Source organism: Molothrus aeneus, chromosome 5, assembly GCF_037042795.1.
Source record: "Molothrus aeneus isolate 106 chromosome 5, BPBGC_Maene_1.0, whole genome shotgun sequence".
Lineage (NCBI taxonomy): Eukaryota > Metazoa > Chordata > Aves > Passeriformes > Icteridae > Molothrus > Molothrus aeneus.
The window spans coordinates 36,857,080-36,995,156 of NC_089650.1; the positions used below are offsets into that span (position 1 = coordinate 36,857,080).

A 138,077-nucleotide genomic window follows, 5' to 3' on the forward strand; every position below is an offset into this window, starting at 1 on the left:
TTGAAATGCAAACTTTCAGAATTTTGCTTCATAAGCAATTGACTCTTGTGAGTGGGTGTTTCATTTCATGCTGGAACAAGATATTTTAGTTGCTGTATCCTTAAAGCAGAATTTCCCTCAAAAGTGAGGATTCCATGTTCTGTAACACTCCAAGCACTTAGTTCTTGCCACCTTTTGAATCTGATGTTCTGCAGTGACACAGACCACACGAACCTCTCAGTTGGTATATGACCAAATTAGACAGCAAATCCAGCCTCTTTCTTTCAAGGAAAAAAAGAAAGAAAAATATTATCTTTTCAACACCAGAAAAGTAAAGAAACTTTACTTCACCTTAGGAGTTAAGAAACTGAAATTAGCCTCAAAGTGGCCTCTGAGAGGTATCAAATCTGCACGATCACACAATTTGCCAGGTTTGTAAGGAAACTGACTGCACAGTTTGCCAATTTAGAATTGACATTACAGCTTTGTTTTTACAGCAAGAGAAGATGGCAGTCAGTTTAAGTATTTTTAATTAGCCTGACAAGGGCCTCTGTTGACTCACACACCAGTCAGCATTCTGGGGCTAGCACAGATCATCCTGAAGAGGTGCCTGGAGACACTGCTGTGGGGTCATCTCTCCCCCTAGGGCTTACCAATGCTACTGAACGTCAAGTGATCAAAGACATCAAAATTCATTATGTGCAAGATCATCCTCTGTGTTCACATCCCATCAGCAGCACAATTACACTTTAAATCCGGCCGCTACGTTGATAGCTCTCTAGAAGAATATCCTGTGAGAGGGATGGGACACAGTGCTACACCAGAACTTGACTGACTTGCTCCTCTGTTAAAGTACTCCCCAAATCCCAGCATCCCAACTGTGCTGCTCAAACACCAGTTCCAAGATGATATTCTCATCAAAAGAAAGTAACCATGGAATTCACTGCCTAAAAACTCCTCAGGGTTATTCTGTTAGTGATTAGTTGTCAGTCTGTGCTCCACACAGCTGTTATTATGTTTGACAACACTCAAACTCTCTCCTAGTCTAACAGATACTCAAAACACACAATCTAATTTATATTAGCAAATGCTAAACATGACACACACCTACTCATTGAAACATTTCTTAATGCCTGATGCACAGCAATGAAGGCTGCAGAAAGTTTGCAGTTCTTCTCCTCCAAGCCTAATTTGAAAAGAAAACTAATCCTTCTCAGCCTAGGCTCCAATTGCAATTGAATAAGCTTTCAAATTTTCCAGAATCTCTGCTGGCTGAAGCTGAATGAAGTATATTAGTCAAATGGCACTTAATATTATATTGATCACTATAGGTGGCTCTTTTGAAGGGCCCTTTTGCAATATTTTCAAAAATTATACAATTTATTAATAATTCTGGGTAACAGTGAACAAGTCAGTTAAGAGCACACTTAGATCTAAAGCCATTTTGCCTTGTGCATGCCCATCCCAAGGGACCAGCAGGTGAACTTCACCATCCAGATCAAAAGAACTGCTGCCCAGTGGCCCATTGCAGCTGATGAAGCAAGCACACAACTACCATCCCCACTGAGCCAAGCTCCAGCACCCCTAAATACAGGTTATCTCCTTTCCTAACTGCTCCATTTCCTCACTCTTGGCAAACCAGCACACGACACAGAATGGATCAGAAAATCCTTGCTAACAGCAGCAATATTCACTGAGCAATTCAAGTTTTCCTAAGAAATAAAAAAATTAAACCACAGCATGTGGGGTGTTCCAGGTTAAAGCATATTTATACAACTGCAACAGTACATCAAACTACAGGGAAGTGAGTGGGAAGAGACAGATGAGCCACAGGCAAAATTTGATATGCATGAATTATTACAGCAGTAATAATGTAATTAATGTAATTAATATGTACATCAGTACTTGCCCCATGTTGCAAGACATCTCACCCAGGGTGAAATCAATCACCAAATCCCAGAATATCAGGTTGGAAAGGACCTCAGGGATTATCAACTTTTCTCAACAAAAGCATCGTCTAGACAAAATGGTCCAGCACCTGTCCAGCCAAATCTTAAAAGCATCCAACATGGAGGAATCCACCACTTTCCTAGGGAGATTTTTTCAGTGGCTGATTGTTTTCATTATGAAAAATTTTCCTCTCCTCCAAAAACCTTATCAAGTTCAAGTTCAATCAACTCAGTATTAGCTGTGACAACACTATATTGTGTTAAAGTTGTTCTTACACCTTTAACCAAACTTTTATCCTATGAACTAAAAATTGTGAATTTGTTGCTTGGTTTTGTAACCACGTTGAGGGAAGAGGAGGGATAGAGAAAATGGGCAAATAGATAATTAGTACATACAGGAAAAAGACAAGGAAGAACAGCTGAAGGGGACCAAGACTGTGAAGAAAACTCAAGGACAGGGAGTAGTCTGGGTAGACACTGCAAGACAGACAAGATGCAGGGATGGGGAAATGGGATAGAGCTGAAAAATTCAATATTTAAAGATTGGGTCATGTAAGAAAAGCTAATAAAGCATTTGGCAGGGAAAAAACAAGATAGGACAGGACACAGAACTGCAGTAGGACTGAAAGAAGGGAATGAGGAGACAAAACCCAGAAATTTAATCGAGACATATGACTACTTTTGCATGTCTAAGCTGCACTTTTCCAGCTACACATGGTAATGGGATCTTGCTCAGTTCTCTCCTAATCACGCATCCTGCAAATAACATCCGGCAATGCTTTCCCAGTTTCCTCTGAGTTCCATACCCTGTGAGAAAAGTTGATGCTATAGAGACAGTAACTTGTTCTCAGAAACTGAGTAGACTTTACAGCCTAGCCTTCCACCAGGAAACTGTTTGTGCTCAGGGCACATGCAGGGGACAAATCTGTGCCCAGATGATGCCAGTTTATGCTGCCTTTCTGTCCAGTTAACACTCTGAGGCATAACCCTCTGAATTTCTGGAGTTGGATTCCAAAACATTGAGTTCATTTAGTCAGGAGCTGCTGAATAGTTTGACAACCATGTGGGAATTAATGATCTCAGTTATAACTAAATAAATAACTAAAAAGCTATTTGTCACTGTTTTCCATCTATTTCATATAAGAAAACTAATATTTCCTTTGTGAGTAACATTTATTTGATCAGATGCTAAACCTTTTCATCCAATTCTTGCCTGATCAAATTTGTAAAGCACTTCCCTTCAAGTTTAAGGAAGGTTGATGGCCTTTGTATCCTTATCAAAACCAGAGATACACCTCTAGTTCTGCACAAAATAAAACGTTCGGTCTCCCTCTACTGGCACTGTATTAAATCAAACCAGAAAAAGGAAAAGAAAAACTAGAAAGCAAATGTTTATTGTTATCTCAGAAAATTCTATACAGAAGCAAAGCTCAAATAACAGAAGATTAATACTTTAATCATAGCTTCTAAATAAGTATTACAAAAAAGAATACTAAGGATCTTTCTGAATACAGCATGAGTCCCATTTAAAAGTATTATAGTTACTATATACATAGCACCACCATAGCAACATAGCTATGACAGAGAAATTATTTATATCTTTGGGAAATTTTCTACTAAAACTATTTCTTCATTAAAAATACAAGAGAATATTAATGAACTTTCTGTTTCTGTAACTTCAGCTTATTTTATATTGAATCAGATTTAAGCATTCCTGCTTGCTTCCAGCCAGACTGACTTACAATTAAGCTAGATCTTTTTATTCCTAAATAAATTATAGATAATACATGGTTTTGGTTTGGGTTGTTTGTTTGTTGGCTTTTGGGTTTGTTTTGATTAAAACCAATCACAATTTGTGATTCAAGGAACTTCTGGTTTGCAATTTGATCAGTCAAAATATATTTAGTAATGAAAGCAAGCTGTCACTATATACAATACAAGAGATGTCTTTCACATACTCATACTTCGATGACAGCTGCAAAACCTCGTTGTTTTTTACGGAATTCTGCTTTTCTCAAATGATCAAGTGTATAAAGCACTCTGCTTGTTTCTAATTTGGACTTGAAATATTTCATAGTGCTTCCAGACAAACATATATCTTTTCTTGCCCCAAATAAGTCAAAATCACAAGAGTAAGAGAAACAAGTGCCATGTCTGCCACGAGGCCATCACTGTGATTTCTTTCTTGCTAATTTTCTTCACTGGGGAATTTATTTAAATTTAGGTTAAAAAAGTATTATTAAAATGAAACTCTTCATTCATATATCTTACAAACCAGAAGTACTATACAGTGTACTGATTTTATCATATATTCTATATATATTCTATATTTTATAATTTATTCTATGTACTGATTCTATCTATATTCTATGAACATTCATGTGTCCAACCAAAATGCATTTCACTCTGCAGTGAGTTTTATTTTCTATGGTAATACCTTTTTGAATGCAAAACAAGCATCACCCGCTAAGGACAAGGGTCGGCAGCATAATGAGAAACACAGTAAGTTATGAAGTTGTCCCTGGCAACTGTTCCCCCACATTTACTCTACTCACTCTGGGGTTCAAGTGCTGCAGGCACTGTGCTGGCTATTGGATTGTATTGGATCTGAAGCACAAGCAAGTCAGATGTGGGCTCCCAAAGCTGTCAGGGGCCAGGCCTCTTCCGTGCACCCAGCAGAGACCAAGAGCCAGCACAGGTCTAAGACTGAGGAGTCGATGGCTCCCTGTGTGAGCTGCAAAACTCACAGATCCTCAACTTTCAGACACTGAACACAGTTTTGAGCATAGAGTTTTTGAAATAATTTTTTCTACCTGTAGAATCAGATTAGAGCATCGTAAAAATCATGCCAGAAAACAAGAGATCAAATTTATCAGCCCTGTAATTTTTGAACTAACTGAAATTACCACTAGGAGTTAATTTGTCAAGCAGTAATCAAAAAGGGTTAGACAGAATTTCCATCTTTTCATGAAACAGTACTTGTTTGCAATTGGTGTGTACAGATTGCTTAATGGTAGCACTCAAAGAGCTGAATGTGAACTTAAGGTTAATTGAAAACTACAGTTCTACCTCTACAAAGAGATTCCACTATGTGGGGAAAAAAGCATTCAGAATTTACAGTCAAATCCTCTAAATATGTAGAGGATTCAAGTAGTCTCATTTAAAAGGCGATTACCGTATATGCTTCCATACTGCTGGCATGGAGGCCTTGGTTATCAAGCTGATGTTAAGAAAGGCGTTTTTGGGAAGAAATATGCCTACACAGTAGATGACAGCCAAAAACTTTCATGCCAGGTTTAAGTAAAACAAAGGAATGCTTTTAAATGCTTAAAAATTAAGTTTCACATTAATACACAAGCTCTTACCTTGACTACATTAGCACATGCCACTACAGTAAAATTGTTTCAACAAAGTCTTTACATGCACCTCAAAGTTCCTACAGACATTTTTATGAAAAGACCATGCTTTATTTACTGTACCTGAACATTTCTGTACCTGTCACGCTGCATGTTAATGAAAAAATAAGATGGAACATTAGGTTATTTTCACACGTCCTTTCCAAAGGCATAATTTCTATTTATTCTTACATATGACGTTACATGAAGTTTTACTTTAGAAGAACTACCAAAAAGCACTTCAGTCTATCTTAAGATCACAACTTTGCCAAGTCAAAAAAAAAAGGTTTTACTGTGCAGGGAAAAAAGGATAAACAATTAAAGAACATTATTTCTTCTCTTTGCCACACAATGTTTCAAAAACCCCCAAAACACTGATGCTGATAAAGGGCTTTGAGGGAAGTAGGTTTGTTTTTACTAATACTCTTCACCTTGGATCAACTTGGTAGAAAGGAGTTACACAGAATTAACAGCTGAGGCTACTGCAGCCTACCCAGCTGAGCTAGTTGAACTTTGTCTGTTTCCAGGTAAAACTACATCATTAGGAGTCAGTCATAACTAAGGAATAGCGCAGCCTGGCCTCTTGACTTTAAATTAAGTGTGAGGGCTTAAATGAAACACTGCCCACATTAACGAAACAAACTATTTACACAAGTACACAGAAAGTACTTACAACGTTTCTGGGAAACTGCCTGTAAACAAGCTGTGACAATGTCACAGTTCTTCTGGACTTTTTGTACAAGCCTGTCTTTCTGCTTCAGAAGACGGAGCAACTTTGCCGATTGAACGGAAATTCTGTGATTCAGTTCTTGTTTTATAGTTGTTAATTCATCAACATCTGCCAACAAGCAGAGAAAACAACTTCAGTACATGCCAAAAGATTCAAAAGCAGCTTATTGTAGTTGACACACAAAGGCACTTGCCCCACAGACATTTACAAATACAAGCTTTCTATAAATGACAAGTTCTATTGACTGGGGTAATTCCCAGTCATAAACACCTTCAGAATCTGAGCCAAAGTCTTAAATTGAAGTACTTCTGTTTAAAAGAAAATTAATTGCACAGAGTATGAATCTTAACAACTATACTGTTATTAACTCCTAGGAACGTGACAGATACAGACAAAATATGTCAATGAGTGCAACCAGGGGATACATTTTAAATACAGTACCTTCCAGAAGCTGCCTGGACAAAATATACATTTGTAACAGACAAGGGAACATGTTCAAGAAGCTGCCTGCAGAGCTACAAATGCAGCTCCAGAATTAGCTCTAAGTGGGAAATTCTTTCCACTAAGATGCAGCTAGATGACTTCTGTCATGGCCTCAGTTATCCCCAGCGGCCAGTTATAGCACCACCAGACCCCTTCAGTTCATCAAAATGTCTCGGCTTAGTTCTAATATTCCTGTTGTCCCCACATGAGGTGAGCTTCAGGACCAGAGAAGGGAGTTGTGGGGGAGATGTCCTAAGTCCATTATTTTTTCTGAATCCTCTGCTCTGTTCTCAGATGCTCCCCCCACCAGTGAAATCCTGGGTCTTGCCTATCGCACGCTGACCTCTTCAGCTCCTCCCTGCAACAGCCTGGTACAGCTTGCCACCAGCATCTACACAGCTGCCTGCTCCCTGCAGCTAACTTTTCAAACTATCACTTTCAGTGCAACTCCTGTCTCCTGACACTGGAAAGAAAATCAATCAAAAAAATCCATTCTTCAGTAACTTGATCTAATGACAAAAATACATACCCATCCAAAAAAGCTACTGTCAGTGGGATGGTAAACAGCTCAGCTCATGTGGCAAAGCTGTTTCAATAATTCTGGAGAGCTTAAAGAAAAGGAAAAATTAGGCTGAAATGACCATCAACCATGGTCTAGTGAAAAGTATGACTGCAAGGATAGAGGAGCCACTGAAAAAACAATACTGTATTTTATAGCCACTACACTGTTTCAGCACCTGCTGCTCAGATGCAATTCCCAACCACCTGTACCAGACAAGGTAATTTAAAACTAGATCTATGGATTTGAAAGCAAAAAAAAAAAAAAACCAAAAAAAAACCAACAGAAAAACCCGTTGTATTTGTACTAATTTATACAGCCACCACCAGAGTTGTCTGGTGAGTTTTACTCTTTTCCACTTGTGCCGCTTAGCTGTGCCTCTAAAAAAACAGTAACTGGGCAGCAAAACAAATGAGTTGAAACACCACAAAATATATTTCTGAACAAGAAAATTTCCTGTTGAGTCACAGGTTGCCAAAGGACACACAGAAGAACTTGAGCTACATCCTAGTAAAATCAGAAGGCGTGTCATCTCATTAAGAAGCCAAACAAGGAAGCAGATAGCTGTTTGTACAGCTCTGAAAAACAGGCATATTTAGTCACCTCTTGGGTTTTTTCCTCATCAAAAGCAAAAGTGATTAAACATCAGGAGACAAGAAGCCTTTGTTCTCTTTTCTTTGCATCAGCTTGGAGCTGCACTTCTCGGTCTTTCACAAACATGCACTGTTGAGGCTACCTAACTTTCATTAGAATTCTTTGAAAAATTCATTTAGATTCTGATTGACTCCAGCATTTACATTCTTCATTACATTCCTTTTTTTTTTTTTCAGAAGACATGCCGACCTCCAAAGCTTTACAGTTCTCCAGTTTAGTTTATGTCCAGTAGAAGTACAAGGCTCTGAGAAAAACTCTTATGATACTGTGTGTGTAGCATCTCTTCTAGATTCTGAAAATAAGGACTGAGTGAAAGAAAAGAAAGAAAAGAAAGAAAAGAAAGAAAAGAAAGAAACAGGACATTTATTAATTAATAAGTGAGGAAAAGCACCAAACTCGCAGAAACACAAAAGCTTAGGCAGTCTGTCACAGGAACTAGTAGCAGACGACCCTAATTCGGCTCCTAGGGCACCTGAAACAAAAGAGGGGCCAACAGAACAGGAGGCCCCAGTCTAAAGGAGTTCTCAGCTAACAGCACGTGGGAAGCTTCTGGGAACCACGGCCATGCAGAAAGCCTGGAAATGGACATATATGCACACACAGACACGTGCGTGCAGGCACGGAGGGCATCTTCGGGCAGGACTGCCTTGCACGCACAGAGGAAAAGCGAGGCGCCGGGGCAGCTCCCGGCCCCGGCAGGGGCAGGCGGGCGGGGCGGGCTGTACCTTTCAGCCGCAGGTACTTGACCTGGCTCTGCCGCTGCTGCAGCTCCCGGAGGGCGCGGGAGCGGGCGCTGCCCGAGGGCACGGCCGTCTCGGCGGCGCTGTACAGCTCGGTCAGCAGCCCGCTCACCAGCGACGAGGTGCGGCTGGATCGGCCGCTGCCGGGACCCGCCTCGTCCTCCTCCTCCTCCTCCTCTTCCTCAGCCAGGCTGTCGGCGCTGCTGCCCGCCCTGCCGCCCGCGCCGGCCTCCGCCGCATCCATCTTCCGCGCCGCCGCCGGGTTCCGGGCTCTGCGCGTCCCACGGTCACACGCCGGGGAGGGGCGGGCAGGAAAGGGAAGCGGCCCGGAGAGCCCAGGCAGGAGCGCCCAGCTCCGCTCCCTCCCCACGCACCGTGGTAGCGGCCGGGGCGGGGGCGCTGCACCTGCCGAGGGGCGGGGACCGCGCTCCGCCTCGGGGCGGTGACACCGGGCGCGGTACCCGTGCACCGTGCGGCTGCCGCGGAGCTCACCGCCGTCCTGCTGGCCGTCCCGCTCCTGCTCCCCCGCTGGCGGCACGGCCCGGTTTTGGCAGCAATTCAGTACCTGTGCTGTGGCTGGTCCCCGCGACACCGCCTGCAACCCGGAGCGGATAGCGGGGTCCGTACGGCCGCCAGAGCCGGGCTCTGGCTGCGGCACCGGTGGCGGTGCAGGGAGGCCCGGCCACACGCGTAACAGCCGCGACTAATTCAGGTCAGGAATGGGCAGAATCACAGAATGGGTAAGGTTGAGTGCTCCAACCTCCCTGCTCAGGCAGGGTCATCCCAGAGCACACTGCACAGGACTGCGTCCCGCCAGTTCTTTAGTGTCTGCAGCGAGCGACACTCCACAACTTCTCTGTGCAACCTGTTCCAGTGCACAGTCACCAGCACAGTAAAGAAGTTCTTCCTCATGCTCAGGTAGAACTTCCTGTACATCAGTCCCAGCCCGTTGGCTCTTGCCCTATGGCTTGGCTGAGATGGCCATTCTCCTGCCCAGAAGAGCTGCCTGTATCCTGCCGGCACACCTCCCGCGGACGTTTCCCCAGCCCCCGGCGGCGCAGCGCGGAGCTCCCGCCTGCAAAGCGCCTTCGCGCGCGGCCCGGGGCGGGGGCGGGGCTTGGGGCGGGGCCGCGGCGGCCGCCCGGGCCACGTGACTCCGCCCCCCGCGCTCCCGGGTCATACGCCGGGGGCGGGGCGGGCCCGCGCGCTGCTGCTGCTCCGGCTCCGCGGCCGCTCCGCGCCTGTGGTGGCCCCGCCATGTCCCCCACCGCGTCCCCCGCCGCGCTGCTCCGGGCGCTGCCGCTGGCCGCGCTGCTGCTGCTCGGCCCGGCGCGGGCAGTCCGGCAGGCGCGGAGGCCCAACGTGGTGCTTATCCTCACCGACGACCAGGACGTCTGCCTGGGCGGCATGGTAACCTGCGGCGGGGGGCGCGGGGCTGGCGGCAGTGTGGCATGGGGGGCTCGCCGCCCGCGCGGGTCTCGTACCGGGCTGTGGGACGGCGAGACCGAGCTCGGCGGGCGCGGTGTGGGGCGAGGGTCGCCCGGGGTCGCGCTGGGCCCAGCCCGGAGCCGGGCAGGGGCTCACTGCGGCCTGAGGCCAAGCAGCCCCGCTTGGAAGGAGCGTCACGGTGGGGCTGGCACGGGTGGGATGAACCGCTCTGCGGGGCTCGGGGCGCCGGGGCTGGGGCCTCTCTAGAACAGCCGCTGCAGACAGATATCCCTGTAAACACTCCACACTTGGGCTCGCTTGGGCCCGCTTGTGCAATCGCTGTGGTCACGCCAGGCCCTAGCGAGAAGGAAAGGGCACTCTTAGTGTCTTGCCGGGGTGGTTCCTAAAACCTGTGGTGTTGGGCCTTTTTCCAGGCAGCCTGCTTCAAGTCCCTGGCTTCACCTGGCATCCTTGCATTTTTAGCTGATACCTTTTTGGTGCTTTCTTTTCAGACCCCCCTAAAGAAGACTAACACTCTTATTGCCCAGATGGGAATAACCTTTGTAAATGCAGTAAGTGTTTGCACGAGCGCTCTGAACTTCTGAGGCGTGTGCGTTTACGTATTTTGTATCTTCGGTCATCTGAGGTCTCAAAAATGCCATCAGCTTTATGAAACCTGTAGATATGGATGTGAGGTTTTTAAAACTCAATTGCTACCTACTTTTAGGTCTTCAAATGAATATAACTTAAGGGGATGTTCAAAATCTGTAGTTTCACTTTCTGAAAGCACTTGTGCTCACTTCCTTAATCTGTAAAGTAAAACTGTGTAGTCTGAATATTAAAAGAAGCTGCTCAAACCTTTCATCAACCTCATGCACAATGAAAAGTCACTTCACTCTTTTTATATTCTGGTGTACCTCCATGGCTAAAATAATGGAGTGAGTCAACAATCAGACAGTATTTTAGTGGCTTCTTGCCTAAAAGAAGACCATGTCCTGTCTGGTGGTGAGAAGTTGAAGGGCATGTGCTGCAGAGGCCTGAAACTGGTTTCATGGGCAGTTTTTTACTAGTGAAAATACCTAAGGTATAATTCTGGGTGTCCAGAAAGAAGTAGGTTTGACTGTTTAATATATTAGTCAACCTGTTAGCTGATATTTAAAAATTGTAAATTTTGGCATAAAATTGTTTTACTATCCAAGTCTTAAATCTCCTCATTCTGTTTTTCCAGTATGTCCCCAGTGCACTTTGCTGTCCCAGTCGAGCTAGCATTTTAACAGGAAAATATCCACATAATCATCATGTCGTCAATAACACTCTGGAAGGGAACTGTAGCAGCAAGTTGTGGCAGAAGATTCAAGAACCATACACCTTCCCAGCACTGCTCAAAGCTATGTGTGGTTATCAAACATTCTTTGCTGGAAAGTATTTAAATGAGGTATTTGGGGTTTTTTTGGTGTTTTTGTGGTTTGTTGTAAGAGTCAAGTGTTCACTGAGGCAAATTTGTAGGAGAACAGGTATTTTCAGAGCTCTTTTACAGCAGTTACCCAACACTTTATTATTGAGTCACTTGTATATGTGTGCTTTAGGTTTTTTGTCTTTTTAACTAGGATATAGTTTCTAGTAGTTCATAGTAAGATGTAAAATTCAGCACCGAAAGCTGTAAGGCTGTGTATTCCTTTTGTGCAATGGATTTGGATTAGGAGCTGTATGAGCTACAGGGTTCTTAACAGCATGTTTTCTTTGCATCTCATGCTGGAAAACGGTGGTATAATAAAGCAATGGAACATAAATCTTCATAGCCAGGCACGGGTTTGTCTGCTGATGTTCCTGAGGGAGCAAGGGGAAGGGAAACTCAGCTGGCTTCCTCTGAGCATCCCTTGACTCAGCAGAGTCTCTCATGCCTGCTGTTAGGGGAGCCACGTAGATTGGAGAGGGCTGCCCTGAGAAAACCCCTTGTGTTGCTCTAAGGCACCCTCTGTTTTTAGCTTGGCACTGACTCAGCAGCTACTTTCCCTATTTTGCTTTCTTAAAGGCTAGTTGTTGTAGATTATTTGGCACTGAGGTGGCATTACTTGAAGTTCCTACCCCTCTTGGGGGAGGATGAAGGAAGCTGCTGGTCTGTGTGGCATTCTCTTTAGTATCTTGTGAACTATTATCACAAAGCCTGCAAGTGGCTTGTCACATGGATGTTTTGATCACTGCTCATTATTTGATATGTACATTATGTTCTCCAGGATCTCTGCATATTTTCACATGCAGAATGGAGCAGGGAGTAATATTTAAATTTTACTGATGGTTGCTAAGCTTTCAGTTACTGTCTAGTTATTGAACCCTGGTTTCTTTAATAGGCCCTCCATGTGTTTTTATATGCATATATATGTGGTTTTCCACATTCTGAAATTGAATTTGGCTTGACATGGTGTTGAATAAAGCACATGAATATGAAACATAATGTCTAGCTTTGATTCATCATAATTGAAACTGTGAGTCATGTTCTCTCTTTTTTCAGTATGGAGCAGAAGATGCAGGGGGAGTAGGTCATGTCCCTCCTGGATGGAGTTTTTGGTATGCTTTGGTATGTGACTTTTTTTTTTTAACAACTTAATTTTTGTTGCTTTATAATCCAACTCATGTTCTAACTTTGCTGGTCATGAAAGAGCAGGAAAAGAACATCTAATGATTTAATGAAAATTTTCTTTCCCTTTTTCCTTAATTGTACATTGGATCTGTGGCTTTTACAAGGGGTACTCCTGTTGAGTGCCTGGAGAAAAGAAGGCCATTTGTAAAGCCAGAGCAGTGTGAGATAGCACTAAAACCAGTTTTGTTGATGGAGACCACTTCTGAGAATTTTTGCAGTATCCTTATGGCAAATGCTCATAATCTATTTGACAAATGCTCAGGGGCAATTAATTTGGGTTATTTCAAGTAATCAACATACATGTTGCTTTGAATAAGTATCTGTGTCACTTTTCTTTTTCACAGGAGAAAAATTCAAAGTACTACAACTATACTCTCTCAGTAAATGGCAAAGCACGAAGGCATGGTGAGAACTACAGTGTAGATTATCTGACAGATGTACTGGTAAGAAATTTTGCACTGTGTGGTACAGAAACTGCTTATGACCAGATAATGCCTCATGCTGGGGACTTGGGAAAGGCTGAGATAATTTATGAGGCTGTATTAATTCACAAATGGACAATTGTACTGTCGTGAGGGTGCGTGGCATTTATCAGCAAAGCAAGACCGAGTATATTTAAAAGTGACAGGCTTATGTTTGAGCTGTGCAGAGAAAAGGGGTTCCAGCCATTTGCTAGCCAGTAGCCTCACTGAGGAGTTAATACTGACTGCTGTGCTGCAGGAGAAACAAGTAGGCAGAGATTTAAATTACTTCATACAAGGATATGTTTCATTATAATATGCAACTTCTGTAACAGATTAACTGGGCCAGGACTTCAGCAGGAAGCATGTAAAAATAAACTTCACACCGTGTTTTGTTTCTTAGGTATTATGATGTGTTAGTATCTTGTAGTCTCCAACTCCATCAGTCTGATAACTTGTAAATATTAAAGCTTAATCAATCCTTCATAGTATATGAGGGCAATGTGTAGCTGATCAGGGGAGGTTTTAGCCTCTTTATCTGCATAAAATAAAGACAGGTAACAAAGATGTCAGATCCTTTAAGGAGGGATGGAAGAGTTACTTTAGCTCTCTCAAGGCCCTGTTTGGCAAGGGGTTGGGGGGAGGATTGTCCCCCCGTCTGCCAAGCTGGAGTCATAATTTTATGTGCTGTTAGGGTGTATAGGTTAGCACTCACTGAAACTCTTCTCTAGAAATGTCTCCTCCTCCAGTCTTGTAGTGTTTCATTGGCACCCTGAGGAGTTTAATTCCACTGGGGGCTCAAATATAGACAGCTGCTTACTAGCAACAGCACTGATTGATGTTTCTTAGGGTACTGAACAGCTGTCTGATTAAATTTAGATTTACATTGTCTAAAGCTAGATTGGAATTGATAAGCCAGAAGTGAGAATATCCTATTACAGGCATTGTACTGGGTTTCAGCAGCTCGTAAGCATTTTGTCCAACAGGTCATTGTTGCATAAACTGCTTATTTGATACAGCAGTGCATCACAATTTTCAGTGTGTTACTTTCTTCCTGGAGTTACCAAACATGTAACCAGCATTCCAGAGACAGTGTTCAGTTCATTTGCTGGGCAGTGCACAGGAATAAATTGCTTATGCAAAGTTCCTGTGTTGCGTGATGTGATGCTCAAGCTTTCTTGTGTAAGGGCACCTGGGTATTTGAGTCTGGTATTAAGCATCCAAACACCTGAATCTTTTTACTGCACTTCTCACATGTTGCAGTTTAAGCTCCTAATGAAATCAAAGTTGGCCACGCTATGAGTTTCTGAATGGTTCTTATCCTTTCATGACTCTGCTGACGTATAACTGAAGTTGAGCCCTTGTTGCTTAGATGCTAAATTTAGAAGGAAGGAAGAGGGAATTCCTGGTGTATTGTTTCTTTCCTAGAGAAAGAAAGATATCCAAAATGGGGTGTACTAATCAGGCAGGAAAAAAATATTGCAAGATTTGAATACTGAAGAACTCATCTACAAGTAATACCTTTGAAGCTGTAATTTTAAAGGCTGACCTGGGGAAGTGAAAATGGAACTTGCAATTTCTTTTGACTTGCTTCTTGAAATTGTGTATAGGCTGAAACAAAAATGAAAGTGCAGTGGTGTGAGTGCATTTTGGCACTGTTCTTCACCAGACGTTCTGTTTTCAACCCTTGTAATCTTGCAGCTTGCTGTAGAATGAGCATAGGCTATAAACAGTGGGGCTGAATTTATTTTTTTTTTCAGAACTATTGCTATTTCTCAAGAAAGCTGGAGCTCTTAAACTGGGATCTGTCAGATGGCAGATGGCATCTTAAAGTCTCAGACTTGGACTGTGTTGAAGAAAGCTCTGATTTTACTTGATTAAACCAGAGTATAGGTGGATTTTGTTGTACTTGGAATAGGCCCAAACTTCTGATGAGCTTTCCAGGTCTAATTCATGCAAGGGTCTGAAGTAGAAAGTCGTTTGAAGATGTGAGAAAAATGATTTGTTTAACATGAGCCACTTGGGGTTATTTTTATTATGAACTGCTGTTCTAGACAGTTGCAGATGAGCAAGCAGTAAGTTTTTGAAATAGTTTAAATGTTTGCAGTATTACCGAGCTCTAAATAAGTTATGAATGTATAGTTTGGATTTGTCAAATAGCTGCTCTTTTCCTTTGAGGCATGACTTTTCTTCTCCAACAACACTGTTCACAGGCCAACATGTCATTGGACTTCTTGGAGTACAAATCTAATTTTGAACCCTTCTTTATGATGATCGCAACCCCAGCACCGCACTCCCCTTGGACACCTGCTCCACAGTATACAAAGAGCTTTCAGAATGTCAGTGCCCCAAGGAACAGCAATTTTAATATTCATGGCAAGGTAAGTGAACTAGCAAGAAGTGGTGTGGGTTATTCTCGTTTGTGAGAGCAGAAGGCAGTGGCCCTGCCTTGCATGTTAGATTAAAATAGGCGAGTACTATGACTACTGGTTGTTCAGTCATGTTAAATTGGTGTGTGTCAGGGTCAGATAAGTTTGTTGTGACTTTGAGATATTTGCACGCTAATGTCTTGTGAAAAAACAATACAGTGGCAAGAGTGATATGGTAGTATAATGGAATTATGATTGGTAAAGACAAAAAGTGAATTCTCTGTCCCATTTCTAGACTCTTTTGAAGCTCTTTAAAATTTCTTATGATTGCACTTGGTATGTTCAGGGGAGCACATAGGCAATGTGCTACTCAAAGGCTTGGGTGAAGAATGGCAAGAGCCCTTTCTTCCTTCCCACATCTGCTTGTGGATGGGGGCAGTCCATTCCTTGAGCTCATGGCAAAGCTTCCCCAAGGTGGAAGCATGTCAGGTTAATCAGAGGACTCTGGAATCATGAACCATAGGGCCCAGGGTTAGTGAGTGCTTTGAAAACTTGTTTGTTAAAATAACCTAGTGTTACAGATTCAGACATCCTTGTGACAGGGCAGTACCTTCTACTGCCGGCAAATACGGCCAGATATGGTCTAGTTCAGACTAATCTGCTGCAATTTACTCTGCCAGTGTGTGAACTTCTCAAGCAGTTTATTTGGTGAAAACTTAGAGAAGTTTTTTATTTTTTATTCAAGTAATTTAAAATCTAGAACATATTGCTGTTCAGTGTTCATTTATTTAGCTTCAAGATTTGCTTCTAATCTTAAGACTGAGATAATGTTGCCTAAATGCTTATCAGCACCCCAGTCATACCTCAGGTCCCTGTGACTCCTGTAGTACAGAATGAGACTTGTTTTTAGCTGAGGACTCTAGCTTGCAAAATGACCATGTGCTCATCAGTATGATAGAGAAACATGAATGAAAGGACAGAAAAGGGCTGCAGGCAGTAACAAGTATTTTAGCCCAATCTTTTTAAGTTTCAAACTAGAGAATGGGAATCAGATTGAGGTTTTTTCTTCCATAAAGGGATTCCAGATTTTGTCTTAAGACTCCATTACTGTAATAAAGTGCTTTCAAAATAGTGATTTAGAAGTAACTTGACCAGTGAAGTCAGCAGCTAGCAAAATATGCACTGTGGAGTTCCTTTATGTGGTGTAAAAGCTCTGCCTGTGTCTGTATAACGCAGAACAAAATGCTGGGCTTAGTGTTTGGCAGTTGGTATCTGTGGATACAGCAGTTTTACTAGAGGAACAGACTAGCATTACCTTCCTTCCTAGACACAGCTAATGTGTGTTTATGCAGCTGGCAGTGTTGTGGTCTTGAAGCCTAAGTCTTCTTGGAACTTCAGTGTTTTCTAGAGCTTCACTGTTCTCTAGGGCAAGCATGATTCCTGCAGTAGCAGCAAACGTAGCAGGAAATAGGCTCAGACCCTCACTGATGTTGTAATGCTTGCTTGACAGTGTTGGATTGTACAGTCTTGACTCCTAAAGAAATGTTCCCTCACTTCCTTGTACTGGATGTGGGCAAGAGCTACTAAGAGGAACCATTTAGGCAGAATCTTAGCATGGAAAATAGGAATTAAACTCTTGTATATGTCACTGGTCAGAATCTGAGTAGACCAGATGAGTTTTATCTAAGCTGTTCTAAAAGAGAAGTTGTTTAAGATATGTGTTGAGTATCTCCCTTGCAGGCCTTGTTTTTCCTGCATCAAAGCTCAGTTGTGTTCTGTTTCTTGCAACACACTGTATATTGTCTCAGTGTCCTAAAATTTCTCTAAGAATGGAGCTTAGAGGGGCAGCAGGATTGGTGGACTGCTTTGTATATAAGTGCTAAAAGAGACATGACAGGGGAGCAGATTTGAGAACTCTGAGTGTGAAGATTATTGAAATCCACAAAGTTGTTTGAGTGCTGTGTGAAGATTTTGAAACTTCAGAGAAAGCTAAGAAGAATAAAATTCTCAAAGAGGAGGATTCTGCTGCACTAGGTTGCTTACCTCCCTGAGTTACCTAGTGTGGTTGTGCTTTATGAAGCTCCTTTCCTAGGCACAGCCCTTGTGAAAGGAGCTGGTGCACTGGTGATGTTGCCAGCTCCTTTGTTCTCTGAAGAACTTCTGCTGAGCTGAAGGTAGGATTTCTGCTGTATTTCCTTACTTTTTCCTCTCTCAGCTGAGATAGACTGTGTCTCTCCAGAGAATTGTTTTACAGCTTCTATAAAAGAAACAGCTGAATGCAGCAGAATTAAAGTAAACTGGACATAGTATTAAGTCTCCATGCCAAAAATCTTTCCTTCGGTAGTCAAGAGCAGAAAACAGGGGAACTGAGATATGAGTCACTTTGTTGTGAGTCCCTAAAGCCTGAGCCCTTCAGTCATTTGCTTGTGACAGGAGGGAAATTGCATTACAAGAGGCTCTACACAGAGGAGTGACCACCTAAATACAGCCTTAAGCTGAGGGTGATGAGTGGGTCATCTCTGACCTACTAAATGAAAAATGTAAAGCTGCTCTGACATGACTGTTCTCTTTGTTCTGATCCCCACTAATACCAACTTTCAGGTTGTTCACAACAGACCTTCCCATGTATTTGTACAGCAGGTGATCCAGCTCAGACTGGTCCTTCAATGTGGGAGTATCACTTTTAATACAAATTACATCATCTCTGTTACTTTGGGGGTGTAGGTGAGGAAAGAAAGGAAGGGGCTGTTTCTGAAAGTTGGGAATACATCTAGAAGAATCCATGATGCTGCAGCTAAAGAAATGCTCTTGTTTTGGATTCAAAATCTAAATAAAATAATAATGTTCTGTTCCATTCAGTAGTCACCAGCCCTGATTTCTTAGACTGCCAAGAATCTGATAGCGGCACTGTTACAGATATTTGAACTCACCTGTTTATAACTTCAATAATTCTAATTGCTTTGGGTGCAGGAGCTTTTGCCCACCTTGCTACCTGTTGAGATGATCGCCAAATTAGTCCCAAAAGTACCTCACTTCTGACAACCAAGTCCAATCTTACAATGATGCTCAATGCTTCACATTGTTTTCCTCAGATCTTAGACTATCACACTTTTACCTCTGAGAGAGCTTTCCCTAGATCCTTTCAGAGTTTTCTTCCCTGAACTGCTTTGAAAAGATCCATATCTGTTTTCTTCACATCAAGGGCCAAGCATAATGGAGCTGTAATGTATTTTAATCTTGAAACTTAGTTTTTACATGAACCAACAGGGAAAACCAAAGTCAGGTCAGTTTGATAGCGTTGCCTGACTTTATCACAGGAATTGGTTTTGTAATTGCTCTAAGAAAGGCTTAAAACCTGATACTTCTCCCATACTCTAATCTTTGTTGGTTTTTTCCCTTTAGAACAAGCACTGGTTAATTCGACAAGCAAAGACTCCAATGAGCAACTCTTCAATACAGTTTCTTGATGATGCTTACAGAAAGCGGTAAGAATTTTTCTGTTGCTTAAGGTTTCTAATCAGAATTTATAAGGTGTGGATTTTTAAAAAAAGTTGTAGTAAGTCTCACAATTGATATCAGATTACCTCTAATAACAGTTGATATCAGATTATCCCTAATAGTTCTCTGGCACTTGTCTCAGAAGACCTTCTGACTTTGTTTACATTTTGTAAATAAACTTTGGCTTCAGAAATACCATATTCACAAATGCTGCCATTATTTGTCACAAAAAAGACCAATTGCACCTGATCTCTCTATTGCTTTTCTTTCAGTCCACCACAGGGTTTTATTTAAAAATGGCCTTACCTTCTACTTCACTTGATTCCAGTTTCTTACATGATGTACATCAAATGTAGTTGATCTGTCTGCCAGCTAATCTGATTTATTAATCTTGTCTCTCAGTCTGTACATGGCAATGTACAGGCCAGGGCAAGTGCTAGATTCCTTTTTATAAAGGGGATGTGGTGAATAATGTGCAGACATGACTTGTTCCCTTTTTTAATAAAGAGCAAGGGTAGTTCTTTGCACCACATATGCTTTCTTTAAAAGTCTTTAAACAAACATCACCTAAAGTGTTGATCTGCATTTTGAGCTGTTACCAGGCATTGTCTTGTCACTTTGAAGATGGAAACCCAATATTTTTCAGACTTTTGCTTTATAAAACATGAAGGTAAAAATTATGCAACAAAATTTTAAGCTGAGAGACAGCAGAATCCGAGAATTGACTACCTGTAGTTAATTCAGCATGATACTAGTCTGTAGAGGGTAGTGGAAGCAATCCCTTTTCTCAGCAGCAAATCCCATGACAAAGAAAAGAACTTGTAGCTGTCAAAGGCTTTAGATATACTGAAATAATGGACCCTAACATTACATGAGTAATACAAAACAGCTGGTACAGTTTTCAAGCAGAACAGATCCCATAAAGACAACTAACTTCATGGTTGTTTTGCATTTTAATATTTAGCTACATATAAAGAACTAATAACAAATGACCTTGCAGGACACTGTTTGTCACTGTGATGTTTCAAGGTTTGTCTTCACTGTGTCCAGATAAGGAGTAATCAGCATTTTGATGTCTTTCACAGACACTACAGAAGTCAATAACAACTGAATACAAACAATGTATTTCTATCTTTAATTGCAGCCTTTAAAATAGTATAGTAGTCTATGAAGTTTGTTTTCAGGATTTGTAAACAAAATAATTCACTTACAGTGCATATGCTGCTGACTGGAAGCAGGGTATAAGTGCCCTACTTGCAGTCAGGTTATTCTAAATTGTTCACAGTCAAATGTGAAGTACTTTGTTTCTGTGTAGGTGGCAAACTCTGCTGTCAGTAGATGACCTGATAGAGAAACTCGTGAAGAAATTGGAAGTGAATGGAGAGTTAGACAACACATACATCTTTTACACATCAGACAATGGCTTCCACACTGGTAAGATTTTCACTGCTTACTGCTTATTTGTAGAGGATCCAGGAACTGCATAACCTTTCACCCTCATGACCACTCCAGAAAATGGGAACAACAGCTGTAGAAAGCTGTACGTGTCAGAAGTACTTATTTGAATTGCGAAACAATCTGGAGTTGCAGTGTGGGGTGTTTGGGATTTCATTGGTATTTTTTGGGGTTTTTTTGGTTGTGGTTTTCAGCATTAATTTCTACTAGTGTATCCCAGTATGCATAAAATTAGGAGAGAAATAAAGGGAGGGTCACTGTGTTCTGTAGGAAGAGTTGGTATAAGAGGGTTATCCAGTAAAAATATGTCAAAGACTTGTCTGTATCATGTTGTACAACTAGAAGTGCAGTATCTAAGCTGTTAAGCTTTGTTAGATATGGCTTATACTTTGAAGTTATCTCTGCTGTCCTCCAATTTGTTAATATAGTTCAGGTTAACAACCTCTCTTCTTTAAAAAGGGGCTGGTGGTAATAATGTGCCCATAACAGAGGGGGTGGAACTAGATAATCTTTGTAAGGTCCTTTCCAACCCAAACCACACTATGGTAGCACAAGGCTGATAATGTAAGCAAGAAGCCATTTAACTTTTCCATCTTCTCTTGTTTAGGCCAGTTTTCTTTGCCAATAGACAAACGGCAGCTCTATGAGTTTGATATCAAAGTTCCATTGCTCGTTCGAGGACCAGGGATAAAACCAAATCAGACAAACAAGGTAAGAAAGAAGTGAAATCCCAGTACAGATTTATTTTTAATGTTGTTTCACAGTTACCACTTTAGCTGCTGATTTGTTGCCCTGCATATATATGTATCCATAAAATGAAGTACACAGAGTGGAAGAAAGTGCAAAGGCCTCCTCATAAAAAAGCTGTCTGTTCCTGCTTGAATCAAATTAAGCCATTGCAGGCCACAAAAGCAAATTATTTTGTACTCACTTTCCAAATTCCCTACCACTGCTTTTCAATGTTACAGAGTTCATTAGCCCATAAAAATGAAATTAGGTAGTGTTTAAAATAGGTTCTGAACTTCTGAAGTTAAGTTCTTCTCATCCTGCAGATGCTTGTTGCAAATATTGATTTGGGTCCCACTATTCTGGATATTGCGGGATATGACTTGAATAAGACCCAGATGGATGGGATGTCACTGTTGCCACTGTTGGTAAGTAGGGACAGGGATAGTAACCTACAGTTCTTGGAGGGGTAATTCTTCTAAGTCAGTGTTACTTCCTTTGATAGATTAGGTTGATTTATAACCCAGATTCTTCCTTTGATGTTGTTTTCAAGTGGGATGCTCATAGTTGAATAAAAAAGTAGGTATGTTTCAATGCAGATGTATTTTCATAAGCACTACAACTTTGTGGTCATATTCCAATAGAAAGTTGTGTCATCCTTTGGATAATTCTCACATTTGTAATAATTCCGGTTTTGAAGCCTGTATTTTGTTTCCATCTTACATTCTCCTTCCCCTTTTCCTTAGCTTTTCTCAGCATAGGAATAGGAGAAAAGCAGACTGTTCTCATTAAATCTTTGGTTTGACTCCATTTTCAGTAGAACTGGTGTTTCCTGCCAAACTCTAAAAGAGAGTGCATGTGGTTTTATAAAGTAAACTTGACCTTTCTAAGAGGTGAGCAGAAGCCTATTTAAATAAAGCTGCTTGCAGGTGATCTGTTTAGTTTTAATTAAATTTAGTCTATAAATTGAAGGCAGCTTACTTGGAAAGTAAGCTTGGAAAGATCATCCAGACTTCAAATGGTGCTTTGGTCTTTAAACCTTGTATCCAAACCTTAAGCTGTTCTTTAGACAGAAGCAGGTAAAAGGCATCTGTTCTAAACTCTGGTGGAATCAAATTTGATACTCATTGTTTTGCTGCATATCCCTGTGGTGGTGCTGTATATTAACTGTAAACTTTCATCTTCCTCTGTCTTTTAAAATGCAGCTACAAATAGACCAGCTTAAAACCTAGTTGTTTCTTAAAGCTGTTTCTTTTTTTGTTTGGTTGGTTTTTTGCCAAGGGTATCTTTTTTCCATCTGTTGTGGTAATGTGATACAAATCAAAGGGAAACAGCCTTGTTGCAGGGATCTTGTCTGTAGGATAGTAGTATTTGGCCATGTGGCTCCTACTTGGTACTACTGCATGATCTTTACAAATTGAAGATAGTATTTTAAACCCTCACAGGAAGGTGTACTAATATTTTTGGTTTAATCCTTGTCTTCCAGTTACACAAGACCTTCTAACCTAAAGCTAATTATTTAAGACTGATACTGCCTAGTAAGCAGTGGACAGTGTTAGTGTTATTCCAAGCATGGAGAATTTTTTCTATTTCACATTACAGTAGATACTAAGTTGTGTTAACCTCTTGTAGAGAGGAGACAAAAATGTCACGTGGAGATCAGACTTCTTGGTGGAGTACCAAGGAGAAGGATACAATGGCAGTGATCCTACCTGTCCTGGCCTAGGACCTGGAGTCACAGTAAGTAAGACAAGATCTGTTAATATTAGGGACTAGCTGCTGAATTAAACCTGTTTGTGTGGGCTAACCTGGTTCTGTATGGAAGCTCCCAGTGTGTTGATAAGTAGGAGCCAGCTCTGTAGCTCCTGTTAGCATTTCACAATTGGAAGGAGATGTCCAGCCATGTGGACATGGTATGTCCATATGACCACATGGTATGTCCATATGACCAGAGAGATCACAAAAATCCTTTCAGTGGGAATCTATGGAGCCTCAGGGCTGGAGACTGATGCATGAAGGTGTGGGCTTAAGTCAAGTGTGTGACAATGACATAATGTTCTTTCTAAACTTCCAGTAACCTGCACAATTGCACAATTCTTGTTTGTGATTATTATTTAAGTCACTAGTTACTCTCTAAATTGAAGCAGTTTGCTTTGCTTTACTAAAGTAAAGCATCCCATTGGTGCTGTCTTCAGTAGTGTGTTGTGCTGTTCTCTTCTGTGTACGTACATTTGTTTCCCAGACAAAATGCACTTAGTCATGGTGAGTTTAATAACAACACTGAGTTTTTGCTTAAAATCCCCAGTGGAAATTTGCACGTGTTAAATTAAGATCTGGGTGTTCATCTGTTAGCTGCAGTTGGCATGAGCTGGAACAGACTCTAGGAAAAGTTCATCTTCTGCCCTGAAGTTTTTGTTTGCTGCTTGCCTCACAGCACTGCTTCCCAGACTGTGTGTGTGAAGATTCCTATAACAACACATATGCCTGTGTAAGGACCCTGTCAGCTGCCTGGGACCTGCAGTACTGTGAGTTTGATGACCGGGAGGTAAGTCTGTCTGACTAGCAGATGTCAGCTGTGCACAACCTGTGTCTGTCTGCACTCTTATCAGCTCTCAAGGTTTCCATGAAGTACTCTGAAAGGCAGACTGGCATTGCTTGCAGGATAAACACTCAAGTACTTATCTCCTATTGTGAATGTTTGACCAAAACTGTAGTTGAACTGCAGGGTTTTGGGAAAAAGGGGTGTGGGAGGGGAGTGAGGCCTAAACTATGATTATTACCTTCTGGTATCACCTAACAGCCTCACAGGGAGCTGTGCTGGGCTGGTTTCAGTTCTCTCTCTTAGCCTAGCTCCATGTAGCATTCTCTTTTAAGCAACAAATATTTTCTGATACCATAAACACAGCAGAGGTTCAACTCTTTTACTTGGAAAGACCTGAAATTCCAGGTTAATAATTTCTTACCTATTATTTCCTTGTTTGTCTGGCAAAAATAGTGGTGAAATTACAACTGTGAGAAAGGTCTCTGACCTTATCTCGAGTAGTTTGGGTATAAGGGACATAACGTCCCCCCTTCAGAGGCTGCCCAGGTTTCTCTACGGGAGCACGTGCTGTGCGTACAAAAGGTGGCGTGTCACGGGGCTGATCTTGAGTTGTGCTTGTTTGCACACAGCTGCTCCAACAAGCATGTGGGGATTGAGGCAGCTGGGTCACAGATCTAACAAACTGTGCTGGCAGCAGCTGTGCAGGCACTGTATGAACAGCAGGTATGCCCAGTAACACGTACCACACAACATGTTGTGTGGTAGTCTACAATGAGCAGCTTAAGCCAGGGGAGGAAATCCCACAAGATGTTTTTGCAGTTAGTGTCAAAAGCTGTACAGAAAACCAAAATATCAATTAGCAGGCCCTGGACTTCAGTTTTCCCCTTTCTGACAAATGATGATCAAGTTAAACAAGTCTCGTGGATTTCTTTGTAAAAGTAGTCTCCAAAGTTGACTCAATAATACTCTTCATGTCACTTTGGGATTTTTCTGCTAAGAAGGTATGGCTGTGGCATTTTTGGATCACTCTGCATACCTGAGCTAGGTGGAATAACACCAACAGAATGGGAAAGGTGCAACAATGTGGCTTCTATAACCTTGCTGTGAACCTTGTAAGAAAAAGGCCAAAGTCTGTCCGATATGTCTTTATCAAAGTTAGACACAACTCAGCCAGTTTTTATCAGTATCATCTGCAGTCAGGCCTCTTACTCTAGCACAGACAAAACCACAGCTAAATTCTTGAGATACTATTGACCAGTATTTGTCCCACAGACGTGTCTAGAGATTTTATGTACCAAAAAACAAGTCTGCCCTAAAATCCTCCAGACAAAACTCAAATTACATGCATGCAGAATAAGCTTTTTCTGTTTGAGGCTGTAGCATTCTTGTATTCAGCTATTTTGTACATGAAGTTAAGACACCTGTCTTGGTATGATAGCTCTAAGTAGCTAATGAGTATAGAATGTTGATGTGATGGTCATGAAATAAAGTTATTTTGAGATCCATTAGTGAAAAGACTGCCAGCTTAGGCAAGGCCTCTTACTGGAGTCTTACAGTCATAGACAAGTGTTGGAAAAGACTCTGCTGTGACAGGTGAGTACTTTGGATGAAAGTAAAAACTTTTCCAACAAAACTGTGCTATGGCAAAACTTTGGCTGCTGCAGCAGAGTTCATACTAACATCTGAGACTGTGTGCTGCCATGAAGCATTCTTCCCAAATAATAAGACTGTAATTAGCATTCAGGACTTAGTGCAGGAACTTTCTTCTACAGGTGTTTGTGGAAGTGTATAACTTGACTGCAGATCCACACCAGATCAATAACATTGCTAAAACAATTGATCAAGAAATTCTAGAGAAGATGAACTATCGACTAATGATGCTGCAGTCCTGCTCAGGGGCAACCTGCCGCACACCAGGTGTCTTCGATCCAGGGTAAACACTGTAACACTTCATTACTGTAACACTTTGAAATATAACTATGCAGTTTTTAAATTCAGCTTTATAGAGGGTTTTTGTGATGTACATACTGGCTTTTTAATAGAGATGTTTTCTTGATGCTGCTATTTTTTAATGGTTAATCTGTATTTTAACTTACCATGTATAACTTGGATGATTTGATACTAGTACTTTAATGTTGTCAGACATTGTTGACTCAGCACAACTGTACAGTTTAGCTATTTTGAATAGTCAAGAGACTGACCTCAGGTTTGCCTGCAAACCCAGAAAAGTTCTGCTGGTTTCTATAGGCAGATATTTTCCAAGTACTAGCTCTGATTGTTGCTGTAGATGCTGTTTGCAAGATTGTTTCCTGAGCTCTCTGTATTACCTGTTGGAAGTAAATAGCACTTTGTGCCTCAAAACTCAGTCACTGATCGTTTGCACCAAAGTTTTTAAAGCAGTACTTTAAATGTCCTTATAGCGTCCTTAAAGTGCTGCATAAGTTTGTCATTTGGGACAGCAAAGCTTTCTGTTAGAATGTAGCTCCTGAATGCTTGATGCTATACATGCCCCTATGCTGCCTGTACATTGTAGCTAGGATTTATTTCCTTGGAGACTCAGCTTTTTGGTTGCATGTTGTTACAGTTTATCTGTTGTAATAGCACTGCTGTGTACTGCTGAGGAAGCAGCTTCTCACAGAGCCTTGTAGCAGAGCTCTTCCAGCACAAAGCTCTGTGGAAGTGCTGGTCCCTGCAAGCCAAGCAGCTGACACTGACTGTGTTTGTTCCTCTCTGCAGGTACAGGTTTGACCCACGGCTCATGTTCAGCAATCACGGCCTGCGGGCTCGGAGGTTTTCTGCACAGTTCTTGTAAAACCCTGAAGGGCCTCTTGCAATGGGCTCCTCCAAACCAGTTCCTCCAGTGACTGCAGCAGGTCTGTCTCTGTTAACTTTCGCTGATTACAGCTGGAAGACGTTTAATGGGCTTTTCAAACCCCGTTTGGAAGGAAACCCCTTGTCTTTAGCTGGTTGCCTTGTGCAATATATATATATATATATTTTACAGCTGAACTCTAACTGTAATTGTTAGACACAGCTAATCTGTCTTGCTCAGATCGTTGATTACCACCTTTGTCTTTCAATTACCTTTTCATATCACAGGCACAGAGATGAACCTATGTCTATGAATCTGAACAGTTTATTTTGTTCTAAAAAATAAGTAAATGTGTATTTGAGTCAGGCTAGATAGGCAGGTGCTATTGCACAGTAATGCTCACCCATATTCAGTGTCACAGACCTTAAAATCTGTGCTTAATTATAGGTTTCCTGTATTGAGCTCCAGGCTGTAATGGACAATAGCAACCTAGCCCAAAAGAGAGTAGAAGGGCATTAGTCAAAAGTGTAGGATCTGAGCAGCAAGTGTCTTGTACAGAATTAAAATCCATCTACTAAATAGTCTCTTTCAATGAGACCACTTTGAGATGAGACCAATGAATTTTGTAGGACAGCTTTGGTAGCTTGCAAACAAGAATGTAATTTCAGCCTCCTGGTTTTAAATGCTAGGTTGGGTTACTGTGTACTACTGAAAAACCTCTTAGGGTTTTAGACTGACTTCCTAGTGAGTTAAGAGACTATTGATACTAACAAGAATTCAAGTAAGTGTGCCTGTGCTTTGAGCTAACTCTTCAGTCTGTTTTAATACACAAACAAAAGTAATACTAAAATAAACAAAATCCAACAACCAGGGTACCACAGTAGAGATGATCTGTTTCTAACCTCCAAATGTCTTGAATTGTCTAACTTCTTATGTTGATTAGATTCTTGAAGGTAAATTATTTTGAAAGCAACTAGATAAAAATAGATCCTAGAATCATTGCTCACTAGACATTAGGCTAAGAGCTATTTTAGGCAGTTTAAATGCTTCATAGAGTGTTGCTTTTTGATTGAGACCTAACTACTAGGAACCTTCAAAAAGTGGCCTTCACACCAAAGGTCTGCATGGCAGAAGTCACTTGGTTTCCCTCCAAAAGGGTGATGCCTTTTCAGCCTTCTGATTAGGCTTATCTGAAATGCAGCCATCATGTGCACCCAAACTTCAGTATCTTTCTAAATCTTGAAAAACACACAAACTTGCATTACCATGTAACTTCTGTACAGATTCACTGGCAAAACACCATCTGGAAACACTGAATTATGGATCTTCTGCAAGACAAGTTGTGTTGCTTGTGGGTAAATCAACTCTGTTTTCAGGCATGATAATCATTCCCTTGTCAAACAAACTGTAGCAAAACTATTTAGTGTTCAGTTATTTCACATCTCTTACCCCAGTAGAGAGCATGATTATTTTAACTAATCATTAAGTATGCAACAAAGTATGACTAAAAACTGTGAAGATGCATACCCCAGTGTGCAGATCCACCAACTGGATACAAGCAATGCTACAATAAAGTAAGTTGAATTTTCTTGGCTTTTAGTTCTGAGGCACAGAAGTCCTTAATGTAGCTTAGAGTTGCAAACTTCTGTGGTGGTCTACAGGCTTGATTTTTATAGAACTTTTGTTTCAAATCTCTCAGAAGTGACCAAATATTTGGAAGAAAAAAAAAAGCTTGAAAGGTAATGTTTCAGCTGAGGCATCTGTATAAATGCAGAGGGTTTTGGATAGTCAGACTCCTTACATGCTTTCAAAAACTCAGGACTTTTGTTTTTTTTCTCAACTACAGCTGTAGCTTTATCCTGCTTTTTGTTTCTCAAGCTTTAGTATTGGCCATCAGTATCCTTTATACACTGTTTTGTCTCTAGAAACCAAACCAAAGTTTTCTTCATGCTCCCAAGGGTTTTCTTACTGAGCTCATGTAGGTAGTGTTTTGCTTGAAGAATTCTAGCAATTCAGACCTGTTCTTTGTTTAAACTTCATTTTGGTAGCTGTGTGGAGGCTACTGTGAAATACATGGACTGCTGCACATTAAACCCTCATCAGTCCTATCAAATCTGGGTCCTACATCAAGTTTCTGCTTAAGTTTCAGTGCAAGTAATGTACATTTTGTTGCTCCTTATTAGAAAAAAACTTCTTTATGAGTACAGAAATGTAACTCTAATACAGTCTTTTCTTAAAGTGATTTTAAGCCCTAACAAGGACATGTTCTTTTGAATTAATTTATTTTTTGCCTAATTAGTAATATGAAAGTTGACAGAATTGATGCAGATTATTCAGTATGAGTGACCAGATGTTTTACCCAAATTAATACTCTTGCTGTCTGCACATACCTGTAAAGCATTTCATTGCAAGGCTCAGTAATTTAACACACTCACTGTCAGAGAACCACACTATACCTGAATTCTGGCCTAGGTAGTAAATGTTCTATTAAACTGAAATTCAGAATTAAATTAATCAGTCCTTACTTAGTGGGTTAGAAGAATATTTGATTCGCTCCCACTTCTGATAAAGACTTGAAAATTGTTAAGCATGTAGTTAAAGGAAGAACAGGAACCAAGAGCTGCCTGCCTTCCATTGCTTTTAGAGCAGTTTATCATTAGTGTCTGTTGCCATAAAGCAGTTAATTCTGAGTATTTTTACAGCCACAAATGAACAGTGTTAATTCTTATCCTTGATAATTAAAAAAACCACTATGAAGGATCTTTGACTCTTATCCAGATCTAATTCCCAACTAAGTTATTTGAAAACTAAATGGTCTTTCTGGATATTCCCTTTCATGTGTTATTTGACCATGGCTGCATCTACACCTGGTTATGGAAGGCATTCATGTTAAACGTACAGAGTTTTAAATAAAGGGCCTTACTGGTACAGAGTTGAGTTTAAATAAAATGTGATCATGTTTTTTACTTTTTTAAAAAATCATTATTATCAAAAGCAGAGCTGTGATTTTTTTAATGATCTGATCTGGTAAAGTAGATACTATACAGGGAGAAATACAATTAATAACTTCCTTATGTTACCATAAATCAAACCAACATTCATTATCATCACTTCAGCAAAAGTGAATACAGCCAGTACCTGCTTACCCAGCGTGGGCCCAGAAAACTGGGCATCTTCATTTTGGGGAATGTAGCAGGAACACGTACATGGAAACACCCAAAGCAGGTATAATACCTTTTCAATCAAGTTAAATTTGAGACTGATTCATCAAGCTGATAACAGTATATGAACATAATGAAACAGCTGTCATTTATTGTGATTCAATTAAAATGAATTATCTTTGTATGTCTCTCTGTATGTGAGCATACTTTGCTGTAGCATGTTGTGAGTATATTTCTGCTGTTTTGAACATCTATTTAGAAAGTGCCCTTCCAGAGGACCCTGTTCACTGCTGCACTTTTGAAGAAAGAAAAAATAAACTGCCTATCAAACTTCCTATCTTTGTTACTGAGCTTGAGTCAAACTTTCCTACAGGAATAAGCTGTGTCATGTGTGTAATGGCTGAATTCCTATTTTATAAGCCCTTAAAAGCCTCTGCTTTACTGCCCTCCTGCCTATAATGGGCTACTTCATATGGCCACAGGGAATCCTATTAGTGTCTAGCAGGATACCACCTGACTACTTTGCACCTGAGGTGAGTGAAATAGAACCTGTACTTGCTTGCATTTCCTTGGAAACCTGTGTAGTTGAAGAGATGGAAAACAGAAAGCACAATGGAGAAACTGCTGTTCATAATTAAGAGTAATATGTTCTGCCCCAGGAAAGAGGAAGACTGAAATCCTATGTGAGGCTTTTTCCAAAATGGGAACTGTGACCAACAATAAGATACATGCTACTTCTTCACCTCAATCCCTGTTACAGAGCTGAATTTGTTGGATGATTCTGTTTAAAAATACTACATACATTTCCTGAACTGTAGAAGGTGGTGACTTGGTACACCTTTAACCTGTTTAAGTCTGAGGCTTTCACAAGCTGTTAAAAGATGTATTTCTGCATTTTATTTGTATTTCTGCTTAACCATGTGGTATCAGTTTCATTTCTCCTTCAGCAGGGCAGTACAGTATTCCATTAAGTAGACAAAAATATTTAATGGCTGCCTGCACATTGCTCGCTTTCTTTTGATGTTCCAGCTTATGAAAACTATAAAGTTTACTGTAGCACCACAAGAAAGGGCAGCTCTGTAGACATTCCCATCACTGACAGCCCAAGTGACACTACCATTAGAGTTATGGAAGCTTGCCACATCATCTTGTCATTAATTTCTAAGAACAAGCCACATTTGTGAAGAAAATTGCTGTTACAAGGCTAAAGGAATCACCTCCTTTAGAAAAAGAAATACATTTCATTCAAGGGATGGAGCAGGGGAATTCCATGATTAGAAAGAAAGGGCAGTGCTAATCTATTGCTTTCCATATGCTGCCCTAGTCAGATTCAACTGTCAGTATTTTGATAATATCCACTGGACTGTGTTTAGAGCTGTGGTCCAGTAATTGCTCAGAAATCTCAGAGTAATCTGCTTTCTCAAGGTGTTGAAGTTGTTTGAACTTACTCCAGCTGCCGAACCCACCCATTTTCTAAAAACAGGAATAAGAGGGACTTGATAGAACTCAACTGACTCACCCACTTCCTCATTTTTCCTGTGCAAGTTCTAGGGCAAAGCCAGCTGCGTGACACTTGCTTGGCAGGAATGACTTTGTAGATTCCTATGGGTTGAGCAAAGGCATCAAGGACAAGACTAAAGATTCATGGGGATATTCTCATGCTGTTGGTGAAAATCAGTGAAAGCACCAGCAGAGTTCACATGAGCTACCTTGGTCCTGAGGCTTCTGTCAGGACAGAAGTTAGCTTCTGTTATCAGCTAACTAAAATGGGCAGTAGATGAAAGGAAAACATTACAATGACTGATCCAAACCAAGAACATAGAGATCTTCTCTTACAACATAAAAATCCTAAGCAAAAAAACCCGTGTGTTGTGGTTTTGCTTAGCCTGTCACGTTTTAAAATAATACCAAAAACATGTAAGTCTGACACTACAGGGCTAGCTATGTTTTTTACCCGATACCTGCTTAGTCGTTTTTCTCCTCTGCTTTTGAAGTGTTCAAATTAACAAGGCAAAAACCTCACAAAAGTATTTCAGGTCTTTTGAAATGGTATAGTAACTTCAAAAACTTCTCTGCAGAGTATTAAAGAAAAAACACCAGCAGCAATTAAGCCCCACCTTTAAAAAGAGTGTCCTCCTGCCTTTGGGCTGCTCCCGGCTCTGAAGCAGCACAATGCACATGACCTATCCTAGAACTACTGTTCAACAAAACACACTTGTAGTGTAAAGTCTGTTAACTTCCTGGAAATGCTCCTCTGATACATCTTTTATTTACATAGATTGAACTAAGGTAGATGTTGTGTTCTTTCCATGTGACCTGCATTTTCACTCAGCCTTGTTTACATTCAACAATGAGTGCTGGCACTTGGCAACATGTGTTAGAAGATACTCTGTACAAATTACCCTGCCTTTCTCCACCAGAATTACTAAAAGTTCCACAAAGAACCAAAGAACCGCAAGTTCTGACTGTGAGTGCTCATTTGACAAACCAGAGCAGATAAAAATACAGAAGTGTCTAACATCTGCTCACTCACATCTATGGAAAAATGTTAGGAGCAAAGAGGGCAGATTCTGGAAGTATCATCTGACAAGTCTAGATTAAAAGAACTGTCTAGGATTACTGGCATACAGAAAGCACCTGTTTAACTGAAGGGAGAGCTTCAAAGCCAGTGTTCTAATACAACTTTGCCTGGGAATAAAACCAAGAGGCTGAACTTTGCTGTCATAAAATCTACTGGCATTCTAATTCCTCCTGAGACATGCTGGAAACAGCTGAAATTTCTGATCACATTCCAGATTCTGTATTTAAAGAGAGAAATCTTAGACTTGTAATGCTATTTTCTCTCATGCTATGTGCAAGGCCACAATGCTATATTTAGGTTTACAGAGTTAGTGAAGGGAGTTTTGCACTCTACTTCTCTCACTGGTACTCATGGTAAAGGCAAAACAGAACTACCCTATCTGTAATATCCTTATTCATATGGAAAATGCACGCAAGAAAGACAGCACCAAGTTAGTACTTTACACAGCATCATAAAATGTTTGATTTGGCAATTGCAGGAATAATCCTTGGATTTAAAAAAACCTTCAAAATTCCAGTTGTGAACACTGCCCTTTCCAAAAGTTGTAGAGGGAGAGGTAGAGAACAGAAAGTGCAATAAAAAGGCAATTTTTAAAAACCACCTTTGAGGAAAGCAGGAAGGAAACTGCTTGAGAAGCCATTTGCTAGTACTGGGTGCCTCAGTGCAGGGTGCTGGGCTGGGTCCCTTTCAGGCCTACGCTGCTGCAACTGAAAACACTTCTAATTTCAGCTTGCACAAAGGCAAACAAGAACACTCTGGAATTACCTCTCACCTTGCTAGCTCATAGCACTGGAAGGTGCTTTTCAGACAAACATGTCCTGGCCTTTACAGTATTTCCTTGAAAAATACCACAGAACGAGTGCCAGCAGCCAGGCTCCGTGTCTGAAGTGCTTGGCTCAAACTGCTCAGAACTGGGCGTTGCCTACTTCTCCATACTGGCTACTACAGCAATCTCTTTTGCCCACTCACACATCCAGAGGAAAATAATTCCCCCAGACCAGGTAAGTCCTCAGTTCACAGCACTAAACCTGTGTTCTAAACAGGAGATCAGACTGTGTCTCCTCTTACCTGGCTTGAATTTTGATCTGCAGCTTTTTATTCACTTGATCCAACTAAGGCAAGAGGTGAAGTCTCAAAATGGCACCAAATTAATTATGAAGTACATGTAAGAAACAAGACAACATTGGACTAGAAAGTTAGTTGAAGAAATAGGACTTTATTCCAGATATTAGTAACATGGTATTAACTTTAGTTTTTTAAAACAATTTGTTAAAACTGGTACTTCAGACTAAATTAAGGATTCTGTGGAGCTTTCAAGTCCAAGCTAAGAGTATATAGACTTTTATGAGTATTTATTTTCTGAAACAAATACAAACACAAAATTGCCATAATCCTTGACAGTTTTATTCCTTATCATTAGTCTGAGGCATACTAACAAATCTCCCTCTGGGAATGTATGAATACCACACTAGTCAGCATTGTTCTGCTCAAAACTCACTTATTAAAAAATGTGTTTCTATTTTGCAGTTTTATAGGAGAAACTATTTTTTCTGCATATGAACTTAAATAGTGTAATTTATATGCTCCTGCAAGATGAAAACTGTAGGGAAGGTTTTGAAAGCACAGTTCTTTCCCAACAAACACAAGCATGCTATTGAACATTAAAATGAAGGGGAAAAACATACCTGAATGGTTCTAGATCAATGGGAGATGGTAAAAAGTGAATGCTGACAAAATTTGCAAGGACTGCAGCTGGAAATCCCCATGCTGGGAACCTGGGAAGGAAAGAAAATTGCTCTATACTCACACACATACAGGAAGAGGGGAGGAAGGGAATGGAGTCTGGTGGCGTTTGTTGGAAATGTTCAAAAATTTCAGTGCTAAAATTTCAGCCTGCAGGAAGCCAGAGCAGACTGACAACCTGCTGATCCCTGCCATGGAGACGGGGCTGCTGTCCTGCTCTGCCTCCACACTGAACTCGTCAGTCTCCAGATGGACGATTCTGCCCCTGATCCAGCCAAAGCACACGGAGGTTTCTTCTGCTGAGTTGTATTGCTGGTAGTAGCTGACTGCCACAGGCAGAGCCCAGTGACTTGTGGGGTCAGCAGCTTTGCTGACTCCAGTATCTTTAGGGCTTTTATCCATCCCACCCTGGCAGAATGCTGAAGCACTTGCCATTTGCAGGCCTTGCCAAGCACACAGAGTTGTAATGGGGCTGTTGCACACACCAAACTGTGATGAGGTCTCACATAAACCAGCCTTCAAGGCACTGCCTGAGCCGCTGCCATCTCTGCTGCAGGACCAGGGTGCCCAGGGAAGTGCCACAGAGACCAAAGCAAACAGCTCAGCAGATCCCTTCTACCAATTAAATCAGGGAGGAATAAACCACTTCTATGAGACACAGAGTAAGGAACTGGAAAATTAAACATGGATGTTACTGAAGAAAACCACTAAAAAGCCATTAAAGATAGAAAGGAGTAAAAAGCAGTTCCTGGGGAGAGGGCTGGGGTATCACCTCCAGTTTTGGTGTATTGGCCTCGTTTCTGCAAGGTGTTTTTTAACAGAAAGGAAACAACTCGCCCGTGGGCTGTCCCACCCAGCACCACTGCACTCCCCCTACAGAGGGGTCAGCTCCCTGAGCCCCACAACCCCCAGCTCTGCTCCCTCCCTCTGTCCCAGGCAAACCTTACTTTAGGCTAAAGGCCAGCTGTGTCTGCCCACAGCACTCACAGAAATCCACCTGGCCTCAAAAGGATCACAACACATCGCCAGGGAAAGGAAAAACCAAACACACGTCACGTAACCAAGTGTTGCCAACTTCAGCTTTAATAATGGAACCATCACTTTTTTGCCATTTCAGTAATAACTTTAAGGGGAATAAAAACTTCCCTACAAAAATAAAACTAAGCTTGTTAAAATTATAAATAGTTTAAATGTTTGTATTTAAAGACATATATTTTAATGTTTCCCTGCATTCCCCCTCCCTCATCACTTAGTCATTCTGGTACCATCATATAATGACAAGAAAACAGTTTTGCAACAAAAGCTCTGACAGTTCAATTTGATGCTAAAATTAAAAAAAGATAAAACTGACCAGGCATGACCATTTCTTTTAAATTAAAGCTGCTGTAACTGCCAGTGTGTAGAACAAAAAAGAAGAAAATTAACTCCACACATGACATCTTAAAATAATTAACTGTGGACTAAGACAAAATTAAAATAAAAGTTTATTTTGGTCCCCCACCCCCTTCCCCTTCACCCCAAATCAAGACTCATAGTGCATACAACACTGATTGAGGTTTCTGGCTAAAGTAAATGAAGATGTGCCTACTTAAAAAGACTGATAGTTTAGTTCAAGTAAAACCAAAATTCACATATTTCTATATTCAACTTTAAAACTCAAACAGTGTTTAAATCTGAGCAACAAATGGTTCAATATTGACAGTGGTTATGCAATGATTACATAGCTATGGGCAGAAACAAAAATTAAGATGTTAACAGAATACCCACCAACACACTGCTGTGTTCCTAGAAAAACAAATTGTAACAAAACACAAAAGCATTCCCTGAACCATTATAAAGTGTCTCACTTGAGGATAATGTTACTCACACATGCACTACAATGTTACATGTGAAATTAAAAAAACAAACAAGATATGCCTTAGATATATTTTATAGTTAGTCCTACTCTTAATTTCTCTTAACTCTTTAAAACATTATGATTGTCTCATAAGCTTGCAAATTCTTTTTACTTAAAAACCTTGTGAAGAGTTTTAAAAAGAATCTTACTAAGTAAAGGAAACAAAGGCACAATTACATAAAATTAAGGGGAAGAACAGAAGCATCTTGGAGTTTCACACAGTATCCATTAGATGTCACCAAAGTTTTAACAATTCCTTGGGAATTTAAAATGAACACATTAAGAACAGAGGGGAAAAAAACCCCACCACAACTTCTGCTGCTCTTCGATCCTTAGCACTCCTCCACTCCCCCACCCCCCAGGACATAACTCATTTCCTCTCTGGCATGATAATGACTACAATATCAGTCACTCAAATCTGCCTCATGCTTCCATGCTTCTATTGCACACCCACTTCTTTGGTTTCTTTTGAACATGCTTTTTTTTTTTTTTTAGATAAATAACTCTGAAAGAACAACAACTATATTTACACTAAAGTAAAAAGTTTTCTTGCTACATTTTTCCTACTTTTAAATCAAGTAAATCAGCAGTCCGCAGAATTTGGTAATCAGTTTTTCAATTAAGAGTTTGAAAACCATAAGGAAAAAGTTTTGTCTTATTAAAAGCAAGAGTTACTAAGCTCAGTCACCAAAACAGACAATAAATGTTAATGTTCTGCTGGGCTGGAAATGTGAATAAGAAATTCTACTTTCTTTGCCTGACTGAGCTTTTAACAAAGAAAGAAGCAGAGGAAGCTATTTCTGTCTTTCAGATATGGTAATTCAAGATTATCCAGCCTAAAAATGGATCACTGGGCCAGAGGAAAGACCTGACTTAAAATAAAAATCAAATGCATCTGTATTTGTAGCTTATGTCTGCACCCTCGCTAGACAGGTATTTCTCACAGAGTTATCTGAGACATGGACCACTTTTCAGAATTCAAGTAAGCAGCTTTTTAGGTTTGCCACACTTTTCAAACCCTGACTATGCCTTTATGGAATCAGCTTCTCCAAAAGGGACCTGTATGTGCAGCTCCATTTCCATTCTTACTTAGCTTTTGCTTCTCGTTCCTTCCCACTATTTCTATTATCTTTATTTCTTTTCCAGTGTGGATTTACACAGTTAAAAACCATAAAACTTATTCACAATATTAAAACATACTAAAACTTTAACCTTGTAGAATTAGTATTTCAACTTTCCTCTGTGTAAATACTATTTTCATTTAAAATCTCCTGTCAGCTATTAGAGTTCTTCTCCCCCAACTCTTACCTTCTTTACAACCTTCTCTTTACTTTCTTCACAAAGACCACTTAAAAGCTTTCCACAATTTCACAGTACAAACCACAGGATCTCGTAAGCTTTCCACCTATAACAGTTCTCTCACAAATTATACAGTAACTATTCAAAAACAGAAAGGTAGTGCAAATCAATTTCATCTCTAAGATAGTGCTCTAATTCTCATCCAAATGGCTTTAATAATATTTTTTTAACCCATCAATTTGCACATCCTTACTTGTAAAGATACCATTAAGCAAAGAAGAAAAAAAAAAGGTATTTCATAGCATCCTAGGAAATTGCTTACAGTTTCACAGCTTGCACCAAGATAACTTGGGAAACTCTCTAGGCACACAGAGGGTTGCAAACTGATGTACAAACATGCAGAATCCCTTACTTGTGGGTGCAAGATGCTAAGTGACCTGGCTTATGGAACTAAGTCTACCCTGGCATCACAAAACAGTCTTCTGAATAAAGAGAACTACTCTCTGCTGCTCTTTGTACTTGGGTTTGGCATGCTCTATTGACGTTTGGTAGCACGTTTTCCTGAGTGTCCTTTGGCCCCTTTTTAGCCAGGCTTCAGCACCCCCCGAAGGGCTTCTTCAAGCTTGCCCCTGTAAGCTGCATAGCGGTTCTTCAAGAGCTGCAGTTGGTCACTTTCCTCTTTGTCCAGTATGCGCAAGAAGTTTTGCAGTTCAGGAATACTAAAGGCTTCCCACTGGAAGGGCAAAGAGTGCAAAGAATGGATGAGATCAATAGAAAATTCATACATCTTTTATATATGCAGTATTTCCAAACAAAACCTCAGACACTGTAGACAATTTCCAACTGAAACAGCATCAGGCACCTTCCTCGCAAATCTTAGGACATCTGAAAATATTTTACTCTTTCAATTAGTTTTTTTCTTCTGCAAGTACAACAGGTCAATCTAACCACAAATGAAATGTTTACAAAAGGCACAAAGGAAATTAACAGGGGAAAAAAGTCTGCTTCCAGAAAATGATCTGCCCGCTCAGCACAGCTCAAACAGAAGCCCACTCATCCACGAGGTTACACAAACACTGGCCCAGGAGGGTGTGTGTGACCTACCATGACTTCTCCAGTTTCATGCTCACGCAGAACGAAGCTGAGCATTTCTGTTTTGGGGCCTGCCACCAAGCGCAGGTAGAGGGGATGTTCTCTGTCTGACAGCTTGCAAGTATAAACTGCAGGAGAAGGAAACCACAGTCATTATCATCTTTACCAACAATGATTCCAACACCTGGAATGACTAACACTAGCTAATGCTAAAAAAATTTCAGAAAGATGCATGTGTAGCCAAAATTTACACACTGTTTATCTATCAGTCTACATACTGGTTTTGAGCAGTGAGTTTTAGGGACGAGCTGAGCAGGTGACTGACAGTGTCAGTGCAACACTGCATTTGCACAGGAATGAAATGGCCTCCAGTCAACACAGTACATGGAAGGCAAGGGGGAAAAATAACCCACAAGAAAAAAACACAACACATAGATCTGTTGCTCTATCTAAGCATTTATGACATCAGAACTGTGTATTCACCGCTCTGATTTAAGTTTTCCACTTAAAATTTCACACACGAAGTCTAAAAGACAACTCTGCTTATCTGACAGTCAGAAACATCTGAACAACTGAAACTCTTCTCAACGTCCACTGAAGGAAGGCAGATTCTAAGTGCAAGAACACAACATTGGCAAAATGCACCTTTCCCTAAAAAACCCCTTTTCCATCTTCTGGTATTCCCATCACAACTTGCAACAAACTCCTAATAGCAACCAGTGCCCAGGGCCAGCCATGTGAGCACTGCCACGTGAGCACAACACATGTGCCCATGGTTGTCAACTCGAGAGCAGCCCGCCAGTGCCAGTACCTCATGCATCACAGACACCATGGCTTATCTGTTTGAAAACCTGGCCTGTAACTTCATCTCACAACTCTGCAGTGTATCAGGCCAGCTGAAATTTAAGACCTGATAAGGGCACGAAATAAAACAAAATGGACTGCAAAGCACAGGAGATCTGTGTAATGTTTTAGCAGGTGACTTTGTCTTGGATGAATTATCCTGAAATACTCCCAGTCTTTTACAATCTTACCATGCTACTTTATATATGGAAAAAAAGACAAGGTAGGAAGACTATTACCCCATTTATCTGACTTCTTCCACCTTGCTAATTTCAAGTACTACTATAGCACAACTCCCTCCCCAAACCCTTCCATTACCAAAATGCCTCAAGCTCAGTTTATACCTTGATCTTCCTTGTGACAGCGTTTATAAAGTGCAAACTTAGCAGGGTTGTCAGCCACAAAGAACTTCTTGAGCAAGGCCTCGATAACTTCCCGCACAGTGTTGGTGCTGCTGATGTGGAGGGTGTTCACACAGCCATCTGGCAGGTAGAAAGCAGTTTCCTGGCTGCTGGGAGCACACCTGCCCTGGCTCTGGGAGGACTGCACAGTGATGGGTCTGCACAGCTCCATCTGCACCTTGATGAAGCCAGTGTAAATCCCATTGGCGTTCTGCAATGAAGGAAAGGCCTGGACTGTTAAAATCATCAGCAGTGACCACGTGTGACACAGCAGTGCAGCAGGCACATGAAAATGCTCACAGTGAGCACTATTTAAATACCACTGCAATACACGACATCTCACAGGAAAGGCATTGCTTTCATAATTCAGACAGTTTTCTTTCTGGTATACCTTCTGAATATAAATTTTTCTTATTAATAACTACTGAGTATTAATTTTTTCTTAATAATAACTGCTGAATTCTAAGTATATTAGGATTCATCAAACAAAAGGTACAACACACCAGAGATAAGTTTTCACTTTAGGAGAGGACTATGAAGTGAAAAAGATCACTAATACCCATCTTTAGCTACAGATTTCGTGCAGAAATACAGAAATTATCTCCTACATTTTAGCTGTCTTTGTCAACTTAGTCTGAGGCATTTAGATGGTCAAATCATGTTGAAAAAGCCCTAACCAACAGAAAAAAAACAAACCCCAAAAAACTCACAAGAAAATAAACAAAAAACCAAACAAAACCCCCAAAACTCAAACAATCAAACAAAAATCCCAAAAATTCAAACAAACAAAAACAAAAAAAAAAAAACCCAATAAACAACAAAAAACCCAGGCAAAACCCCAGAATAAATGCCAATCCAATTAACATCTGAAAATGTTTATTTCAGTTGCTCTTGAAAGACAAAATAGCAAAGCCAATCAAACTTTACTGAGCTAGAAAAATTTTGACAATCTAGTTTTAGGCATAAGTCCCGATCCACATGCAAACACATAACAAAGATCTTTTTAGTACATAGTCATACTTATATGGTTTAGGATATAATGGAATTTCACAATTTCCATATACACCCACAGGAATATGTCACGTATTAGAAAATCTGGACAGCCTAACAACTGAATAACAGATTGCTAAGCAGATAGATGTGAATTTTGTTAGTATGGTCTTGAGTAGACCGAACTGAATATTAAACCTGGTTCACAATCCTTGGAAATGAGAAGCCTTATGTATTCCAGTTTGTAATTTCTATGGTTTTTGGGGGAAGAAAGTCTCTTCATGCTGAAAACCTGTATGACTACTCTGAAAGTTAAGTATCCTATAATAAATATTGCATGTTTTAACTTTTATCACTGCTCGAGCATCCTTATCAAAGAAATCTGACAAAAATTTATCTGCAAAAACAAGAAAAATATACCTTCATTTTTACCATCTGAGCGTTTTCAGAATTTGTAAGAAAATTTTGACAAATGTACAGCTTAGTGTCAGCTGACAGTTTACCTTAAACACAGGTACATCAGTTTGTTTTTACAACACTTTGTTTTGATCCGTGTAAAAGAGCTACAGGGATAAAAAGCATTTCAGACATGAGATTTTAATTTGTCAGTCTAAGGAAAAGTCTCTTAGAAAACCATCTAAACAGAGAGAGTTTCATATGTAAGACACTGAGAATAAAACAATTCACAATGCACTACAAAGCTGCAACTCAACATTAAAAATTACAGGAATTCTATGCAAAACTTACCAAGGTCATCTTTAATTTATCAGTGACAGATGAATTATAGCTTTGTATCTTCTCTTTAACTTCTTCTTTACTGAGATAAACATGAGGTTCTCTCTCCTTCTGAACATCCTTCAAAAACAAGACAGCAGTTTTAAAACACAGTATAAAATAAATTATTTTATGATTCTGGATACAAACATTCTTAGTCCAAATGGTAATTATTCCACAGAGGCTCAACATAACAGTAATTAGCTGTGCAGCAACAGCAAGGATTATCACATTAAGCAAATCAAACAGAACACTGGGACTGAAGGGAGATGGCAGGGAGATAGTTTAATCATCACACCCAAAGACACCTGTGCCCTTTTGCTGCCAACTGTTTTCCTTCAAATATTTTGCAGCAGTATGCAAGAGAGCTCAGCTCAGCTTATGGCTTGATTTTCTCACGTCAATGCTATGCCACCCTGTAAAGAACACTTAAAATTTTCATTAACTATTACTTGGGGCACAGATAGGTATTTCTGAACAAACAAGGAGCACATCTGAAAATAGCAGCACGTCCTAGCAAGAATCCCCAACGATCCCAGTGTGTGCCAACAACACGACAGCATCCCTGCATTCCAATGTGACAGACAGGATGTTACATACAGGGTCACTGCCTACTGCATAATCCATCAGAAGTAACTCTCCAGATACATAATGTTACACCAATTGCATGGGCTTTTCTTTCCATGGGGGAGGCCCTATTAATATTTTTCAACTGTTGCTTCTACAAGGTTGCTGTGGATTTCACGTGTGGCAGTAAAAGAAGACCCTGGAATTGTATTTTTTCCAAACAAACATTTGTTCCCAATCTGTATTCCCGCAGCAGCAAACCAGTGTTATAAATACACTCCAGTTTCTACCACTAGCACAAATGCCATATATAGTATGAAAGAGTTTTAGCTCTCGGCTTTGATGATTTAAGGCTTCAATTAGAAAAGGGAGAAGCTTTGAAGAGCCTCGATGCTTTCAGAGAACACCTGAGCACATTCACTCTACAGACAAACCAAGTCACAGTTCCACCTGTCCTCCCAAACACATTCCAGTGTAATGTATCCTGAGGAAGGGCTTCCCTTACTTGAGTGGCCTGTTCAGAATCCCACTCTATTGGACACCACTCAGCACAACTCAGCACACATCTTTGCAGGCACTTCAGTTTGCCAGACACTACCCCAAAGATGAGCACATCTGCTGTGGCATTGTAAGGTTCCACTTGCCAGAAAGAATCTGCTGAACTTTTTCTGTCTCCTAATTTAAAATCAACTATTTTTAGCTCTTTTAGGCTTAGTTTTGCTTTTTCTATATGGCATTTCACTAAATGACATGCTGGAGCAGACTTTTTTTCCCATGGCTATAAAAAGAAAGGTGTGGTCTGAATGGAGAACTTGAAGCCAGAAACCTTGAATTCTGATCTGGGCTCAGATACTGATTTCCTGCATAATACTGAGAACATACCTTTATTTCAAGATCAGGAAACTGAGGCAAGAAAGGAACACCAGTGAAAGACAACTCTGCCATTAGTTCCTTAAGCATAATTCTAAGATAGTGTAGCATTTTGCACAGCTGCCAGACCCCACCTACTATATTACAAATACCCAACCCAATTACTGAACGTTTTCAGAATTCAAGTCTCTATTCTCCCAAGAGAAATGAAGCCTTCTTGCCCTTCTGTTTTCCATCTGCCCCAAACTGCCCCAAATTATAAAGAAAGACAGCTTAATTTAAACTGCCCACTTCATCTCCCCAAAGGCTCCCTCAGCTTTATAGTGTTCAATCTGGGGGCAAACAAAAGAGGCACAAAGGAAAAGAAGTGGATACTAAAAGGACAGGAAACAGTCTGCAAGCCTCTATCTGACATCTATGTGACACATTTCAAGAACCCAAGCTTTAACTTGCAACATTCCCTGTCAGGGTAAGTGCAGACAAACTCCTTCACATGGATACCAGCCAAGACTCACCTCAGAGACAAGCATTCATACCTCTCCAATCTACTAACAATATTGATACTGAAATTCCAATACCAGACACCTCAGCTTTAATGCTTATTATTAATTCATTTCTGATTGTTCAAGCAGGTACCTACCCTGTTGGAACTGTCACCATGATTACTGAAGTCACCCACAACATCCGCTATTTATTAAGCAAAAAACACTAACTAGGAAAGAGGAAAAAAACTCACCTTTCCTATGTTGAAATATCAACCTTTGTTTAAAAAAATCAATAAACAAATAAACAACCACTCCACATTAACTTCTGTCCACCTCAAAGTTTAATTCCACAAAAAAGACCTTTAATAAATGTAGATGACAAAAAGAACCTATTGCCTTTAATGGCAATGGCACAGGGTAAAGTTCACAAGGCTGACATCTAGGAAATTATCGGCATGCATTACTAAGAAGAAAAAAAAGGACAGGGGAAAAAAACTTGGTGAACTAGTGGGTATGAATAGACAGTAAGAAACTTTCTCCTATTTTCACATAGGAGAGTTTTCATACTGCTCTCCCAAAATGACAGAAGTTTGATCTGGTTAGAAAAGACACCAGCCCACGAGGTCACTCTAATCCTGGGGATTGCCATGGAAGCAGGCATGACAAGCAGAATCCAAGCCCAGCACCCAAGCCAGCTGATTTCCCACAGACTTGCCCTGGTGATGCTCTTGCAGTCAGCCTTCCCAGGTGTAGCTCCACTACAGAGCTGTGGGCTTCACTGGGACAGCTGTCATCCATCAAATGAGTTAAACATGATTCCATACTTGAACATACCACAGGAATTTCTGCCTTCTTGCACTAGCATTAGAGGCCAGACAGTTTTGGCAAAGCTTAATTAAGCCCACAAAAAACACATCTGTGTGTTTACGCAAAAGCGGGGATTACCTCCTTTTGTAGTGAGCACTCTGCCAACAAATGTACCTCTAACTCATTTCCCAAACAACCAAAGCCTGGGCCTTAATTCATTTCAACAGCATGTAGTACATAGCAAATCTCTGAACTGAATACAAAGAGGACTACTGGGATTAAATCAGACAAAGGGACCCAAAATTATTCAATAAAAATAAAATACATCATAGGCAGAAATGCTGTTTACAGTCATTTTCACCCTTCTCCTCCATCTTGCACTATCAAGACCACAGGCAGTGAAAAGTGAAGATGTGTCCCAGGAGAGGAAGTAACTCGATGCCACTGGAAACCTAAGACCAAGATCTTCATGAATTAATCTGGTGATACCAGCCTGCACCCAAACAAAAAGCTCAGAACACTCCAACTACTCATTCATCAGGGTACAACTTCAACCAAGCAAACAAAACCTCCTCACTAGCTACGCACCAGGACTTAGAGAGAATCACATTGCTGTCACACAAACTGCAGAGACACTAAATCCCACATGACTGCTGCCAACAGAAAACCAACAAAGGAGCAACTCACTGGGTTTATTATGAACAAGAAAACCTCAGCCCACCCATAATTCACTGGGTCAGCTGCTCTCACTGAATGTCATTAAGCAGAACACACAGATTTGAGGCACCTGTGTCTTTTAATTTTCCTAATTATACTTAGTCAACATGCAAAGAGAAGCTAACAAGCTGTTATACCGGTGTTTTTTCCCTGGCTTTCCCCCCTAACTTTCCTGGGGCTCAATTGCTCTCGGCATACAATGGTACCTAAATTTTGCCATACAGCTTTGCCAGCCACATTAGAAGTTAAAATAAGTAAGTCTTCTTTGACCAGCATACTTAGGAAGACTTGACAAACTCATTTCCCACAGGAAACAGCAGGTCCTTCATAACAGGACCCACTAAAAGAAAAGCTGTCCCCTGCTAACTCTGCTTCTGTCTAACAGATCAAATTCCACCTGGTTATCTTGGCAGGTAAATTTATTACCTGTGATGACCTTGAGTCATCCAATACAACAGCAGTACTTCATTCATCTCTACCATGCTTTACAAGGTGCTTCTGACATCCAGCTCTTGAAATGGCTACCAAATGGTTGAAGCCACACCTGGCTCAGGGAAAGCAATTGCTCCAAAGGCAGCTGTTTCAAACAAAGGAGCAAGAGCATTTTGGAGGTCAGACTGGGCACCGCTTCTCAAAGCCGGTGCACTGCTCAGGCACAAGGGGAGCGTGATTCATCTCCAGGCTGATTCATCTCTGGCTCCCTACAAGACACCCAGCACACACCCCACAACAGTGCAGGGAATTAGGAAACTGCCTTTCTTCAAAAGTCAGGCCTGATGATGAGTTTCCTAACCACAGATCCTTGTATATGTCACAGCAGCAGAGGGAAGTATGAGCACAACCAGCAGAGCAGTTCACACTGTGTCTTCTTCCATCAGCCAAGACCTAGATGTTGCCAGGCTTAACAATATCACTTCTGGGTGCTAATGCTCAAAAAAGGAACTTTCTCTATAAAGCAATGCACAAACAATTCAATGCTATTTTTAGTAAAAATTAAATAAAATATATAGAACAGAACCTGAGCTAGTTCTCTTCCATCACTTAACCAAGCTATATTCTCAGTAATGTCTGCCACATCAACACCCGTTTCTCCTCCCAGCCCAATTAAATGTTTTCCTCATCAGAGCTCCTGGTCTCCTTCCACTCCCTGATGCTAATGTGATCTTGCCACTTCCTCAGACCAGCAGAGATGGGAAAAACAAAAACTGGTCTCAAAGACACAGTGGAATACATCAGAACTCATGCAAATTATATATTTGGGTCTAAACCACTAATTTTCTAGTCTGAGCTATTAATTTTTAAGAAATTTTTTCTGTCCTTCACAACACCTACAGTGCACACCACTGGCAGCCATTTGTATTAAAGCGATTTCTCTGATCAACCAAAGCAGCATTTCATTCTCACACAGAATTCCTAAGCAACAGCTGCCACTAAGAGGGAAATGAGGCAAGTGCTTTCATTTTCCCAAGGGGAATAGCTGGTCTTTCATTAGAGCTCATGATGCAATGCCTCTTCACAGTTGAGCTTCGTCACAAGAGCAGAAAATGTTTTTTCTTTATCATCTGCACCCCCCATGCTCATCTCATTTATTGTAGCACAGATGTTTAGAGAAGCAGCACTCTCTTTGTAACATTTATGCTGAGTGCAAAGCCCTAGTTGAGACTAGCTCAGCATGAATCCTCAAGAAACACAACTAAAACTGCACAAATTACAATTAAAGTGAACTGCAAATCAACTTGTGGTCCCAAAAAAGAAGAATCACATCACATCAGTGGCTTTATGGAAGTCTAAGTCTCACAGCTGCTGCCAAACCCTAGTCCTGCATGCAGTAACAAAGCACTAATAAACTCAACAGCTACAGGCTCCTATGGGATGAGGCTGAGAAAAAGTTTCACAAAGAAAGGAAACTCCAAAACCATGAAGCCTGCATCCTCAGGATCCCTGCCTTGAGTCAAATGCCTGGCTCCCCAAACTGCTACTGCAGCCTTCTGTGTATGGAGAGATACAAGAAGGTCTCTCTCTTCCATCCAACCTGCTACTTTCACAAAACTTTGAGAAATTAGCATCTCTTGAGGAATGAGAAACTAAGCTCCTCTTACTATTTCAGCTAGAAAGACAGAGGAAAATATAATGGACAAAAGGTTAAACCTATCCCAGGAACATACATAAAGGATTTTTATGAGAAATCTGAAGAACCAAAGACCTGTGGGAACTCAAGCAATCTTCTAAGACACATCAGTCCGTAGCTCAGCTCTCATGTTTCACATTAATCCCACACATACTGTAACCACAATTCAGTCAGATGAATGAAGATGTCATGATCTTGCTGTAAATTGTGGCCAGAAATATTTTTTGAAATAAAACACTGAAGGTTTGAAAATGAGAAATTCAGCCTAAACTATGTTAAAAAAAAAAGTCTTGTTTAGTCATAAAAATTACAGCTAGTGCAATCCTATTTACATCACATTTGCATTAAAGAAAGGATTTAAGTAACAATGCTATTGTACAACAAAAAAAGCCCAGCAGAGCATACAGGAAACAAAATTAATGGAATTCTGATCTCAGTTGTTACTCGTACAAGAAAGAACACTCTTTCCTACAGCCTGGCAGCACTCCTACAGGAAAGAAAGAAACTGAAACCTTTCAATTAAACTATTCTGAAACAAGCATTTTACTTCTCCCTCATCCTAACTCTCCTGAGAGCACAGCAGCTTTCCCAGTGACAGTAATTTCTCCTTCTACCCTGGGGCAAGCCTGAACTCCAGATATGTGCTCCTCCTTCATCTGAATCCCTGAGACTCACCAAGCAGGGACACTGGTCACAGCCAGTCAGAGACACCAGTAGCCAAAAAGGTGTGAAGACCAACTAGGGGCAGGGTGGCTAAGAAGAAATGTTAGCATCCAAGTATCTCCAAGCATTGACCATATCACAAAGCTGAATCTTGAAATGTTTGCATCCTCCTGAACAAGATGAGGTTGCTCTCTGGGTCAGGGAAAGAGGAATTTTTCTGACAGGATGGATGTGGGCAGAATAATCTCTGTATCTTCCTGTAATACGTTTTGCTTTTTGCAGTCAGGGAGATCCAACTCTCACATTGGCACACAGGGAAAAAGGAAGCAGTCTCTTTTTCAGGAAAAGATTTTGTTTTTCGAAGCAGGTTTGGCTGACTTGAGTTTGAACAATTATCCTGATATTAAGAGAGAGTTCAAGAACAGCCCACAACATGTCCCCCTGACAGAACAAGAGAAGTGGCACCCTCCCAGGTCAGGTGTACAGGGCATCCAGCCTGACAGTCTGCCTTCAACACAGCAAAAACAAAGGCTATTTCGAGCAAGCACGTGAGCCTTTTCTGCAGCCTCTCTGCTGGCATCCACAAGTGTGGAGGCAGGAATTCAGAGGGCACCTCCCTTCCGAGTCTGTTCGGTGTCCATTTATGGCCTTGGTGCCTATGCAGGCACATAAACCCTTTTTGAACCTGCCAACACTGCCTGTCTCTGCACCTCCTGTGGCAGCAAGTTCCACAGATTCATGACTGCAGTGTGAAGAGGTACTGCCATCTGCTTTAAGCTGATCTTCTATTAAGATAGAAGATAACTTCTGTTAAAAACATTGAATGCTCTTTAATCCTAATATGGCAAAACCTCGTAGACTCAAGTTTCACCTTCAGCTTTTCTATCACCTTTGTGATTTTGTAAACCACATCACACACTCCCCTTCTTTTCCTCTCCAAAGTGAAGAGCCTTGAACTCCTTAAGGCAGTTGCTCCATCTTCTCAATCATTTTACAGCAGGGAAATTAACCACAAAAATGGGATGTGGGGACCAGACCTGTATCAGAACTTGTGACATAGGTGCACCAAAGCTTAAATGCTCTTTGATTATAAATCTGTATGCTACAGGTCTATGAAATATCTTTACTTTTATCCATGATGCAATGTGGTCTCCCTTCCATAGTGGTTACAGAAATCCCCATGCAACAGCACAGTTTATGATTTTATCATAATTTTACAAGGTACAAGCATTACAGTTAATAAATACTTGTTACTTTCTGACTATTTTCAGTTTTTACCAAGTATCATCATGTGGTTTGGCATGCAAATGAAAGCAATGAATGACAAAGTAAAACATTATGGCTCCATCTGCCCCTCTGATGTAAACACTCAAATGTTTATATGGTGAATATTTTTAAGTAGTAAAGAAACAAAACAGAAGTTGTAACTTCCCTTTATTCCTTTTAACAAATTATTTTCCTTCAAACAAAAGCAATATAAACAGTTCCTATTCAGATATTGTGAAAGGAAGGCTAGAAAACTGAATATATTTGTTGGTGACATTAACATTGTTGCTAAAGTTTCATTTAAGTTCATCATGACATCACCTCTGAAAACCCCTAGTTACAAACCCTGTTGTACCCTACATGGTTGTACTTTAACTACTGGCATGCAACCCAGTTTCAAAAAAGCAGTCATCTGTTTAAAGTGAAAACGAACTGTACAAATAACAGCAACTCAGGCTTAGCATTAGATTTTGTCCCTAAAGACACAACAGATTTTACACAGATTTGTACATTTTCCCCTCTCCAGACTATGTCATGTTTTTAAAGAAATATATTACATGATTTAAATAGCATTTAACAGCTGTTTCAGTTTTGCAAATTTCAGTAAAACTAGATGTAAGACGTATCACAGACAATAAATCATTTCCTTCAGGTCTCCTCTTCAGCAAGTGTGAGTTTTAACTGCTGGCTATTTAAGAACATAAGGTGTTTAATGAACTAAAATGGATTACCAGCCTCTGTGACCTGTACAACAAAATCAAGCTTTTAAAAGACTATTAGGAAACAAGCTTATACAGGATATTGTACTGAAAACTACTTAGTGTATCTTGAAAGTTAAGTATGGTCTGAAGCCCAGGGTACTAATACAAGTAGAGATCAATACCACAGTATTTGCATATGACCCTACAATGCAAGAATCCAACACACTCCATACAACAGAAGGTAGGAAGAGATTGTTTACAATGACAACCTCCCAGGTCTTCAAATGCAACTCTCTACATTTTACTTTAAAGCTGACATTGGAAACCAACCAGCCATTCCTGGGGAAGTGAGCCCCATGCCAGGCCAAGGCATAGTTTTCTTCCTGTGCTTACTGCCGGCACTTTCCAGTCTGAAGCAAGCTCAGCTGTGGGCCTTGTCTCAGCAGAAGCTGGGTGATGTGCCAGGTTTTGCCAAGTGTGTCAAACACCATTTTATCTTTACAGCAACATTCCCTTCCTGGGTTTGGTAGGGTAGATCTAAGATTGTGTCACCAAATTACCTTTAAAACTTGTCTGTACCAAGACAAGACAAGAACTTCATAATCAGGCCAAGCTTTAGGGCTGGTGTTAGACAGAAATGGTGAGCCTGCTGATGATCACAACAGTCCCACCAACCAAGTAATTTTTGTTTGGATTTGTTCCACTTAAAACACAAATCTCAAAAATACACACTAACGGTTCTCACCTAGGAAATATCACACATTGGCTCTTTGGATATAGAACAACCCTGACAGTCTTCCCTTATCATGGACACTACAGTGAAAAAATGTTCAGAAAGATGAACAGTCTTCTCAAAGAAATGCCAGGGTTATGGGGAGGATGTAGTACTTTGAAGAACATAGAGTTCTTCAAATTCAAAAAGTTATGTTACTGTCTTTATCATCCTGGTGCTGATCTCACATTTGAAACTTTTCTGAAGGGAAAATGCCCTCCTCTACCGCACATGCATCTCAAACCCCCACAAAATTAAGGAAGTAAAACTATCTGTTTTTCAAATGAAGTCTGCTTTTGCAAGGCCTCAAAAGCTTGTAACAATAACCGGCAGATTCAGACAATGCTCAAACTTGTAAGCAATCACTGGTATGTTCAGTAATGTACCCAATCTCTAAGCCAAAGTAGCAGAAATATCTTCTTAGTATGTTAAATATGATCACAATAAAACCATCACATGCATTTACAGTCAACCTATGTAACTGCTGCTTTATGTATATGCAAAACAGAGCTAAAAAACTAACTCAATCCAAAATCTAGCAGTCTACACTGACTGTGGCTCTACTTTAAAACAAGTTAGGTTTTCATGAAATAAGTCCATAGAAAAATTTTTTACACCAACACGACCTCTCTCACTGCAATTTGTCCAATTAAGTCTCTACAGAGCTTTCACAAAAATATTAAAAACCAGTCCCTTCAAAGAGACATCCAAATTAGATATTTCATGGTGCAGACAAAAGGATGCACCCCAGCAGCCTGGCCTGCATGAAAAACTTCCTCCATCTTTCACGCTCCAGAAAATTTAAATCACCTGGCACATGTCATTAACAATTAAAACTGTAATGACTGTACCCTTCGCTACAGCCTTTTAATTACCACATTTTATTAAAAACCAGATAGTAGCCAAAAGACATTTCTAAACCAGCATACTGTAATCATTAGCTTTACCTACTACTGCTTGAACTGATCTGACAAAAATTCAAGAAAGAAAAAAGCATGGGGGCAAACTAGGTGACCATGTAATATTGTAGTGTAAACTTACATTGACCTTTATGATAGGATTTTACCTCTATTTTGTAAACCTCAGCCTTAAGAAGTCAAATGTTGAAAGAAAAAAAATTAGAACCCCTTAGGCAATTATCTCAAAGCTGCAGCAAAGAGGAACTTTTCAGTTCTTTCTCCACTTTCATTCAATTTGACTGGAATTCCAGTTAGAACTTATTTAGACTTCAGAGCTCAGATCTGATTGCTGTTCCAGTAAGAAGGAGAATAAAAGGCTTGGATCACTCTTGGACTCTTTGCTGCAACTCCCCATTTTAAGTTATTCCTCTCATCTTGTGGATGAGAGACGCAGTAGAGCATTCATTCAGAGCTGAGAACAAACTGGTAAAGGCAGTTGGCTGCTGGACCTCAGCCCTCGAGCCCCATGCCACCACCCACCAAAGCCCATGTCCTAGTGACCTCAAGATCACACTGGTAAGACGGTACTCAATCCTCGGATCTCTGCATTGTGAGCAAACCAACCAACTGAGTCAGCAAGATTATGCCTTGAATAAACTCATCAGCATGCTTCTCAGGGGTTTCAATCTCTTGTTTTTCTACCACCTGGATTTTATCTATCACACACATATTTAAGGCTACTAAGCAATTCAGTTGCGAGCAGAATGAGACTGACAAAAGGACAAGTCTCCTCAAAACTTCTACATTTTCTAAAAAGAAAGACAAAGCATACTATTACCATTGCAAAAACTGAAAACTGCCACCAACTTGTGTTTCAACCCTTTTTGCAAAAATACACTTGTTGCCCAGTTTCAGTATGAATTTGTTTTCCAGAATACACACACAGAGCACATTAATTTCTTACAAATGAATTCAGGTGCCTCCAATGCTGAGACAATTTAAAAGACAGCTGCTTTTAGCCATATGCCTGCTTCTCTGCTAGATGCTACTACTGTCTGAGAAACCAGTGTCAGCTGTCACAGTCCTCATCCAGTAACAGAATCACTACCAGCCAGCAGATTGCTTCCACAAATCCAGGAGGCTCCTTTCTTACATAGGTTGAATAAGGTATTTTTTTTCTTTTAACAGTTGAAAAAGAACAGAATAAACAAACTGAAAACAGAAGAACTAGCAAGGGAAAGCCAGGGTTTTGTTTTATTTTTGCACAGGTTAAAAAACCCCCACAGATAATATAAACAAGCATCAACCAAGTCTGCAGCATGAGAGAACTACAGTGCAATAAACACCTCATGGCACCATCTTACCCAAACACTGTGCTAGCCTGGTGCCATGTATCAGCAGACAGTTTACACCACTAACATCTCCAGAGCTCATGTGAGCATGCTGCTCCCTTCTCATCAACTCACAGCTTCTGCATCTGGGCAGACCATTCTGCAGTAGGGAATCACTTCGGAATTACAGGACAGTTGTTACACCCAGACATTTCTTTTTTTAATAGCATGAACAAAAGTGATAGCAGTGCTATTTAGATCAATACTGGCAGGACAGAGTGGAGAGAGAAGAGAGTAGGAGGCCAAACCAGTATGCGTTCAAGGGAGGTGTGAACAGACGACTTCAGAACATGGTTAATGAATATCCCACAGGAAAAGCTGGATAAACAAACTCTCCATCTGAGGAAAGGTCAGGAGAACAGCAATTAGGCTGCACTGGAGAACAGGGCTTGCTTGCTTACAACCTGATGCCATGGCCTGACTCCAAACACAAGTTATTTTGCCATGCTGGAGAATGGCCACCAGGAAACCAGAGAAGGGGGAAAATGATTACATGCTTTGTTCTTAAGGAGCAAATGGGAGAATGTGTTGACTTTACAACATAAAGTTCAAAAAGTTGTTCTTTTTTCCTTTCCAAACAGCTATTTCCCTGCTTTTATGGGCAGGATGTTACAGGCACAAGGAAGCACTGCTGCTACTCCACCTTTCCTTAAGCCTGACTTCTGCTTCAGGAAATGTAATTATGAAGCATATGAAGGTATGAGATCTGCTAGAGCTGATAGGCATTTCAGGTGGAAGCAAAAGAGTCTAGTAGAATTTTTCATTAAAAAAAAAATATCCTTGTTAGAGGTAATAAGGATAATCAGTACCACCACACCCTCTAAGAAAACACTCAGAAGACAGAACACATTGAAAAGGATGGGTCACCTTATGGACAAGCATCAGATAAGCTGAAACCAGTACAATCAAAATTTCCTCAAATAAACAATAAATTCTGCAAAGCAAAATCACAACTGCCTTTTAATACAAGTATCAGAAATATGTTGTTAACATTTCCTGTACTTTAACAGAAAATACTGAGAACTCATGGTTTTAGCCAATAAAATGAAGCATGCAATCAGATATCAACACTACTTTAAAAGGAGATCAAAATAAAAGTTAAAAAAAACCTAAAAACAAACCATCACCCAACTGGGAACACAGCATTTGCCTATGTCTTTAAACTTACAGTTGTTGAGGTACTAAGTTATACCTCTATCTTATCTTACTAGCAGTTTATAGATCACAGGAGGCATTCTTAGCTTACAAATATACACCTGCACATTTAAAACTGTAAAGTAAAGGGGAATCTTTTTGAGAGCTGGAAAAATTAAGAATCTATCTGGAATCTCTGACACAGACAAAAGCATTAGCCTCTAATCAGGCCAGTCAGTTCACATCCACTGTTCCATTGAGCATATATAATACAGGTCCACTAACAAGACCTCTCTAACTGCCACATGTGAAGGGTCTCAGCTTTTACCTCAATCAAACTGTGTAACTAATTAAAGTATTGGTATTTCTTCTGCTCCAAACCTGTACAGGCAATTTTGCCAGAACACTCAAATTCAGCCAAATTTCTACCAATATGTCCTTTGCATAATGTGCTAGCAAAAACTTTTCCAATCGACAAACATTGTGAGTTCACATAAAAAGTTATTCTGTAATGCCAGGTTGCAAGGGGTAGGGAATGGGGAGAGGAACACATGGGTGTTCCCTATGTGTCCCCTATGTAGCACCACCATATTATAACACAAGGAGAAGAACTGGAAACTACAGACAAGAGAACAATGCAGAGGGTGTTTAAGATGCATTAATTTAGCATCTGGTCACTTCTGTCTCACATTTTGAATGTTGAAAGTTACAGCAGCACAGTAATAAGCATCACTATTACACAAAAATTAAATGGCATCCCGAGTATAAGAAAGTTCTCTCAAAATGGCAGAGCACAGTCCTTGATTATTAGGACCATTCATTAGGAAATCCTAATGAAATCATCAGGATTCTTCATTTATTAATTAGTAAAAATTAACAAAAATCAAAGTAGTTACTCACATAGGCTGACTAAGGTGACACACACTGATGCCAACATATGCACATATGCAGGAATGGTAACTTTTCTGAAAAAATGGCATGGCAACATCAAAGTGTGGAAACATGAACAAGGAACAAAGGGAGCTTACTACATGCATTTAAGCAAATAGTTTTTATGATGCAAAGTGGGAAGAAGCTAGCTACAGCTTTTCAGCACTTCAGAAAAAGAGCACAGGCAATCTAAACAAGCAAACTACAAAGGAGGTATGAGATCCTAAGAAAAGATAAAGCTGTGGGGTATACAACTTGGGGTGCCACCACACCTTCCAATTTTGCTTCAGTAAAGGTGCATTTTGTTTGCAATTTCTCAGTCTTGTACATCTAACTAATTTACATTATTGAAAAATTAACAAGACTCTCAAACATCTTATAGGCTTAACCAGATTAGGAAATACCACATTTCTAGTAAGTCAGAAGAAGTCTAGTAGTACCCTGAGGAAAGAGTGATCAAAACCAGCAACATCTTGCTATTACTGGTAACATAAGGAGAAAATGCTCTCTGCTTTTTGTACTCCTAAGCAGTTTTACATGGCCACAAAATTATGTTAGAAATGAAGCACACCTGCTTCCAGCCACCCTCCCACACAGGTGTACAGCAGTAACCCAGCCCATACACAGGCTAGCCAAAAAGCCTGCTCTGGGCTGAGGCTTTGCCAAGCACCCTCTGCATCTGACAGGAGGGCAGACACTGTGCAGACTCTGCATTGTGCTCTCCTGCTGCCACCAGAGTCCCAACTCCAGGCTCCAAGACATATAGGGTGAAGCTGGGAAGGAAATAATCTATTTTTTCCAACAGAACTAACGCCACTGTCCCTCCTCTCCTGCTTGGCACAGCTCAGGACACCACCAGCCACCACTATCTGGTTTTCCTACCAGAACACCTGTGCCCAACCTGATCTCTAAATGCTTTGAAGGGAATTCATGTGCATGTAAACTGGCAGATGTAGTATCACCAGGGGGTCATGCCCTTGTTTTAGCTAGTTCAGGTGTTGTCAATGAATCATATAACAGAGTAAGTTTCACTGCAGAAGCAGATTCTTTTATAAATTAATAATAGATGCTAGGTGGATGACCAACTGACTGCTACAGCTGGTAGGCACCAGAATGCCAGCCCTTTGCAGTGACTTGCCCATTAACTGGGAACATCAGACACGCTCCTGTGTATTAGAACTGGTCGTAACTACACTCCTACTCCCTCTGGGATCTCTTTGCAAACCACTACTGGTTAAGAGAATAATCTGCCAGCGCAACTGTACATTCCTGGGAATATTTTGCAAATCAGTTGTAAACAGTAGGCTTAGCAAAACTTTTCTAAACATTACACAGACCAAGAAAACATTATCCCTGCACCCATAACCTCAGCACTCTTGTGTTCCAGTTTACACCGAGTCCCATACATCCATTTAATGGGATGTTTTGAAATACCAAGTTATCAGGAATGCTGGCACTAGAATACTGATTCTCACATTAACTTTTCTAACATTTCAAGAGCTTCCAGATCTGACTGCTCCAGTTCACAGAGTACTCCCACTGAAAGGGCTACCACCACCCTCCACCACAACAGCTGTTTGCAGAACATGATCTTAGTTTCTGTCCAAGCCCTTGCTGATATTTGCTGTCTTGATTAATGCTGTTTAAGTGACTGCATAGTTTTGAAGTAAAAAAGCACTGAACAAATCCAGTTGAAGATTAAAAACTAAGGATTAACAGAAGAAAGAGCAGGCAAAGGAGCACAGCAATGCTTATTTAGATTTATTAATAACAGAACACAACACTCCTCATACCCAGACTGACTTAGAAATTCCCAATATCCAGCTTGTTTATTAGAAACTAGAGACATCAAAATACTGCCAAGGGACACCTGGCCCCTTAAGAGGCCTCTAATTTACTGTCTCTGCAGCTGGATAATGGGGAAAGTCTGTATTTTTCACTCCAGCACTCGAACCAGGAATGAAGAGCCAGTTCTGATTTTGTCATGAATACACATGTAGTTTTAAGATGAGGTTTAATTTGTAAGTTTTTAATTGTGTGCCCTTTGGATGTGAAGCACTCAGCAAGTGTAGGCTGTAAGCTTTACTATGAACTTGAACACAACCACTAAGTAATGGGTTTAAGTATATTTCACTGAAAATAAAACTAAGGAAAGGGACTAAAAATGCTCTCAGAAGATAAATACAGCAAACACCCAGGAGTCAAATTTGCAACAATAATTTGCGAACAGATTATTTTAAAAGAACACAAACCATTACCTCTATGGGTACACAAGCACGTATTGACTGAAATCGCACAGATGGCAACAGCCATTTTTTAGTTGATAACAACTGCAACTAATGTTAAAAAGGTTGAGCCAAGGTTCACAACATTACGAATCAAGAAGACATTTTTTCCTCTCCCAAAACTTCAGCCAAACAGCTCCACTGGAGCAGAGGGAGAAGCTGCAGGGAAATGGGTTTGTCCATGACAGAGATTCTTCTGAGTGTCCCTGCAGCAGCTGCAACTGCAAAGGGAAAGCTGTGGAGTTCATGAGAATGACAGGGAACCAGTGGGAAAAGCTGGCACAGGCACAGTAGGTCAGGACCGTGTGCTGAAAGAGATGCATTTAGCGCTGTTCCAGAATCGTTGCTCAATTCAAGGTCCACCTACACTTTAAATAAATGCATCCATCTTTTTGAGCAGCATTGTTAAGACTTACTCTCATCCACAGAACTATAGTACAAACTAATTCATTTATGCATTACCATCAGTGTATTATTCTCCACACTACACATAGCACTACCTTCCTCACACACTTGCAAACACAAGCCTTTTTAGGTGCTCTGTGCTGACACTTCCATCAAGCGGCTGTAACTGTGAGGCTGGGTCTGTAAGATCCCTTGCTGCAGAAATTGGAAGAAGCCCAGCAAAGAAGGAAGAAACAGCAAGAGGAACCTCTCAAGTGAATTTGGCTTGGCAGGAACAGGTTCTACCCCTGCCCTGAAAAGGAGTTTAGAGCACAAAAATATCCACAGAACCTGCTAATGGCAGGTTCCCTTGTTTTAGGGGAGCTGACTTGAGACCTGAGAATTATTAGAATTTGCTGAGTCAAGAACACTCACATCTGCAAGCAAAGCAAGCACAAGCCAGACAAGTTCTCTGCAATGTGAGATACATGCAGAAATTTGTCACAGCAGTAGATCTAACCAGATCAGAAGCAGAGGACAATTCTTACTACACAGAGGAGGGAGCAAAGTGGGGGGACAGGACAGGACACAAGACACTGATCAAATCTGATCTGATCAGAACACCTGAACAGTTTAATTCCCATGCCAGGTGATGCAATAGGACAGAGGAGCCAATTCCACAAGATAAACACAAGTGCCATATGTGAGAAATCCTAGCACATCCACAATGCCTGCACAGGGCAGGCAGATACGTCAGAGCTTTAGCTGGATGCCTGCAACCTACCAAGTGGCAACAGGAGACTGGGCAGGATACACATCCAGCAGTGCCCCAGACAACAGTAGCTACCTCTGGTTTAAGAAGTAGTCCTGAGTTCCAGCCCACAGGCTGACTTGGTGGTGAGCTGAATGGCTCTTAGTTGTGCTGCCAACACCATCAGTGAGACACTTGCATTCTCACACCTGCATATGAGCGTTCAGTCCAGAGCTGAATCCTACTCCAGTCACATCCACAAGAGGCAGACTTCAAAAACATAGAAAGTGTGATTTTTGCAAGTGGACCTGTGGAATTCCATGTCACAGCACTCTAGGGATGCTACAAGTCTACATGGGTACAAAAGCAACCAGATAACTCCCAGGAAAAAACATCCAAGCCTGCAAATCGAAGAGGCTGGGATGTTCTGTCAGGACATCACTGCATAATTGCCCCGTTCCTCTTACTCTTCCCCAGCATGTGCCATTAGTAATTGCCAAACCCTCCTCTAAGACAGATCTGGCTTTTCACTTCATATGGGTATCTACATGTTTCTTATGTTTCAGCTTCCATATTAAATGGGAACATCATCAGCAATGTGCAAGAGAGAAACAGCAGGTCCCAAAGTGGGGCTGGCCAACCAAGATGACTGTCAGATGAGACATGCACAGAGCCCGAGGTGAAGCAGCTAGGCATCACCCAACTCAATCACAACACAAAACACACTTTGACTTAAAGCCAGAAACATGAGCAGTGGTGTACTTGCAGAAGGGAAGAAGCTGTTGTTAATATGTTATTATTGGAAGCCACATTCACAAACATTTGTGAAATATCATAGGAAAAAAAAATCCCTGCTGAAATGATTAATTCTTCTTTTAAAGCAAGCTTTGAGTACCATGCAGGAAATTTATGGCTTTATGCCACATACTCTACAATAAGGAGGAGGGGAAAGACTCATCAAGATTAGCAGCCTATATTCTGTGTGCTGGATGAGGCAAAGAGTCTGTGGGAGGGATGCTGGCAAGTGATAATGTAATGAAAAATTGTAGCGTAACCCAGAGAGACAAGGGGGAATAATAACGATGGCTTTGAGCTTAGCTATCAAGTGTTTTTAAAAATAAACAGAGAAATACTTCAATATGGTCATTTATAAAATAATTATTTTATTACCTAGAAAGCACAATATAAAATTGGAGTACACAGAGCTAGGATTCATTAAATATCTATGAAGACTATGACGAGACTTTACACTTAAGGACAGTGAGATGTTTTCAGATGAAATAGTTACAGTTAACTTTACAATATTAAGCCTTGGCATGCATATATATATATATATATATATATATATATATATATATATATAGCTACACACACTCATAACTCAACAAGAATTCTGCTAAACAACTACTCATTTTTAAAAGATCTGTGGTAAACTAGAACATGTGGAATTGAACTTCAATGGAAAAATAAGCTCATGAACAGATGAAACACTGCAAAAAGGAATCATGCTTTCTCACTTATTAAAATTGATGGCAGCATAGGTAACTCTTAAAAAGACTTTTTTTTTCAAGAGCTCTCATCTCTTGGGGGAAGAATTACTTTAGCTTTTTGTACAAATGGTCTTCAAAACATTTTCTTGCTTTAGATGTTTTTTTAAGATGCAGTTATCACTTCCATTCCTGCTCCCAATTGGAAGACAGTAATTGCTTTCTCCTTGTTACTAATGCTCTCCTCTGTTCTACCTCAGCACCATGTCAGTGCATTGTCCAGGCATCTGACAAGATGGGAGCTACCTCAAGTTCAGCAAGACCACAGGACTCTTCTCTCACTTGTTCAACTCACAGCTTTCAAGCACAAGTATTGAATCTGAAGTCAGTGTTTTAGTATTAAAACACCCTCAGCTTATTTCAGAGCTCCATTTGAAGCCCACAGAAAAAGCAGTAGTACAAGTTTTCTGCTGCCCTGGAGAAAGTATGGTCAGCCCACCACACATATAGAAGACACTGCAGACAGTGGCTGCTCCAGGGTCTCTACTGAAGGAAAAAAAAAATCTGCCAAAGAAACTTCCACTCTCTCAAAGAAAGCCTGGCATTCCAAATAGCAGGCCAAGCTTTAGAAAACACAGCTCTTGTTTCAACCCACAAGACAGGTATCAAATTGTTACAGCTGGCTTTCATTTTGACAGGTCAAGAGTGATCTGCAAATCCTACATACTTAAAGCACACGAGAGCTAATCTATCTGGCTAGGGCAAAACAAAAAGCAAGAATTACTCCTTCTGTTTACAGCCTCTGAGGACTGAGACTCCTATTTTGTAATATCTGTCCCTGCACTGCAGCAAGCATTAACAGCCTGCTATAAAGGACAAAAACCAAACAAACAAAAACTACAAAAAAGGGCACAATTTCTGCCTGAATATAGGCAGACAAAGAAATAAGGAGAAATGGGAAGTAAAGCCCATAATAGAGTTGGCCTAATCTAAGTAGGGATACCAAGTAAAGAATAACTAAAAGAAAAATCAGTTTAACTACCATCCATCTTGCTGCAAAGGATATTAAATAAAACTAAAATTTAAAAAAACCCTTCGAGCAACAACAACAAAAAAACCACTTGAAAGGATAATAAAGAAAAGGGTGAGCAGATAGTGTATCTGGCTAAGTGTTCATGACCACATTCATGTTTCGGGGGTAATCAGATACAGTGTGGAAGCCAATGTAACAGGATGCCCTCCCTGAGCAAATGAAAAATTATCAGCTGGAAACTAACAGAACAGCTTCTGTGTTCCTGGGTACTGAGGGGACCAAACCCAGCGTGCCAGGCAACCCTTCAACAAATATGGTCTGCATTAAAAATACACAGACACACTGTAAAACCCCACTTGCACCCTTGTTTACATTTCCCTAATCTGAGTAATAGGCAGAGTGGCACTGGGAGAGACCAAAGAGCTAAGTCTGCCACCACAGAAAAAGGAAACTCAAGGTCTTACAGTGTTTTCCTTGCAGCTGCAAAACAAAAAACCAAAGTTAACCTTCCATTGTTCATTTTGACACCTTTTCCAAAAACTTGCACTCAGAAGGGATGGGAGGGGGTGGTGGAGAGGGGGGGTGGGATAGCTGTTTGAAAGTCATGTTTGAATGAAGTCCACCTCAAAGAATCCCACCACCATCTGTTGCCATTTATAGCAGGGGTGTATTTTAAACCATACAATCCCCTGAGGCAATGCTGCTCCTCACATTGGCCTCTATTGAACAATTCAGAGAATTCTGCCCTGAGTAGCACCAACACACAGCTACAGCCTGGGGAATTAGAAGATAAAGACAAGTATCTTCTATTTTAACTAAAGTATCTACTTTATCAGTAAGTTTCTCTCAACACTGTAAATTCTGATACAGCCCTGATGTTACAACTTTCCCTCTGAAAACCCTTGGGCTGAGGCATGCATGGAGATATAATGGAAAATTAACTTTTTGCAAAGTAAAGAGCAGGTTACACATCAGGATAGGGCTGCTGCAAGCAGCTGCCAGCAGATCAGAAGGACAATATATACCACCTGGGGTCAGGGCAAACTGAGAAACCACCCCAGTGAGGGCATCTGAAGAAAAAAAAAGGATGACGAATTTGGAACACCCCTCCACTCCCATGGCAGGAAGGGAGTAGAAGCCTCTTTGACAGCCTCCCTGCATAAAAGACTTCTCATGCCCCATCTTGTTTTCACCAGCAGACCTCTGAAGGACAGCTCACAGCCACCCAGAGAGCAACTGGCTTAGTGCCCACCTGCTCCGAGCACATCTGGGGAAGGCCAAGCGTGGGTGTCTCAGCCTGTGATGTGGCCGCACTGACACAGGAGGTGCAGGCTCCTGCAATTTCATCTGGTTGGAAAAACACAGTGGCCTCCTACACAGGGCTTCTGAAAGGCACAGACTTGATGAATGTAAATTAGCTGGTTGGACCAAAATACAGTGGGTCAGGAAGAAAGTGCAGATGATCATCTGACCTATCCCACAGGGATTAAAACAAACACTGACATTTGGGGAAGGAAACAGCTACAGAGAGTAAATACTGAGGGCTACAAGTACCTGCATGGAGAGCAGGTTAGTAGCTGTGGTATCTGACAAAGGAAAGAAATGGCTCTAAGCGGAACCAGAGATCAAAGAAAAGTAAGTAGTAGTGCAGGGAGGAGATTAAAGGCTCAAGCTGCAACACAGCCTGAGTCAGTGTAACAGCTTGGAAAAGACATAGTAGTGAGTACTCAAACCATGGTGGAAAAGGCAATCCTGCTCCACCCAGGAGATGTGCAAACAGAAGTCCTCACAGGGAGCAAATAAAAAAACAAACCCAAAGCAGCTAAGGTAGGGCTGGGGAAGAGGAATCAAAAATAGATGCAGGCCACTAGTGGAAGGCAAACACACTCACTGCTCCTACATCATGAGCACTTCCCTGCACCGCAAATGCCTCAGAACCAGGGTGCTCTTTGGACATGGCAATGGTTCACCATAACAAAACTGTTTTCTAGTAAAGTCACACCACCACAGCCTCCATGCCTAGGGAGGAAACACTTTGGAGAAGCAGTTGGGAAGCCATTTATATTGTATTCCAGTAGAAATGTTCAATGGTCCAGGACATACAGATACTCCTCAGTTCCAGTTAAAGATATTCAGAAGGCCAGGAAACAGACAGCTACACTTCTGACTTCCAACTCTCCAGAAGTCAATACCATGCCCAGGAAGGCTCAGCCTTAGTTTACAGTTTACCCTTCTGGTTTAGTACAACAAACATGATTTGATCTTCCTGCCTTTCCTGGGCCAGAGAAGACAGATGAAGGTAAGCTATAGCAGTCTGGCCTGCACAAACATCACTTCAATTTCCTCCTTTCCCTAAAGATACTACTCACACTACACAGCCAGCAAAAAAGGAAATGAAGATAAAGAACCAACTGCAACTAGTCAGCAGATTTGTGACTTAAGTACAGCTTCCTTGGTCATACAATAGAGTAAATAAGAGAAAACAGTGGAGGAAGTACAGTTTGGTGATCTAGAGGCACCAAAAAGAGTTGGTTGCTGCTCACTAATAATCGAGATCAGTCTGTCTCTACTCACTGTGAAAGCCAAGGAAAAAGGAAGCAGCATTTCACTTTTCAACAGTTAAAAAAGCTGAAGGGATTTAAAATGCATGTTAAAAAGGAAAGACAGCTCTTTTCCTACAGAGGTGCACTTTGTCCTCATGTATCTGGGGGCAGCCACCACTGCACCCACTGCATGTCTCAAAGGAACCTGCTGGGTGCCACTGACTAACTTCAAATTAAAGCTGAAGCAAAAGGCAAGGGTGCTCCTATTGTTACATGTAAAGCAAGCTTCTAAGAAAGCACTGCTGTCAAAAAAAATGGGTTTCTTTTTTCTGTAAAACTACCTGTCACAGCAGTTAAGGCATTTTAGGAAGTGGTTATAAAAGAGACAAAGTTCAATGTAGTGCTACATTTGAGGCTTACAGACCCTGAGTCCTTTTTCCAAATTACCTTTAATTTCAATATCACATTTAACAGGTCAGGAGATTGAAAGGCTTTTCCAAACTTCAAGAGTTTGAAGTCTGATTTTCACAGGTGTCAAGTGCTTGAAGTTGTCATCAACTATTTTGAAGGTGTAGGAAAAAGAGCTGTCAGTTGCATTGAAGAAAAAAATCCTTTCATTCTTTTCATATCAAACCTGTAACAACAAAACTTATTTGCACAGTAAAGTTCAAAAGAACTATGAATTTAAAACTTAATGCTTAATCTTGTCTTTACATTTAATACCATGATATGCCTGCAATAACACAGAAAACAAAACATCCCTAATCACTCTCTGCAAGCTTGGTATCACTGCATATTTGGTCTTTCTCAAATGGCATTTAAGCTAACTTTGGCAGACAGATTCAGTATATTTACAAATTACTTTTGAATAGAGCAGATGACCTGCCTAAGTATTTTCTAAGTACTAAGCAATAAATGGTTAGACTTCAACAAAAATTAGCTTCCATTAGCAGCAGCAAAAGTGAAATACGAATATATGGAAAAAGATTACATGGTAGTTTCACCTCAGATTTTTTTGGTTTAAAATAAGAGAAATTTTTCTGCCATTTTTTGACATGTCATCTATTGCCATTTTAACAAAGCTGAAGGAAGAGTCCTCTAACCAAGACAAAAGACGGAGAGCACTTAGAAGAGTTGTTTATGAGATGACAAAATGCTTCAAAGAACCTATTATGCACTATAATATCAATTCAGATTAACAATGAAAGTACTTCTGGAAAAAAGACACTCTTCATTAGATCTCTCTGAAAGACAGATAATATCTTCAGACTTGAAGCCAGTGCATCCAATTTTAGATTTCCCAATAGCAAGTAATTTAGAATTGAAGCTACCACGTATTTTCTTAATGCTCAAGACAAGTAGACAGCACTGCATGGTGTTGTGTGTCACTTTAAATCACCATTAAAGAAAGGCATTATTTTAAAAAACCCAACATTGTCTAGTCAATCATCTACCGTGGAGAGCTGGGAAAATAACGAGAAGAGAGGCAAGCACAAGCAGTGAACGGTATGATGCAGAAAACCCCCATACGAGTTCTCTGCCTTCTGACATGGCTGGTACCAAGCTACTGCATACAAACGCTGCTCAAGCTCAAGCAGCTCCTCTGAAACACCAAGGCACCCCTGCAGACACATGTCACTGCCAAGAGCTACAGGACAGGATCCAGTCCTTGCATTGCAAAACTCTCCACACCCCAATCAGCCTTCTCACCTCCTAGGCATCTTGACTGGCAAGCTTAAAGAATCTCCAAACAGAGATTCTTTTTTGCTGGCACACATACTCAAACAGCCCGACTCCCTTTTTTCCTAGATAAGTCATGGTACTGGAGTTCCCTGATCTCACACACTACAGCCCCACCAAAGGCTGTATCTGCTTAAGGAAGGGATAGATGGAACCAATGTTACACTGGGCAACACAGCCATCAATTCATGTCACACAAGAGTCCTAATAGCTTTCATTTGCTCTAGGGAGCAAACACCACAGTGTTATCACCCAGACCTGGTCAAACATGAGTGTTAGGTTTTCCTAGGTGTGACACAACCCAGCAACTTGTTGCTCCCAAGGACATAAGGAGTATTTCACTTCCCTACATCTGTGGGGTCTGACCTCCTTCCCTGGCTCACAGCATTTCATCAAACCCTTGGTGAATTGAAGTCAGCTCAATAATGTGTCAGGAAACTAACCCTAGAAGAAAAACTAAGCTAGCAGAACAAGGTGCATGCAGTACAGGAGGCAATACACAGAGTACTTTAAGACTTTTCTCCAGAAGCTTCAACCGGCTCCATTCAGTCAACAACTTCTTGATCCACTCACAGCATGTGCACCAAATGCTCTATTAACACGTATTCTAGGATTTGGGTTGGTTCCTTTAATTTCCTGCAAGAAATTAAAGCATTTCTATGCACACCTGCAGATGACATGTCCTAGTCCTTGCTGAATTCCTTTACATTGCTTTACCCTAAAAAGACTCTTCCCTCCCCCACTGGTGAAGTGTTCAAAATGCTCCCTGAGTGAACAGTACTGGAAAAAACTCAACATGTACAAACTCAAATCGAAGGCTCTCGACCCATCAGATCTAGAAGAAATCCACACTTCAGGAGTATTAACATGGGTTTTGAAGTAAGATCTTTTCACCACCAGTGAAGCTATTTGAAGAGGTGAATCAAATTAACTACACATGCAAATTTTTTTCCTTCCTATTCTATTTGTATTCTTCATTCTGGGAAGACTGAAGGCCTTAAAAGAGCAGATCCAGCATGAAAGTCTGACACCAAGACTGCAGATGCTTGCCTCGGGAAACAGCCCAAGAGTCCCAATAATAATGTAAGTGTACATCAACTGCAACAGTCGCTGTACATGGACAATCCTCGTCAAGAATTATAAATATAGAACTGTAGATTAACTTGTAATATTGATGCCAGAGCCATCAGGCACACCTAAGCAGACAACTGACAGCCAGCCTTAGAAATTCATCATGTGCCTTTAAACTTGGCAAGCTCCCCGTTCCCAGTTGAATTTTTTCACTGGGAGCTAATGGACAACCTCAGAAGTTACCTCTGTGCCAGAACAGAGTCAAGCCTGTGTGGGTTTGCCCACACTAGACTGTAATATTGTATGCAATACTTCTTCAGTCAGATAATGCATTTCATCTGCACCCTGAATGAACTGTCAGCTCTAAAGCAAGGGACAGCTGTGAGGTTTATTAGATAAAGCACCATTCAAATTTTGACTTCAGGCCTGTAGTGAAGAGAATTAGTATGGGAAAATGCTACTTGAAATTAAGCAAATCACCATGTGCCCTTTATGATATTACGGGGTCACTGAAATAAGTTTGGTGCATGCCAGAATTTTCACACACTCACTTAGAAAGACATAAATTTAATTAACTTAAATGTGAATCTCTTATGTCCAGTAGTTGACTATTAACAATAAAAACAATGGCTACTGGAAACAAATAATGGGCAAAGTTTATCCAGAAACTATTTTAAAATTACAGAACTGCAAATGTCACACTGCCCTTCTCTAGGTATCGCTTCCGCATTCAGAAGAAGTGTTTCCTTTATTAATGTTTCTAATCAGTCTTAATGTTTAAAGCATTTCCGACTGTGCTTCAAGATTTCCTTATAAATAATTTGCTTATAATCCACCCTGCAGAATGAACCATCTTCCTTCAAAGCATCAAAGTCATGTTATGCAGTTACTGAGATGGGGCAAGGAAGCAAGGCATCCTCAGTAGGAAAGGAAGCATCTCTATAAAAGGCAGACACGCAAAAGATACTGAAATTTAGCCAGATTACAAACTTGAATATTCTGTTATTTTATTCAATACTGTTTTCCTGCTTTAAGGTGTTTTTACCGACACTACAAATACTCCAGCTTTCCTCAACAGCCTATCAGTTTCCTGACATCCCAGAGTACAATTAAGAGGAAGGTAAGAATTTAACATGCTTCCAATCAATTTACCTTGCTTCTAGGGAAAGAGTCATTTGAATGTTCCAGCTAAGACATGTACTTAGCTGCTTACAATGATGAAGAACTCCAAAGGAATCCCGTTTTCCAAAGATGGGAGTGGTAAAAGCAGCAAAGAGATGAAGGAAACAGCATCCTCTGTTCTGAAATATAGCACCTATCATATATGACTAAATCCTATGTCCTACATGGACTGCAAAATAAAAATTTTTTTCCCTGTTAAAATACAAAAGATTGTATCCTGGATATAGATACAAATGGAAGGGCATTTTATTTAGAGACCAGGAAGTTCTCAACCCTGTCCCTCTTATATCAACTGTTGGTTAAGGAAAAAAAACCAAACCCAAAACACCACAAACTTATTCAGGTCAGAGAACTGCAAAGACCAAAACACACCATTCCCTTTGCTTAATTCTAGAAAACACAGATATTATTAGTATGAAGACATATTTGATCTGGTTTTCTTAATAAAAGATTTTCCAGTGTGTGCCTCATCTGGAGGGAACGAGACTGTTGAAGAGCCTTTCAGTCTCTGCCATACAACACAGAATGAATCTAGAAGCAGATTTTTCACACAAGGTGTCGAGTTGTTTACAGTACCAATGACAGATTTAAGCTATTCCAGAAAACTAGTTATGCAGAAATAAAACATATCCCTTCTAAAAATCATTCCTAAATCCCACTCATCATTGGAAATCATCTCCAATAAACATCTTCAAAAGGTGAGAGATGGGATGGACCACATGGGGATTTTCAAGTAATCAAGGAAAAACAAAGTATGAAATGCAAAGCCAGATGCCTGCTTTAAAAGAAAGCCAAATCCTTTGAGGTTTATAAATTCATTAAAGATGCATCTGCCCATTTTCATCTGTGTCTCATGATAAGAATGGTTAGGGGAAAGCATGCCAGAATCCTTCCAGAATCCAGAACAGGCCTGCTGCTGAGCACAGCTACCTCAGGAGCTTCCCAGCTGAAAAAGCCCTTTGAAGAAGTCCTGCAGCACTTTATTCCAGAAGAGGAAGCACTGAGAGGCACAACTGGGGCATGGGAAGGATGCTATAGTATCCACAACTCCAAAGGGCAAGGGGATAATGGGATAACCTCTGTAGTGCAAGAAACACACAAAAGTGCAGGGAAAAGGTAATACCAAGCCTCCTTTACTGGGAACATTCCCAGCTCTCCACTGTTTTGAGACAAAAGCAGATTGCCTTCTCTAACTAAGCAGCTCCTGGGCTGTCTAGGCACAAACTGAACTATGCCAAACACCATGTAAGGGAGTAAACACACTTAAGATGCTGACTCTTCTCTAGATAAACGCATAGAACTGACAACACAGCCACAGTCAGCAGCAGTGGACACAACCCATCTCCCTTCCCTACACTGAGCACTCACAGAGTGCCACCAATGCCAGAGGGAGAGCCAGGACAGCAATGTGGAACCAAGTTCCTGCTATACTCCTTGCCATAAAGAGTCCAGGCTGCTACAGGCCATACAAACACATTGTTATTTATCCAACTTTTCAAAATTTCCCAGTCCTCCTTTGTTCTTAAAAAGCAAGGCTGTTCTAAAAACATCTTCTGATTCAAATGACCCAAGGTCAGGGACAGCATCAGCTCCACTCAATACTGAAAATTCTTCCAGTAGCCTCTGAAAAGGCAACAAGAAACCCCTAAGTGGTTTGAATGCAAAGGAACTAATAAAGCCCCATTTGCCTTGATCTTGCATACAACTTACTTGTGAACTGAATTACATGACACTTCCACATGGATGCCTCCAAAGAGGCAAGTTGTGATTCAAGCTGTTCTCCCTTGTATGAATTGTACAGCTTGTCTTCTGAACTGTGGCCCCAATGTCTCAAATGGCATTCGCCAACCTTCTGGCTGGAGCGCCATGGGGTTTGTTCCTCTGCAAATCCTTCTTACAGGTTAGCTAAAGATCTGTAGAACCGTCAATATCTGTGTGTTTCCAGACCTTTGTGAGTTCTAGTCAACATATTATCTAAGCTTAGGAGAGGGAATGGAAGTGTCACTCCTGCAGGAAACAGCTAAAAATAGATAGCCAGGACAGTTTTGAGATCCTACCACAAGCAGCCAGTCAGGAACGGTTTTGTGTTAAGCTATACCTCCTCCACAGCAACAGCTGATTTTGAAACAGCTATATACGACATTGAGACAACAAAGCCACTCATACTTCTGCCACTTGTGTTTCTACTTGTGCCATGCACAAGTAACTTTCAACCTCCCCAGGCACCAGACTAGGGGCTCTCCATGAACACCACAGATCTTTTATGCCAACACAACTCTAGCAGCAATGAAAAGGGAGTTCAAGAGTTACAGAAACACCATTCTCATAGCAGCTTCTTGCAAGAGGCTACTGTTACATCAGTAAAATGGATGCAAAAGCAAAAATTCTTCATGCACTTATGTTAATTGAGCAACTGTTCAAATAAAAACAGAATACAACTTGTTTTGCTCAGAAAATTAATTTTTCCTCCAGAGATGAATGCAAGATGACAGGTCACCTTGAAAATAAGCCATAAGATTAACTAAGAATATTTACAAACTACAAGAATAAAAGAGACACGATCAAGGTTCAAGGGAAAAGAACAAAGTGCAACTGAAGAACAAGATCTTTAAATGCATAGCCTTGGCAGGGTGGGAGGAGAATTTAAAATGGGACACAGACCTATAATTGCATGGGCATTTACTAAGTAGGTCTGCATTTGCTAAGCAGGTCTGAGTATTCTGTTGTGCAAAGGAAAAGAAAACACTCAAGAGATAAGCACTTCAGCCTGCATAGGCCTTGGATACCATCCCAGAATTCAGGTCATAAGCAAAGACTCTCATAAGCAATGAAGGGTGCCAGAGCAAACACTTCCATGCAACTGGTCGGCATTTGCCTGTCTAGCCCAAAATTAAATGATCCATTTTTTTCTTTTTACTGGCAAATATGCAATACAAAAGTGCAATTAGTGGACAGCAGCTTTACAAATTTCAGTCTTTCACCCACTCATTGTCTGTCAACAAATCTTAAATACTGTTATATTTACTACATACTTCATTTATCTGCTGTCTTAACTCAGGAAAAAAAACTTGTACTTTCTACATTTACTTCGAAACACATTCTCTGAAGAACAGCCAAAGCATCCTGAAGGCTGTTGGAGAAAGTCCTTTCAATTTTAGCACAGTCACACTCTGACAAAAAGGACTTTCACTTTTAAACAACATCTAAACTCTTAAGGATATCCACTGCATATCCATATCTTAAGGATAATACTGCAAAAGAAGTCAGTGGACTAGTATTAGGCTGTGGTTTCTGGACTTCTGCATGGACATTTAACGACCTGTCTACCATCAGCAACTATCCTCAAGTCTCCAAGCAGCAAACAGGAGGGATTTACAGTTAATAATTACCCAACATACCAACACTTATAAATAGACTTGCTTAAGAGATGTCTGGTAAGTGGTAGTGATAAAAATCATCTGAAAAGCATTTGCATCCAGCCAGGTATTGTTTTACAACCTCTTCAGGCATCATAGCCACCAAGGAAGAGGTTTAAAAGAACATAAAAAAGTAAAGTTGATGGTATCAGCATAAAGCTAGTCCAGCCAGTTCTGACACACAACAAAACAGACACTGGAAGAAAAGATGACAAAAACACCCTGCACACTTTTCCTCATACATAAGCTGCTTTCATAAACACCACTGTTTGTATAGCACAGACCAGACTCATCATTCCTTTCAGATCAGGTCACCATCTTCAGAGCTTCCACCAACCAATGCAGCTGCACTGCTGCAACACAGACCACCACTCCCACTTGGCCACCAGCCCCAGGTGGGGCTGAGGTCACCCACAGCACCCAGCATGTGTGCAAACCTCCACTCCAGCTGCTAGCAGGTGCTCCCTGAGACATCCTCCTTGCTGTTCAGCTCTCTGGACTCCTCTCTCTTGGGATAAGGGCCCAGTATGCTGGCTCTCCAGCTTCCTGCACTGCTACCTGGAATGAACTGAACACTCCAACTACAGTGCTCACAGCCTCCTCCCAACTCCAGCATCCTTCACCTGCACAGAAGCTGACCCAGAGCTCTCCCTTTCCTTCCAGGCAGCTTGGTCACCTAGATGCCTTATCCTGTACCCAGATCATGGCAGAGCTCTCTGGAGAGCAAAAGGCCTATTCTCCAAGGCCATGGCAGGAACGCCCTGTCAAAGCCAGCACACTGCGCTGATGGGAATGAAATGCCTGCTGGGAGTGGAGACTCAGCCACAGCCACACCGGTGAGCTGGAGCACTCACAGGGGCTCTTACATCTGCTCACATCAGCCCTTTGCCCAGACGAGATCTAATTCTTCACACAGGTGCTACACACAGAGAACCTTTGAGCCAGGGAAGAAGGAAGAGACAGAGGCCATGCACTGTCACCTGGTCTCCTCACCCTGACTAGGACACTCAATTTCTCCTGAGGGCTAAACACACACACACTCTTTGAGTCCAATGGCCCCTTTTTCAGCTCTCAATAAAATAAAACAGACTTTGCAATTACTTCCTAAGAAATATTATTAACTGGCAGAACCAAAATTGATTATGCACAAATCTAAGTATTTAGAGAGATTTCTCAGTGCCCCAGTGCACTGTATTCATCTAAGTGCTGAGTTCAGAGACTACTACAAAATGAGATTGCCTTCAAAAAACCATCAAATGCTTTTAGGTCTTGACAACATCAGTCAGGTTTTGGTCCTTCTGCTCCTGCTGGTGCTCCCCAGTCTCCTGGAAGCCGTTCATACTTATTCCTTGTTTCAACAAAGTACCTGAAGCAGATTCACACATCCGTAAGAGAAAGATCTAAGAGAACAAGGAAAGGAGGGAACATCTTGTGTCTCACATAATAAAAACAACCAAGGTAAAAAAATAGATCTAATCTGCCAAGTAATGAGGCATGATTTTATGTACTTTTTAAACTTCATACTTTCCTTACATTAATAGCACACACAGCTCTGATATTTACCATGTTCCCGACAACACTAGTACTTTACTCATCTGAGCTCTGTCCTATTTGTTATTTTCAGTCTTGTGGGGCAGAGGGAAAAAAGAAGGGGAAAAAAAGAGAAAAAAGAATCATGACATGGCCTTCCAGTTTGTCCAGATGCTAATCACGTAATGTTCTCCCTCTTCAAAACTAGCAAATAAAATTATTAAACAGTCAGAAGTCAAGATGCTCAAATGTCCCCATTCCGTGATTAAAGAAAGGCAGAAGGAGCACACAGGTCTGCTTTCTCCCCTTCCAGTGATCCACTGGCAAAGCAAGATCGCCTGCCAAGAGCAGCTGCCTCCTCCCTTGCTGTAGCTTCTTCACCTATATTGTTCCTGCTTCCATTCAGCAAAAGGAACTTTCGTCCTCTCCAGCAGTTACATCCAAACAGCTGCCCATATTTACACTTGTGAAAACAGCAGTAAGTGGAATTCATACCATAACCAGTAAAGCCCAAAACAACAAAACAAAATCATGGCAAAAGGTTGGTTACAGCAATCATTACCACAGACAGACAGTTTCAGCAATAAAACTTTTTATGAAGTGGCATGAAAATAGATACTGATGATACATTTGTCAAACATTAATAAATTCCTTCCAACCTTCCCTCAAAACCAGCAAGCAAGGCAACGAGCAAAAGACTAACACCCAATTTCCATCAACAGGCTCACACGTACAGTGGAAAAATCTTTTAACAGCTGGAGACTGAAGTTGGTCAAGGCATAGGAAAGAGTGCAGCTACCTTTTGGTACGGCATAACATTCAAAATACGTTTCAGTACGTTTAAAACAGTGCCCTTAACTTTATTCTCCAAATGGATGAGCTGGCCTGTTAAACCTGTTACAGGGAACAATTAAGGGAGAATTCTAAAGCCATAGAAAATACAAAGAGCTAGAAATACACAAATGCATTTACTTTGAAAATCAAGAACCTGCAAGTAAATCCAAGGTTTACACTGCAATCCTATTTGCTGCACTGCTTTCTGTCAGATACCAAAGCATAAACCGTATTTCCCATTCAAGAAGTTCTGCTGCTTTCTTCCTTTCAGAACCATTATTCATTAAAGGAATAAAAACAAACAACAAAAAAAAAAGCCAAACCAAAACCACACAAAACCAAAATGCCCAGACTTCTCCACCTTCTGCCTACCTGTATCATGTCTATCCAGTTAAGAAATCTGTGCAGACACTCTAAAGCACATCTTCACTGTACCATCAGCTGGGGCTTTCTCTCCCAAAGTGCAGCTCCACCAGCTAAGCCCAGCCTCTTGTGGTCCCACCCTCTCAGTCAGTTTCCTCATCTGCACATTCCTTCACCTGCTCTAGCACCAGAGCTGTTCCTCTTGCAACCACAGAGAGATCTGATTGAACAAAGACATCTGAACAAAAACCTACCTTAATTAAACTGAAGCTTCAGTGGAACCACACCCTCTGCTCAAGCAATGGCAGCCACACTGAAGCAGCCTTCAAGCTGCAGCACCCACCTTGCAGGCGTGTGGCTGAGATATGACAAGGCAAGAACAACAGAGGTAGGATTAACTGCTCTGAGATGATCCGTTTGTGTTCTACCTTGTGAGATATCACTTGTTCCTGTGATTCATAGGATACATCTAGGAGACTGGAAACCTGGCAGTACTTGGCACCCCCCTTCTACAAAACACCCAAAAAACCTGAGTGTTGCGAGTTCCACCAAACCTGTGGTTTGACCTTTTACATCTTAAAACAACTTACCTTTAACACGTGGTGCATTCACAAATTACCAAGTTGTGAATCACAATTCACCAAGATGTTTTGCTTCACCAAAAGTGAAGTATGATGAAGTTATGAACCCAAGAAAACCCCACCACCTATTTACTAACAACCTGTGCCAATTAGTGATCCAATTACTGCTGCAGGTTAGATCTTCTTTGTGAGCCTGCAGCCATGGAAATGCACAGGAACCACAAGAACAACAAAGAGGGAACAGAGCAAGCACTGACCAGCAAAGTTATGTTCTGGTGTTACACATCTGAAAGAGAATGGGATCCAATTCCAGCTCAGTTTCAGCATGGCATCCCCACCATATTTCAGACTTTTCAATTTGCCTGTTCGGAATAGTCAGAACAAAGTTTGGATTTATCTGGAAGGGCAGAATTGAGGTTCTTTTGGAAACACAGAGCAAGGAGACAGGGAAGAATCACAGAATGGGTAACACTGGAAGGGACCATTGGAGATTAACCAGCCCAACCTCCCCATTCAAGCAGGGTCTCCCAGAGCACATTACTCAGGAGTGTGTGCAGAATGAGAAAGGATCTCTGCAAGTACCTAAAAAAGATGGTTCCTTCCCATATCCAGGGAATGGCACCACATTTCTAAGGTTTGCCTCTCTTGGGGTGACAAGACAGAGACGTTGCCCTTAGTGCACTGTAATGCGCATACCTACAACATAAAGAAATACCAATGCTAGTTTTACTAAGTAAAAACTTACAGTAAAAAATACTCCTCTCTGCTGCCTTTCGTTTCTGACACAATTACTACCAAATGTTAAATGCCTTCTGAAAGGTGTTTCTTTCCACTCTTATCTTCCAGATAGACCTCTGAAATTGTAAACATACAGGTTACTACTTGTTAAATCCAGACAGGTAGCATGGAGCTCCAATCCTATATCCTCCACAAAACATCTTTACAACTACTTAGAGCAGTATATCTATATTACAAAATACATTCATTTTTCCAGCGTCATCCATAAAGGCTAATTTAAAATCAAACTCATTTTAAAACAGGACCCTTCATTAGAATTCAAGAGGGGGGGGAGACAAAAGAAGAAAAAAAGTGAAGAAATAAGGGTGGTATGCTAGCATTCTATACCATGCGCTTAACCAAGCTGCTTCAGGAGCTAGTTTAAGCTATGAATCACTAAAAAAGAAGTGTATCATGAACTCAGACTGCTAGAGGAAAAATCACTATGTTTAGGAATTTATTTTTTTTACTATGAGGCTATTTCCACAGAAATTTTACTGCCTTAGGAGGCAAACACCAACTGCACTAATAATCTATTATCATTGCAACTCAAAGCTACATCTTTATATGCCAGTGGCAAGTTAAAAAAAGCCTCAGGGAGGAAATCACCAAATCATTAAAATCAAATAAGCTTTGAAGAATATTTGGGCTCTGCATTCAGGGGTGGGGAAAGATGTGCCTTTAATTATTTTTTAATTAAATTAACTGTGAGTTTTAAACTTCAGAGCATTAGAAACTGCTTTGATGTTTCACTTCACATATCAACCTTTTAGCACAATATAAACAGTCATGTTCCCCCATCCTGAGATAGGCTTCCCACCATGTGAACACATTCACATGAATTCAAAAGCAGCTGTCAGTGTAGACAAACCCACAAATTCTAGCCATAAAGCAAAGCCTGTGATATAAGTCTATTAATCACTCTTGCCCACGACTGGACAAACACAGAAGATCTTTAGAAAGATATTTCTAAATATGTAACTTCTGTTCTACTGGAATAACCTGCAAGTTATTTACATCCTCCAAGATCTGTATTGAGGCACATCTTATCACCCCTCAGTCACAGGAACATGTGGAACAACAGTTTGGATATTCGAATCCCCAACTGCTATGACCATCAAAGCAGAGATTTCCACTCTAAGAGTACCTAAAGCTCTCCTTGCAAGTGGGATGACCCCTTCCAGGGGAGCATAGTAAGAGAAAAAAATTCATTCTTCCATGGGATTTAGCTCAGCAGGTATAAGACTCCTCCCAAAAGCTCCCATGCCCACTGCCACCAGTGGGGGACAGCAAAACAGCAACTGGAAAACCAAGAACACCCAACAGGAGTGAGCCAAACTAAGGGGGTGTTGCTAATAACTTTGCTGCCTGAAAACACCCTTCGCAAGTTCATCTCAGGCACAGGTACACACAAAGCAGCTTTTTGGTGACAGAACACAGAACTAAACTCCCAGGAAACTCACTATGAATTGGTGATCATTAAGAAGTCGAACAAATTTGCATTACGCAGCCTGCCATGTTTCAAACCAACTTACTTGATCTTCTGATACCTGAACATTTCTTTAGGGATTTAGAGACAGTTCCATTCTTATTCAGAATTTGAGAAAGGTATATATCAGGAATTACCTCTGTATTTTATAACAAACCTCCTATCACAGTATCACGGCAATCGCAAGTACCCTATGGTTTAGCAAACCAAAAGAGAACAAACAAACCTAGTAGAACATGCCCTGCTAGCAACAGAACCACTCTGATTTACAAAGCATCACTGGTTCTCCACCTTGCCTAAATATTTGGCATTTATTTGGGATAATGTTACATAGGCTATGATCAGGTCTAAGATACAAGAACTGTCTACACTGTGAAGGGTAGACAGTGGCTGGCTAATTGGTACCCAGCCTAATCCAGAATATAAAAACCTCACCATACTAAACACAGGAACTCCCTGCTTCATTTTACAGAACAAGAATTCTGACCAGAGCAACAAAAAGCCAGAAACCCACAATCTACTTAATGAAGTCCTGTTGCTCACAGGTTTGAGTTAGCAATAAGAACATTCTCCAAATTATTATACTCTTTGACAACACAGTCTACTGAATATACACTTAAGAAAAAAGTTGTAATTTACAGCACAGAATTAAAAGTTTTATAGAAGATATTTTCTTTAACATACTTTAATTAAAACATGGTGGTTTTAGTTAAGCTGAATTTTATTTTGTTAACGTTTTTAAAGCAGTAAAAATACCTCCTAGGCAAGCATGGGACCAACAAAAGTTCAGAGCAATAGATCACATGGTCAGCTGAACACTAATGCCATTTTTCAATTTCTGTGAAAACAAACTTGCTCCCATGAAGCCCGAATCAGACCCCAAAGCAATAATATGCAGTTGATATAGAGAATGTTTAGAGAAAGTATTCAGATTTATCAGCAATTCTTGTTATAATTGTCATAAGCAACAGCAGTGTGAGTCAGTGTCAGACATAAAAGAAGAAGGGAAAGTAATTAGCACCCAAAGAATAAAACAAGCTCTTGCTTGGCTAGGACCTTGAAGAAAAAATAAGGGGGAGCAGGGGGGAGTGTAGGAAATTGTTCAGGAATGATTTTTGATGTAGTCATAGAGCTCAAAGAAAAAAAAAAGGCAACTAATGACATAAATTAATTCAACTTTATATTCAATGAGAACAGAAAAATGAAATTTGGAATAACGTGATTATCTGATTCAGAGGTTTATCTGACTGATGTCCAGAAGTCCGTCTTGCTGTCCCCTCTGACATTCGTATGCATATGCAGTAGTCTCTTACCACTACAGTGACTAAAAGGTAATTAAAAGTAATTCAGTATTTTAAGAGTCATTTCTAAAATAACTAAAATATATTACCTAACTAAATAACTAAATTATATTACCAAATACAACAAAAGATATTTCAGTCTTTGAACTCTACAATAGCCCCACTCCATAAGACTTAACTAGCTACCGTGAAACCATTTACTTAGATCCTGAGATCCCCTTACTGGGCTCTCTAAAAGCAGCTAAATTATTTTCATTATAGAAAGAATTGATTAAGCTCCTGACATTAGTTAACACCCTGTATCCTATATTCTTGGAAGGGAAAAAAGGCATTTCATTAATTCAACAAATAAAGCGCCCCTGAATGTCAAGTTAAATATTCCAAATTCATCTTAAACTGACCTGCTAACTCATGCAAAAACTGCAAACTCTCCCTAATATTAGATTTTACATCAAAATTAACCCAAAGATCTGGATAAATTTATAAATACAGAAAATCAGACTTTAGAGTTACAAATTTATGTAGACAGTGCAGTAGAAAAGCAACACTGTGCTAAATTAAGCTCCATGAAAGCTGTGACTATCATGACCAGAAGATTTCTTTAATGAAAGATCAAGTTCCCCTTAATAAAGCAGATTTCTCTTGCTTTACATGGGAGTCTGGTTACTGCTTGCATCAGGTTGCCTGCACAACTAATGTTCCCCTGACTCTGCTGTTCTTACACTGCCAGCACTTCTATATGGGTACCTAATGGAGCAACTGCCTCAAGCATGAATTTTTGCTTAAGCTGTGTATTTTTCCCCAGGACATAAGACATTGATCCTACGTGCAGAAAAATGAACAGGCAATTTTTCAGCCTGGACTTACAGCAGGACAGATAGAATACTTTCTCTTCCTTCTTTCCAACAGAGCGCCTAAAAGACAACAGTCACAAATCAACTCCCCATCTCAAACAACATCCCCTCTCTTTTACCATGCCTCACATGTATGCAGGATCATTTACTCCAGTTTGCTCTCAGCAGTTGATAAGTGTTCATATTATCCTTCAAGAGATGGAGCAAGTCTTGTACACAGATTCCTTCCTTCTCCTCATCCTTTACTGTCAGATAAAAAAGTCACACCTAATTCCAGCTTACAGCGGCCAAGTCCATGCCACATGAAGAGTTAGGGATTTATTTTATCAGTTTTCAGGAGCATCCCCTTGGCAGCATTTACCCCTGGCTGTATCACAGCCATCACATGGGTCTAATTTCTGCATCAAAGTACTCCTGGTGATGGAAATGGGGAGCCTGTATGTATGACAGGATTAAAACGAACTCTCCCCCTGCTCATATTTCTGTTCCTTGGTCTTCAACACTTAGGTTCAACAATCTAACCTGACAGATCCAGAAACACTTCTGCAGAAACCCTTGCTCTCCACTGCTTTTCAAAGTTAAACACACATGCATGGTAACAAAAAAGGGGCTGACCATTCTTTAAGTCACCAGTCTGGAAGGCTGGGGGATCAGTTCCTGCAGCTGGCTACAGCGTGTACCTGCTGTGCATTTTAGGCACAGCCTAGGTCACTTGCCACACGTCAACTTTTCTACTACTTGCAACCTAATCAGAGACACAAAAACATGGGGTTGGGGGATTTTTTACACATTTTATCATAAATGATAACATAAGATACCTGTCTATGCCTCTATTACATAACCTTCCTACACATCAATAATATAATAAAAAATTGTAATACAGTAGTTCAGACTGCATCTGTTTTGAAAATTTGCCCTGACTCTTATGCTAACCTCAATAATACTGCTTCTTGAACTTACTCATTTAAAACATGAGGAGAAACAATGCAGACCAATTCTCCCATTATGCAATACACAGCCACCAAATTCCTAATCTTTCAGGCAGTGCCAAAGAACATGCCAATTTCTGTACACACAATCACAGTGGGTCATGCTGAAATCCCTAGTGCAATTGCTGGAGTTTATATGGCTTTACCAGGTGCTTCTCATATGAACTATGAGAATATTTTACAATTAGATGAGCAGATCTGAACAAAAAGACTTCCACAATCTCAGCTTATGTATCTAAGTGAACACACCAAATCAAGTTCCCGTTGGAATGAATAGCAAGACAAGCAGGTGTCACAGACATCTTTTCATTAAAAATCCTTTCTTAGGATTTTTCTTCCTGAGAAGCTGAGAGGCTTCAAAAACAAAATGTAAACAATGGTTACCTGCTGCTGTGGAATGCATCAGGTGTGTCTGTGATTGGCCCATCTTGGACGTTTATAATTAATGGCAAATCACAGCCCAGTTAGCTTGGACTCTCTGTCCGAGACACAAACCTTTATTATTCATTCCATTATATTCTTAGCTTAGCTAGCCTTCTGAGATGAAACTTTTCCTTCTATTCTTTTTAGTATAGTTTTAATGTAATATACATATATCATAAAATAAGAAATCAAGCCTTCTGTAACATGGAGTCAACATTCTCGTCTCTTCCCTCACCTGAAAACCCCTGTGAACACCATCACAGGCAGGCTTTGATCTTGAGGCACCAAATTCTTCAGAAGAGAGGAACCCTCTAAGAGAAAAATAATGCTCTAAATGAAACATCTGAACTAAACACTTTCCAGTTTACAGGCTAGTGTGACCTAGGCACAACTGTACATAAGAAGTCACTGAGAGGAAGTCCTCTACAACAGAGGTTACTAGCCATCAACAAAGGTGTTAAACTACTTGCGAAGTATTAACAGATTTGTTCTATTACAAACTTTACTTCAAGGGGGATGAGTCAAAATGTGGGATTCCTGCTTCAGCAGAAATAAAATTAAGCACTTAAAATATTTGGCAAACTATCATATTCAGTCAGAGGAGACCTTGATATTCAGTTTTTATTATTACCAATCAGGCTTTAGAGAGACTGTATTGATTGTGTATTGCAAACACAAGACACAAGGACTGTGCACTATGAGGAAAACTACAGCATGGCTGGACTGTGCATCCATGCACTTGACCATACCTTGGATCAGTGAGGAGACAGATCACAATACAAGCAGTCCTAATTATGGACAACAGGAATATTTATAACAGATTAGAGACAACTGTCTTTGTAACTTGCCCCCAGTATATTATTTTATGTAATTTATAAAAGAAACACACTTACAAACAGTATTTTCCACAATTACTGAGTGGGTAAAGAGTGAGACAGAGAAACTGGCAACCAGCACACCAAGTACTCCTACATACCCAACATCAACGCTTGATGCGTCCTCAGAGGCAGATGAACCACTGCTGCCTTTACTATTATTTTCAGCACAGCACAGATTCCTCTGCATACAGGAACAGAAATTCCTCTCCAGCACACACACAGATGAGTAACTAGAAAGCATTCTTAATTGCTACATAAATCACATGTGGCTACTTAGCATAGCCAAATACACGTCTGCATAGGAAGCACTCTCCTCAAAACTGTCTGCAGTACTTCATCAACCTCACAGAACAGCAAGCACACCAACAGGAAAGCAGCAATGACTCACCCCAAGTCAATTCATACCTGTCTACAGAAATGTGCAGGCTTTGACACAGGCACCTGAACCCATACAAAAGCCTGACAATGCAGCAGTCAGGTAAGTGCTGCACTGAAACTAGGGGCATGACAGCATGCTGGGCTAGCTTCAGTCCCATCAGGGCACACATCTACCATCTGTGGGACTGCTGGTTTGAAGACCTTTCCTGAATGTTGGTCTCAAAAGGCACAAATTCATATGTGTGTGTGTGTCAGATTTATATACATAAATCTAAATATTTTGTGTGTGTGTGTGTGTATATATATATATATATATATATATATATATATATATATACATATATATATCTAACATCTAATTTTTTTTTAATGTGAGCATGCATCTCTAAGAGCCCTACTACTTCTACCTAAGAATGAAGTGCAAGATATACTGAATAGCCTGGCCCAATGTGCTGCCTGCACATTGGCCTTATCTGCCTATCCATGAGGAGAGCTGAACAAGAGACCTGTCACTCCCACGTCTCTCTTCAAGAAGCTTACATTGCTTGTCTTGACTCACTAGTATAGTGTCACAGGCAAAATGCTGCATTACTTACCAAGCACTTAATCCGAAACTCTCTGTTAATCAGTTTATTTAGAATCACAGAATATACTCAGTTGAAGGGGACCCACAAGGATAACCAAATTCTAACTCTTGACCCTACATAGGGCACCCCAAGAATCACACCATGTGCCTGTGAGCATTGTCCAAACATTTCTTGAACTCTGTCAGGCTGGTGCTGTGACCAGTTCCTTGGGAAGCCTGTTCCTGGGCCTGATCACCCTCTGGGTGAAGAACCTTTTACTGATACATAGCCTAAGCCTTCCCCTGACACACTTTCAGGCCATACCCTTGAGTTCTGTCACTGGTTACAAGAGTGGAAAGATCAGTACCTGCCCCTCCATTTCCCCTCACGAGGAAGCTGCAAAAGGCAATAAGCTCTCCCCTTAGTCTCCTGTTCTCCAGGTTGAACAGATCAAATGACCTCAGGCACTCCTCATATAGCTTCCCCTCAAGACCCTTCAACACCTTCATTGCCCCCCTTTGGACACTCCCCAATAGCTTAGTATCTTCCTTACACTGTGCCCATTCCTCACAGTTTTGGGCACTATCTTCCTTACATTGCCCAAGACTACACATGGCACTCAAGGTGAGGCTGCCCCAGGGCAGAGCAGAGTGGAACAATCCCCTGCTGCCTTGCCCAGCTGGCCATGCTGTGCCTGATGCACCCCAGGACACTCTTGGTCCTCCTGGCTGCCAGGGCACTGCTCAGATTCAACTTTCCCTTGACCAGGACTGCCAGGTCCCTTTCCACAGCGCTGCCCTGCAGCCTCTCATTCCCCAGTCTGTCCATACATCCAGGGTTGCCCCATCCCAGGGGCAGAATATGTCACTTGCCCTTGTTAAACTTCATACAGTTGGTGATTGCCCATCTCTCTAATTTATCAATGTCTCTCTGCCTTTGAGGGACTCAACAGCTCCTCTCAATTTAGTGTCATCGGCAAATTTATTTCGTATTCCTTCTAGTCCTGCATCCAAGTATTTAATGAAGATGTGGACAAGTTCTGGACTGAGGATGGAGTCCTGCAGAACTCCATGAGAGGCCAGCTGACAGTCTGTGATGATTCATTCTGACCCTTTGTGCCCAACCCATGAGCCAGCAGTGTTTGCAACTGTTAATTCAGCACAGGTGCCACTGACTGAAGAGATAAACTTCTGGAGAGACTACAGAAGAGACAAACTTCTGTATCATCAGTTTCTACTTCAGTTATTCTTCATAATTTTGCTTTTGCTGTAGCTAGATGTTAATCAGCAGGATCCTCTTCCAAAATGGTCATTCTGATATTATTCTTACACACTGATCTACAGCTGAAATAACAGATAATGAAAAGGAGGTATCAAATTTTCTCATTAAGTAACTTTTTATTGGGTTTTTTTCAATCTCTTCAGTGTATTCAAATGACTTTGAGCTCTGCTGCTCTGCAGAGCACTTTCCTGGATTCACCAGACTCTTCAGTTAAAAGAAAAGTCCTTGTGTCTGCGTGTCTGTTCACATGTGTCTGAAGAAGCCTGAGTCTAAACATTTTGGACCATAAAGTTGCCCAATAATTTTTGACTTCAGCAAAACTCCACAACTCTGCCCTTCTGCTTTGCACTTAAACCTTCACAATTATCCCAACTCAATTACATCACTGAGTTCACAAAATACCCACACTAATTAAATGCTCTTCATCTAACTAATGTGAAGCCTAGCTACTATACCCCAAGACTCTGATAAGTGAATCAAAGCCTTTTTTTCTCCAACAAAAGGAAAAATAAATAATCAGTGTTTCTCTGGTGGTATTTAAATAAATGTCAATAAAAAAGTTAATAATACATTGTTTGTGCTCCCAAAGTTTATAGATAAGTAACTGCCTGAGATGCAGTTAATATGGTATTAATACAACAGACTTTAGAAAACAGTGGAAAGGTTAAGAGTTACTCATCTAGTCTGAATATTATCTGCTGCTGGTGCTGCACTCGTGACCCTTAAATTGCTGAATCTAACAGCACCCATCACATGTTTTAGTGACTTGAACTCTGACTAGGACTGTATGTTAATCCACCTCTCCTAAATCTGTTTCTTAAATTTTTGTATGCGCTAGGAGTTACTATTTCATATAGTTAAGTCCTCAAAATTTCAACCGATGATTCCAAGAACCAACCGTGATGATAAACCAGCGTATGGCAATCAGCATCCTCTGCACAGAGCATAAACTTCATCTCACTTCCAGAGGCTGTCAGACACCAGCAGGGGACTCAGAGTTCACCACAAAATGGCCATCAAGCCCCTCCAAATTACTGACACACACGCCACATCAAATCCTCTGAGAGAAGAGTGAGGCAAAAACACAAAATAAGGACCACTAGTTTATCATCACAGTGATGTGGGCTTAAAATAGACACAATCTCTACCCTATTCATTCCTTCAGCCCTTAACTTTCAAGTATTTCTGTTGCGACAATGTTTATCCCATAATATTCACTGACTGCCAAATGAATTAAAAAAAAAAAAAGAACAAAATATTACTGGATATTTTTAGTTGCCTTTTTTAAAACAAGTTTCATGACTACATGTCAAACCTAAACTTTCTGGCTCCAAAGCAAGCCTATAATTAGAAACCTCATTTTTTCTGGTAGTCAGGAGAGCCGTTTTCCCTAGGGAATGTTACTAAAAGGAAACCCAGGAAGAGTCGCAATGGCCAAACAATGTAAAACATTATTAATGGACACTGGTAACACAGAGACATCCTAACTAGGCTCGAGCAGCTACAAATTGCATTTTACTACTAGAAATTTCTTACCAATTCAAATGGGTTTTTTAATGATCTCTCTTCCTCTCAATTACATGCCTCAACCTACTGAGCAAATTAATGTGGAAGAAACCTAAAAAAGAAGTGCCCAGAAGTTCATCCTACTTCTTCCCGTTTTCACCAGCTCACCCATTAAAAAAAATTGCTACATCCTTCCCTTCAAACCTCCTTCTCCAACAGTGAAATGAGAGACAGCTGATTACCTTGTCAGGACTAGCTAGGGATGAGACTGTCACCCCTCTGCCTTCTGCCCTTGCCCTTTACACCTCCTCTGCTCTTACCTATCTGCTTTCCATTTCCAGCTTTTCTATGAATTTCCTTTCCCACCACCATTACCACAGTTGCAAATCCCACTGACATGCAGAAAGGACAGCCACAAAGGCAATGTCATGGCAGAGTGCACTGGGTGAGGGTGCAGGGGAAGGAACTTAGCAGGTCTGGAAGCTGTGAAGACCAAGACTAGTAAGGGGAAAAGAGAGGGAGAAATCAGACCCCAGAGAGGGAAGGACCAGTGTGGACAGTGAGGCAATGGGGACATTCTTGGGTGCAGAAGGAACACATGCATTTTTGGAAGCTGCCAACAGAAGAGAGTGCATTTTTCTTGCAAAAACTTTTACAGAGCCCTGTATGAAATGGTAGAAAAACAGACCACACAGCAGCATTTTGGGTTTTTACTCCAAAGAACAAAGCAGCATCCAAGTGTCAAACTTCCTATATCCAAGCCATTTTGCACTAGACATCAACCAGAACTCTCTCACATTTTGTGTGCAAAGTATTCACAACTCAGATGCTGAACAGAACCTGCAGGAATGGCCCTCTTTTAACTGGGATCCATGACCTTCATAGCACGGCCAGCTTCCCAAAGCAAGGTTTCCCAAAGTAGAGTGATGTCCTGTCTCACAGATTCCTCACACATAAGAGCAGAGAGAGAGCTTTACTACAGCCTCTTCTCATGTTTCAAACCCTTACAGTTACAGTGGAAGGGGCCCTCAAACATAGAGCAGGCAGAACCAAGAACAGGGATGTCCTCAGGTTTTTGCAGTCATCCAGATAGAAAACTTGAGCTCAGCATGGCTTGGAACTAGCCACCTCCAATGCCTAAAAGACATTGGGCTATTGGACAGTGGTCCATTGAGACCCCTGGGAAAGGAAACAATTGCAAGGATTTACATCAACCCTGCTCAAAGTGGGATAATTCAGGGAACTGGCATGTGGAAGGAAAGTGCAGAAAACATACACAGGAAGATGCACATCCCTCCAGCATATGGTGGGGCTTGCAGCAGCAGGCACGACTGGTTTCAATTTTCCTGAAGGATGGGGGTGAGTGGGAGGAAACAGGGAGAGAAAGGGGTCAGTTTTCAAAAGTTTGCCAAACAACTTACTTTGGTATTTTCTCTACAGAGAATGGACCATTTCCAAAGGCTTGATCATACAGAAGCACTGGTCTGATCTTGCAAAAGCCTACATACATGGTTAACTTTACCTCACCTGAGTAGTCAGACTGGCAGGAGAAAAATATTTACAGTTCTGCCTTTTTCATTTATAAAATGACTCATTGCAAACATGAAACACAGCCACACTGAGCTTAATCTAGTCTCTGACACTCAAATTTTACAAGAGACACAGCTGATAAGAAACCTTAAATAAAGCTAAACTTTCAGGAGCAATAAGACAGCAAAAGGCAACATGCATTTTTATTCCCACTGCCCTCAGACTGAAGTATTTCTTGCTTAAGAAATAACTTGGGGACCACTGCTGTACCCTAAAACACCATACTGCCTATTATCTACTGCAAAGGTTTTATGCTGCAATTTTCTTTTAGAAGTGGTATAGAAATGGGAAGAGTTGCCTTAATCTTTAATCACTCTACAGATCCTAAGCAAAGACCAAAGGTACTATCACAAAATTTTTACACCAGAACTGCAGTCAATTCATTAATCCTGTCTCATTAGCAGAATTTGATGTATTTAAGCCCATCCTTGCCCAATTAGATGAAGACAAAAACTCACTACTTACGCAAGTGAATTTTGTTTTCTCTTTCTTCTCTTTGGAAATCCATACATAACAAGGCTAAACACAGTACTGAGTTTTTCTCAGTTTTTCTGCAGGCACAGCTGCAAACCAAATGCTCTAAGCCGTTTTTTCCCTGCAAGAAAGGGGGCAGAGGGAGCTAAGACAGAAGGATAAATGTAACTGCCAGCACTTAAAGGTCTTCTGCAACAAGAGAAACACACACTGGAGAACTTAATATTTGTGTAGTTGAGAAAGACACAGAAACAATAACTATCAGCTTCCCTCTTTTCTCTTCGCTCAAGGGGACATAGTATGCATTTTTTAACTAAACCTCAAATACAAACCAAAAGTAACATCCTCATCCCTACAAAGAGGCTTATTATGACTGTTATTGCTGGAAGGGGAAACTCTTACTGGCCACATGACTGTTGAAATCTGCATTCAGCATTGTTTGGAGGGGTTTTTTTTCTTCTCTCTATAAATCATCAGCTAAGAGCAACTGGTAGTAACTTTATGACTAGAAATACTAGCTGAGTATTTCTGATGCTGCAGAGTCAGCAATACAGATGAATTTGTTCCAGCCTAGTAAATACATACTTAGATATGTATCCTGCAACACCTCACTGCAGTATTCTTTTGGGAAGCAATACTAGAGCAGAATATAAAATTTTAGTTATGGGGAGTTGTGGTTTTTTTCCCCAGTCCCTCTTGCTAGGAATTATTCATTTGCTAACAATTAATGCATTTGCACAACTTACTACTTATACAGCTAATATTTAGAAACACAACTCATACAATAGCATTAGAAAGATGTGTATGTTTTTAGGATCTGAATTAAGACATGGACCCTCTCCCATGTCACAATACAGTAACTACACTGAGGCAAACAGCAGTTAGGTATTTATTCCCACAGTACTGTCACGCCAGGATCCTCCTCTCTAAGGGCCAGGTGGCAGCCAGTGCTGGCCAAACAGGTTACCAGATGAAGTTCAGGGACACTCCACAGTACTCAGCAGCTTCCAGAGAACACCTGAGGTTAATGGGAGGCTGAAACTCAAAATGGATGAGACAAAAACAAACACTGAGGAGAGGTGTCAAGAGAAGTACCCTGGAGAAGCAGCCATGACCTGGTACATAGCTGGTCCCAACCTATTTGCTCCAAGTGCCCAAGCTCAGGTGTAGGAAGAGGGTGTGCCCAGGCTCCCTGCCAGACTTTGCAAAGGAAATTGAAGTTCAAGAGAGCTCTTGCACTTCCTCAAACGGGAGCAGGAGTTTCCTGAGGGGCAGCTAGAGGGTTTCAATTTAAGCAAATCACAAATAACCTCAGAGAAACAGAAACCAAGATTGGCTTTCTGCAGCAGAATGCAGCCTACAGGAATGGCTGTGGGCAACAAATGATGTTTTTTGACAAGTGCCACAGGTAGACCAGAGGGCAGCTGACATATCCAGGCTTTCAAAAGCAAGTTTATAACCAGGTTCCCACAGCAGCAGTAATACTAACACTGAAATGCAGTAGGGAAAACTACTAAGAGCTTGTAGAAAGAAAGAGACACTGAACAGAAAGAAGGCACTGATGCTGGTGGGAGCAGATGAAGAAGTAGCATAAACAAAACAGGCTCGCTAGTCTATAGTTTCCAAAGACACCAGCCATCTCTACAATGAGATCCTGTGCTTCAGAAAGAGAGAAATGAGGGGGGATAGACTGCTTAGCTAAAAAAGTGTGACGTTTACCCTATATGGTTTAATGACTGCTCTGGGTCGGACAGGTCCTCCACTGAATTTCAACGCTGCCCACACAAGGGGCTGGTTCGGAGTTTTTGCTTTATATTTAATTAGTTCTTCACCTCAAAGCCCCACTTGCCCGAGCCTGAATGCTTAAACCAAGCCACTTAAACACTTCAGAGGGCCTTTCGCTGCCAACAAACCAGCTGAAGAGGCTGTCATTCACCTCGGAAGGAGCGAGGAGGCAGAGGCGGCAGCGGGGCCGACAGCGCGGTCACCCACCGCACAAGCAGGGATTTCTGCTCACATCCCTGCCCGCCGGGCAGTGGGGGTCCCTCAGCCCGGCTGCCGAGAGGGGCACGCTGGCGAGGCCACTCCAGCGACCGCCGCTGTGACGGGAGCCGCGCTGGAAGCCTGCCGAGGGAAGCCCTTCCCGGCCGCCTCCTCCCCGCTCCGTCCCGCCGCCCAGGCGGCTCCGTGGGTCCTTCCCCGTGGGGGAAGGGGCGGCGGACACGTGGAGGCCGAGCCGGAGGGAGCCCAGCCGGAGGGAGCCGGCCCGGCCCGGCCGGCAGCAGCTGCCCCGTGCGGCGCAGCCGCCCCTCCTGCCCGGCGCACGGCACTCACTTGTGGGGCGGCGCGGCTCTTGCCCGGCGGCCTCCTGAAGAAGGAGGTGCGCGCGGTGAAGAAGAACTCCTCCGACTCTTCCTCCTCCAGGCTGCTGTACCCGCTGCTCATGCTGCTGGTTCAGGTCATCGGCGGCGGCGGGGGCTGCTGGTGGTGCTGGGGCCGGGCGGCGGAGAGCGCCGTCCCGGCCGCCGCATGGGGCCCCGCCGCTGCCGCTCCTCGCCCAGCCCGCGGGGTCCGGGGAGGAGGAGGAGGAGGAGCCGCGGCTCCGGCGGCCCCGCTCCCGCCCTCGCTCCGCTCCCTTCCTGCCGCGCGCGTTCCCGGGCAGCGCCGCCCCCGCCCGCCCGGGCAGCAGGTAAGGGCTGCGGGAGGCTCCTTCCCGGCCCCACGCCCCGCCGCGTCCTGACCCCCTCCCCGTCTCGGGCCGGCGCCTCCGCACCTCCATGCTCATTACAGCAGCGAGGCAGCTAAGGGGGGCCTTGCTGAAGTAAAAAGTTCCCAAACCTTTCCCTAATAATTACTCAATTTCACTCTTCTATGCACTGTAAGAGTAGCCATTTAAAAAATGACTGACGGCGAAGTACTGGGGAGAGCTTTTCCCTTACAGTTATCCCAGCAGTCCGTGAATTCCGGCTGAGCAGTCACAGCCTCCAGCTCCGCAGCCGCCGCGGTGCCCGGCCGGGGCCGCCCCGCGCACCATCATCAGCACATGGACTATTAAGTCAATGGAATTCATGGCCCCAGGCTGTAGCGAGGAGGGAGGCTTGTGAAGACTCACCAGGGATTAGATATGTGTGCAGATAGCAAGAATATCCAGATCTGCAACTGGAAAACGTATTTAAAGCACAAAAGTCCTGATAAGACACAGGGGAAACATCACACTCATTACTACTGGGGGAAATGACAGACAATGCCTGAAGGCCAGATCACTCCATAATTACCTGCCTCAGAGTCTCATGTCTTCCCTTAATTTATCTAGGGCTGGTCACTGTCACCGACAGGATACTGGGTGTAAGGTACGGCTTCCTAAAGCTGTGCAGCTGCCCGTAAGAGCAGATTTGCCTTTCCTGCACGCCCTTAGCCCGGTGTTCCTGCTGTCCCCTGTGCCACAGCGCTGGTCCCATGGGGGGAAGTGAGTCACATCAGCCACTTGCTGCCGGAGCAAACCCTGAGACATGGGGATCAGAAAGGCCATACCTTTCAGCAACAGTACAGCCTCAGATTAAAGGTATTTGATGTTGCACGTTGACACATCAGTTCCCGTGGTCTCAGTACTCAGATACAGATGTAATCTGGGACACCATTAGCAAACATCTGCTTTCCCTCTTCCTGATCCCCATTTCGTTGATCCCTCACACACTCCTCATTTGCTGTGCGTGGCTGCTCCTATCCCAAGCGGAGAGTGGGTCTGTTTCTGCCAGTAAGTGCTCCTCCTGGACCGGGTATGCCTTATATATTGATAAAGTCACCTCAAAACTGGCAAAACCACTCACACTGAGAACTAAAACCAGTCAGTCAGTTGGGAGGTGTTAAATCCTTACTTTCCTGTAAACTCTGATTCTTCCAGATTTTCATATGGAGTTTGGCATCTGGCAGATTAGAAGGTATCATAGCTTTTAAAAACAAAGAATTGAGTCTAACAACGTAGATGCAGATGTGTCAGCTCTTGAGCCTACTTGTTGGCACTGTAAAGCCCTGTGGTATGCAAGATAGCTTTAAGTTGAATGCCAAGTTACTTGAATGCAACTAAAATGTATTAAAATGCTCTCTGTAGACAAACAAGGTTTGTGTTACCTGGCTTGCTGAGCCCAGCCCCATGCCAAGAGGAAGTCACACCAGAGATCTGCTGGGCATGCCCCTGAACCTGTCCAAGACCCAGCAACTCCAGTTTACAAAACTTTTGGGGAAAACACCCATGTCCATGATCACAGTTAAGGTGAAGGATTTTAAGTGGCTCAGGTGTGATTAAAAATGGCATTTGTGTTTTCAAACTACAAATGTATTTTTATATATTATCTGCTGGCACACTTGATGGACTGCCCAGGAACAAGATTCATAGCTGTGTGTATAGCTTGTTTGCTTGGCTGCAGTCTCAAACCTGATAGTGTGTGGGTGGAACTTGAGGCTGGCAAAGAGGATCATTGAGACAATAAGCTGCTGCAACAGAGCTCAAGTTCATCTGTGCAAGATCAGTTGCAAGTCCTGGGCTCAAGTTTATACATTCCCTAGCAGCAAGGCACAGCATTCACCTCATCTGTAAAGCATCATTTATACTGATAGCACCAAATTCACATTATCATTTTCTCTAGCTGCAACAAAAAACAATGAAGAAAACATGTCTAAGTTTTCTGTGATATATCTTCCAGCATGAGTTCAGTCCTCCACTGTAGCTCAGTTTTTAAGACTACTAATTTTGACAAGAGATTTTTTAGTTCAATTTTTTTTTCAAACGTGGCACTGACCCAAACAATTCACCTCAAGGTACAAACAGATGTGATGCCTTTTAGTGTTGATTTGTTTGGTGCTTGAAAGTAACATACCCAAAAAGAAGTATTTTTCAAGGGTGTTACTTACAGATCAATTGGTACCCTTGTCACTGTCCCCAGGCTACTCTCTGCCCATATTTTTAAGATTTCTATCCCCTGATGAGTACTCTTCCACATTCTCAAATTGACTTTTCAATCTTACCTAGGATTTTAATCTTACCTAAAATTGATTCAAGGCTCTTTGTTAGGTGCTGCACTGAAACATCTACACTACAACACTTGCACTACTTTTGGTTTATTCTGACAGGCCTCTTAAATAGTCAACAAAGAAAATGCAAACAGCGCTTCATAATGAAAATAAAAATAGCCACGTGTCAGGATAGTAATAAGCTTTCTGAAAGCATACTTGTTCTTAGGGAGAATTATGGATTACTGATTAAGTAAAAAAATTAACTTAAAGGCCAAGGAATATGGCACAGGAGTGAGACCTGAAACACAGAACATTACGAGGCTCTCCATCAGTCCTTCTGAGAAATTATCCCATCCCATAAGAAATTAAGCTGTCAATCAGTTATCATAGGATCATGCAGGCAGTTAGCAAGAAGAGAAGAGGGAGATGCTTTTTTGAGATGAATCATTATGTTCAAGTAGCAAGTAGTGCTACAAAGGCACCCATGAAGAAAAAGAGAATGAACTTTTTTTAAATTAAAGCTTGATGACATAGATAGAATTTCATAGTATTTTTAGACTGTGGCCGGTTAAAAGTGGTTGCTCAAGTAACACAACCTAAAATAGTAATAGGCACTCTATTTCAAAGCAAGAATCTCATTAATAAAATATGAATAAAAAGCAATCACAAAGATAACCTGTGTGACATACACTGATTTGTTGTATAGGAGAAAAAACAATAATTTAAATGACTGTTCCTTTCTAGGATAAAATTCAGTTTTAAAGCACTTTGTGGTTTTGGAGAGTCAGCTGAGACAAATGAAATATCAAGCATAGCTTCCAGAGAAGCTTAGGACTTCCTCAATGGCAAAACAGCTGTGAATATCTTTATGAATTGGGCAAGAATTAGGACTTTGAACTACCCTGACTGAAATAACCCTTAGAACCAGACATCAGTTTGCATAGAGGTGGATTGCTTGACAAGGTCCTGCAGCTTTATTGCTTTATTCGTATTAAAATATCACTCTATTGAAGTAATCAAAATACCTCAGGAAAGTATGGTTGAACAGGATTACACGGATTATTAGTTCAGTCAATTCATCTCCTGCTCTGAAGAATAACCAAGTACTATACACCATCCCTAACAGTCCTTTAGCTAAACCATTCTTAAAATGCAGCGTGGTGCTGTGGCACCTCCACTATAGGCCATCCCTTCCAGTCTTTAAGTTATTTCTTGAGTTAGAGAGCTTTTATTAACATCTCATTTTAAATCCTTATCCCTGCCCATTTGTTTCTTAACAAAAGAAACAGAGGTAGAACAGTTCATTGCTGGCTTTTTAGAGAAAACTTTTGAGTGAGGACTCTTTGTTCCTCCCATTCTTTGCTTCCCAGACTAAACAAAAGGACAACTGATAAAACATCCTATGGAGTTTACATTAACTCCATTACCAACTGCATGATGTTTACATGTTTCTAAAACATCCCCTCAGCCCTCTGACAGAGAAACTGGGAGGACTCATTGAAATGGGAAAGCTGCAAAACATTGACTTGGCCAGTAATTCTGCTTTGAGGCTCGGGACCAAGATGTTCACTTCTGCACACAAGCCTTGGTCTTCTCTCCAGGCTTGTGCCAGAACACATCAAAAGGCATTGGGTCAAAGGAGCAGGAAAGGAAAAAGCAAGGTATGACCTGGGTCGGAGGGTCCTGTGGCATTTAAGACTACATTTCTATTATAATTTAAAAAGTAATGTGGAGATCTCAAGAAAAGAATTCCTCCCTTTCTATCTCCCCTTTTCAGTCTCCCCTGTCTGAAATCCTGCAAGGGTGCTTGGACACTCTGGCAAGCAGGACCTGTGGTGGCCCCACAGCTGTGGGCAGCAACCTCCTGTGGGGTGGGAGCAGTGAAGGGAAGCAGGACATGGGCTGAGGGAAGGAAAGGTCATCACAGGGACTAAACTTCTTATACCCTCTAAGTCTGCTTTAGTATCCCTCCAGTTTCACCAGTGCTTTTCAGGAAGAGTCTCATTAACAACCCTTGCAGTATTTTATTCTAGCTGCTATGGATTTGCCAGATGCCCCTAGCCCCTGGCTGTTTCAGGAACCCTTTTTGTCATTTCTGGGGTGCTGTGAGTCTCTCTCCCCATCTCATTTTCTGTCTTCATATGTCTTTGCAAACCCTGTTCCTGACCCCAGTAGTCTTATTGATGATCAGTCCCTGTGGGACATACTAAATCTTAGGATATGCTTAGGAGTGAAATTCAAAGGGGTTCCCACTAAATAGCACATTGGATTTGGCTTCTGTGTAACACATTTAACTGGGAAATATAATTATTCCATTATGTTAGCTATTTAAATTATGCCCATATAACAAAAAAACATGTCCTAAAAACAAGTTGCAGAGGAAGAAAGACAGCTTGTAACAGACTGTCCTTTTAAAATTGGAATAAATAATTAATCGTGTGGGCTTAGTTTTTTCTACATTCCAGCTGAAAACAGTAGTAATTTCAAATGATCAAAGGAAAGCAATAAATTTGAAATACAACTAACACAGACCATCTACTCAGGCCTGCAGTTTCCTTACACCAGTAAACTTTCTGTTTACTGATTTCTTCCATTTGTCTTGAATTAATAGTTCAGGTCTGTTTAGTACCACTGGCAGCAGTGACAATTATCCTTTGATTCATACCCCAGCAACTTGTTAATTCAAACAAGGTCATTCCAGCCATGCAGACTGAAAACAAACAGGAGCCAGGTAAACAGCTCTCCCCATCCCGTGGTGAAGAAATGCCATGGGGACACGTACTTGTTATGGCAGTCACAACCTTAGACAGCATTGTCAGGAATCCTTTTCTGGCTCTTCAAATTCTTGATTCTAACCAAACCTTAAGCTCCTTTAGTGCAACTTTTTATCCAAACTCCTCAGAAAGAATGGGATATAGCTGGAAATGAAAAATAACCTGTGTAATCACTTCCTTATATGTGTGCACATTGTCCCTCACCAGATCTCTGTTCTTCATCTACCATACTTGGACTGGTCAGATGATAACAGAAAGCCAAGTTCACCTTTCCCATCCCAAGCTTTGTTCTCAGACCAGTCAGACCTACATTAGTTTGAAGGGGGAGAGAAAGTGGATGGAACAAGAAGACTTGTGCTTGTCTCCTTTCTTGTGATGCTACAAATCTATGGCCACCTACCTAAATCCACAGTTTGACTGAAATCAGTACAGCTATTCATAATTTCAAACATGCACATAGTTTGGAGGATTCTTCATCTTGTGGCTACCTAAAGCTATAAAGATAAAATTGTACCTTTCTAACCGTTTTGGAATGACCAACATCCTTGTGTTAGAGTCTGACAGCTTTCCAGAATATTCTACACCTTTTTGTCTCAAACAGATATGTCATCAATTCTGCTTAGAAGGATGACTCAGTGTTGGCCAGGATAAGGCTAAAAGTACACCCTTCCCCAAGGGACTATTTCTGCAGTTTGAAGATACTGACATGGAGTCTGGCCTCATCATGTGGTATCAGCACTCACCTTCCCCCATCCTGCCCTGCCCCAAAACCCACTGGGACCAACTGAAAGACTCCCATTGCCTTATCAGCCTTGATAAGGCTGATAAAGCAGTCCTTTGCTGTACTGGCGTGCATTTTCCTATCAGTATTTTTGCATCCCAGTTAGGCAGAAGTGCGCTCCAAAACAGATAGGCATGTTAGTAATTTTCCTTTCTTCCTCTCCTGTTGATTATAGACTGCATTATTAAACAGGTACTTTCTTGTCAAAGATCCACAAAAGTAGATTTTATAATACAAATTATGAAAAAATACTTCACATGTCTGAAATATGTTTAATCAGGGGGCTCGAGAGAGCTGTGCACATGTACTGAAGTGAGAATTGCCCTGCCCTTCACTCTCATTTCCAAGGCTTGATTGGGGATATGTCAGTACTAGTAGGAATTCAAAGGTGAGAACCATGTTCCATCTGGCAATCCATTCCCTGCAGCAATAGGCTTTTTAGCTTATGCTGTAGCCAGCCCCAACAATGTCAGACAAAGTCTGTCAGGACCCAGAGGTAGCTCAGAAGCTCCAGCTCAATAAACAGGTAAATAAACATCCTTACTCACACAGTCCCATTGATGTGAATAGTCAGACATGAGTATAAGCAAACATTGGCATAAAGGAAGCTCAGAGGCTTGGGAGTGCTGTCATCCAATTCTCTGCAAGCATCCATTCCTTGCCAGGGTAACCAGTAGAGCTACTACACGAGAGAATATAATCTCAAGGAAATATTCTATAACGAAGTACAGAAAACAGACATTGTCCTCCTTTAATTCAGTTCCTAATTGCTAACAGTGTATAAAAATACTCGGGGCAGTAAAATTAACTAGGACCTTCTGTTTTAAGTATAGAAACCACAACTGTGGAAGCTCAGCATGCTTTGTGGATACCAGGAAAATGTGAGCCTTAATGTGCTGTAGCTGCAATCTGATTCCCAGCATCTGTCCTCAAACTGGTGAATTGGTGGGGGAAGGGGCCTTCTGGTCTGGGAATCACATCCCAATTGTCATTTCCTAGACAAAGAACTAGAAATTGTCTTGTCATACTGTGTATGAGATGACATTTTGCTCTGCTTAATAAGTCTGACTGCAGTAGATCATAGAAATTCCCTGGAAGCTGCCTGCACAAGTTTAGGACTTCCTAGTAAATCATCTCAACAGCAGACCGTGAAGACAACTGTCCCAGAAAAACAGTGCTGTTTGACAGGACAACAGATCTGACAACTTGTTTGCTGAAATGGCTGTCTAATCCATCCAGTCAGTCCACCCTTAGCTGGAAAAATCTGGAAAAAGTCTCCTTGAAGTGCAGTGCCCTGTGCCTGTGGAGCCAGCCCAGCCTGCTGAAGTGCTGGGGGCTGCAGCAGGGCAGCCCCACCTGCCTGCTCTGCCTGCCCTCTCCCTCCCCAGCTCGCCACCCCAGCGGGCCATGGAGGAGCTGCCAGCTGCCAATGCAAGGTGATCGGGCTTTGGCACTTCTGCAGTGCTGCCCAAGATCAGCATTTTGCACATTTTCAGCAGGGCGTGACCACCTTTGAAAGTTCTGCCCTGAATCGAGCTTTCTCTTAGCTAAATCTTACTAACTCCTTTCATATTTGGTCTGTGTCCCATTCACTGACCCAAGACCTTTCCCATCTTTGCTATCACGCTCTTCCTCCCTCACTGACAGAGCACTGCTGCAAGGGGCAAAAAAAGTAAGACAGTTTGAAGAAGAGACAGGAGAGCAGGAAGAGGGAAAAGTTGGAAGTGAGAAATAGGCAAGTCAGCAAAGTAAAACCCACATTAAAAAGGTAATATTTTAGAATAGAACTAAGTTTTCCTCACTAGAATTCCATAAAATTCCAAAACAAATGTCTATGGAGATTTCTGGGTGAGAAAAAGAGCACATGTTTACGAAAGCTGAGATGTACATTTCTAATTTTGAAGGACGATTTAGAGAAAAAACATACTGAAAAATTAGAAATTAAAATAATTTTATCAGTTTCTCTGGGTCTGCATTGAAGCACTTGAGACAGTAGTTCATGTTCAGACTCAGGTGTTTATTGTTTCTTATCAGTAAAACAGTCTCACTATTGTGAGTTTGGCAGCTTTCCATTAGCAAGGCACAAAATGGCTAACTATCTCTTGTTACAAGGTCTTTTAAGACTAAACTGTCCAATTAAGAGCTGACACCTAGATTATTTTCCATTTTAACCCAATAACTGATCCCAAAGAGCCCACAATGCAGACTTTTCTGCCCAATTACAAAATGCCACCCAAACCCATGAAGAAGAAGGAAGAAGCATGAAGAACCCAGGATGACACCCTCTGCTCTCCATTTTGCTTCCATCCACAACATACTAAAAATCCCAAAACCTAAATGTCTCACCAAGTGATACACCTACACTACTCTCAATAATCCATTTCACACTTTTGTGGCTCTTATCTGTCTTGAAGTCTAGGAAACTTTCTCCATGAATGAGGGTCAAAGTCAGCACTCCCCTGGGGGTCAGGGCATCCCAGAGCAGACAGAGAAACATTCCTGGTGCTCTGGGTTTCCACATAATTTAAAAAGTAATCTATGTGAAAAGGCAGCTAAGGAAAGCGTATGTATCAGGGCTGAGAAGATACTGGAGAACTAGGAAAGAGAAAACAAAAGGAAAATATGATGCTTCTAATTTTCTTTCAAAATTATGGAATGATGTGCACACAGCATCACAAATCCTCAGTTTAGGAGATTTAACATATGGAGGGAAGAAAAAGGCAGAAAGTGGGTGCTCTATATCAATGAGAAGTCCAGCAGAGCTGCAGATCACATGGGGCTGTAGCCTTGCCAGAGGCATCCTAGCTCAGTATGGCTCTTGCTCTCCTCTGCCTACATTTTATCAATCAGACAGCACTTTGGGGGAAAAAGAGGTGACCAGAGGGGAAAAAAACAATATATGCACTTAAATGCAGTAGGAGAACCATTCCCACCCCGAGGGAAAGAAGCCATTTATGCCCCCACAGACTGCCACATCTCACCCTGCAGTGGGTGAGGAGGTCAGAGCCTGAGCCCTGGGCTGATGCAGGGAAGCTGACATTACTTTTTTTCATCTGTTTCATTAAAAAAACCCCCGTGATGTTATAAAAAATAAACACAAAGGGGATCTATTTGGGTCTCAAGGCATGTACTTGTAAGGTGGGAAATGCCTCTTTCATGACTGACTGCCTCAAGCTTAACATATTCCTGCAAACCCTTCATGCAGGGCATGACCAAGACCCTCATTACTTCTCTAGCCTGCAGCAGAGGTCATACATGGGTCAGTACTCAGGTCACAGAGGAAACTATAAATCTAGCAATTTATATCTTTTGTCTATTTGCTATAGGTAGTATTTTATATATAACACGTACATGACCTACAATTTAGAGGACTTGAACCAACACTGCCAAATAATTCCCTTTCCCAGCTCAGCCCCAGGGTCTGGTGTTCTGAAAATCTTATTTCACATGTTAGTTCATTTGTGAGCCCTCTTTACAGCAAATCAATACATTTCCTTCAAAACAAACCCCAGAGGTTCTTCCAAGGGTAGTCAGCACCAGAAATCACATCATCATGGCAGTGTGGAGCCCCCCAGTCTTTTTCTGCATTTCAACATTCTCTTACACTATCCCAACCAGTGTCACTCACTCAGCCCCCCCACATATTTTCCAGGCACTTTGAACAGATAAAACATGCATGCCATATCCGGAATCCACACATACAGGCATGTAGGATGCAGCCTGCTCTGAGAAATGTGGACCTGAGGTGCTTTATGGGACCTGGCCAGATGCCAGAGGTCACTCCCTAGGATGGAAGCCTTTGCCCACAGAGACAAATAATCATGGCTGGCTCAGAAACCATGCTGCAAATACTCATTACTTTTCAGACTTAACTTTAAAAGAAAAATATTTAATTATTTTAATTTTACAGTCTTATGTTTACATGGCTTATGTTTACATTGTCTAGAATGTTAATCTAAATGAATGTTTTCTAAAAATGAGTGTCTAAAACTTTTTTGCCAGGGAAAAAACTGTATTCCTACAAAATAAATTTATTTTCTTATTTTACTGAGTTTGCATGGTAACTCTTTCCTGTGATCTGAAGAGGGAGGATCTGAGGTTTTAGTGCTGTTGTCTGTATGGACATAAATGGTGGAGGAATGTGTTAAAAAGAGGTTTTATAGTGCAGAGATTTGAATATGAAACTTTGCCAGTTGTGGGACACAGCAAATTGTACAGCAATCCTACAGAAGCAACATCTCTGGTATTTTCCCACCACAGCAACATCCAAACTCTAATGCCATGGCTGTAGATTGATTTTTTATGGCTTTAAAGAGTGTAAACTCTGAACTTCTGGAAACTAAAGTAGTTGTAAATTAAATACAATTTTTATAAAATCATGTGTAATTGCTATCCAAGGCTTTCAGTTCAGACACAGCTCAGGCTCAGCACACTCAGGTACTGCTCTTACAGGGGTTTCAGTTTAGAACATGCAGAGGGGCCTTACACAGGAGCAGGCTGTATTTAAGTGCTGCCTCTCCAGCATGACCTGTGCTTCATGAAAACTTGGTACATCCAAAGAGGAGGCTGGGGGAAGGGAAGCAGAGGAGCAGAGCAGATGTGTCTAACTCAGGCTGTCTTACAAGCTATGGCTCCAGCATTTGGTACCAAGCATATGCTATATTTTCTACTTGAAAGCTGGCTGCCACTTCAAATGAAAATGGTTTTGTATGTGCTGCACCATAAAATTACACAGACACACAGACACAGAGGGCCACTCTAACTAGCTGTTTACCTCTGTGCTTCTACCACAGCACATAAGTTATAATCGGAGGAAGGAAACTCCTAGGAGATGTGAAGGCTTTAATTGTTTCAGCGTGCAGATGGCTTGCATTACAGCGAATCCACACAGCACAAGGTCACTTCATAGTTCAGTAATAGCTGTTTCAGCAAGTGAATTTAGTTTGTTTACACCTCTTCTGGGAAAGTTTTAACTGCTATGTAACTTATTTTATAGCTATTTCTACATTTAAGAAACACTGCAACAGGTGAAACTGGAAGATCATAGGTTGCCACAGCCATTTCCCTCATGTCTGATGCTTAGCAATTTTTAGAGCAGCTAAATATAGCTTTTTTCCTACAACATTTGAACAACATGTTTCATCACATTCTCTTTTCTGTCACTGATATAGAAATGCTCTCTGTTACAGGCTCACAAAGACATCTCCCACAACTCCAATTTCCTTCGCTATATTGAGATGTGCCACACAACCTGTGCACCTAGAGATTGACACAAGTAGTTACTCCTACCCTTAACTATCAGTCTGAGCTGCCCCTCTCTGGGAAGTTTATGTTCCTTCTGCACAGGCAGCTCAGCTGTTCCTGAGGCAGCTGCTGAACCACCTCAATTTAGAGCTTAGATGGTTAGGATAAACTGGAACCAATTTTTTTTCCTTTTTTTTTTTTCTTAATAGCACCAGGCTGAAATCTCCCACAATAGAACAGCTGCCTCATCAGCTGAGCCATCCCTCCAGGCAAAACTGAGCTTTCCAAGAGGAAAACAAGCTGGGTACTGGGGCAGCAGGGGACTACCATAGCAATACTGAGGTAAGATGTCACTGGTCAGAGCTTGGAAAGCTCCATGTAGGAGAGGAGCACAAAGTACACTGGGGACAAAGTACCAGACTGCATAAGCCACAAGCACTTCCTTTTATGCCATTACCAACTGGATCCCAGATCTGTCTGGCTAGCTGCCATTACAAAGGCAATGCCACGAATGCCAACTGTGAAAAAACTGCATCTGGCACGAACAGTGCATGGCTTTTGTTTTAAAAAGGACTTTTTTGTTCCTCACACCTTGTCCTTAAGTTCTGCTGGTCAGTGCTTATTCTCATCAACCATACACTGTCTCCATCATTCAGCCTCTACCTCTTGTCCCACAGGAGCAGTGCCAGACCCCCCATCATCATGGGCAGCACCACATCTCCATGCCTGCACTCAGTGTCAGGAGTGCCAGACCTGGAGAGCAAACCTGCAGCAACACATTGCCAAAGAGAGGTTATGTTCATGTGGCTCAACAGATGTACAGATGTATGTCCATATGTGCAGGTAACTTAACACTGTGGGTGCTCCTCCCCTCCTCTGACATGTGACCACATTAGCAGAGTCCCAGGATAATTGAAAGATGGGTTGGACCTCAAAGACAGTCAGTGGTAGGTGAACCTGCAGTCTTACATGCAGACCTCAAAACATGTCAGAAACATCACTTATGATAGCAGCAGAACCATGTTAAAAAGCTCATGCTCTGTGCTGCATGCATTAGGGTATCTACCTTCATTTTCTTTGGGTCTGAAAGTCTTTATAAAAACCCTTTGTTTTGAAGACCTGTTTTTAAATTAACTTACAAAAACTCTGCAAAACTTTTAAAAATATTTTTGTGGCAGAGGTGTGAGAATTTGAAACAGAGAGGCACACCAACACTGCAAGCCATACCTAAGAATTTCACATCTGTGTCCTGGAAGCAATCTCCTGCCACAACCCCACCACACTGCACGCAGTGGTCCTCAGTGTGGCCTTAGCATCTGCTTCAGCATCTGCTCTGTCAGAGGACCTGCCCCTGTGTGCTTGGCTGCTTTCAAAGGCCTCCTGCTGTTGCTCAGGGTGGCTGGCAGTGCTCTGCAGCCGCAGATACCCTTACAAGGCAAGGCGGCGATCGCCCCCTCCAAGGTGGGGCTCCAGCAGCCACAACCACCATGGTACATCCCTGATCCAGCTTTCCTGGGTCCATTTAAAATAACTTTGGGAGGCAAAAGGCAGCCCAAGCTTTAGGTCTAATTCTTCATGTAGATGATAAGCTGAGGTGCACTTACAGGACAGTGAATAGAGTTTGTCTAGCTCCTAACTTGGACAAGAGACTGCAGGCATCTGGGCCAGAAAGCATGCAGCTGCCAAAATTAAGCAGGCAGCTGGAATCAGAGCAAACTGCCTCTAGCAGCCCTGCCAACAGATTCTGCAGGTCAGCTATTGAAATTATTTGCACATCAGCATATTTCAAATTTTGAATGCAGCCTTTTGTGAAAGATCACAGTGAGAGCATTTGTAAAGAAGGGGTGGTTCTCAGACAAAAACAATTTCCTAAAGAATCCATTTCCTTAACATCAAAAAGGTAGAAGGTTTTCCTAAAACTGGCACCAAGAGCATATCTGTGACATGGAGATAATTACTGGAAGTAACCAGTGAGACTGCCAAATCTGACTACAGCAGAACTGCCAGATTTTTTTCCTTCTTAACTGATGCCAAAACACACAGGTGACTTATAAGAAACAAAACTGTGGAGAAGAGTGTAAAATAAGACTACTCTTACATACAGTGCTTTAGCACAGTCTAGAGGACTTGTCTATGAAATGCTGCCACCGTTGGACTGTGGCCAACTCGTCTTAAAATTCAGATAGCCTGAGGGTGGGTGGGATGGAGGCACACATACTTCCCTCATATCAGAGGCCCCATGGCTCAGGGACATGTACTGACTCCCCATCTGGCAATCTCAGTCCAAAGCAGGCTCAAAACTGCAAGTTGAGAATACTTTAAGAAAAAAATGAAATGGATATTTACAAAATGTTAGTGAAACTGGATCTGTTGCAGCAAAAATTCTGCTTTTACTGACTTTTACTTTACTCTTACTGACTCTGCTAGACCCTACATCTCCTTTTTCACTGTCTAACCTACTGCCATGATTCTCAAGAATCCCCAAGAGTGGGGCTGCTCTGGGAGGCCTAGACAGCTTGATGGGATACAGAAGGATACAAGAATAAAAAATCCAGATGGCTCATGTCAGGCCCTCGTGTCCCTTTTCTGTCTCTCTTTCCCTGGCAGGAGTCCTCTCTCTGGCCCCACATGGGGGATGTACACATCTGACAGGCTGCTCCTGCCCTGTGTGCTCCTGCCCTGAGTGGCAGTAAAGGGGTGAGGCCCAGAAGCCTGGGATGTGGTTGAGGCAGGGAAAATTGTGGGAGCTGTGCAGCCCAGCAGAGCTTGGCAAGTTCCTGCTGGGAGATGGAGCATGGGATCTCAGAAAGATGGTTCAGCCAAAGGAGAGGGCTCCTGACCTACCCACAAAGGGTCATGTTAAGGACACTTCTCAGACAGACAGCAGCTGCCAAATGACAACTGAAAGTGTGGATCCTAGGTATTTTCAAAACACTTTTTTCTTCTTCATTCACTCCAATATATTGTTCCTGTCTTTAGTTATATCTGCTGATTGTGGGGAAAATAATATGAAGAATTCATCAAAATCATAGTTCATAAATGCAAGTGCCAGAGATTTTATTCCTTCCACTCCCTCATACTGAGTTAACTCTAAATTTACCTTCATCTGTAATCCTCAGTTTTAAGAAATCAACCTTGCTTTCTTTCCCCAAATGATGGATTCTTTAACAAATTCAGGGATATTCACAGAAGTTACAGGTAAAGCGTAAAGAAGAAACAATCAAGTTCTCAGAACTCATAACTCTGTGCCACCTAGTGCATTCATTCACCCATAACATTTTGCAAGAAAGAGTTCATCCTCATTGTGGTAATAGGTAAGGAACTCTACTCACAACCATTTCCAAAATCAGCTTCTACTTCTGACTACCCAGACTGAGACATATTTTGAGGTAAAACAAAATAGCAGGTTTGCACAACTGGGCAACTCCCTCCCCCCAAAACAATGAAGAAAAGAAAACCAGAGGCAAAAGACTAAAAATTAAATCAGCACATCTGAAAACTAAGCCCAAATTTTCTTGCTGAAGGCCATATATAATCAGTCACTAGTAGAGCAAGGACTGCAAATCTGGCTTCCTTGGTCCCTGTTTCATGCTCTAATTCCCACCTCCAACAAACTGCTTTATAATAATCATAAGACCTTACTGATTAGTCATATATGCAGATAAGGAAATCTCTCTTCAAGGTTACTGTAAAGGGAAATGTTACTCAGGATGACAAAAGGAAGGTCAAAGGAAGAGAACAATGCAAATGGAAAACAGAAAAATATGGAAAGCAGTGTTCCTTTAAATCAAAGTTCAGGAGTACAGGGAAATATAAAAGTAATGTTCAGCCTTGTGATACACTGGTCTTCCTTCCCCAGAGAATAACGCTGCAGAATTTTCTGATAAGAAATTGTGATAGAAAAGACTAGTGAAATTAAGACAATGTAATTTTTATCCTCAAGTCAACTAAGTGAGGTCAGCCCCAGGCAGGATGCATGGTATTGACTTCATCCTGCTGCCCCATGGTAACCATCATCACTGCTTTGTTCTCACCTAGGATTGTAAAGCAAAATAATCAATGATGGTCTTCATCTTCCTGTAAACAAACACTGTCAGAAAAGACAAAGCCTTAAAAGGGGATTTACCATGGCTACAGTACATGCTTCCAAGCATCAGCAGAGAAAAAGATGGAGAAGTATAAGGTATGATTTAGGCAAATCAAGTGATCGTATCTAGTTATCCATCTTTAACATATCAGCAGGCAAAATATCTGAAGCAGGCATGAGCAGCTTTCCATGGGTTCACAAGACTAATTGAAATACATGTGTCTGAAGATCTCTTGGGATCTCATGATGAAAGTTTTCTTTTCAAATGCAAAGGGAAGGTAATTTTTCCATTTTTCTCTAGGGGTTGTACAAATAGGGCAGGCATGCAGAGACCAGCCAGGTTTATTTTCTCAGGAACTGTCCAGGGTCCAAGCGTCATGGCTCCAGCATCATCTGAGCCAGGAGCTTATCCAAAATTCATCCATAGGAGGGGCCTCTTGATTAGGAATCAAGGCATAAGTAAGATGAAGGTCACAGATGAAAGGTGATCAGGATGCAAAACTACTGTTGGATCAAAAATCTCAATTGGGACATCAAAACCATAATGTAAGGTGTGTATCTTGAAAGAAGTGGTAAAGGGACTTCATTTAATTTTTTGAAAGGTTTGTTACATGTGGAGATTCTCAGTTCAGTCGAAGAAAGAGCAGAGATAATTTCTCCCAGGCTGAGCCTGGGAATCTTAGAGGAAAGAATTAAAGCAATCATTATCTCTCTTTCTGTAACCATTGTTTATAGTTATGGTTCTTCACAGTGTGCTATTCATAGTCACCAATAGTGTGAGATGTTTCTACTTTGAGACCAATCAAGTATCACCTTAGCAAGTCACATTATAAAAGACTCACTACTTTCATTAAAGTCAGCCTTTTGATCTACCTGAAGACTGGAGTCTTTCTTTCTGCATCGGTTACATTATTTGTGAAATAAGCATTCAGAAAAAAAAAAAAACAACCAACCAAACAAAAAACAAACCAACAAAGCAACCCAACAGAAAACCAATGACAACTGATATCAGAGTATTATTTGTAGAAGAAACCAGATCTGAAAAGCTTATAGGAGTATACATTTTGTATCTGTGCCTCTGTGTTCCCAAGAAACTATACAACAGCCTTTTCTATCCAGGCAGCTTTTTTCACTTGGCAGTAAAGTATCATAAGGTCTCAGGAAGCAGGGGTGCTGAATCCCCAGTGGACCTATGCTGCTGGAATGCAGGCTTACCATAACTGAAATAAAAAGGGAGGAGGGAACATGACAAACTAGCTGTTGCTTAAGATCTCCTGCAAGTGCTAAGAGAACCCAGCATGTTTTGATCTGAGGCAACCAGCTACTTCATGCTTTGGGCAGGAACTCCCCAGAAGTTTAACTAGCAGGATTTCATTGTTGTGCATTTAAATGGCATGCAACTGGTGACAGCTTCCCCTTTCCCAGTAAGGATATTGAAGCTTTAGCACAAAATCACTGAATTTTTACACACCTAGACACACTATTTGCAGAGTAAATGGGGAAGGTTTAAGCTCCTATCCCCAATTCCTGTGGAGCACACTGATATGAGGCAACATATACAAGAATGGAGCTTCACTGTAGAATGAGACCCCTTCAAGAAGGGGAACCCAGTGTGTAGCACATGCATATAGCTGGGGAGAAAGTGAGCTCCTGAGAACAAGTGGGCTCTTCTGCACTGAAGAAGAGTCTGGAGGGCAGCTTTTAGGCAGTGCCACTAGTTAGAGGAAGTCATAAATCAGTATGAAAAAGTGCTACCTGCTGTCATTTGATTCCTGCACTTTGGGAAACAAGACTTTTCATTTCTGTAAGAAAAACAAACAGAACAACATAGGGTTCTGCTGTCTACCTGATTTCCTAAGAGCTGTCTTTGTTACTGTCGGTTGGCATGCTACTTGGATCAAAGACTGGGAACAAATATTTTCCTATCTTCACCCAGCAATGTTATCATTAAAAATAATCAAAAACCACTCCCCACCTTCCTTCCCCACCAGGGAAGGTTTTGCATCATGCCCTTCCTGCACTGAGTCAAAAGGCAGCAGCAATCTCTTCTGTGTATATTTCCAACAGCTGCTAATGCCATAAGTCAAACAAAAAGGCTGAAACTCTGTTAAAAAAAAAAAGGCAGATAATGTGATCCTGGAAGAGTATTTGAGAGGATGGGATGTGAGTTTCCCAACAGTTCTGACTTTCTTTTCTAATCAGTTCTCACTGCCATCTCGTTATTTGCTCAGGGCAGGTCTACGTGGGATGAATTAAGCAGTCTGCATCATATCACAAGCCCAGCTACCTTCCTGAATATTCAAATGCAAAATAAAATCAGCCTCTTGAGTAAATTCCCTAGAAAATAGTAAGCGCCCTGATATTAAATATCTCTTCAGCCCGTTGTTATACTTCACAACCAGTCACCCCTTTACCCCTGTGGATTAATAGGTTAGGACAAACCTGACATGACTGCTGGTAATTCTATTTAGAGTGAGGTGTTTAATGGATATGAAAAACATAATCAAGCCATGAAGAGTGGAATGAAAGCCACTGTCACTCTGTTTGCCAGCCTGCCTCTAACTGAAAGGCAAAGTTCAGTACTCCATCTGTCATCTACAGCATATGGACTCCTGAGAAAAATCAGTGTTAGGACTTCACTGAGACAGAGATTTGCAGGGCCCAGGATTAACACCCCATTTAACAATTTCCCTACTAGTGCTCATTTTCTTTGCATGTGTTGAGGGTTCAGTAAGGCACTCATGACACTATCATTGTCAGTGATCTACCACCCAGCAACTGTGCAGCTTCCACACACCATCTAATGTACAACATAAACCAGCAAAATACACATCTTCAAGTACACAAGTTTAGATGCCACATCCATTTGCCTTCACATGCCACATCAAAACCAACTGTCCTCATGGCTGCTGTCCTGCTCTGCATGTTGAAAAATCTACCTTGAAGGTAAGACAGAAATGATTTCTGATCCCTTTACTGCAAACAGTCACAAGCCCAACCATCAGGCACCACAAGAACTTAACATTTTAGAGAATCAGTTCTCTTTGAACTTCTTCTGCAATATGATTAAGCAGTTCTATTTGAGTACTGGAGAACCACCTGGAACATACAGGACCTGCAAGACTGCATTACCTGTATTAAATTAGCAATGTTATCATCTCTGCTCTGCTGAGCCTGCTGAGATACTGGGAAGATATTAATAACTAAATCAGGAAGAAAATTGGCACAATAAAAAATACATTACGTATTTTACATCCTACACCTGGCACAACTCTGACAGCAGTGGAAAGGATTGTTAAAAAATATGTGTATTAGAAATAAATAGTGGAAAAAGAACATTGATCTTAACAATGGCAGCTGACAAAATGGCAGGTTGAGGCTGGCTACATTTTAGGGAAATGTATTTTCTAGGAAGACAATACAAACTTCTTGAATATGAAAACACCTAACTGTACAAAAAATCAAAAGCACATTTCAAATATTCCCTTTGTCTAATAGGAGCATTTTCCTCTAATTTGAAGCCTTGTCTGCTTCTTCAATGGAACTAGAAAATCAGAGCTGTTTGACTACAATTGATCTGGTTGCTAAACAACTGATAATTGACCTTCTCTAGGTTTCAGTAATGTGTGCTTAAAGCAGTGAGCTTGTTACCTTTCTGTTTCAAAGATTGGGCCTGAATATGAACCAAGTACTTAAAATGGAAAGAAACCCCCCAACAAGCCCAACTTAAGATAAAAAAGGTTAAAGACAGATTTACTGATAAAAACGTGTGTTTAAAAAAAAAAAAGTTTAAAAAACATAAAGGTGTACAAACACAATTCAGGTTGCTTCTGTGGGCTGAAAATTTCCACCAGGAAGCTGAAATTTATTCTGTTAAAAATATCAATTCTAGTATTAACTCTGTTTGGTGGTATCATGATACAAGTCCCCTCACCATATGCCCCATCCAGTCTGTACTTACTGGGCTTTGAGGTCTACTCAGAGTTCTAAAATACTCTCCTTGTTTAAATGTGTCTTTTTATTTATCCTACTTGTAATATTCAACTACTGCCTCGGTCCCCATCAACCCAAGTGTTTGTTCAGTGTGCTCAAGAAAACCCAACAGACTATTCCATGATGCTTGTACCAGAGAATACTGAAGAAGCCTAAATATCTGATAGAGTAAATTCAACTCTATAAAATGTTACAATTAATTTATGGTTTAAAGACCTTAAGTCAGCATTGTGCAAAGCCCGTTTTAATAATATTCCTTTGAGGGAGTGTTGCAAAGGGTAGTGCCCCAGGAACTGTTGTGGAAACTCTCAAATTATTTTTTTAAAGTTTGGAACTAATTTCTAGTTTATATAATTGATCAAGCCTTTTATTCTTGCCAAACATATTTCCCTAATAGTAACCTGAACAATATACACAATTAGAACTGAAATCAGCTTCAGTTTTGGTTTAAAAGCTTTCGCAGTTACTGTCAAAATTTAAAATTTGCCTCATTTTGCCTGCCAAAACAAACATAATTCACTTTTCCTCTTTTCCTTTCAACTACTACCAAGCATAACCAGGTTTAACATAGATTTGAAATATGTGAGCCATAAGCCCCATGCCCATTGTACAGAGTACACACCATTACCAAGAGTTAGTAGAGGAAAGCAATCAATAGCTCAAAGGTAGCTTATATTATTAATCAAGAGCCGCACACACCTATATCTGCTCTGTCTTGTCAGGTTTTTTTCTCCATGGGTTATTTTTGAAGAAATGTTCAACTATCATATCTTTTAAGGGAAGGAACTGAAACCATTTTCAGTTTCAGGTACATTTAGGTGACAACCTCAGTGCCCTTCCATGTCCAGAAGTTTCTGTATTAGCACTGTGAGATCCTCTCGTTCTTCTCCATGGCATTCATGCAATTTGAAGCAATCTGGGGGTATTGTTATCCAAGTCATTTGCAACATCCTATATCTCTTTCTATACTTTATCAAGTGCCTCAGGTGTTGTACAAACTTCAACTGTGAATGCCCTTTGTCTTTGAGAAAATTTGAGTGTAGTGAGACCTCTTTGGGAAGGCTTGTTAACTTGAAGAAACGAAATTCTATCTGTGACTTATGCATAAAAAATTGTCACATTTTGATTCATCTAGGATGACAGAAAAACATGAAAAATGAAAATCCACATAACAGCTTTGATACTTAGACTTTTGAGAAGGCCTTGGCATGTCAGTCAGAGGTGGGGTGCCTGTAATTGGCAATGTAGTAGCACAAGAGAGGATTGCTGGAAAGGAGCTTTATTCATCCCAGTCTGCTTGTTCGTGGAAGAAATTAGCAAATCTTGCCCCAGCTTTTTCTGAGAGCTCTGTACAAGACCACAGAGAACCTATATACGTCATTTCCTCTTTAATCTCTATAGGAAGTCTGTTCAGGAGGGAAACATCTAGGGCCACACAATTTTCACCTGAGTCATATATTTCTGCCATTGGGTACTTGCAGTATGTTTGACTTTGTGAGTTTCGTTTCCAAGTATTTAACCCCGCTGCCTTAGCGATGTGTAAGAACAGCTTCATTGTGGAATTTCCTTGACCTTTTTATAATGAAATATTTATGTGTGTATATATACACACTCAGAGAAAGATGTTCAAAAATTAGGTATTTTGAGCTCCAATGACTTGTTAACAGAGTCAAGCTGTGTGACCACCTTCCAGATTCTGAGACTGTTTGACCACTCATGTGTGCACCCAAGTGCTCCAGTTGCTGGCAGAATTGCACAGGAGGGAATTCCACTGGAAATCTGTAGACTCTCTTTGCAAAATCAGCAGTTAAGAGCCTGTAAGAAATTCCTCTTTCCCATAAGGGAAATCTTAAGTCTAGATTCTCAAACTGTGTCTCAACATGACATTTGTTCAAGGTTATTTGGAGTTTAAGGTGTTCCAGCCACATCATAACACCCAGCCCCTGTTGTGCTGACAGCACTGTTCACAGGCTGTGTTGAGAACTAAAGAGCTGACTGGGCTTTGCAAGGACAAAAGTTAGAAGCTACAACATTTTCCTGACCTATTTTGAAGGAGCATTGTCCAAAACCAGCAGTCCTGGTGCCGCTGGGAGTGGAAGAGCAAGGGGAACACAGAAGAGTGTACAGGCATGAACAAGCATTCAGGACCAGGAGCTACAGCTGGGCACCAAGCTCTGCTGCACTCAGGGCACCACCGGGTCACTGCAGCAGAGTGAAGGGCAGTTTGTATCACCTGTATCAAACAGGAGATAAACTCACACTGCCTGCCCAATCTGAAATGGTGTTAGGTCAAAAAGAGTTAGAGTTCAAAGCATTGCCTACTATCATCACAAAGTAATATTCTCTGTGTTTGAAGGAGCATATGCAAATACAGAGGTGCCATGACTCTTTAACCTGTACCAGCACAAGAGTGCCAATATAATGACTTCAAACTAGTGCTTTAGTGTTTTAAAAAAATGCAAAACAAAACAAAGCAGTTGTCCCAGGAAGAAAAGGCATGAATCCCAGGACTATGGTCTGTTAGCAATACTAAAAAATTTGAATATTCCTGCAAAATCCCTTCACAGTTTAAATTGATGTTTACTGTATGGGTGACGCATTCCCAAATACATGTGTGATCTTTGCAACTCTGCATTTGACTAGCATAGTTCATGCAAAATTAACTGGTTTTGCATGTCATGTGATTTTCAAAGTCATGATATAGATAAAGCAAAAGCAGGCATCACTGGGAAAAGTTCTGTGCCAAGAATCTAATGCCTATTTTAGCAAATTATGTAGCGCAACACACAGCTCTGTAAAAGACAGCAAGTGGTGCTGAGAATCCAAAGTTCTCAATATAAACCCTTCATAATGTTTACTTAAGAAAATCTCTGCTTTGATCCAGTGGACTGTGTGTTAGGTTGGCTCCTGGAGTGCCTCTTGTCACAGGCTTCAGGAAGCAGCTTAGCTTTCACCTGAAGTGGAATTGATTCTTGTCCTATGACTACTCCCTGATATCAACCAAAACAAGGAAAGTAAAGACATTTCAAAGATTAGATTCAAAAGCACAGTCCTGCATCTAAATAAAACCTTGCAGCTAGACACCATACACAGAGTAAGAATGCAAGAATAATTTTGTAAAGAAGATAGGTTCAGTCTTTTTACCATCATCTTTTTCCCATCCCCTGACCCCTTCATTAAACACCTGTTCAGTTTTATACATGAGATGCAGGTTCAAACATTAAACAGAAAGTTAAAAATCAGCTTTAAGTCTGATAAAGTCCAGGAAATTTTAGCATGGAAGAAAATAGTAATTTTGAGAAGGCAGCTGAGCTGAAAGTTGTGTTTAATTAAATAGTAACCTAATGCCAGCTTTTGCAACAATGTTCCCATTCAGAGATACTAAAATTATTTTTAAAAATTCTAATTCCTTTTTTACCTACAAGAGAGGTAGACAAGTCCTAGAAAGACAAAGTGGTCTGAGCAGGTCAGTAGCAGAGGAAGGAGCAAATTCAAACCTTGCAGATTCCTGTGGTAGCTCCGTCTGCTCTGTGCCATGCGGGACAGCCGTGCATAAAGAAAATGACCCAACAGGAAACATTCCAGGTTTTCTGCATGTAAATGGTTCCTGCCTCAAAACCAGTGGATGATGGATGCTGAAAATAGCATTTTAATGCTCATCTTTTGTGTATCAGTTGTCAGGCACACACTGACCCAAACAGCTAGTGAGGAAAGAGATTTGCAACAACTGTCACCCACTGCAAGCAGCCAAAGTGTGGCTTCTTCCAAGAGGAAGGAAATCAGTAGGAAAAAACAGTACTTCTTTGATGCGGTCTTGTTGCACACAAACAAATGCACATGAAATTTGGCTCCCCTAAGTACTGTAAGGCTCAAAGAGCAAGAAACAGTTTCCTTGCTCAGTATTCATACCCAGGACAGCACTTGCTCTTTTTTAGATCTCTCACAGGCAAGCTGTATGTGTCTTTTTGAGTAATAATTATTTTTAATGCCCTTCTCTCTCTGCTCCCATCGTATTTTCTCACTGACAGTCACCCACACTTCCAAAACTTGTGTTGCCCTGTACTTCCTCCTCTCCATCACTGCCGCTCTGCCTTTCAACATCTGAGTTATTCCCATTCGGTCTTCCCAACAGCAAGACACATGGAGCTCACAGAGAGACACCATGTCCTCAGTCACAGTTTGGGGGGCTGGACAGCTGGGTGGTCATTGGAGCTTCTACAAAATAAAATGCTGCACTTGCAGGGAAAATTCAGTGATGACCTGGAGGGCACACACCAAGCTCAACAAGGGTGCTCAGAAGTTTTAGAATCATAGAATCATTAAGGTTGGATCCTCCAAGATCATCAAGTACAATCTTCAACCAAATACTACTAAAGCCACTAAACCATACTGTGAAGTGCTACGTGTACTCATTTTTTGAACATTTCCACAGATGGTGACTTCACCCCTTCCCTGCGCAGCCTGTTCCAGGACTATCCTGAACAATCACTCCAGTCACTAGAAGCCTTTACACATCTTTGTGTTGCCAAATATCATTTTTACTTAGCTGGATTGTCTTACTTTTTGGTAGAATTATCATTTCATAAAAATTGGTTTTGACATAAGTCTGTAGCAAGTTCCATTTTTTCTCCTGCTAAAAAAATAAAATTATAAAAATGCTTCCTGGAATCTGTCTGACATGTCTATGGCAAGGGCTGAGGATAAAGTCTAACTTTGTCCATCACAAATGTTTCCCAGCTGGATTTTAGGCCTTCTGTATATGCTATAAGAATTTTGCTTAACAGGAAGCTGGAAAGGAAAAGCATTGCACTATTTTTTAATTTGGAATCCTCTGAAAAAATACTTCTTTGGTTGATTCACCAGTGAGTAAGTGATCATCACAGAGGAATATAAGCACTGGGTTGTATCTCAACTGTGCATTAATATTTCTTGCTGCTTTTCCCACCAAGTTAAGCTTGCTTTTCTTTCTGTGTCTTCAGACTCTTTCACTGAAATGGCAGTGCATCATCTTTAGTTACTGACTGTGTGGCTGGGCTTCAGATCTGACTCAGAATAAATTTTTGCAATCCTCAAGGAGGATTCCCTTGCCCTCCTTAGTATTATTTAGTATCTGCCTTTAAATAGGGCTATAGCTACAATCACCTGTGACTGCATATCCCACAATTGGTAAATTTAAGTAGGAAGATAGTCTTGACTTTGAAGACAAGTGGCATCTGTTTGATTCTTCAGACCAGACTGATTTCAGGAAAGAAAAATTTAAAGCAGAAGTTGCTGTCTACAAGGGGTATCTGCTGTAGTGTGTTAATATATTTATGGAGCAATCTCTCATGTACATAATTGGGCAGCTTGTGAGGGCAGTTATACTGCCTCCACTATATATTATGGACAAAACCACAAGAAAAAATACACAGGAATTATAGTTTCTTGCCATACAAAATTGCCTTTTAAGACCTTAGTGTAACTATTGGCGAGATACCAAAATATGCTTAACTTAAATTAAAAATGTTGATTCTGTACAATGTTATTGAAAAAAAAAATCAAAAACCCAACCCGGACCCAAGCAACCCATTCCACAAATCTGCTAACATAATATCCCTTGGGTAGGAGAAGTGACCCAGGGTGTACAACTGGTGTGTGTCAGAACATTAGTTTTATGAACTTATGCATCTTATGGTGGGGCAGAAGGAAGGGAAGAGGAGACTCCTTGGAGACAGAAGTGTTTTGGGTGGGCACAAATTTTACAGCTGGTCACTTTTAGCATGGTGCAGCCTGTGCTTGGCAGTTCTGTGGATAATGAAAATCAGGGTAGGCTGTTCTATCAAGCTCTCTTGATTCTTACAGTGAACAACATAAATTCTTACAGTGAATAAAATGAGCATTACCAATGATTGCTGGGTCTGGGATTGTTTGGGTTTTAGCCCTCTCCCCCAGTAAGGACATTTCTTCAATATGAGTTCTAAAGATAGTAAAAGGGTTAAATTGACCATTGTGGATGTGCATATACCAGTTTGTTTTCACTAATTATGTTTTGAATAACGCTTTTCAGTTAAAACAGTAACACTCTAAATTTAGACCCGACCTGCGTTAGTGAAGGGTTTTTTTGATGCTCAAATAAAAGGCTTGAAAAAAGGAACTTATACACAAAAACTTGCCACGATTCTTCATCCTCCCTCTCCCCTAAAAATAAAAACAGGAGGGTGTCTGTTGTTATCACAGGTGACATCTCAGAGGTTTCTACTGATTAGGTGTAAATGGCCTCACAGTTTCCAGAACCAACAGGAAAACCACTGTTTTGTGGGATTACTTTTTAGTCTTTTAGCTGAAAACTAACTGGGGCAGGAGTGACCCAGCTGGCAGCAGCCAGTTGCACCTCAACCCAGCTGTGCTGCAAAATCACAGCACTGGGTGGGAAATCCATGCCTGAGACATTCTTCCCGAGCAGGCAGATGAGGCAGGCAGACCACACTTGAGGACAGAGCTGACAAGAGAAAGCAGTAATTACACGAGCAGGACATCTCTTACCTGACTGCTGCTGTAGGATGAATCTAAGGTGTCATGCGGGGCGAGGCAGTCCATTAATTTTCCATTCCGCCGGCAGCCCAGGTGCACCAGGTCTCGGCAGTGAGCATGGCAGGTGTACCTGCAATCTTAAAAGCCCACACACAGACACCAGGAGGAAAAAAAAAAGAAAGAAAAAAAAAGAAAGAAAAAAAAAAAGAAAGAAAAAAAAGAAATTAAAATGGTATTTAGAAATTAGGTTTTTGCAGACAGAACATAGGAGTGAGACACATCCTCATTTGCTACGTGACCTCAGAGAAATAACCAGCTCTCAAGTGAATTTCCCCACCCGTATCAAAGATAATAATAGCTACACAGTGCTGGAGATGTAAATTCACCGGAGCGAAGGTGACAGTGCAGCACACCTCCCTCCCAGTGTCACACTGACAGGCCTGCAGTCAAGCAGGTCTCCAGTTAGATCAGGGCTGCCTCACTGAGATGGTCCATGCCACAAACTAGGTATTAGCTGTTGCAAGATAAGCATGAAAGGGGCAGTTCTCAGAAAAGACACAACATTTTTGACTTACAGACAAAACATTCTATGCACGTAGAATTACTGCTACATGGTTTTTCATGTTTTAAGCTCTAGGTGCTTAGGAGAATATGTGCATGAATATTGAAAGCAGAATAAGGGGCTTATTTGAAGCTTAATTATGCTGATAAATCAAATAGTTGCCTTCAGTAACAATTCAGAAATTTCACTTGCTGGCGATTAAAGTCAACTAAGATGGCTATTAGAAATGTAAATTCATTATAACAGGCAGATGGCCCTATCTCTAGTGAGAAATAGATGATTCATACTCCCTCTAATCTCAAAGAAAGAATCACTGTAAGAGTATTTGCAAAACCAGCTTGTGTTTGCTTTGAAGCCCTGTTGTGTTTGCTGGTTTTCTGTGTAAGCTGGACAGAGTTCACCATGCCATCTTTGTCTAGGACTGAATGTCACTTTCTATTTTTAGGTTTTAAATTGCTTATAATTTTGCCAAAGAGCAACCACTTGTACTTCAAGTTTCCATGCTGGGGAACATCATGCTGTTTGTTTTAGAACATTTCGCCTAAAACAATTCAGCCATTTCCAAGAATGACTTTAGGAGGAAATGCTTTAATTTTCTCTAACTAAGCCATGCTCACTTTTTTTTTTCCCATTGTTGTTACAAAGTTTTACACTTTCAAGATTTATAGCAAAAGATGAACTCTGAAGGGGCTCTTTTTTCCCTTATCAGCTTCTCAAAAATTTCAGTTTCCCTTATGTTTAATTAGTTTCTCATTGCAAAAAATAAATTGTTGAACCTTTGCATTTCCAATATCCATACTCGTCATGGTGTTATGGGCAAGACAGCAGAGTATTCCCTGAAATGATGTTCCTCTTGGCTAGGGACTGGATCTTTAAGACCCCTGTAAGACCCCTGTACCATCAGACCATTCAAAAGTAAAAATTATAATGTGGATAAAGTGTAAACCTGCAATCACATTCCTGTGCCTGATACAGAATTTATGTTGCACTTGCATTAAGGCAAGATTAATTGTATTTATTTGGCACAAAGTCAGCCTGTCAAAACATTTTCAACACAGCAACCCAGCATAATGAGTCCATCCTGGATCAGCACTTGAGGCAGACAACTGGGATGTTTCTGATCTTAAAACAGACTGACTTCATCACAACAACTATATCACAATAATATCACTGTATCTCAAGTCACACTCCTCTTGACAAGTCAGCAAATAACTTCCAGCTAATTATGGGTTACAAAAGACCCTGTTGCAGTATAAATCTGAAAAAGACTCAAACTCTCTAAAACAGCCACTGTATTTAACACAGAATTTGAAAAAGGTGAAGCAATACAGAAGATTACAGAGACAAATAAAAAGGATGGTTAGGCAGCTGTATGGTGCCCAGGAGAAATGATAGCTGTCCCTACATCCTTGTGTGGTGCTGGCAAGCCACATTAGGCTTGCTTCAGTTGCTGCCTAATTTCTCCTGGGTTATGCATTTGAGTTCCTTTATCCAACTTTTAGTAAACACCGAGTATTCCCAACTGCAGCAGAAGTCAGAGAGAGCTGTGCTTTTGACCCAAATGAGGTTTTCCCAGGGCTATGTTTTATGCTTATGCAGCTGGGATTATTTTTCAGATGATTCATGTACCTCATGAAATTCTGGAGGAGAGAGAACAGTCATTTTCGTGGATGCCTTGAGAGGAGAAGTATTTTGTCTTTGGGAAGAAACCCCATAAGACACAGTGGAAAAACCAAGAGGAATCAATAAATTTCGGAGCCAGTGTTTATCAGGAAAGGGAACAGGGCATCTCCATGAGAAAGCCAGGATGGGAGCACTTAAATAAAAATTACATTACACTGCATAAGCAAAAGAAGGTCAAATGAAAGTAGTGTTTTAATTTCTTCTTTTTTCCTTTATTTCTATGGTTTTACTTTGCAAGTTCAGTTACCTTCTTTAGAAAAAATGGTTATAAGATTGCACTGTATGCCCACCTTTCAATTCTCCCCCTGTAGTTCTGACAGAGCTGACCATTTCAACTACAAATGGTCTAAAAGCTAATTAAGTTTTATGAAAATTATCTCTAGGCTAAAGGAGGAAGACCCAAACTAACACCCATACTCAGGGCAAAGCTGGCAAAATTCAGCCATTATGCCATTGTCTGACCATGTCTGGAAAAGCAGCTACTGCACATCACCTGTGTGGTGAGGAGGTTATGGGCAATGTCCTACAAATCTGTAGGACACCAGGGTTCACTAATTCTCCAACTTCCTGTGACTGCACAATTGTATATACTGAGCATGCACCAATTCACAAATAATATTAGGAGAAAATCTGTTAGCTAAACAGTGTTCTGAAACAGGATTACTTATTCAGTTAGGAAACATTAACTCTCAATGCTATTTTGTTTGCCATTTATATTCATTTTAATTTGTGAGTCCATAATGTCATTTGCAAGACAAGCCCATAAATTCCACCTGGCTATTATAGGCATAATTACAAAAAATGTGAAAGCTTTATCCCTAAAAAAGCTTCAGCTCTAAAATTGTTTCAATCTTAAGCTAGATTTTAACATACTGTTTATAAGTTTAATAAGGAAGATTAGAAAAAGGATGTTTTTTTCCCTAAAACAGTGAATCTATGTATGATCTTTTCTTCATACATGTTTTAGCTTTAAATACATTATTTCATTCCAATTGTGGCATACAATGTTCCGCAAAGGTTTAGACAGCATCAAATTTTAAAAAAGGCCTTCTTCTGGTAAACTTTTACTGGAGCAAACCCAAAATTTCCATGAGTTCAGAAAGTAGCTATAATTCTGCAAAGACTGTTATGGTGATCAGATAATGGATTACCGTATCATTTCTGCTTGGAAAGCAATTAGAATCAGGTGCTCTTTCCTGATGTGGTCTGAAACGAGTCCTGTTCTTTGAAATCCGAGCTCTGGGGACTTAGCACATTTGATAAAAGCATTCACTGACAACTAGGAAAGCTAATAGTTTTACTTTACAGATGCTCAGGCTGTCATGTACACTGAATTTATGTATAAAAATGATGCATCAATGCATATTAATTATGAAAATTGTCCTGCATTATTAAGAAATGCAAAGTAAGTATCTATTAAACATATAAATATTATGCTTTGCAAGTTTCATTGTCAACTACTGAGACATAATGAAGCACCTTATGATTTGTTATTCTATTGCAACAATGGCTTTACTAGAGTCATAGAAAAAAATAACTTACATTATTGCTAGAAATCACCACCACTCCTATCCTGCCCTAGTAGGGGTGAACTGTAAGGCTTCAGCATGTTCATTTTACATGGATGGACCCTACGTGATGTTTGGGTTTTCTTCACTCAAAACTGACTTTGCCTGATAGCTTCTAAATAGCTGTTCCTACAACCAATTTGCTCCAGGGCAGTGCAGCAGAAAGCAAGCAAAGAACAGGCAGGAACCCCACAGATGCTCCAACATCAGACCCTAGTAACCAAGTATTACTAAATCAGGCAGAGGCAGGGAGAGGCTCAATAGCAAAGTCTCTCTTCTGTGGTCTCCCCTTCCTAGGAAATGTGTGATTTCATTTCTGTCATGGCCCAGACAAATTTAACTTCCAAATGGATATGCAAAATGTATGTTGTGCCTAAACAACTGAAGCACATGGAAAGTTCAAAGTCAAATTTGCATTACCTTTGCATTATTTATCAACCACAGTAAAGAGTCTTCATTAGAAAGTGTGAGGAGGACACACTACTTGGTCCTGCTACTGTGTTGGGAAGTTAGCAAGTAAAATCATCTCTACATGAGAACCTGTGGCTTGGTTCCCAGAAATCAGAAGAGAGTTTAGCTTGCTCTATGGAAAGTATGCCTGTAAAGTGTCTTGGAAAAATTATTCAAATTATGTAAGTTGTTTAGTGCTTTAAGTTTTAATCAATTTTCAGCCAGCAGGTACCAAAAGGAAGGAGAATGAAGTTCAGCTATATTTCTCCTGCAAGACAGAACGAACTGTGTTATTTCTACAATACATTGGTATCAGCATGTCACATTTCAGTGAATGCTTAATATATGTTGTGTTGGTCTTTTTTTGCTGGTGCCCAAACGTCTACATTCTAGTTTGATGCCAAAGTTGCCATAAAGGTCTTTTTTAACTGTTTCACTCAGTTCTGTAATGGAATGAGAAAGCTATTTGAAATAAAAAGCCTCCAGAAAGCTCTAAGCACAGCTACTAGGAAGTGGAGATCTGCTGTAACATCCATTTTATCTCTGTGAAATATTCTTTATTGCTGCTTGTTTGTTTACCTGTTAGTCACACTTAACATCCGTCTGAGATTAAAATAAAGTTCTAACCATATTTCCCAAGTAGTGATTTTTAAGGGATCACTATTATTACAAATAAGATAGGATTTCTGAGGTCCTTATGGCGATCCTTTTCCCTGAGGGATCTTTGTGTGTGTTTTGTGCCCCTTCCCCATTGAGAAGCTACACAAGGCTTATATCAGACTGAAGTCCAGCAAAGCCCACACCTTCCAAACTCCTGTAAGGCTGTGACTATCTACAAGTACCACTTAAGGTCTTCTGCTGTGTCTCTGTAGGTAAAATGGCCATTCACAGGAGCTGAGGCGCTTTTTGGGATACACACTTCCCACAGAGAGGACCCTCTGTCATTCTCCCAAGAACAGAAAGACCATGGAACTGGCTTAACTTCCTGTCTAGGGAAATTCTCCAAGAAGCACTTGAACTGCAGCCCTATCTGTGAGTGCCACAGCCCAATTCAGGGTCAGCAACCCTGCCCTGAAAACAGGATAAGCTCCTGTAGCAGTCTCTATTAAGAGACTGTTAATGCTCTTTTAAGAGCATATATTTGGACCTCAGCAGAAGACAAGTGCTTTAATCAAACTGTCCAGGTTCCAACACAAATGCTTGTGCTGCTTTTGTTTGCCAAGTGTCTTAGTGAGATAGAGTTTGGGTACTGCACATAAAATTTTCCATATTACTCACCAGTTTCAGATTCAGAGTTTTTAGATAACAGTTTATCTGTCATCTAGGCAGGCAACAACCCAACTCTGCCACATTGCAAAGGACATCACAATTGCAAAGCAGGAGGGAGTGATCAGTCTTTTGGTAAGAAGAATACACTTCCCTGAGTGAATCACTAACTGAGAACTCCAAGGGAGGCCCAAAGCAGAAAAGGAGGTATAAAAATCAGCATCCTGCATGAACCTGGGACTGTTTGATGTCCCTGCTGCCTGGGAACTCAATGACCATATTTCTGATTTCATGCACCAGATAGCAAATAATTGGTGTATACCTAAATTCAGTTTCCCATCTGCAAAACAGGAAAGAAGGACAGGTATTTTAGAGTAAACAGCCTGAACTGGATTTTTTTTTCAGTTTCTGCTGCTGGTAGTTCTATAAACCTCCAAAATTCTGTCATCTATCTTAGAGCCTTTAAATACTTTTTTTTTTTTTTGTATGAGCTAATGTTAACGTGTTTTGCGCCAGATGGTTTGCTAGATAACTGGTAAACACCAGGACACATGTGTTCTGTATCATGGCCATCCTTGGCCATGGGGAGGAGATGAGGCAGGCTGGCCCGGAATGGCATCTCAGGGCAGCTCAGCAGCCTCTCCGGGAAGTGGAGGGTGACATTGCCATCTAGCTGCACGTAGAAAAACTGGGATGTAGGTGTTAGCATGGACAAAGCATCTCTAAGAGACCTCTGTTAGCCAGGTAAGGTTGCTGGCAGCTGCCAAAGAAGGTCCCTGACTGAGGGAGGATTCCCCACTCTTGGCACCGGTGCCATGAGAAGGGTCAAGGATTCAGCTGCTGAAATCTGCACTGGTTCTCAGATGCTTAAACGTGTCTGAGCCCTGAGTGACCTGGCCCTAAGTGACATAGGAGTGTAAATCCCATTGATTTACTTTGGAGTATTAAAGAATTAAAATCAATCTAATTGGTTGATAAAGCTTGTTTGTATTTTTATCAGTGTGACAACATTCAAGTCTTCTCCCTCCTTCCAGCACTTGCCAGAATTATCCAGTGAAGACTTATTCCAGGAGACTCTTGCACAAACGTGGGATCCTATATAACTAGCCTATAAACAGGCTTCTGCTCCTGAAATCTATTACACTTCTTTTGGCCAGATATTGCTCTGCATATAGTCCTGTTTACAGTCACCACTCCCACAGAAACAGAACACCCAGTGACTGCCAAACCACCCTGAAATAATCACAAAATCTGTTTGCAAACAAGGCTGAGAATATTCACTTCATTCAATAGAGGTATGGGTTCAAATATAAAGTTGCAATAGTGGAAATACTTTCAAAATAAAGCCCAAGACAAGAAAAATCAAGTTTAGGTCATGTTCACTTCTCACAATCTCCTTTACCTGTTTCAGCATCATAGTTAGCTGGAGAGCTAGACCACATCCCCTCCTCAGGCTATACCATAGCTATCATGATTTTGGGAGCTCTTAGTATGCCAGTTTCTGGGAGGCAGATTGAGAGGTACATGGCTGAGCTCTCCCTCCCCAGGAAGCCTGAAATGCCTCCTACCTGTAAGGGCTCCCCCCCTGCAGGTACCAGTGACAAAAACAGGGTACCACATAGGATTTCTTCTTCAGCTCAAGAGCAAAGAGATAGCATTTCTGGAACAGAAAACAAATCTTATTCTTAATTTCTGAACTGCAGTGAAGTTATGACACACACACAAAAAAGTGCCCCGCAGGTAAAATCCTTACCAATCCAGCTTACAATAATTCATTTACATTTGATTTCCTACAGAACTATTGATTTTAAGCTTACTTGTGCAAGCCTGCAGTAGCTGTCAGGTATCTCTAACCATCATGAAGCAGCATGGGGGAAAAGCAGAGGGCTGAGCCCCTAGCCAGCATCCAACTCACAGCCCTGTGCTGCACCACACGCAGCCCCAGAGTCAGGCTGGAGGATACCAGCAGCTCCCCAAGGAGTTCTGGCTGCTCCACCTTTTACCACCTGCTCCAAAAGGTGGTGTCTCCATCACACTCCAGAAGGGTGTCTTGGCATTGCACTGAGCTACGCTTGCAGCTGCAATGTGGCAGCAGAGTGGGTAATCCTAGCAGGCAAAACAGCAGCCATGGCCCTTTTCCTCTGACAAACCTGTCCACAGGCATTTGAATCCCACCTACCAACCTAATCCACCAGACCCAGTAAATTCTGCCAGTAGGCTAAAAGCAGCTCAGGTTGTCTTTAAATTAAATTAGGTTTTCATATGGAGACCACAAAATGCAGCAGCTCAGAGCTCATGCTGAATTCTCAACTTCTGAGGGAACAGAGCCTGAACAAGAATCCCCATTCTGGAGAATTTGGATCTAGACTGTGGGTCTAAACACATTCTCACACCTGGTGTTCCTTTTGCGGTGGCTTCATAAAATGCATTTGAAATCCACCTTTGACAGAATCAAAGGCGTCAGATATTACATTCAATAAACACCTGGCTCGGGAACACATTGCTGCATACACTTCTGTACTGCAAATGCAATGGAAAGAAATAGCAGAATTTCTGTTTAAAAAGTCAAAAATCAGTCCAAAGTATTTATGCAGTTCCACTATGCGTCATGCTGGTACCTTGGGACTTCCACTTGCTTTGACTGTTAGTCTCTTTCCAACATTAAAAACCTAAACAAATGGGTACAATATCCCTCCCACATAAAAAAACAGAAGTGATCTTTCACTTTTGTATGCAAATCCAATAAAAATACTGTTTTAATAAAGCATTTACTCTAGTGCCCTCTATTGCTGAATCCCCGAAATAGCCAGCATTACGGATACTTGCAAAGCAGCACTTCCTTTTGTTTTCCTTTTAGGAGAAACACAATGAAAACACAACAGGAAAGAAAAGTATAGTTTAGGTCTCTCCATCTGTACACTCCCAGAACTGTGAGTTCTTGACCAGACCTGAGTTAACAAACTCCCTCTTCTTGCTGGAATTGGTAACAAACAAGAGTTACAAGTTCACAGAGGAGATGGATCATAGAAAAACAGTCCTGAGAGCTCAGAAGGGCTCCCTGCTTTACCTGGCCACAACACTGGGACTGGGAGTTAATTCTGAATAGCTGCTGCAGGATCAATGATCACTCCATTAGAGGAGTGAAACAGCAGTTTATATCCTATCAGGACAGAAGCCAGACCTTTAACTGACAGATCACATGAAATTTAAAAGCTGGAACTTTCTGCCAAACAAAACCTGCAGTCTCTTCTGTTTAAATGTGAGATCAGAAAACAGTTGACTCAAACCCATCAAATTAAATGGAGTTTAATACAAAAATAGTTGCATTTGTGCAGATCACCCCTTGTGCTGGGTACAGCTCAATTCTAAACCTGCTTTTGCATGCTGTATCCAAGCTTGGTCTATGTTTACATCTCAAGCTCTAATGTTACATTATCTCTTTAAAACAGGTAATTCCACACTACTAATTCATTAATGTCACTCTTCATAAATGACCAATTCACAGCTTTTATTTCAGGTGTTATGGGTCATCATGCCAGCCCTGATAGTGAATCTTGAAGCAGCTGTGCTGGAGAGGTGCTTAGTTAAATGCATAACAGTTGGTCATCATCATCTACTCATGCTCCTGCTAGTGCTGAGGGCAGCAAAGAGGTGCAGTGGAGAGAAAGAAACAGCATCTTCCAACTGCATTTGCTTGACATTGGCAAAAGAGACAAGAAATGTAGCATCAACAAGAGATGTAGAGCTTCAGAGCTACAGTTCCCCAATGCCTCAATGCTCTATCTATCGTCTCTGTTAGAACAAAGCTCTCTCCATCATTCCCAGTGGTGGCCACTCTCCTTCTCAGTACCCCTCTGCAAGCCCTGCATGCTGGGCCTGCAAGGGCCTCACTCACCCCAGATACTGCAAGGGCTCCAGTGAACTGTGGGGATGACCAGGAGAATCCATGCAGGAGACACAGGCCTGAGCACAGGGACTGCAGGGGTGTCACCCATCCCTGGCCTCAGGGAGACAGGGAGGCAATGGCTTTCACCAGCTGGGTTTTGACAAAAACACTGAAGTAGAGTGACCTTGTCTGTTCATTAATTTCCCAGCTAGCTAGTCTCCCAAACGAAGGTATGCTGCCTCTACATACCCAAGCTATTGACAGAATAGTCCAATTAAAGATGTCACAGGAGGACATGGGCACTCACAGCATAAGCCCATAACTAATATGTTAGTTGGCCAAATATGAAAACAAAATATTTAAAAAAATTTAAAAAATTAAAAAAAAACCCAAAAAAATTATTTTATAAATATTTTAACCTAAGACAATCTAAGTTGACATACTGAGCTAACAATGTCCTCCCATCCCAGACGTGTTATCGATCTATTTTGTCAGCTGGATATATTTTGAAGAGAGAGCTGAAAGTTTGAGTTTTTGTACTGCATGATCAATTAAAACTCTATATGTTAATTCTTTGGGGAGGTAGCAAGTTTAAAGCATATCAACATACCCATGTAAAGATTTCCACTTATTTTCCATAACACATATTCTTACATAAATGTAATTTTATATTGGATGCTTAGTCATTCTGACCAAAAGTCCTTTGAAACCAATAAAATATTGTAACTTTAACATTGAGAAGGACTAAAGGTGTAACTCAATAGAGCAGAAAAGTTGCAAAATATGTCAACCAACAGCAAATGGTAAAAATCAATTTCCAGCTGCCTGAAATACAGTCAGTTTAAAATTCTGTCAATAAATTCTCCCTTTCTGCCCTCTGAAAGAACCTTCCAAATTACCTAGTAGAAACCGTAGCTCAAAATTATGAGAACTCTCACCAGATGAGAGCTGAGAAAAAAGGTCTTCATGAGCCAGCAGAATTTGGCAAGAAACAGGACACAAAATCACCCACCTCAGACAGACTTGATTTCTGTAGCTATTTATTTATTCTAATGGCTGCAGAACAAGCAGGGTTTGCCCCTGGGGCAGTTTTGCAAAGTTAAAAAAAAAAATTAAAAGTCAGCAAGCATTGTGCTTTTTATGTTTTCCACAGGATAATATGGGATTCTCTTCTGAGCATGTTTAAAATCTGTGGTTTTTTTCTATATAAGCCTAAAAAATATCATAAAGGTTTAAACCAATGCAGATCATAAAATTATCTCTTCCAGGGGGGTGCATTAGTTGCTTAAGGAGAAACTATATGAAACAGTAACAGTTGTGAGATCTGAGCCATAAAATTATCTCAGACTAATCCTTAATTGTTAAAAATTATCTTAAACCCTTAAGCAAGAAGATTTGTGTCTTTCAAAGCTTTTATTGTAGTTCACTTATCATAATATTGAATATTCTTATTTTTCCAGACCCTCTTTAAATCTTGTTACATTCCTGACCTCAGCAGCATCCTCTGGTAATGAGTTCTACAATTTAATTATATGCTGAATTAAAAATAATTTTGAAAAATCCTTTTATCTGCTTTATATTTGTCACCCCTCACCTTATTCCTCTGCTATGAGACAGAAAAAACAGGAGTTACTTGTCTGTTTTGAATTTTTACATCATTCTATCATCTTATCATGGCCCTTCATGATATTTTTTCTAATTCCTTTGTCTTCCAATATCTCTCCCTATACATACATACTTCATCATGATAAAATTTCTAGTCACATGATGTGCCAGCATAAATTCTCCTAAGATGCTGTAGGAAAAATTCAAATATATTTCAAAGAAATGAAGGCTCCAGAACCCTAAAATCTACATCCTTCAGTTTAAGCCTCTTATAAAATGTTATGGATGCTTGATCAAACTAAATGCAGTTAAAATATTATCAGGTATATTTAGTATATTCTGAACCATGTCTAAGACATTTTTTAATACCTCAGTAAGTAACTTAATCAAAATCAGCGGCTGAAGAGCACCCGCAAATTATCTTCCTTCTTTTAGAGCTTTTCAAGGAGCACATTAGCTGTAGGCCAAAGTCTGTGGTCAACAATCCCAAAGTACCCATCCAAGGACAGGCTGAAAAGCTAAGAATTTTTTGGGACAGCAACCTAATTATGCTTTGACAGCTCTTTCTAAAATTGTGTCAAATGCACCTTTCTGAACACAGTGACCTACAACAGTACTAAATTCATTCTTGTACTTAATAAACTAATTTTGTGCTTTGGCAGATTTTGTTTCTGGGTCAAGCAGAGAGAACAAGGCATCCTGAGACACAGAGTGAGAGAAGCAGAACAAGAGCAACAAGCCTGAGGGTACTATGCAGAGGCACAGTGCCCATCTCTTGGTTCACATGATGAATGAGATCACCCAAAATCTATGACCAAGTATAACAGAGAACATAATCTCTGATCTTCCTAACGTCTCCAAGTAATGAAATTTTCTCTTTTATTGTTGTTAAAATGTTAATTTATCTATTAAAGCACAAGTGGCCAAAATTTATCGGTAAGTATTACTGAGAGCTTTAATTGCCAGCTGGGTTATTCATCTGTGGGGCAAGCCTAGCAACACGGAATCAAAAATTTTTTTACTGCCAGTCCTGGAGTAAAACCCACCAGAAAGACAGCAAAAAGTTGGATTCTAGTATGCTGGAAGCAAGGGTAAATCTCTGTGTACCAAGGGATGGTAGCCAATTCTGCTCAAGGTAGATGGTCAGTACTGCTCAGGGTAGGCTTTTGTGTTGAACAACTCTCTTAGAAGGACAGAAGGGCACCTTGGTAGAGGATTAGCAAAATGTGGTGTTTCAGAGTTGAGGAAGTTGAGGAAGTGGGTAATTTTGTAATTCACCAAAAAACTAAAGGAAAATTCTGGACACTGAAGAAGAAGGCAGAAATGCCCGTGGACTTCAGAGTAGCTAAGGTTTAACTCACAGGTGTAACTTGCTGTCTTTGTACAGACTAAAGAGCAATTAGGAATCTCCTCCCCTGTGACAGGAGCATCAGGACTTCAGCTTCCAGTTTATGACATTGGCTTCTGTAAACTTACAAGAAATTTGTGTTGAATTTTCACACTGAGATTTTTTTTTCTGCTTGGACTTAACCTTCTGCTGAAATGACACATTTCCATCAAACCCACAGTTTTGTGACAAATATCTCATTGCAAAGGACTTTTAGGGCACTTCAGACACTATTTACAAATTCAGTTCAAAAGAGTTGCTAAAACATATACTAAAATGATAGTAAAAAGGTAAATCTTATTCAAACCACTAGATGTAGAGGGAGAAGGAAGGCAACCCACAAAAAGCATTATTTTTAAAGCACTCAGAGTTCACCTAGTTTCTCGTTACAAGTCATGGATGCAATAATTTTTTTGCAATACTGGGGGAAAAGAGAACTGGCATGCAAACATTTTCACACATGTGTAACCCAGCTAGCAATTAAAGCTCCCAATAACATTTATTGATAGTTTTTGCAGTAATAAAAGAGATGCAGCAATGATCTGATGTGTTATGAGGACTCAGGATGATTTCATGTATTGGGAGGACCTGAGATTACCAGTATTCCAAGAAAGGTTCAAAACTCTAGATTCATCAAGGAAGGTTGCATACAGACTTCAATGTCCTGGCATTTCCTTCTGAATATTTGAAATCTGTGGACTCCTTTGGGAAGAAGTCATGTGTCATTTAGACATTGAGCCTAACAACCTTTCTGTGACACATTTCAGATGGCACATCCCCTTTCAAGAGTCACAGATCTCTTGTCTGAAGTACAAAACTGCTCAGCTGTGCAACTGACCCAAATTCTACCTCATGCAAATACAAACTTGTTATTAATGTTGCAGAATTGAAAAATTCACCATCCTGTTCCAAGGAGTCCCAACCAAAAGCAAACTGACCTTGTACCAATAGTCCCTTAGGAAGAACAGCAGGAACTCGGCTTCCCCCGCTATGGCAGCGTATGTTGTTCCAAACCCTGAGAACACACCTCAGACTTCACAGACCATGCTAAAGGGACAAAACCATGTTTGGGCCTTAAGGGTATCTCTGAGAATGTTAATCTGAGAGATGCAAAGAGTTTTCTGCTAGGCCTGGACAAGGATCAGAGCACTGAGTCACTGTGAGGAACAACGCCTTTTACTAAGTGCTGAGCTGAGCTGTACTGCATTTCAGCTGATAAAATGGAAGAGAAGGCAAGGGCATCACTGCTGAACACAAACCCCTCTAAGCTGCCCATCACTGTGTGTGAACACTGGTGCAGTGAGTTAAAGTCTTTAGTCAGTTCAGTCTTTGCACAGCCTTCCAGATCAATTAACAGCTTAATTCCAAATTTTCAGGCAATTATTTGAGTGATATTAGAGCTCCCATATGCATCCCTAAGGGAGAAACACAGCAAAAACAAGATACCAAATATCAGTGATGTGAATAAATTATGCAGCTGTAAGGGGACTCTGTCAGAACATGCCTGATGAACCTTCTATTGCATTTCCAGGATATTTTGACAGTTTTGCATAATGAGCCTCCAAGAATGAAAAAATGCAAACAATTCTGGACTGAAAAAGTTAACCAATTCAATGGAAACAGGTTTTTTTTCCTTTTTTTCTATCTTATTTTTTGTTTTGTTTTGGTTTTATTTTATTTGGTTTTGTTTTGTTTTGTTTAGAAGGAAAAAAAATCTGAGGAAAAATAGCAGCAGACTTACCAGGAGATTTCCAGAGAAGTTTTACCGTCCTCCTCCTCGAACTGCTCAACGATTTAGGAAACCAGTAAAAAAAACGTGCTATCCTCCTGATGGTTTTGTTCAGATCATTTCTCACTGCCATGGCTGAAGGGGCTCCACAGCTACCCCAGGAACAAGAGGCACATGTGTGCAGAGGAGAGAGGAGAGCCCACGGACACCCACAGTGAGCGCGCTGGCTCTGAGCTCAGCGTCAGCCAGCGCGTCTCAGGACCACCTGTTAGCCCTAAATCCCCTCCCTCTCCGTCACTCTGCCCACAGCCCTCCAGACCTCCCTCTTTATTACAAGAAGCAGCTATTTTAATAGATGCTTCAGCTAAAGAAAGACCAATGCTCTGGAGTCTTAACCTGTTACTGTGTTTCCAATGATGTTATGGCATGTTTTCTGCAGGAAAGGCTTTGAAGGGCTCCTTTGTTCATCTCTAGCTACCTTCCCCAGGCTGAAAACAAATAAACAACAAAACTGAGAGTGACAAGTCCTCTTTCAAAATCCCTTAATGCAAATCAACAGAATTTTCTTGGGAGAGAGTGTCTTTCAAAGGCTTTCTTCTGAAGGTTCTCAGCAGCAAATTTAACAGAGATTTCTATGGATACACACATGCTTCAAAATGCAGCTTTCCTCTTAATGGATTTTAAGGCAAATGTAAGAGTCAAATCATTCACTGCCACAATTTACTTAAGTATTGAGCATCTATCAACATATCACTATACAAATAAATTAACAGCATCTCAGTACATAGCCTACACCTGCTCCAATCATGGTACATATCAAATTGTTAATCCAGGGATGCTATTTACTGCAATGTCCCCTGCAACATTTATCACAACTTCTAGTATATACTTTTAAACAGCAAGACTATGTAACCATTTCCCAAGGATGGTATGATTTCCTTGACTATGTGTCCATCTTCTCACATTTGATTTGATTTTTTTGCTTCTGCTAGATCTGAGTGGCAGAAATCCCTGGAAAATCAAGACTAATGTCATTACAAAACAAAGGTCCTTTTGTATCAACCTTTTAACGACAGAAAGTAACAGCTTTGTTACACCAGCTATATTCACAGCACACAGTTAATAAATCTTCCAGAATTCACAATGTATTTTTCTACACTGAAGTATGTGAAGTATTTAACCCCATTTTATACATCTGACTTTTTAAACATACTGCTGCTTGTCAGGACTGAGCTACTGGTTTCTGATTGCACTTCCTGTTGCCAGTGTGTCTCTAAAAACAAATAAACATTTCCATTTATACTGTATCTGTCACAATTATTTAGCCAGTGCCAATGAAAAGAGCAGAAGGCAGGACACAGACCACTGGATTTTGTCTCGTTTGAGCTCCACCCTGTCATACCCGAAGGAATTTAGTAGCAAAGTGACTGTTTTAGCACAAGTGGGAGGTCTGTCACCCAGTTCAGAACAGGCAAGGAGCAGAGTTAAAGGCCCAACAGACAACTTGCTTCTCTCAGGAAATAGCAGGGGTCTGAGTGTGTATTGGCATCTGCCAAATACAAGATCAAACAATGACTTCTTTTTTTCTGAAATTTATGCATATAAAATTAAATGAAAATCAAAGTAGCATAAAAAAATCCTGTACTATTTCAAACCCTAAGTAAATATGTAATAAATTGCAATTTGTCAAAGAATCCATATATATATGTATATATATATATATATGTGTCCTTTAGCAGGATATGAAGGGCACAGGAATATTTTTTTTTTCACTTAACAGAAATGCTGATACAGTATCTTTGTACTGGTATTTTATGAGGCTTAAAAAATACTCAGTAAAACATATCCAGTTGGAACAACATAAGGGGATAAACTGAATTTGTTGATGAAAGTAAGAAACTTGTGGATATTTAGACCTTACAATGTTTAGTGAAACAAAAGTAGGCAAGAGCATAAAACACTGTGTATTACTTCAAACAAAGAGAACTTACTCCATACAAAAAAACATCACTGGGATGAATCTGACAATTATACTATGCCACAAACCAGGTAATACAGCTGAGAACACAGACTTGAATTCAAGCTAAACTAAACAGCAGTGGTAGTCAGAATACAATAATTTCACAACTTCTCCATCACTTTACATTTTTAGGCCATATTTAGGCCAAAATGTAAAGCTAATGAACAACAGCCTGCCTCCCACAGCTCAGGGATCAGGGGTGTGTGATGATGATGGGGGTTCCCCTCAACCTGAACTGCTAGCTTTAGAGTATGAGCCACGGTGCTCTGCACAGGAATGCACTGCTCTCAGCTGGACTCAGGAAAGTCCACAGAGCTCCTCCTAAGAGAGCTCTGATTCCTCACATTACACTGATGTATTATTAAAGTTAAGAATTCACTGTATTAGGAAGGTACCACACAGGGCTGCATATGTACCTTTCAATCTACTCTGACAGAGAGACAGCACAGAGATACTTTGCAAGGAGGACAAAAGGACCTGAAATGTGAGCAGACTCAGACTCTTGATCCCTGCCTCCCTTTAGGGAAAAAAAGCCATGTAAGGCTTTTTCCTGCAAGAGACTTCAACCCCCAGGTCATACTCTGCTCATCTGAGCAGTGTCTGGAGGAGGGGAGGGAATGACTGCTGCCTTCATTGCTGTCCCACCTGCCTGGGAAGGGAGGTGAGCAGCTGTCCCCTCTGCTATGCAGGCAGCCTCTGACCTCCCACCTCCCCACAAGAGTGCAGAGGTCAGAGCTCAGAGGGCCCCTGTGCAGGGCAGGAATGCCCACAGAGCCTCCATGTGTGTGGTGCCCAGGGTGTCACCACCTGGTCAGCAGAGCTGGCTCCACCACACTGCTCTCTACATCTGCCTCCCAACCCACTTTCTGCATGGCAGAAACAGTCGGGAAGCAAAAGGGTGCTGATGAAACACCCAGCAGTTTAGACATGTCTACCCTGACCTACAGAGCTCGACAGACCAGCTCTGAGCAGAGGGGGATACACAGTGACCCCACTGCCTTACTGCAGTGACATGCCCACTGACAGAGCTGAAAGAACAAAAAATACCCCAAACTAACCTTCATTGATACAATAAAATACTCCTAAATGAACTGTAAACAACCAGCAGTGCTTGACTGGAAATATTCTCTTGGGGTGTGCTGAGTTTATATATTTTAAAAGTAAATTCTTTGCTAACAAGCATTTTTTAGAGCAACACAGCAGTGCTGAGATACCATAAAAATGAAGCCTAATAATCAGGAGGAGCACATACAGTGGTGCCAGATGTGGGGCAGATGCAGGACTCTTTGCTGCAGAGCAGAAGAGATTTTTTCCTCCGTGAGGACTTACTGCCATTTCCACTCCCCCAGCTCTTAGAAAGCAAATGGCTGGGATGAGTAAAGGATTCATTTGCTTTGACTTCAACTGCAACTTCTCCATTTAGTCTGGTTTCAGGAACAAAGATCCCCACACACCTGCTCACAGTAAGAACTGTGTGTAGGAGAAGCTGAGCGTGTTAAGTAGTATCTGATTGTCTCCATTGGCAAATGTCCCTATTAATTAGGCTCAAAATGAGGTTTTGCTTTCTTTGCAGGCAATAATATATTTGGAAAATAAGGTGGTGTCTTTCCAACCTGTCCCAATGTGGAGGTGTGTCACTATGCTATATGCCACACACACAGGCACTGTTCAGTATGGAGAAGTATTCACAAGGATATTTTCCATATTGATGGACCTTGAATTTCCACAGAAGAAAGAAGAGACTTCCAGAGTTCCATAAACTGTTTCCCTTCACGGTTTGTTTTTGTTTGTTGGTTTGTTTGCTTGGTGTTTTTGTTTTGTTTTTTTTTTCTTGACAGAGATCTGAAACAGACTACAAGATTTTTGCAATGCAGAACTGCCTTAGGCAGAGAAACACTGTACCCATGCATTGAAACAATGGAATGTGTGAAACATATTTACCTAGAAATTATAAACAAAAGTTGCAACCTTCCTTAAACTCTGCTCAGCTGTATTCCAGAGTAAATTTTATCCAGCTATCACCAAAAGGGCCCTGCCTAACTAGTTCCTAGGATTCAGCACTACTGCATTACCATGACACTGTCAAGACACAGCATCACTGATTTCATATAAAAACATAATTTATAACATCATGATGTGTGACAAGGCAATGCAGTTGCTAGGAAGTTAATAAAGAACACAACTAATGAAAGAAAAGAAACAAAAAACTGCTGTATTTGACTTTGAATCAGTGAAACTAGCACAATGCTTCCAATTTCCAGCTCAGCTGCTCATCCCTCCCTAATCCAAATGAGCAGCTATATTTGTGAGCTTTCTAAAAAAACTTTTGATTCTCAGCAGCTGCATGTACACAAAAAGAAAGGACTAAAAATTAAACAGTGATTGGCAATCTGCAATTTCCAAAACCTCGCCTCCTTTTGAAAGGTAGTAATTGAAGAACTGTAGTATTCAAACTGATGTGAAATACATCGTTATCAGATTTAATGATCTATTAATGACTCTTTTTGGAGAATAATTTGATTTCTCCCCTTAAGATGTAAGGAGTAGGAAGCTTTCTCCTTAGCAATAGCTCCAATGAAACATATCCTGGATTTTGAGGAGGAAAATCACTGTTCAAAGCATGTTGCTTCATATCTGATTAGTTTTTGTTTAACTCTACAATATATTACACTGTAAATAAATACCTTCCTGCATTGTTACATGGAAAATAATGTTTCTTTGTGTATTTCAGGAATATTTCTTCTTGATTCTTTTCACTATCGTCCATTGTACTGTACAGTCATTCCCTGCTTTATTTCAAATATTTCAATCAGTAAAATTTGCTGTAATTTGCTTTATGTTGTTTTCCAGATGCTGGGAATGTGCAGAGGCAGGCAGGAGCAGCAGAGTACTGTGATGAAGTGTGTGAGGGAGGGCATTGCTGTGCTGGTGCAGCTGAGCATCAGGAAGGTAATGCACCATTTCCTGGTGCTGCACTTGCTCCTTTTTAATGTGCTTTGGTTACAGCTTTACTGCATCTCTGCAGGTTTGTGCTTCAAAACTAAAGCTGAATGAAAGATTATAAAGCCAGATGAACAGAAAAATAGTGTAGTGTGAAAATAACAGATTCATGCTAATCTTAGCTTTGCAGTAGACATTATATTAGTAGCAGCAAATTCAGGGAAATTATTGAACAGTCTTTAGGAAAACCACTTTTCTATGTAAACATCTACACTGTATAGCAGAGGAAAAATAAAACTCAAGGCTAAAACTGGAGAGAAGATACTGAGTTGCCTTGTGACATAGTTTGACACACAGGATTTGACTCAGCGCGAGACAGACCAACTTGCCTGTGGGCTTTGGTGACTTTGTGCCAAAATTAGCAGACTTCCCAGTGAGAGCTCACAGGGAACTATCATTAAGAGAAAACTGATTGAGGCAGAAAAGAAAAAACGTGTTAAACTTTGCTAAAACAGTAAATTTGTTCAGTCCTAATCTGATCTGCTTAAACCTGATCATTTTTAGAGTGCAAGCAAGCTGTGACCCTCCTTCTTTAGATATCTGCATTGCAGTAGGAATGATTACTTGCTTTTTGCACTTGAGATTAACAAGGGTGTACTTTGTATATTTCTTCTCTCTTAGAGGAGTAGAATGTTTCTTACTTTAGCCATGGCAGCTACTAGATAATAAGTGAATGTTTAGAACAGGAGTATAAGAGAAAAATACAATACAAGAGGACTTTCACTGTAGTTCTTCATACTTTCCTCCAAGCTCTAACACTCACTGTCAGGCTACGGCATCCAAGCTCCTGACACAATGCACTCTTCCTTTACTGAGCAAAATAAAAAAGGCATTCTTCAATGCTCAGTACAGTGTGGAGAAAACAGGCATGTCTAGCAGCTCCTAAAGCCACCCTGCCAGCACACTGCTGGCCTGCATTTCACTGTCTGGATAAAGAGATCCTTCCAAGAAGGCCGGAGATTTCTGGCCAACACCACTTGACAGCAGAAGGAGGAGATGACCACAGTCCCTGGACATGAGCTGATCTCTAATGTTGGCTTGACCAGGGACCTCAACAGGTAAAATGTTACTTAATATATTGGTGCTGACTGCTTGGCTCACAGCAATTCAAAGTGGGGACTGCTTCTTCCTGTCCAAGCATACTCTCTATTAGGGACTGACACTGGCCTCCTACTGCTAGCCCTAAATGTAAAAAACCCTAAACCATGTTAGTCATTTAACAAAAATACATATTGTCCAGTAAAACCTTCAGTTCTACCTTTGTCTCCAGTGTGTTAAAATCACAGATACTAGCAATATGTATATAGCATGCAGGCACAACATAATTTAAAAGGCACCTGGATCATTACACCCCACAATGACCCAAACTCCTGCCCAAGCAGTGCTAATCTGCTGAACTTTGAGCATGGTATAACTGTATAAAACCAGCATCAAGTCACAGGAAGCTCTTCAAAGCTTTCCCATGACAACATCAAGTTCCTCCTTGGTTCCTCAAGACTTTCTCCAAGCAGACAATCAGGAGTTTTCACACTGACAAGAAATGCCAATAATTTTATTACTAAGATCTTTGCTTTTGTAAGCACATCATTGCTTTGATGTTTTATTACACATCTTGAATACACCCAAGGTTAGGAACACTGCCTACAGAAACACCTGTTTTATCATGTCTCTACTAGCAGACCCTTTTCTACTCCTGCGTCATCTCTCAAATACTGGTGTGTTTGAAACCAAGCCCTATTGCATCTGTGGTCCTTCCTCCTGTGTGTGAAACAAAGCACAGGGTATCTCACATCAAGATGTCCTGGGCAAAGGAGGCTCCTGAAAGGAGGCTCCAGGCTACTGAAAAATCCTCTGCAGGAGCCCCAAGAGCAGCTCCAAAGCATGTGAGGAAGACAAGTGGGAAAACCACAGAGCATTTTCAGAGTCTTTCTTTTCAGTGATGGCACATAAATGTAACAGGGTGATTTAGAAAATTTTTCTCTACACTGCTATGCAGCCTCAAAACAACTGCTTGTATTCTCTGTAGTCTCTAAAGTTTGCATCTGAGACACTCAGACTCTGAAGAACACCATAATTAATAATTAACCATTTATTAATGAGATGGTGAAAACAAGAACAAAGAAAATGATCAGAAACAGATGAGAATTTCTACAGGGGACAGTGTATGGCTTAGGAGTGGAAGATGGGACTCACACAGGAATATAAATGTCAGAGCCTAAGAAAACAGGATCCACCATAACCTCAGTGAGGAGTGACCACTCCCTGCCAACAGCAGAGGAAAGAACTCAGCTTTGAGCAGTGAGAACCTTGCTGTGGCTACAGAGACCACAGAAATGCTCCAGGAGGCAGAGAGGCACTGGGGAAGACAGCAAGCATGACTCTTGAAGAGCAAGCTCCACCAAAGCAGCTTCCTCTTTCCATCTCCACACCTCTGCCTCTCACCCTGTGCCAGGCACAGTCCACTGCCAGTGCAGGACACACTGCCTACTGCACTGCACAGGGACTCATTTGTTCTCCAGCTCTACCAGCCCTTTCAAGCTCCAGCAAACACCCCACTGGGGGCAGCAGACCACCCACACTCCTTCAAATCCAACAGGGAGGAAAACAGAGCTCTCTCTGAGCCAAGCTCCACCAGCAAACCCAAACCCTGTCACCTCCTGCTGCTCCAGCCTCTAGGATTCTGAGAAAATGTGATAATTTTGGATTTAAAAGAAAATATAAAGCATTGGGAAAACTGTGCATCATTAAAAAACTCTCTGCAGAAAGAATGGGAAAGGGAAGCAGACTCCCACCACTGTTATTTCTAATCTGATGCCCAGTGCTCCCTCTATAGATAAAGCTTTCAGAGGCTCCTTCAACTCTGAACAGCTTTGGTAATTCAAGTAGTAAGTCTTGTAGTTTCAGCAACTTAACCCCCTCATTACATTCAATTAAATATGAATGTAGTCCTACTGAAGAGATAATGGGCAATGTCTATTCTCTTGCCTAAAACCAATAAAATGTATGCTACATAAATTTGGTGGTCAAAAAAGTACTTTCTGAAGGAAAAAACCCCACTAATCTCTGTGTTTGCTCCTTTCCTCCATATTTCTCTCTACAGGGGCATCTATTTCTTTGCTACTCCTGAAAATTAGTAGGCATCTAGATAATATATCCTATTTTTTCCTCAGGTTATTGTGCTGTTGTTTGTTTTTACAGATATTTAAAAGTTCTTGTAGTAGGAGAGCTATACTACAAATTAAAACATAACACCTCTGTTCTTCAACTGCACTAAAGCAAGAGTCAGATACTGAGTATTCAAAGCTAATATAAAAACATGTTAGAAATTGAACAAGGCTCCCACCAAAATACCCATTTGAGCAGAAAAAAAACAGAGAGAAGGCCCTGACAAGCCCTGACAGTGTGCTATACACTTCTCAGGGAATGCTTGCTCAAAAAACAAAGACTGGAAATTTGGTTAAAAAAGAGATGTAGAGAAGAGAATGTGTCCCATCACTAAATCCAGGAAAGGAGCCACCTGGTTTTCATGGTACCTCCAAAGCATCTGCTTAAATATCTTTAGAAAGTTTGAAGTGAAAGTCATGTAGGACCTGTAATTTCTATATATTCTATATTCTCTATATTCTCTTATATTCTCTTAAGTGAAGAGTAAAACTTCTGAAAAGGTTTAATTTGGTTTCATCTGGTTCAATGGAAAAGTGTAAAATGCAAAGAAAAGTGTAAAATGCAAAGAAAAAGAAAAGTTACAGAAATTAACTAGGAAGTCCAGAGCAAGTGGTCCACAAAGTAGTTCCTTTCACACTCCCACCACCAGTCTGTTCTCCAGACTATGAGGAAAGTAAAACTGCTCAGAAATTGTATTTCATAGCCTGGCCGTAGAGACTTTCACCCAAAGTTATGATAAATACCTCATTTTTCAAATGCTAAATGACATGTTGATACAATGCAACAATCTCTTACACTACATAATGCTACGCACCATCAATAAGATACAAGAAATGGAGAATTTTCACTCCCGACTACCTTCAGATTGAGAGAAAAACTGAATGCTAGAAAACAAAACCCACTTTTTACTGTACACCATTCCATTATAGAAACTGGAATAATCCTGATGCTTCTGTTTCAAACAACTTTGTGCAGAGAAGTCAGGCCAGGCAATGGAATTCTGCATCTGCACCAGGTTTTTCACCCAAAGGTGAAAAGGTGAAATAGCAGAGCAAACCTGAACTGCAAAACCAATTAAGCCTCTCTTGAAAAGGAATCCAAAAAGACAGCAAGAAGTCGGAT

The 138,077-nt window shown here is 41.0% G+C and overlaps 2 protein-coding genes across 4 annotated transcripts; one reads left to right on the forward strand and one right to left on the reverse strand.

The window, feature by feature from the left end:
- Window positions 1–9,740: 9,740 nt before the first annotated feature.
- GNS (glucosamine (N-acetyl)-6-sulfatase) lies at window positions 9,741–29,914 on the forward strand. The gene is made up of 14 exons (XM_066550147.1): window positions 9,741–9,899; window positions 10,430–10,489; window positions 11,146–11,352; window positions 12,427–12,492; window positions 12,900–12,998; window positions 15,230–15,397; window positions 18,788–18,870; window positions 20,199–20,317; window positions 20,946–21,049; window positions 21,391–21,492; window positions 22,697–22,804; window positions 23,499–23,609; window positions 25,379–25,539; window positions 26,343–29,914. The coding sequence occupies exons 1-14, from the start codon at window positions 9,747–9,749 to the stop codon at window positions 26,416–26,418; spliced, it is 1,617 nt and encodes a 538-aa protein (XP_066406244.1). The 5' UTR covers window positions 9,741–9,746; the 3' UTR covers window positions 26,419–29,914.
- A 5,054-nt stretch (window positions 29,915–34,968) lies between these two features.
- RASSF3 (Ras association domain family member 3) lies at window positions 34,969–114,772 on the reverse strand. 3 transcript variants are annotated; one of them, XM_066549746.1, is made up of 5 exons: window positions 114,647–114,772; window positions 41,173–41,280; window positions 39,379–39,646; window positions 38,204–38,319; window positions 34,969–37,832 (listed from the first exon to the last, which is right to left on the reverse strand). In XM_066549746.1, exons 1-5 carry the CDS (start codon window positions 114,698–114,700, stop codon window positions 37,683–37,685), a joined length of 696 nt encoding a protein of 231 aa, XP_066405843.1. In that variant the 5' UTR covers window positions 114,701–114,772; the 3' UTR covers window positions 34,969–37,682. The 3 variants fall into 3 exon arrangements, with proteins under 3 accessions (XP_066405843.1, XP_066405842.1, XP_066405840.1); XM_066549745.1 differs by lacking the exon at window positions 114,647–114,772 and adding an exon at window positions 111,622–111,759; XM_066549743.1 differs by lacking the exon at window positions 114,647–114,772 and adding an exon at window positions 88,570–88,765.
- Window positions 114,773–138,077: the final 23,305 nt, after the last annotated feature.

Coding starts and splice junctions, on each gene's coding strand:
- GNS (XM_066550147.1), top strand. CDS start 9,747: ATGTCCCCCACCGCGTCCCCCGCCGCGCTGCTCCGGGCGCTGCCGCTG. Junction 12,493..12,899: donor GGAGTTTTTGGTATGCTTTG/GTATGTGACTTT, acceptor TCTTTTTCACAG/GAGAAAAATTCAAAGTACTA. Junction 20,318..20,945: donor AGACAATGGCTTCCACACTG/GTAAGATTTTCA, acceptor TCTCTTGTTTAG/GCCAGTTTTCTTTGCCAATA.
- RASSF3 (XM_066549743.1), bottom strand. CDS start 88,680: ATGAGCAGCGGGTACAGCAGCCTGGAGGAGGAAGAGTCGGAGGAGTTC. Junction 38,320..39,378: donor CTGTCACAAGGAAGATCAAG/GTATAAACTGAG, acceptor CTTCTCCTGCAG/TTTATACTTGCAAGCTGTCA. Junction 37,833..38,203: donor ATGAAACTGGAGAAGTCATG/GTAGGTCACACA, acceptor TTGCCCTTCCAG/TGGGAAGCCTTTAGTATTCC.